Source organism: Elgaria multicarinata, chromosome 16, assembly GCF_023053635.1.
Source record: "Elgaria multicarinata webbii isolate HBS135686 ecotype San Diego chromosome 16, rElgMul1.1.pri, whole genome shotgun sequence".
Lineage (NCBI taxonomy): Eukaryota > Metazoa > Chordata > Lepidosauria > Squamata > Anguidae > Elgaria > Elgaria multicarinata.
Genome location: NC_086186.1, coordinates 19,545,320 through 19,689,498, shown reverse-complemented (window position 1 = coordinate 19,689,498; position 144,179 = coordinate 19,545,320). Strand labels below are relative to the sequence as shown.

Below are 144,179 nucleotides of genomic sequence, written 5' to 3'. Positions count from 1 at the left end.
CAGTTCCTAATATTTGTGTTTTTTAAGGGAAGTGGGAAGCCACCAGCAGAAGAAAGTATGAGATTTTGGAATCAGGAATGAGATCCCGAGGTGGGGGGAGCACTTATATGTTATGTTTGATTATGTTATATAGATATTATATTATTGTTATTCAACATTTATTCAACATTTATGTAGTATGTTGTTTCTTTAATTGTATTGGTGTATGTTTAAGTATTGTAGAAAAATAAAAATATTTAAAAAAAGAAAAAAAAAGAACCAGTTAGAACTCCAAAGGAGATATCCAAGGTGCTGAAACAATTTTGGAGGTATGGTTCTACTGTCTATACTGCAGAGTTCCCCGAATGTTCTGGGCTGGTGGGCCCATTTTGAATGTTGAGAAAGTCTCACGACACTGTCACAAAATGGCTGCCATAGGGAGGGGTTGTCCCTTCACAAAACGTCTGGGCGTGGCAAGTCACAAAACACTCATTTTGCAGAAAGGTAAAACCGGTGAGGCTAAAAGACAGGGAAGTTGTACACGGCAGGGGTCGGGGCCTGAGCCTCAAAATTCAAAACCACTCCTTTGAACTCATGGTTTTCTCCTCCAACGGACTGCCCATTTCACAGAAATGCAAGCTAATTGCTTTTCCAAAATTCCCTCTCAAGAGAATTTATTTCACCGAATGTATTTCTCCAAATTAATAGAAAGCACACTGCCAAAGAATCCTAGACACCGCAGTTGTAAACTCACAAGAACCACACGCACACTCTTTCCGGATTGTCCATCTCCCTCTTGGTCACCCCATACATCAGGAGGGCCCGGGGGCCTTGATGAACATGAAGACAGGTGTCTTTGCCACCATGGTAGCCATGGGCATCACATCATCTATCTCAGATACATGTAGAGTTGTCCCCTTAAGCTGCTATTTCTTGTCTCTTACCCAGTGAAAGCCCAGGAAAGTGTCCTTTCTATTACAGAGCTGGAAGGAAAACCGAAGTGGGACCTGCCACAAAAGACTGCAATCTGGAGTGCTGTTCTTTAGGACTCCTGTTTCCCAGTTACACCCCCCTATTTCTGCCTACTGCTAATTTTCCATTCCCTGTCCCCACTGAGCCCCTGAACACACTGACTCATAGCACCAGAGACAACCATGTAACCCCCGAGATGTGAGTCACATTGAGGACATTTCCAGTTCAGGCTCCCCAGAGGGAAGCCGCGACATTTACAAAATACTGCCACCATCTTCCTCACCCAGACATCCTGGCTCCACTGTAGATGTGTTACCCTGTGAAATGAGACCCCCATCTACCAAAATCCGCACCTTATAAAACATTTTACACTTCGCGGGACATTTGGAGTGGAAGCGTCACCTGCAAACATCTTCACGTGAGGGGAGACTGTCTTTCCATCTGTTTTCATGTCCCCTTTGACCACTTCCCAGGCAATCTTGTTATTGGATAGCTGAACAGAGTAGACCACCAATGATAGAACTGAGCTATTTACTTTCTGAAGCTCACTCCGTTCTGAAGATAAAACCACCACCCCTTCCCTAGTCAAGGTCTTCCCAACTTGGTGACTTTTTCTCTCTCCCTGTGGGGCGAGAGCTACAGAGAAGTGGACAGTCATCTAGGGGGATATGTCTGCACTGAATACCAGCAGAAGGAGAGGCTGGAATCTCTTTCAAACAAACAAACAAAGCAAAACACCACCACAAAGGTTGAAATCCCATGGCCCATGTGAGGGCATCCCAGGGGCTGTAGAATTGGACAGACTTTCCTCTCTGAGGGTGTAGAGTAGGGATGGGGAACCTTCAGCCTGTGGGCCAAATTTGGCCCACTAGGATGGCCGCTCTGCAAAGCCCCACCCTCTCAAAAGGTAAAGGGAGCAATCGGAGTGGCTGAAGACATTTTACTTCCTGAGGTGGAGAACAAAATGGCACCTCCTCCCATTCCATGTATAAAACCCTTTCTTCAAGACTTAACATCTTTCTGAATATCAACAATGGGACAGCATCTTCTGCCACACCGGAAGTCAGCAGGTTAGCTTAGGGGTGTAGGGAAACCCATGTGGCACACCATTCTCTCCTCCCATACATTGCTGCTGCCTCCCAGAATTTGCCACCTGGTAGGGCCGGCCCTGGGAACAAGTGAGTGACTGAACACTCAACTGCTTTGCACTCAGCTTGCACCGTGAGGAGCTGGGCTGAGTCCCAACCACAGGGCTCAGTTGGCTCCTGCATTCACTCACTCTTCACCTTCCCTGGGCAAAGAATGAGCAAAACCAGGTCTCCAGCCAAAATGTCAGCTGGAGGGACCCAGAGACACCAGCGGGAGGCTGCGAGATGATCAGGGTTGGAATTAAATGGCAGCAATGAGGAGACTGATATCTGTGGAGATGGCCAATTTGTTCCCGTTAAAGAAATTGCCAAACTTAATGGAAGGGCTGGAATTATTTCACTTTCCATGCTTTAAATTAGTTTATTTTAAATTAGTTAAGGGAGAATAATTTGAGGACAGATCTGTCGCCATCAGAACTAAACCCTCCTTCCGTTCTGATCGAGTTCAAGGGCTTGATTATCAATGATGGACAATATTCTTATCAATTCTGTAATAAGCAATGATGAGTATAAATTACAGTGGGTGAAGGATTTAGACGGCAAAACTGGCATTAGTATATTGGCCATTTATGAGCATTTCAGGTCCTAGATGTTCTGTTAGTGTCCTTAACATGCTGCCTTCAAAAGAGCATTTGTATATTTAGCTTCTGAGTCTCTTTGGGCAGGAGCCTCCCTTTATTGCTTACGTCACTCTGTAAAGTGTCGCATACATGGATGGCTATTATTATTATTATTATTATTATTATTATTATTATTATTATTATTATCGCACCCACCCTCCCACTATTATACCCCACTCCAAAATGAGGTCTGTGCAGAATGAAGCATGCCTAATTGGGTCACTAGATGCTGTTGCAGGTGTTTGTGTTCTGCTGTGTGTTTTTGCATTTGGCATGTAGGGATGTATATATTTTTTGTAAAATCTGTTCTGGCTGCATTTCACAGATTGCCCACTGCCTTTCGTTCCATCATCCGCTCGTTGACGGAATCAGGCTTTTTCCCTCCCAGCTTCCCAAATTTGTGCAAATTTGAATTTGCACAAATTCACACTTGCAAAAGTGTGCAAATCTCCCCCCTTCACAAATCCTGCCGCCCAAACTGTGCATTTTCAGCCAGCCTTTCTGTATTTCATGTATTTTTCTACAATTCAATTTGCATAAAAGTCCGGAAAGTAAAAAAGAAAAGAAAAAACGCCCGTGGGATCTTCTGCATTTGCGTGTGCAACATCGAAGTTAGTCTTTGAATCTTCTAATACATTTTACCTAAAGATTGACTTAAGGTAAAATATGGTCCACAGCCTCCTTATTATTTTGCTGTTGTGCCATATCACACCAATCTCTCTCTCTCTCTCTCTCTCTCTCTCTCTCTCTCTCTCTCTCTGTCTCTCGGGTGAAGCTAGATATTTTTTCCTGATATGCTTGTTTTCTAGATGCAAGGAGATTTGCAAAACAAAACAAAACGTGGGAAAACATTTAACATGCCATTCAAGAGATCCCAGTGCATGGTCTGAGGGCAGATGATCCATTCACCTTGCTCAAGCTAAGCAGGTCTGGGTCTGCAGAGTACCCAGATGGGAGGTCCTCTGAAGACCTCCCCACCCACTACCTTGAGTTCCACGATGGAAGAAAAGCAGGCTATAAATATGCATAATAAATATATAAAATTAAAAATCCGCTTCAATCTGAAGTGGTCCAGTCCCAACTTGAGTGATACCTCAAATTTGTTCCAAATACATAGATTGGTTCTTTAAGTGTTTTTATAGACTAAACACACCCTGAACAAGCTTTATTCCACCCCCTTCCTTTCCAGAGTCTTCCAATACATCCATCCATTCATAGGATGGCTACTTGATACTCAGCTTACCTCTTGCTTCCACTTCCTGCTGTTCTAAAAGGGCCAACAGAGTCCTTGTGAATGACCACACAGTGGAGTCCTACAAAGCACCTATTCATGGTCCGAACTCCCCCCTCCCAATTTACTTACACAAACTCGGCGACGCAGCAGTAAAATAGCTCTTTATATACCAACCTGGGTTTAAAAGGTCAATATAATTAAGCTACTGGCCCATATATATATATATATATATATATATATATATATATATATATATATTTCCCCCCTCTTGAAGCCTCGGATGTCCACAGGCACAGCAAGAGATTCTCTGCTGCATGGAAATATGCAGAAGGACAGGAGGACATTGCAGGGTGTGCAACCTGATCTTGATACCACCTGGCCCAACTGGACGGGGTATCTGTTAGTCAACGGGAGCATTCTTAACGTGTCCCTGTCTTCAGTCAACCAAGGATTGGATCTAGTACCTGCCTACCACAAGTGGAAGGGACCTTCCATGAGAAGAAGGGTTCCACCTGAAGAGGGTTCCTTTGCCTGGTTTTTGGGGACCCCCTTCCCCCATATGCACTGCTATTCACCGCATTCTGTGGGCTCTCCTGACTCTACGTAGCATTTTCAGGGGGCTGGAGAGGCTGCCGTGGGAAGAGAGGGGCAAGGAAGTCCAGAACTTGATGTCGATGGTGGTGAAAATGTAGGCTCACTAAGGGAGGAGGGCCCATTAAGGGTGTCTTATTATATATCTATATCTATATCTATCTCTATCTATCTATCTATCTATCTATCTATCTATCTATCTATCCTGCCCTATTATTTATTTATTTATTACATTTTTATACTGCCCAATAGCCGAAGCTCTCTGGGCGGTTCATTAAGATCTCAGGCCAGAATACGGATAAAAGCATACAGTAGAAAACAATCAATATACACAGCTAAAAACAAATTAAACCATAAACCAAGTTAAAACAATATATAATTTAAAAGCAGTAAAACAATTAAAACAGTTTAAACAATGTGCCATCTTAGTGAATTTAACCATTAAAGGCTTTGTTAAAAAGCCATAGAATCATAGAATCATAGAATAGCAGAGTTGGAAGGGGCCTACAAGGCCATCGAGTCCAACCCCCTGCTCAATGCAGGAATCCACCCTAAAGCATCCCTGACAGATGGTTGTCCAGCTGCCTCTTGAATGCCTCTAGAGTGGGAGAGCCCACAACCTCCCTAGGTAACTGATTCCATTGTCGTACTGCTCTAACTGTCAGGAAGTTTTTCCTGCTGTCCAGCCAGAATGTGGCTTCCTTTAACTTGAGCCCGTTATTCCTGCACTCTGGGAGGATCGAGAAGAGATCCTAGCCCTCCTCTGTGTGACAACCTTTTAAGTATTTGAAGAGTGCTATCATGTCTCCCCTCCATCTTCTCTTCTCCAGGCTAAACATGCCCAGTTCTTTCAGTCTCTCTTCATAGGGCTTTGTTTCTAGACCTCTGATCATCCTGGTTGCCCTCTTCTGAACACGCTCCAGCTTGTCTGCGTCCTTCTTGAATTGTGGAGCCCAGAACTGGACGCAATACTCTAGATGAGGCCTAACCAGGGCCGAATAGAGAGGAACCAGTACCTCACGTGATTTGGAAGCTATACTTCTATTAATGCAGCCCAAAATAGCATTTGCCTTTCTTGCAGCCATATTGCACTGTTGGCTCATATTCAGCTTGCGATCTACAACAATTCCAAGATCCTTCTCGTTTGTAGTATTTTCACTTGGCGCTGGAATAAAATCAGTGTTGGCTCCAGTCGGGCTCCAAGGGGAAGGCATTCCATAGTTGCGGTGCCACAACAGAGAAAGCACTCTCCCTTGTCCTATCATAGTGTATATGTTGCATTGGTGGGATGCGGAGAAGGGCTCCTCCAACAGATCTCAAGTCTCAGGCAGGCATATATAAGGAGAGGCGCTCCCTCAAGTATTGAGGTCCCAAACCGTTTAGGGCTTTAAACGTCATTCCAACACCTTGAATTCCGACTGGAAGTGTATAGACAGCCAGTGCAATTCCCTTAAGACCGGTGTTATGTGGTCTCTGTAAGATGTACCCGCCAGCAGTCTAGCTGCTGCATTTTGCACTAGCTGCAACTTCCGAGTTGTCTTCAAGGGCAGCCCCACGTACAGTGCATTGCAGTAGTCTAATCGGGAAGTTACCAGTGCATGCACTACTGTGGCTAGGTTGTCCCTGTCCAGGGCAGGATCTACACTACTGCTTTAAAACACTTTATATCAGTAGTGAAAACTGCTGGGGCCTAGGACACACAGTGCAGACAGTTTTCAAAATGTTTTCAACGTGTTATAACCTCTTGGTGTTGATCTGGCCCAGGAAAGGCTGTAGCTGGTGGATCAGCCGTAGCTGACCCCAAGTACTCCATGCCTCCAGTGACAAAGATGGATCTAGGAGTACTCCCAAGCTACGTACCTGCTTCTTCAGAGGGAGTGACACCTCATCCAGAACAGGTCGCTTACCCAATTCCCGGACTCGGGAACCACCAATCCACAGAGCTTCCGTCTTATCAGGATTCAGCTTCAGTTTATTGGCCTTCATCCAGCCCATCACAGCCTCCAGGCACTGGTCCAGCACCTTCACAGCTCCAGCTGACTCCGATGACAAGGAGACGTAGAGCTGAGTATCATAATCTTACTCCAAAGCTCCTAAAACCTGGAGCTACCACTGCCAACAGATATAAATACAGATACGTACTGCCTGTATGCTTCCAAGCCAAATTCAAGATGCTAGTTCAACCTACAAAGCCTTTCATGGCTCAGAACCACAATGCCTGATGGAGCATCTCTCCCGACAAGAATCTACCCAGACACTACATTCATCATCTATTGACTTCCTACTGAGTCCCCGATTACCACAATCCAATTTCTTTGGCTGCCAATTAGTTTCCGGGCAAAGTATAAAGTGTTGGTTATCACCTTTAAAGCCCTACATAGTTTGGGTCCAGGCTACCTGCGGGATCGCCTTCTCCTGTACAATCCGCCCCACACACTCAGGTCCTCTGGGAAGAATCTACTCCAGCCAACAAAAACAAGGCTGACAACTATTACCCAGATGACCTTTTCTTCTGCCGTTCCCAGATTATGGAACGGCTTGCCAGGAGAGATTCATCAACTTAACAGTCTTCCAGACTTTAAGAAAGCTATAAAGACTGATCTCTTCTGGCAGGCCTACCCAGCGGAATTTTAAGATGCCTTTTAATACTGTGCTGCTTTTAATAATGTATTCTTTTAAAAATGTTTTAACCAATTATATGTATTTCATGGTATTTGCATTTGTGTTGTACCCCGCCTCGATCCAGAGGGACGGGCGGGTAACAAATAAATTTATTATTATTAATTATTATTATGCATCTGATATTCTGCAATGGCATGTTCTAAGCAAGCCCCTGGTTGCAATTTCTCTAGAACCACCACCCTGAGATCCCTGGTGGCAGGCCTAGGGAGGTTAACGTGTTCACTGAAGGATTTATCTTATGCTTCATGTCATTTAATCTTTGTCTTAAAGATAGTCCCTGTTTGGCCGATGTAAGTGGCTTTTGAGTAGGGATGTGCTCCGCTTCTAATCGGACCGGCGAATTAGAAGCAGAGCGGGGGGCTTCGCCTGCCCTTAAGGCGGAGGCGAAGAGGATTGGGGGGGGCAGCGGAGCGTGGCGAAGAGGATCGAGGTGAAGGCGGATCCTTCGCCTCGATCCAGAGCTCCGCCGGAAAGGTAAGTGGGGTTTACCGGGCCCTGCCACTGTCGCTGTCGCCCATGCGGCGACAGCGGCAGGGCCCAGTAACCCCCCCGCCCTCCTCTCCCTTACCTGCCTCTGTCCACAGTCCATCGGCATCTTCAATTGAGCCCGCGGTTCAACCAGGAAGTCTGGGCCGCTTGCGGCCCAGAATTCCTGGTTGAACAGCGGACTCAATTGAAGACGCCGACGGACCGCAGATGGAGGCAGGTAAGGCCGCCCTCCCCCTTGGTCCCTTACCAGGCTCTGCCGCCGTCGCCGCACGGGCGGCGATGGCAGCAGGGCCCGGTAAACCTCCCACCCTCCTCTCCCGGCCTTACTTGGCGCCACTCCCCTCCACTGCGGAGCTCCGATTTGGAGCCGGAGCTCCGTGGCGAAGAGGAGCGGAGTATGGGCGGAGCGGCGCGGAGCGGAGCAGGCCGATCCGAAAGTTTCGGATCGGCCCGCGGGGCGGAGCGGGGGGTCCGTGCACACCCCTACTTTTGAGCCCTAGATACAGTTGATCGAATGCACACATATGAAGGAGGAAAAGACAAACTAGTTGCACAATGTCTTTTGACTAGTGATGCCAGGTGCCCTGTGTCTAGATGCATCCTCTGTGTGTTTCTATAACATTCTGCTATGGCTGTATTTCCTTTGCTCAGATCTGCAGGATGATGCATGCATCATAAAACAGATGAGGAGTGGAGCTGGAGATTTGGCTAATGTCTCTCTTCCCCCCACCCCCTACCGCCCCCAGCTCCTTTAACAGTCATCAGCAGCAGCAGCGGCATAACCATCCCAGCTGCTCTAGATGGCCTATACATTCACCCACTGACTCCTCGCCTAACGTACACTTTCCCAGATTACTAGACTGTAAAAAAGTTATTTTTAAAAGCTTGGCCTCATGTGCCTTTATGGGTTCTTAACTTCCTGTCTGTCAGCTGCTGACATGTTTCCAGTCTGTCTGCCCACGGAGCTGTTAGCGCATGGAGGCAATCCATGCGCTTCCATGTGGAGAGCCTCATGAAACGGCGGCTGCTTCTTTGGAAAATGTGAACTTCTTTTCCTTTATGACATGTTTAAGCTGGCCAGGAATTTAATTTAAAGGCGGGGGCAACTCCCCTTGGGAAGGACCTTTGTGAAGCCGATTCTTTGTAGATGCCAAGAAAGAAAGAAAAAGAAGGAAAGGTTTTTGAGTTTAGCCATTTCCTGGCAGAATGGTGCAATTACGACTTGATATCACAATACGTGGAATGGATAGGCAGCGGCGGCTTGCAAGGAATTCCATCCAGGCACCATGGTTGACATCATAAACCATCAGAATGCAATGCCTGAATCACTAGAAAGCCACACGAGTCTGGGATTAATGCCACCACAACCCACTGAAATCCACCCATTTGCTAATGCAGTGGTTGGCAACCTGGCGTCCTCCAGTTGGTTTGGACTGCAACTCCTAAAAAACTCAGCCAGCATGGGCAATGCTCAGGGATTATGAGAGGTTTAGTCCTAAACTTCTGGAGGGCACCAGGCAGCCTACTCATGGCCTAATGTATAGTGCAACCCCAATATAAGCAGGACATTAGCTAGCCTCCAAAGCTTCGCAGAAACGCATCTCCCCATCATATTTTGGTGGGGAGGGGCCGTAGCTCAGTGGCACTGCACCTGCTTTGCATGCAGAAGGTCTCAGGTTCAATCCCTGGCATCAAGCAGCAGGTGATCAGAAAGTCTTCTGCCAGTCAGAGTCGGCACAGCTGGGCGTAAGGTAGCCACACACACATTGCCAAAAAAATAAAAAAAAGGAAGCTGATTTGCATACAATTTGCCTATGCTAATAGGTAGGTACAGAGGCAAATTTAGAAACAAGTGCTAGGATTTTAAGAGTGATACAATCTGTCTCACCATAGTGGGGAATACTAGGACAAGGTGACCTGAGAACCGGCTCAGGCTGCTGTCCAGGTGCTAACCACGGTTGTTGGCCAATGTCAAGACCTCTGCTGGTCCCTTTTCTGATGGTTCTTTATCTGTATACTGGACTTGGACTGAACAGCCCTTCAAAATAGGGGACACCCCATCAATTAGGGGATTGTCCACTCTAAAGAAGGACACCTGGCTACTCTAACTGGGCGAGATGGACAACCAGGCCACTACCAATGTTTGGCGGGTGGATGGAATAGAACACCCTTGAACACTGAGCCTGGGCACACTAGCGTGCCTCAACAGAACTGCTAGTGGGCTGCTGGAAAGAAACACATCCATGAACTCACGTGTGGCTCCTTCAAGCCCAAACAACCGTCCCGCTGCACCTGTGCAGCACTGCCCCGAGACATTTTGCAACTTGAAGCAGAACCCCAATAAGTTCTCCCACCCACTCCCGCTAGGAGCAACATTTTAAAGAGCCTTTCTGAACCATGCAGTCAACAGTACTGGCTTTCTATGACCCCTCTCTCTCATGGTGCTGCCTGAAGTGGGTCACATCACCCTGCTGCATGCCTGGCTGTCCCTCTCCGCTTGCCCGATTGCTTAGGACTTGTTTGGGTTGGTTGAAAGGGGTTTCTTGGGTGTTCCATGGGGTGGAGGGGGGTAACATTGGTAGCTGTGTCTCTCCTCTGGGATTCATTCATTCCAATTAGGAAGTGCACCCAAACCAGGACAGAAATACACTTTGTTTTTGGAGGGTGAAAAACTAGATAGGGTGCCAGGGATAATTGAGTGGCTCCCTTTCTCTGAACTGGTCCATTGTAGGGATGAGAGAATAAGCAAGACTCAAGCTTTATTTATTTATTTCTATTATTACATTTCCACCGTGCCTTTTTCCCCCCTCTTGCAAGGCAGCTTCCATGGTCCTACTTCTATCCATTTTATCCTTACAGCAACTAGGGGTGTGCATGGACCCCCCCGCTCCGCCCCATGGGACGATCCAAAAATTTCGGATCGGCCCGCTCCGCGCCGCTCCGCCCATACTCCGCTCCTCTTTGACACGGACTTCCTGGTTGAACCGTGGGCTCAATTGAAGAAGCTGAGGGACCGCGGACGGAAGCAGGTAAGGGAGAGGAGGGCGGGGGGGGTTACCGGGCCCTGCCGCCGTCGCTGCACGGGCGGTGACAGCGGCTGAGCCCGGTAAGGGACCAAGGGGGAGGGGGGCCTTACCTGCCTCCGTCCGCGGTCCCTCAGCTTCTTCAATTGAGCTCGTGGTTCAACCAGGAAGTCTAGGCCGCAGTGCGGCCTAGACTTCCTGGTTGAACCGCGGGCTCAATTGAAGAAGCCGAGGGACCGCGGACGGATGCAGGTAAGGGAGAGGGGGGGTTACCGGGCCCAGCGGCAGGGCCCAGTAAACCCCACTTACCTTTCTGGCGGAGCTCCGGATCGAGGTGAAGGATCCGCCTTCACCTCGATCCTCTTCACCATGCTCCGCCGGCCCCCCAATCCTCTTCGCCTCCGCCTTAAGGGCAGGCGAAGCCCCCTGCTCCGCTCCTGCTTCTCTGGTTCGAGGAGAAGCGGAGCACATCCCTAACAACAACCCTATAAGATAGGTTAAGCCCAAAGTAACCCAGTGAGCTTCACGGATGAGTGGGGACTAAAACCTAGATCTCTTGATTCCCAGTCCAACACTCTAACCACTACACTACACTGTCTCCCAATCACCTTGTTGAGGTTCTCTGATTTCCACTTCAAAGCTCAGTTTGCCTACTTCCTGTTCCCAAATGCAAGCTTTTTCTCTCTCTCCCCACCCCAAACTTAAAAAGTGTGCATTGGGACATACATTTTTTTAGACGTATGCACCCAAATGCTTATTTTTTTCCCTTGGGCAAGGTGTGAAAATTCCTTTTTTCTTTCCAAATGTTAATTTGGAAAGTGCGCCTTTTCCTAGCCAACCCGTCATTCAGTCGCAATCACCAGCGTTGGCTGAGATATGTGGAGAATGTGGATAGGGAGAGATTTTTCTCCCTCTCTCAAAATACTAGAACCTGTTGTCAACCAATGAAACTGAGTGGTGGGAGATCCAGGACAAATAAAAGGAAGTTCTTCTTCACACACCGCATAGTTAAATTATGGAACTCACTACCACAAGATGTAGTGATGGCTCCCGATTTGGATGGCTTTAAAAGGGGGCTGGATAAATTACTGGAGGCAAAGGCTATCAATGGCTTCTAGCCCTGATGGTTGCGTGCTATCTCCAGTATATGAGGCAATAAGCCTGTGTGCACCAGTTGCTGGGGAACATGGGTGGGAGGGTGCTGTTGCATCATGTCCTGCTTGTTCATCCCTGGCCGATGGCTGGTTGGCCACTGTGTGAACAGAGTGCTGGACTAGATGGACCCTTGGTCTGATCCAGCATGGCACTTCATATGTTCTAAAAGCACTCTCGTTCATATTCGGGGTTGCAGCCAGGACAGGTCATGGTGCTCGTCTAACTGAAGCAAAATTCCCATGCATCCCTATTCCAGTTTAACAGCAGTCAGCTTTAAGGTCTTAGAAAGCAAATAAATCAGTCTTAAACTGCAGTGATAGCCTCCCTAGCCTCCCTAGAAGAGAGAGCTTCTTGTCTGTTTATTTGAAGAGATGGCAACCAGGGTAGAATCTTGAAGAGAATTCCCAGCAGGCCCCATGGGTTAGATGAAGCCTCCTGTTCCTTCTCTGGACAAACGCGTGGCTTCCCTGAATCCAACTCTCTTCTGTTCATCTGTCTGCAGCCTAGGGAACAGGGCCCTGCAGTCTGAGTTAGTAACGGACTGTAACTCCTTGATAGGCTTAGAAGACTGGCTGTCTTGTTCCACGGCATAAGGAAACAGTGTTCCGAGCGACGCCACTCCCCTGGGCTTTCGCCCCACAAACCGTGTGATTATGTCATGCCTCTGTGAGGTCAGTTATGTTTCTCTTCAGTGAAAGACGTTTCAATCATTCCAGGCCTCCTCTCCCCACAAGGTCACTATGAGGAGCATAGGGCTGTTAAACTTCCTGAGGCTCATGTTCTTTTTATCCGGGGGTGGGTGGGCAGTGTCTCTCCACACACCCCTAACCCCGTCTCCTTTCCCAGCCTCACCACCTCTGGGAAGAAAAGAGCTTTTCTTCCATACCTGTCTTGAACTATATGTGCAAATTGAAAGAGCAATGGTTTGGAAATCAAACACCTCCCTTTTCAGAGGTAGGGTAAAAGTTAACTCCTGGCGTATTATAGACTGATCCAAAGGATTCTACTTCCTCTCCCTATTCCTAGGCATGCCCCACCCTAATTATTTTTAGCATTTCGTTTTTAAATATATATGGCTTTGATAAATGTCAGAAACTGGATACTGATGTTTGCTGGCATGGGGAAGAACAGACAAATGGGTTTTAAGAAAAAACCCACCATTCCTTTCTCTACTATTCCAGATGTTACTTAGCCTGTTTTGGTCTGTGTTGACATTGGGCCTGTTCAGACAACATGATAAAATATGGTTAGGGCACACATCCTTTTGTAGCAAATGGTCAGTGAGTGTGTTTAAACCATGGTTATGTAGCCACCATGGAGAGCGTGTTCAGAGGACAGCAATGAGGATGATTGGGGTCTAGAAACAAAGCCCTATGAGGGGACACTGAAAGAACTCAGCCTAGAGAACTTTAGCCTAGAGAAGATAAGATTGAGGGGAGACATGATAGCACTCTTCAAAAACTTGAAAGGTTGTCAAACAGAAGAGGGCCAGGATCTCTTCTACGATCATCCCATAGTCCACAACATGGAATAATGGACTCAAGTTACAGGAAGCCAGATTCCATCTGGACATCAGGAAAAAAACTTCCTGACTGTTAGAGCAGTACAACAGTGGAACCAATGACCTAGGGAGGTCGTGGGCTCTCCCACCTAGAAGAATTCAAGAGGCAGCTGGACAACCATCTGTCAGGGGTGCTTTAAGGTGGATTCCTGCATTGAGCAGGGGATTGGACTCAATGGCCTTAGAGGCCCCTCCCAACTCTACCATTCTATGGTTCTATGGTTCGGAATGGTTCACAAGACACACTAAGGCCTTTGCTAGACCTACCTGAAAGTCCGGTCAGGAGGAGGGGTGAACCCGCGCTGTAGCTAGATTGGGCTGACACCCCAGTCTATACATCAGATGCGGCGGGCTAAAGGAAAGCCCTGTTGCGTCCGCCATTTTTTAATTATTAAAGGGCCGGGTGCACAGGAGCGCAGGAGTGCCAAAGGAAGGTGTGTGTGGTTTTTTTAAAAAAGGTTTCCCCGCTCCTCCCTGACCCCGATCTCCCCGCCCCCCGGCTGCGATCTCCCCCCCCCCGGCCGTGATCTACCCCTGGCAGCGATCTCTCCCCCTGCCCCATGTGTAGCTTCTCCTGGCTACACTTGAGTAAGCCACGTAGCCGGGAAAAGCTGCAGAACAGGCTAGACCTTTCGCGATCCCAGGCTCAGCCTAATACCAGGCTACAAGCAGAGCCCATTACCCCGGGGCAAGGGAGGGTTGACCCCTGCCTAAACCCGGGATCCCCTGTGCATCAACTGGATGCACAAGGGCAATCCCAGGTATCAGCCCAGGCTAACCCACGGTCTAGCAAAGCCCTAAGCCATGGTTCACATAACCCACTAAGCCATCATGTTTAGCTTAAAGTGCTTAACCCCCGTGGCTTAGTGTGTCGTCTGAACGGGGCCATTGACTGGTAAACAATGGCAATTGGAAAGAAATTGAAAGCAGCCAGAACTTCTTCAGATTCTTCAGTTGTTTGGGACATTTACGAGTGTGTGCTTTGCTAAAGGCCGTTTCATGGTAGGCGACAGAGACAAGATTGAAATCTAATCATCAGACAAAGAAACATATGTTATCCTTAAGACTTGCTGCTAGGAGCCAGAAATAATTGTTGTCACAAATTGCTCTCATTTAGCATCTTTTCAAAAACCCCAAACAGCCCAATGAGAATTGAGCATGTTCAGTTGGCATGAATGCTGATGTTGAGGGGGGGGGGCACAGAAAACTGGGGTAGGGGGGAAGCAAAGAGGAATGGAATGAAATGGCTGGAACTCTGAAGAAAAGTCCTTCAGATTCATAAGTTGATCAAATAATTGTATAAAGCAGTCTTCCCCAAGCTGATGCTCTTCAGGTGTATGGGACTATAACTCCCATTATCCACAGCCGATGTGGCTGGGGTGATGGGAGCTGTAGTCCAGCATATTTCTATTCATAGGTTTTAAATGTATGTGTTTTAAATGTTGTAATGCTGCCTTGAGGTCCAGCATTGGGCAAAAGGCAGGATTAATAATAATAATAATAATAATAATAATAATAATAATAATAATAATATGCATCAGTTCAGTGAAGGAGTTGCAACCTGAGAATGCTGAAGACCCAGGAAACCTTTGTTCTGCACTATCTTGCTAGTTTTTGTGTCCTTCAGCAAATCTTGGGATTTCCTCACATCTGCTAATACTTCCCTCTTGGCTGTGGGTGGTGACATTTTGACTCCATAAGCTTGACCATCAGAAATAGAAGGAATGATAAGAGTAGGGATGTACAACCCAGCTGCCCACCATGGGAATCTTTACTAGCTTGTTTGAAACTCTTTTGGCTTCCCTTGAAATACCTCCAGTGTTTTACCCAAAGAGGAACCTTTCGATACAGCTACAGTTCTGCATCGAGCAAAATGCACGGACAACCTAAGAATGCGTTTGAACACCCCCAAGAATTGTTGCTGGTTTTATCAAAGCTACCTTCAGCTTCCCTCAAAATTCCTCAAATGTATGTTGTTGTTTCATTTTGAATTTTACTTCAGGTGACGTTTTTAATGGCACCTTGAAACAAAAGTCACCCTCTTCCAAAAGCTGGTTGAAATATGGGTTAAATGTCTCTTCCAGGCCGGCTTCTTTCTGCACCTCCTGGGCCTGAGAATATTCCATCCGCATTGCCACGTATGAACTGGGCAGCTGACTGATTCAGATAATAGAGACCTCTGTTCTGCGTAGAGAAGGATGTCCAAACCCTAACCCTGTATGATTCATTGCTCACATTCTCTGCTAGGAAGGAAAGTATAAATCTTGCAACACTGGCAAAAAAAAGAAAGAAAGATCTTTTTAAAATTTCTTTTTATTTCCTCTTCTTTCAGCAGAAGGGCGTGGCCTGTATTTTTAGCATGTCAACCAAGAGCTGGAATTCCGTTGCCAGTGGGTGACGTTTCAATTCCCTGGTTCTGATTTCCCAGCTGCAAAGATGCTGAAGTAGCAGGAAGCTCTCTAGAAGCAGCGGGGCTGTTCCGTTCTTCTGTCTGGGAGCTGCAGAGCTGCGTATTTCTGATGACATCACCTAATAGAACCAATTTCAACTCTTTTTGGCTTTGCTTTAAAATATCCCTGGTTATCCAGAACAGAAGATGCTGCGAAATATGTTGGGAAAAGTCCAGTTGTTGTCAAAGTACTGCAACATGTAGCTTAATCATCAGTCCTATTAATAGTGAACTCGGAGGGTGAGTGCCGACAGAATTGTAGCTAAAATGGCACCACCAATAAAATAATAACAATAAAAAAACAGGGAGATTAGTATGTTCAAGGGAACCTGAGCTTTTGCAGGAATGCAAAAAGTCTTTATGGAAAAGCAAACAAAGGAGGCAAAACCCCTTCCAAAATCATCCCAATGAGAAATGAGCATACTCAGGCCATAGCTATTTATTTATTTATTTATTTATTACATTTCTATACCACCCAACAGCCGAAGCTCTCTGGGCGGTTCACCAAAATTAAAACCATTAAGAACATAATAAAACACCCAACAATCTAAAAACCCAAATACAAAATACAATATAAAAAGCACAACCAGGATAAAACCACACAGCAGAAATTGATATAGGATTAAAATACAGAATTAAAACAGCAAAGTTTAAATTTAGATATTAAAATACTGAGAAAATAAAAAGGTCTTCAGCTGGCGATGAAAAGAATACAGTGTAGGCACCAGGCGGGCCTCTCTGGGGAGCTCGTTCCACAGCTGGGGTGCCACAGCAGAGAAAGCCCTCCTCCTAGTAGCCACCTGCCTCACTTCCTTTGGCAGGGGCTCATGGAGAAGGACCCCTGTGGATGATCTTAAGGTCTGGGCAGGTACATATGGGAGGAGGTTTTCCTTCAAATAACCTGGCCCAAAGCCATTTAGGGCTTTGTATGTTAGTACCAGCACTTTGAATCAGGCCCAGACCTGGGCTGGCAGCCAATAAAGTTGTAAAAGGACTGGCGTGATGTGATCTCACCGGCTCTGTTAGTAAACGGGCTGCCCTGTTTTGTACCAGCTGAAGTTTCCGGATCATTTTCAAAGGCAGCCCCACGTATAACGCATTGCAGTAATCCAAACGAGAGGTTATCAGAGCATGGATAACTGTAGCTAGGCTATCTCTGTCCAGATAAGGGCGTAGTTGGTATATCAGCCTAAGCTGATAAAAGGTGCTTTTTGCCACTGAGTTCACCTGTGCCTCAAGTGACAGTTCTGGATCCAAGAGCACCCCCAAACTACAGACCCGATCCTTTAGGGAGAGTGCAACTCCATCCAGGACAGGGCAAACATTACCTCGCCAGACAGATGAACCACCCGCTAACAGTACCTCCATCTTGTCTGGATTGAATCTCAGTTTGTTAGCCCTCATCCAGTCCATTACCGTGCCCAAGCACTGGTTCAGAACAGCCACTGCCTCACCTGGGTTTGATGAAAAGGAGAGGTAGACCTAAGGTTTATCCCAGGATCATCCCGGGTTCGTCCCTGCCTGAGTGCTGGTTGCCCTGTGTGGCACTTGGATGAGCAGGTTTGACCCCAGGACAATCCTGGGATAAACCTTAGATCTAGCTATGGCCTCTGTGTCTATGGAATGCTGGATATCTCTTGGGAAAAGAATACAGACAATGGGGGGTTGGGGTTGGAATGAAATATCCTGGAAATGGTTGGCTAGCTGTCTGGAACTCTGAACTGGAGCACTGTATGCTGCTACATTTTGTTGCAGACTCCACTTGTAGATGAACGAGTTGGTCTCCTACAGCAGGAACCAAGGATGAGCGTGACATGACTGGATGTTCCAAGGATGGTACTCACAGTTAGCGTTGCATGGTCTCTGAAGGGTGGACACATAGGTGACATTGTTGTAAGCAAATTCTGCAAGTGGGGCACGAACATACGAAGTGGCATGCTGGATCAGACCAAGGGTCCATCTAATATAATAATATGCAGCCTTGAATCTCTGTTTCTGCTTCTTTTAAATTTTGTTTTAACTGTTTTATTCTGTTTTTGTTTTCATTTTATCTTGTACACCGCTCCGAAATTTTTCAATGGGGAGCAGTATATAAATATTCTAAATCATCATCATCATCTAGTCCAGCACTCTGTTCACACAGTGGCCAACCACCTGTCAAGCAGGACATGGTACAACAGCACCCTCCCACCCATGTTCCCCAGCAACTGGTGCACACAGGCTTATTGCCTCGAATACTGGAGACAGCACAAAACCATCAGGGCTAGTAGCCATTGATAGCCTTTGCCTCCAAGAACTTATCCAACCCCCTTTTAAAGCCATCCAAATTGGTGGCCATCACCACATCCTGTGGTAGTGAGTTCCATAATTTAACTATGCGCTGTGTGAAGAAGTACTTCCTTGTATTTGTCCTGGATCTCCCACCACTCAGTTTCATGGGATGACCCCAGGTTCTAGCATTTTGAGAGGGGGAGAAAAATGCATCCCTATCCACATTCTCCACACCATGCATAATTTTATACACCTCTGTCATGTCTCCCCTTAGCCTCCTTTTCTCCAAGCTAAACAATCCCAGTTGATGTGACCTTCCCTCGTAGGGGAGATGCTCCAGCCCCTTGATCATTTTAGTTGCCCTTTTCTGCACTTTTCCCAGCTCTATAATATCCTTTTTTAGGTGTGGTGACCAGAACTGAACACAGTATTCTAAATGTGGTCGCACCATAGATTTGTATAAGGGCAGTACGATACTGGCCATTTTATTCTCAATTCTTTTTCTTATCATGCCTAACATGGAGTTTGCCTTCTTTACAGCGGCCGCACACCGGGTGGACATTTTCATACGAGAAAATCATAACAATCCCATAGAATCATTACAGAATTGGGTTTTATTCTGGATTTCTCCAACATCTCCCCTTCTCACTCTTGCTTTTTTGCATTGACATGAACGAATGGGTACCACATGAAACTCCTAGCAGATGGGAGCAATTAAACACGACGTGTACACAAAGGCATCAGCTACTGTGGGGATCCGTGAAATGACAGCTATCCATAGAACTTCTCATTCTCTTGCTTATTGGCCGTGCCTACCAAGAGGCCATGTAAAAAATATATTAAAAAATCAGCTCTGGCAATAGAGGAACTGAATCGCTTAACCGAGACCAGTGATCATGTTTTAATGGCACGGTGCATTTCACTAAATATACAGCTGTGCAGTTTGAAGGCACAAGCTCAAAATTTATTGTCAGTAGCTCCATGCCTATGACTGTGGTCTTGTCAGTTACTCCCCAGTTGAATGGGGGCTGGCATTTGGAAGGGAAGGCTTTGCATAGGCCGAGATCCAGGGATCATAATAATTGGGTAAAAGACCATACTTTCCCCTTGAATCAGCACTCAATGAAGTCATGGCTTTTGGGAAGTGCTACCCTCTTGGCCACAGATCTGGAAAGCCCGAAGTGCCATCAAGTTTACAAGAGAGAAGTCATTTATGATGGAGACTATGTAAAGAATCTCCAACAGATTCATACCATGCAGAGACAATGTTTATTTCTTGGGAAGAACACACTTAAAGCAACAACAAGAACAAGAACTTGTGCACAGAATAAGAGACAAAGCTCTAGTGAACATCAACGGTTAATGTGGTTAAATGGAAAGAACCAATAGCCCACCAGTTAGTTAATCTCTATGTTCTAGCAAGAAATTATCCTGCTAGTAAAACGCCTTGTCTTCTTACCAGTACATGCCAATTTTGCTATAAATTCATCTTGGGGGGCTTTTTCTTGTTTTTTTTACAAACTCCCTGGCGTAGCTAGGTGGGGCGATATCCCGGGGCGATCCCCGGGATCATCCCTGTGCGTCCACATGATGCACAGGGAATCCTGGGAGCAGGGAGGGATGATCTCTCCCTTTCCCCGGGATATCGCCCTATCCTTTCAGCCTTACTCTTTTTCCACGGTCTTGGGCTGATCCTGAGACTGCAGAACAAGTGAAAGGGCACCACGGTTTGTCCCGGCTCCTCACGGTTACTCAGGGGTGGGGTGGGGGGAGTGGGAAAAATTATTTAAAATAAAAAACCTTGACCTTTTGCACACGAGCGCTTGTGCGCTCTTCTCCTTTAACAAAAACAAAATGGCGGGCACGACGTCCTGTTCTTCTGAGGCCATCGCACGCCACATGTAAGCTGTCGTGGGCTGTAGGTGCTCAATCAAGGAAAGCTCCTGGGCTAATCTAAAGCTTTATTGCAAACAATTAACACTTCCGTAGCACAAATTAGGCACCTTTACGGGGAAAATTCTCCCTAGGCAACTCTATGCGACTAAGCAAGACAACTGACCGTTCGATGGAAAGAAAAGGCTTTTCAAATGCCTGAAGCTTTAAGGTGGAGGAGGAAACGTAGACGCCTTCTCACGCAACCTCTCCGACTGTCGCTTTGGTGCTGATCTCACTGAACGTTTTAACTTCCAGCAATTTCTAGCATCCAGTAATGTTTCGGAATGTTCACCCCCGGAAGTTGACTCCCTGTCTCCTGAGAGCATAGGATCTGGCCTTGAGGAGACAGACTCTGGGAAGGGCGCATCTGCAGCTGGAGGCTCTTCGGTGTGAACTTCCTCCCCCACTGGCTCGGCAACTTCTGAATCAGAATCTGTTTCTGATGGATTCCTTGCGACCTCTGGTACCAAACCCGGAGTAGTAGGGACATACATGACATAAACAGAGGGGGAGATCTCACGATAACAATATTGTGAGATCCTCACCCCTCTGTCGCGCTAGACCTATAGATCTAGCTGAGGCCCTAGTTTCCCAATCTTACCCTGGTTTAAGCACATGAGAGCAAGATAAATCTATCAGTTTCTTACTTTCCCCATCTGAAGTTCAGTTTCTCCTGAACTTTAGAATTTTATTTTATGTTTCTATGAAAATTCATCAGCATTCCGCCCAATGCACGCAACTTTTTTATGCATTGTGCCAAATATATACATTTTACAACCAATTTTCCTGATATAATGTATTTTAACATTGTTTTCCTGAAGATATGCATTTTGGTATGCTTTTTTAAATTATTATTATTATTATTATTATTATTATTATTATTATTATTATTAAGAATTCCAAATCAGAGAAACACACATTTCAAAGGATAACTGGATTTTGGTTTGCATAGTTGTTGGAAATTAGGTAAGTTAGATAAGTTCAATGTTTGCAGTAAAATGCAAACTCAGAGCACAATTCTATGCATGTTAAGAAAGAAAGAAAGAAAATCCTACAGTTCCCAGCACTCCCCTGCCAGTCATGCTAAATGAATGGATTTCTCTCCCATCCCCGGTGGTGACCAATCATCATTGTTGAAGGAGGATGTTCCATAACTTGGGGCCAACACAGGAGAAAGCCCTTTCACAAACCACCTGACAAATGGGCCTCTGCATGTAATGGCTCCTTCAAAAGGCCCTTCCCTGCAGGTCTTAATGCCTGGACAGGTTCATAATGAGACAGGTGCTCTCTCAGATACATTCTGATAACCTGTCTATTGATTCCCAGACAGCTTTCAGCCCATGACACATAACCACACATCATACAGCCCACCACATATATATATATTTCTTCTAGTTGGTGGACATAGTGTGACTCAAGTTATCTAAGGTGAAGTTCAGATCCCAAGCCAAATAGCATATATAAATACCAGCATGTTCATGGTATTTAAGTTTTTCCTTGCCCTGACTGGTCCATCATCCCTCCCACCCCATTCCTTTTCCTGCTTCATAAACTTGACTTTCAAAAGGGCCTTTGAAGGGAACTTATATGAATAGCTACTTCAGCTGGGAAGCTTTGAGCCAACACCACAGAGGTTTCCAGCAGAGGAGGGGAAAGGACCCCCTGGTTTGAGCTTTTCATAACTTCTGTTCATGAAAACACACCCTTAATGCTGGACTGACAGCCCTGAAGAATGAGGCCCATACCATGTCACCACAAGAGACCTTTCACCATGCTGAGGCCTGCTTGACCTGACCAATGGCCTCCAATGACCTGACCTATCCTCCTTTAGGAAAGTTTTTGACAGGCCTCGCCCACCTGAAGTTCTCCAGATATGCTGGACTACCATCCCCATTGCTCCCAACCACCATGTGAAGTGGGTTTCCCTCAGGAATAGGGGTTTGCCATTGAAAAAGAAACTCAACCATGAAGAAAATTTCAGAGATGTTCTCAACAGGTTGGGTTTGGGTTTCTTTTGCTTACCTTTCTTAAGACGCAGCTGAGGAGTGTGTGCAAGAGTCACTTTTGTTTAATTGTACAGTCATTTGCAGTCGGTAGCCTCCTTGGCTTCCCACATTTCAATTAAAGCCCAGGGGAAGATATCATGAGGTAATTCTTCCCATAGGGCTTTTCCAGATCAAGAACCGGGGGCAACCTGTGAGGCTGTAGAGCAATAGAGAGATGTGTAATAGAAAAACAAACACCACTTCACAATGATTAGGAAAATTAAAAACAAAACAAAACAGCACCCTCAGACACCTTCGGGGCGATTTGGTAACCTTAAAAATGCCTACCAAATCATCCCCAAAAGATAAAACTCAAAAAGGTAAAACATCCTGAGAACTGGCAGAACAATGGACGTGTCTTTCATGGGGGAAGAAAACCCTCAGGAAATTGGAGGATATATTTTGGCACAGCAGAAGCTCCACCTCTTCCTCAGAGCTGGACATAGCACTGAGCGCCAGCCTAATAATACAGTTGCTGCCATTGCCACTGTCAGTGGAAGCACAAAAAAGTAAAATCCAAAACCCTTAGGAGAAAAGAAAGATGTTGGGCCTTGCTAGACGAGGCCTTAGCGCGCTTTGAGGGCCGGTTTCCCTGCTGTGCGTCCAGATGACACACAGGGGAATCTGGCCCCAGGCCTCACTAAACGAAGTTGCTTATGGCGCGCCTTTTCCGCAGCCCCGGCCTGAGGCTGGGGCTGCGGAACGTCTAGCAAGGTCCGTGGCTTTTTGCGGCTACTTGCTTACTCGCGAGTAGCCAGTAAAAGCCATGGACTGGGGATCCCGGCGGGGGGGGGGAAGCCGGACCCGGCAGGAGGGGGGGAGAAGGCCGGGCACCGGGATGGCATCAGGGAGAGGGAGGATGGGCGACGCGGGCATCGGGGAGAGGGAGGATGGGCGACGCGGGCATCAGGGAGAGGGAGGATGGGCGACGCGGGCATCTTGGAGAGAGAGGGCGAGCGGGGAAAGAGTGGCCAGGGATGGCAGGGGGGATCAGGAACAGAGGGGGCTTAATTCTTTAAAAAAGGCACTTACTTTGCCTTCGGCTTCGGGCCACACGTGGCCCCTTTAACCAATAAATAAATAAATAAATGGCCGAGGCTGCAGGGCTTCCATAGTCCCTGCGCGTCGGCCGTCTAGGAGGCAGGGCGGCACGCTCTAAAGTTAGTGCGCCGTCGCCCCGCCTCCCTGCCGGCTTATCCCGGCACGTCTAGCAAGGCCCCCAGTGTTACAACCCCTGCCAACGGTGACCCCTACCTGTGAGAGACTGTTGGAGAATTTCTCCTCCCCCTGGAAAAATTCAATGAAAATGCCCCACCCCCTGCATTTCTCTGCCTACAGATAGGGTGGAGAATTTCAAGAGTTCATTCATGAACATCTCTAATGTGGGCTCAGTCTGCTATCCACGTGTTAATGGCTGATGGATCAAGGCCCCTGATCTCCATTTATAGGGTTCTATAAGACAGACGTTGACCAGAAAGACCTTCAAATAGAGGACTGACCTGTGTAAAGGACACATGGCTGCCCTATCTCCAGGAAAGACATTGTCTTTTCCCCCATCAAAACTAGGAAGAAGGAAGCTCATTCCATGATTCCATGACTCGTTGGCGAAGCTCAGACTGTTACCATGACACAACTGAGTCATTTCCTTGTAATCCTCACAGCCTAAGCAGGACACCTGTATTTTCCACCAGCGTTCAAAGAACACCTCAGTCATCCCCTATAAAAAGAAACACAACGTTCCCCAGGACAGGATCCACATTTATTGAAACAAATATAGTTGTGGTTGGTTGCAGAGGATGAGTGTGCAAACGTGATTTCTCTCTCTTGCTTTCTGAACTTACTGAAAAACCTTTTTTTCCCCACTTTTTACAAATGAGAAACAAACAAAACAAAGTAACTCCAAGACCAACATAAATCCAAGATACATAAATGTCCCAGGTGGCATTTCAGCAAGATGGCCAAGACCTTTCCAGGTGGGTTCCAGAGTTTTTCTCGATCCTCCCGAAGTCCTGAATTTTCCTCCTGGCTTGCTAATTTCCTCCTCTTCTCTTCTGCCTCATCAGCAGTGACTGACATCTTCACCGATAGCAAGAAGAGCCATGCCTTGGTTGCATTCCATGAGCCCTGCCCTGTCAGAAGGTGGAAATAAAAATAAAATCAAAGGATGGACCATGCTGGATAATCCAGGCTCCTGGGACCAGGCCAGATTGCAAGGCACTGAGACAGCTTTTGGCTTGGGCCCCGTTAAACGGCTCCTACCACACGTAGGACCTCACGGGCTCCAGTGGGAATGGAAAAGTACCCGGCTTAGCTTGTAACAGTGCAAAGGAAATCGAGGCATCAGGGTGGCAGAAAAACCCATCAGCAAATGAGCTTAATTCAAATGTGCTTCTAATTATAGCCCCCTTTGTACACAATGCTCATGTGTTCAGGGGGTGACAATGCCTTGGAAGGGCATCAGATAAGAAACCCCAGCATTGCTGCTGTGAGGCTAAACTGATAAAATTAGATGGGGCAGGAGGGAGCATGGACTATCTGCTCAGAAAAGCCCCCCCCCTCCCCGTATTCCCACACTTCCCATCCCAACAAAGGACAGCCTCTTTCTCCAGATCAGAACTTTTTTTGCGATGTCCACGGATAACCCAGAGTAAATGAAAATGACTTTTTAACTGCATTGTTTTGGGAAAAGCCCTTGTTGGGTGTGGGTTGGCGTCTGCATCATATAAACTATGCAGCGTCACTGCTCAGCCACCTCAGGGTAAACAGGGCCTATAGATGCCCCCCTGGTGTAAGCAGGGACTACGGGTGCACCAACTAGCCCTGCTTTTCTATGCTCAGTGCTGCATCCAGCTGACCTTGTGCGCTATGCCTGTGCATTCAGTGGAAAGGGGCTCATAAAGTATACACTTGTAGCTGCATTGGGTAGGGCTGTTGGACCACTTTCAACCTGAGGGTCCAATTCGTTTGTGGAGGAGTTCCTGGAGGCCACATCCCAGTCGTGGACGGGGCTAAAGGCAAAAAGGGGCAGGGGAAAAAGGCCAAAAACTGTCAGCCTGTTTTAGCTTAAAACTCTTATTGCCAATAACTAAGGCCTTTGGAGAGGTATTTCAACTGTGATGAACTCCTACACATCTGGAGGGCAGCGGTTTGGGGTAGGCCATTGTACATCATTTGCCCCCATCATGTCATCTCCTTCAGCAGATGTTCATCCTCAAACAGGACCTGATCCGCTGAGATAGGAGGTTTTTTTGCCACACCCTGTGCATCAAGAGCTTTCGTTAGACCAATTCATAGAGGATAAGGCCATCGATGGCTACTAGTCATGATGGCTATATATGCTACTTCCAGTATCAGAGGCACTCATGCTTGCTTATGGCACTGCCCACCACTGGAATGCAAGCCCAGAGACCTTCTCCATGGAATCTCATCCTTGGCCAAGCAAGATTCCCCATCCCTGGTGTATTCTAAGGGGTAGTGACTTTCTGGGGGTCTCAGGCAGAGAAAGATCTGTCCCACCCACTCCACTAACTGATGGTTTTTAAAGTGTAGATGCCAGGGATTGAACGAGAAAACCTCTGCATGTGAAGCATGTGTTCTACCAGGGAGCCATGGTGGAACCAGTGGAGCATGGTGGCTCCAATGTCAGTGCGATGGTGAATTCACTCCAGATTTCAGTCAGAACCAGTCTAAATTCTAAAGAAGCTATCCAAGGTCTTGGATAACTCCTTTAGAGTTTGGATTGGTTCTGACTGAAACCTGGAATGGAGTCATCAGCCCACTGACATTGGAGCCACCAGCATCCATTGGGTGGAATGATCAGAAAAGGTCCAAGGTGAAGTGTTGGAATAGGGAGAAATGGCTTTGCCATTTCAGAGCAGTCCATTCAGCTGGCGAAGTCAACAACGCTTTCCAAACATCCCTCTGGGCCAAGGAGGGTGATAGCACATGGGAAGGCATTGAGGGGAAGGAGGGAAAAAAACCCACAGCATTACCTATCAGTTTGATGAGCAAGTAGCGCAGTCAGCAAACTGCCAGGACATGTCCTAAGACTGTTGGACAAGAGTTCACTGTGCAATAAGCAAACCAGGACTCCCAGTCCTTCTCCAGAATGGCTGTCCGGGGAATTGCGGCGCCCCTGCCAGGTTCTTGTGGACATCGGCTTCCTGGCTTTGGACACCCGAGACAAGACGTCCAGAACTGGTTTCTCCCTCTCTGATGATGAAGAGCTGTTGAACTGCTGAGTTATGCACATTCCACACCTCCTTCACAAATTGTTTTAATGTAAACACAAGCACGCTTTCCATTTGAAAGCTCAGCAGCAAGAGACTAATCAAGGAGATTTGCCCAAACTCCTGATCGATGAGGCTCAATTAGGAATGGAGAATCATTTTGTTTCCATTCTCTTTTGGTCAGATCTTACCAAAATTTGCAAACATCTTCATAGTGTGTGTGTGTGTGTGTGTGTGTGTGTGTGTGTGTATATATATATATATATATATATATATATATATATATATATATTACCTGGGCAAGTAGAATGAACAGTCACTGTCTTTTGCACTATGGTGAGATGTACTGTATTTCTAAAAAAAAAAAAAGATAATTTCTCAACTTGCATCGGTATGTATAAATTAGCATATGCAAACATCAGGCAACCTGTGTCCTCTTTTGCCCTCTCTTTGATGATGCATTTCCTCTTCTTTTATGATTCGTAAGTGGCCATCTAAATCCACAGTAGCAGAAGTGTGTTACCATACCAACCAGAGCAAGTTTAGCACTGAATCTTTCTTGTCTCCAGGGTCAGGGCTTGTCCAGAGCATCTCAACCATCTGTAGCTCCTAGTTCTTCCTAGTGACAAGGTGACTGCTGAAAGCTCAGAAGGCACAACAATGATGCCAAATATCCTCTTCCCAATTCCAAGGTATCCGTCCGATACCCTCTTGATCCAAATGCCAGTTCTCTGTTCTCACAAAATCCCATAAACACATTTACAAGAAAAAAATTCAAAAAAAAAAAAAGTAGGCCCCTCACGTTGGGCAAATGCGTTGGAGCATTCTGTGGTCCATTCTAGCTCAGTTTCTCCTGGCACCTGGAAGACCTACCTCAACTCTTGAAGGGCTTCTTTCTTGCAGCCCTGAACACTTTGCATTGTTCCTCCTCCTTTGCCATTCGCAGTCTGGAGTCTTTCTCCGGGCTGCTGACGTCCAAACACAGGGTTTTCCTTGTTCGTTCCCTCGAAATTTCCAGTAAAGCACTTTTCGTACAATCTCTTCGTGGCTGTTATAATTATGTGTGAAATAGTTCTCCCCCATAAACGAAGGAAAACAAAATCAGCATACTAGAATCCTTTCTCTTGGCAGGTCCCCGGGGGGATTCGGCAAAGAAAATGAGCCAAGATGCACCACAGCCTAAGGCTGTCTGTGAAGTCTTATACAGTATAATGGCAGAGCACATACTTTCCTTGATAAAGGTTCCAGGCCTATTCCTTGCTTTGCCCTGTTAGGGCCGGATACATCCCTGTGTCTGAAGCCCTGAAGGGGAACCGCCAATCAATGCATACCTCGCTCTTCAGCTAGAAAGGCTACCAGAGTGGTTTATTTATTTATTTATTTATTACATTTCTATACCGCCCAATAGCCGAAGCTCTCTGGGCGGTTCACAAAAATTAAAACCATAAAACAACAGTATAAAACCATAATATAAAATACAATATAAAAGCTCAACCAGATAAAAACAGCAGCAATGCAAAATTACAAATTTAAAACCATGTTATTTAAAATTTATAGACTGTTAAAATGCTGGGAGAATAAAAAGGTCTTCACCTGGCGTCTAAAAGCATATAATGTAGGTGCCAAGCGAACCTCCTTAGGGAGCTCATTCCACAGCCGGGGTGCCACAGCAGAGAAGGCCCTGCTCCTGGTAGCCACCTGCCTCACTTCCTTTGGCAGGGGCTCACGGAGAAGGACCCCTGAGGATGACCTCTGATCTGGTTTACAGATCAGTAAAGACAAAACAGTCTCTGCGCTTGGGCTTACAGTCTAAAAAGGCATGACACAAAAGGAAAAAGTGACACAGAGGGAAAAGGTAAAGAAGGAAAGTCAGGCACCAGTTCTTAAGGTAACATGGTTCTCATCATGACCGTATAACAATGGCGCTATAACGGCTGCAATACAGCTAGAGGTTGCTGGTCTTACCATGAGCAGCAGGAATGGAAACCGTTCAAAGAAAGGAGGGGCTCTTCCACACGTCATACTGAAAGCGCTTCCATCCGCCCCCAGTGCACCCTGAAAACGATCGTGTAGCTTGCCTGTAAAAGAGACAAGGAAGAGGCGTCCTTGCCACCGCCACCACCCACCTCCCTTCTCGCCTGCCGGGATGGAGAGCTCGGCAGAAGAAGGCACGATCGTTTTCGGGGTGCACTGGGGGCAGATGGAAGCACTTTCAGTACGACGTGTAGAAGAGCCCGAGGAGACAAACATTGCTTGTCTTTCGGCTGAGTCGACGGTGTGGTCCGGCTGGCTTCTTGGGAGGGCTGATGGAGGACTGCTTTCCTTGTCTGCTTCTGCAGCCTGCTAAGTGAACCAATGATCTGATGCAGTAGAGGGTCATGTTCTTTTCTCTAATGAGGAAGTCTGGACAGGAGATTTTTATTGGTATGTTCCCCACAAAGAGATTTCACAGATTAAGGATTTCCCCATTCATGAGGAAGATGAACATTCTGCCCTCCAGCTCACAGAATGAGAGTGGGGAGGATCTTTGGGGCATTGGGTAAGTTCCATCAAGGATTCTTGCTCTGGTTGCAGTCTGTGATGGGGAAACAGGAGGTGCTACATGGGGAATTTGCCACATTCAATTTCAAAGAAGATCTCGGGATCCATCCTTTTCATAGGGACCAAGGCGAAAAGGAATGGAACCAAAATACCCAAATACCGACACATTTTAGCTGAAAGTTCTTCCTGCCAGCAGCTAAGCTTTAGGAGAAGCATCACAACTTTCTAGAATGGAAAAAGACACGGAAAAGCCAGGAAAGTGGTGGTCAGGGGAAAGGTGAGGGGGGCAGGGGGAAATGTGTGGTCCTCTAGGGAACCTCTGAAGGCTAGGTCTGGCCCAGGCGGCAGAGGTTCAACAGCTGTGGTTCCAACTAATCATTGCTGTTTGGGCACAGCAGTATCTTTCTCTCCCATGATGTTCCTCTTTCGGGAAGGCTTGACTTGCATCATCATCATCATCATCATCATCATCATCATCATCACCATTATTATTATTTCTGGAGAGCAACAGTAGGAGATGGCTTTGCATTTATACCCTGCTTGTAAATACACAAAGCCATCTAAGGCCATAGCTAGACCTAAGGTTTATCCCAGGATCATCCCGGGTTCATCCCTGCCTGAGCGCTGGATGCCCTGTGTGGCACTTAGATGAACAGGTTTGACCCCAGGACAATCCTGGGATAAACCTTAGGTCTAGCTATGGCCTACGTGACCTATAGGTAGATGGTCTTCTCTTGGAGCAGCTAGGTTAGACTAGATGGCCATTGGGGTTCCTTCCAGCTCTCAGACTATGAATCAGCATCCTCTGGGCTCTTACAGAGAAGTTCATTTGTGGAAGCTCTACAGTTCAGAGTGCCCATCCTTGTTCACAAATATTGACACAGCAATTGGTGAGTCCAGTGCTAGGAATAACATTTCTAGGGTGGCTTTCATCTGATGAGCTCTTCAGTTAGCTTATTAGCAGCAGCAGCAGCAGCAGCAGCAGCAGCAACACACACACACACACACACACACATCAGTTCCACTCCCCACTGAACTTATTACATCAGCCATTAGAATTTTTGGAGTCAGTGATTGTGGAAGGAGTCTTGTAGGACATCTAAACCAACCCCTTGTTTGATGCAGGGAATTTGGAGTAGGGCATACCCAATGGATGGCTATCCAATTTCTATGAGAAGATCAAGAGGGACACAGATCCTACCACCCCTCTGTTAGAGGACCACTAGGGATGGAGATCCTATCACCCTTCTGATATAAAACCACCAGGAACAGAGATCCTGCCATCCCTCTTAGAAGACCAACTGGAATGGAGATCCTCTGTTAGAAAACCACCTGGGACAGAGACCCTACCACCCATTGAGAAGATCCTGCTGGAACTGCTCCTCCTCTTCACCACTGCAACCTCTTCACCACTGCTCAGACAACGTTGGTGGTGAGAAAAGGGAGCAGGAGATGCCACTGCCTATGTGCTCACTAGCTCTCTGTCAAAGCAAGTGGCAAAAATGATGAGAAAATAGGAGGAGGTGGAGGAACCACAGCTGGTGACCATGATGGAGAGAAAGTTGACTCATAGAGACAGGGGGCCCATTGGGTGGGTCCTCACAAACCTGGATCCATCCTTAAACCTGCCTGATCTTTGAAACCAGCCCTGCCATACATACTGTATATGCGTTTAGGGAAATGGTGGCAGTCCCCTTGTATGGAACTCCCTCCCAGTGTAGATTCGCCCAGATGCCTCTCTTCCCATCTTTTGCTGGATGGTGTTTATTTAATTTTTTAAAGTTAGGCTAGCTTTTAAGATTCAGTCCTGCTTTCTTTTGGATTTCCCCCCTGATGTTTTACTATTGACCTCTTACTATTTTCTTTTTCAATGGTGTACTGTTTATATTTATATATATATATATATATATATATATATATATATATATATATATATATATCATTGCATTTTATTCTGAGCTGCTTTGCTTATTCTTTTCATAGAAAAGTGGCTTATGAATAGCGATGCTGCTGGTACTCAAATTTAGTCAGCTCATAGGTTGAATTGAACAGGTTCAGAGTCCTTAAATGCATAATTTTTATTTTATTTATTTATTTATTACATTTCTATACCGCCCAATAGCTGAAGCTCTCTGGGCAGTTCACAAAAATTAAAACAATAATAAAACAACCAAAAGGTTAAAAGCACAAATACAAAATACAGTATAAAAAGCACAACCAGGATAAAACCACGCAGCAAAATTGATATAAAATTAAAATAAAAAGTTAAAACAGCAAAGTTCAAATTCAAGTTAAAATTAAGTGTTAAAATACTGAGAGAATAAAAAGGTCTTCAGCTGGCGACGAAAGCAGTACAGTGTAGGTGCCAGGCGGACCTCTCTGGGGAGCTCATTCCACAACCGGGGTGCCACAGCGGAGAAAGCCCTCCTCCTAGTAGCCACCTGCCTCACTTCTTTTGGCAGGGGCTCATGGAGAAGGGCCCCTGTAGATGATCTTAAGGTCCAGGCAGGTACATAACAAGCTCTGGATTCCCTTCTAAGGTCATGTCAGATTTTAATTCAAACCGAGAATATTTAGAAGTAGAAACGTGCATGGGCTCTGGCTCCTCCACCTCTGTTCCACAATTTGTTCTTCCAAGAAGTGGCAACCCTAGTGTGATGTTTAAGGGTTGGGATCCACCCAGGACCAGCCTCAAGGGTTGGCATGTTCAGGGAGCTGCCAGGGGCCCACGTCCTGCCAGGGGCCCACTGACAAGAGACATCTGCTGTTGTTGCGTCTCCTCTTCACCCTTGCAACCTGCTTCTTAAATGCCCCATCATATGCCACTAAATGCCATTAAATGCCTAAGCATAGAGGGGAGTCTTAACTAGGGTGACCATATTTTGGAAACAACATGGCTGCCCCCAAGGGGGTGTGCCCACCAACATGCCCAGCCCCCAAGGGGGTGTGCTCACCCAAACATGGCCTTGGTCACACGTCTGATTTCACAGCACACAATAAGACAAACCTGTTCTACCTAACATCTTAATGATAAAATCACTGGAATAAAGAACAAGTGAGACATTCAGTGTATCTGAAATTGACTTTACTCATTCCTACTTTTGTAGCTTTTGCTGTACTTTGAAGCTTTTGCTATACTCTGTGTGATACAGTCTCCCCTTCCCTCAAATATCTTTTCTGACTGCAAATCCTTTACTGGATGACCATAGTCTCACCTTTCCTAACATTTAACACTCTTTCCCCATCACCTTTCTCATATCCATACTCACAGATTCAGCATACTGCTACCACTGAACAAATGAAGCAGTTGACAAGTACAGAAAAATCTAGTACAATAAACCAGCAACCAAGCATTCAGAAAGAGTATAAACTAATAACCCTGGTACAAAAAAAGATGACAGTGTTCGTGCCAGGCAGGCCTGAATGGGGAGCTCATTCCACAGTCAGAAGGCCACCACTGAGGAGACCTCCTCTCTTGTTGCCACCCTCTGAGCCTCCCTCAGAGAAGACACTCGGGGGAGGGGGGAGATGTTGATCATAGTGTTCAGGAATGTTCAGGCCGAGAGAGGCGTTGCATCAAGTATTGCATTCCCAAGCTTCTCCTTGATGTGCTTCAGTCCTTCTTCCTTTAGTTTCACTTTTCCATAGTGGGCTACTGATGATTTTACTCCTGTGTTTAAATCTGGCTTCTGCCATTGCAATTATTATTGCAATTTATGATGTGATCTTACCTTTGATTGTAAGCCAGGTATATAAAGCCTCAGGGCCAGGAAGCCAAATCTAGCTCTCCTGGGGGGGGGGCAGATGGCCATGCCCCCTTCCTTTGGTCCCACCCCCTTTCCCCCAACCACCAATCCTTTGGTGGCGTCACAGCTTTGGTGCAGGTTCCCCCTTCTCATTCTAAAATGTTCAAATGCCTTTCCTGAGGCTTAGGGCATGTCTAGATGGGGCGATGTCCCAGGATTGTCCCTGTGCATCCACATGATGTACAGGGGATCCCAGGAACAGGGAGGCATGACTCCTCCCTTTCCCCAGGATATCACCCTACCCTTCAATTTTGATTTTTCACACCATCTCAGGATGATCCCGAGACCGCAGGTCGTGTGGCCCACCATTGTGGTTTTGTCCCAGCTCCTCATGAGTAAATGTGAGGAGCTGGGAGCCGGGCATGGGGCACGGAGCTCCTCAGGAACTCTGTGCCCATCGGGTGTGGGGTAGCGCGAAGGTTTATTTTTTTAAAAAAAACTTACAGTTTGCGCAGGAGTGCCTGCACTCCTCTCCGATTAAAAACAAAACAAAATGGTGGCCGCAACATCTTCTTCCTGAGATGTCGCACGCCGCCTGTAGATGAGGGGGACGATCTTGGGATCGTAAAATCGCAAGATCATCCCCGTCAAACCCCCTCGTCTAGCCATTCCCTTAGTTACGGGCAGTAAGAGCTTTAAGCTGGTATTTGGGGAGGGCCCACCCACCACTGGAATGTGTCTCCCCTTCCTCACAAGAGCTTCTCTAAAACATAATCCGGCCCTTGGATGGAAAGTGGTTCACCAGCCCTGCTGCAGTTGCCCTCTGGGGAACGCCCATGGGCCTTGGAGGTATGGAATGTGGATCTCAAAAATAAATAAGTAAACAAATATATTAGTATGTAGGCCAAACCTTATTCACAGAATGATGTCAACAAAGAGATAATAGCAGGATAGTCCTGGGGGTTGGGAGAAATGCTCTTATTAGTCGTAGTTGAGGGGTGTTTTCAGACCAGTTTGGCATAGACCTCATCATCTAGATGGAAAAACAAACGTTCCTGTGAGCCAAGTGACACATTCCATGCCTTGGTCAGAATTGGGAAGGGGGTAGCCCTGGAGAAAGCGGCCTGCCACTTCCATGGAGCAAAGAAATGAGTACGGCAAAAATAATAGAAAGGGTGGGGGTTTGCTAAGAATAAATCCTAAAGGCGGCTAAGTGACAAATATTGCTCCCTCGCCCTCCCTTTTCTTGTGTCACAGTGTGGAAATGCGTTAGACCACAGAAGTTCCTTAAAGATCTCTTTGGGAAGTTAATTTTGCACACACAAAAATGTGGATTCATCTCAAATCTTCCGTGGAAACCAATGGGGTGCACAAGCAACCACTACAGCCAACCTGGAGGGATAAACAGGGGCTAGTGTGTGGAAGTGAACTTAGAAGCAAGGGCTATTTTGGCCAATGATATTATAGCTTTATTTACGGGAGAATACATAGCCCGGGAGAAGGGGCATCCGAATGGCAAATGTAAGCAAGTGGGAAGTAATGTACCTTAGGGCAAAACAAATCCAATCTTCACAAATATGCAGATAGGATCAGAACCAGCCATGACTGATGAAGGAAAAGAAGTGGTGGTGGAATGAAAATGTCAACCCAGTGAGCAGCTGCTGTGATATTGAGCTTCATCCCACGTACCTCTTTCCATCGAATTATCCCTACAGAGCTAAGGTGTCGGCGTTGCTGTTACCGGGTGGCAAGATCCTTTGCATACCAGGAAATGGTTTTAAGGGGGGAAATGTAAAAAAAAAATCATAAAAAATCAACGGATGACCCAATCTGATTCAAAATTGGTATGCTTAAAGCTCTCCTTAATATCTATTACTGTGCCAATTTTGATGTCTTTATCTTTAAAGCTTACGCAGGTGTAAGCAATTGTTTAATTTTTCTTCAAATCCTGCTCATGCGCCCCAGTGGCCGCTCGGATGATACGCTCGAAAACTAGAATCAAAATACGGCGAGTCTTTTGCTTTTATAGCACAATTAAAGCAGGATGCATGAGAGTACTTCACAATAAAAGCAGATTATAAGCTGGAAAACTTTGGAGTCCTTTGCATGCAATTCGCAGTGATTGCACAGTATAACGCTGGTGTGAAAAAGCTCAAAGCCTGATTCTAGGTTAGGCATAATTGGGAAATGAATTGAAAATAAAGCCTTATACAAATCTGTTGTGCAACCGCGCATGGAATATGTGTACAGTTTTGGTCAGCATACCAAAAAAGAAGAAGGTCTGATTCAGCATGGTGCTTACATCCATATCTCCACCAATGGGACAAGGTTTTCTCCACTCCTCCATGAATAATGTCGAATGAGTCGAATGAGCTGTGTTTCCCTGTTCTTATTAGTGATGGATTGAATTTGGAATTGGAAGGAGTTCAACATACGAACTCTCCTAATTTGAAAGACCCCAGCCCATTCTGAGCTGAGCTCAGACACCTCTACATTTGTGGGCAGCTTGAAATGGGCTTCATCCCCACTTCCACCATGAGCTAGTCCTTCATCCCAGCCATTCCCACCTTTTCAAGTCCAACCCCCCTGCTCACCCCAATAGCTTATGTTTGAACAATGGAGAGGTGTTGCTAGAGACAAGAGACAATTTGCCTTAACGGAAATGGAGGAGCATTTTTCCAGTAGAGAGGGGGAGAGGGGGCCTGGTATGGGATCTGTAATTTCCCCTGCCTCCCAAATTGAATTGAGAGGCAAAGGAAACTACATGTTCCCATGTTCCCTAGCAGGGAGAGAGTTGCCTGGGATTGCTGTTGTTCAGAAGCATCGTTTTCATTCAAGGCAGACAAGGGCCTCATCTACACCAGGATATTGCACTATGAAAGTGGTATGAAAGCAGTATATAAAAGGCAGGAGCCACACTACTGCTTTATAATGCTATTGAAGTGCACTAATAATAATAATAATAATAATAATAATAATAATAATAATAGTTTGGTTTCTTACCCACCTCTCCGTTTGGATTGAGGCGGGGAACAACCATAAGTATAAAATACATAAAACTGAATTAAAAACATAGTATACATTATTATATATACCATGTTATATATGGTTCGACCATATAACACCTGCTCTGGTCTGTGTGCACTGGCTGCCTGTATGTTTCTGAGCCCAATTCAAGGTGCTGGTTTTGACCTATAAAGCCTTACACGGCTTGGGACCACAATACCTGACGGAACGCCTCTCCCGACGTGAATACACCCGGTCACTACGTTCAACATCTAAGGTCCTCCTCCGGGTGCCTACTCCGAGAGACGCTCGGAGTGTGGCAATGAGGGACAGGGCCTTTTCGGTGGTGGCCCCCAGACTATGGAATGATCTCCCTGATGAGGCTCGCCTGGTACCAACGCTGCTATCTTTCCGGTGCCAGGTTAAGACTTTCCTCTTTGCTCAGGCATATGGCAGCACATCTTAATCACCCACATGTTTTTTTTTAACAGTTTTTAATGCTTTATGTATGTATGTTCTGCGTTTTAGAATTTTAAATTTTGTATACTCATTTCTATCTCAATTTTAGAATTTCTGTAAACCACCCAGAGAGCTCTAGCTATGGGGGTGGTATATAAATGTAATAAAATAAATAAATAAATAAATAAATCTAAATAAAACATCCTAAAAACATCCTGAAATTCCACTGGATAGGCCTACCGGAATAGATCAGTCTTTATAGCTTTCTTAAATGCTAAAAGACTGTTAAGTTGACGAATCTCCTCTGGCAGGCCATTCCACAGTCTGGGAGCAGCAGAAGAGAAGGTCCCCTGGGTAATACTTGTCAGCCTAATTTTGGCAGACTGAAGTAGATTCTTCCCAGAGGACCTGAGTGTGTGTGGCGGATTGTACAGGAGAAGGCGATCCCACAGGTAACCCAAACCATGTAGGGCTTTAAAGGTAATAAACAACTCTTTATACTTTGCCCGGAAACTAATTGGCAGCCAGTGAAGAGATTTTAAAGCTGGTGTAATGTGACAACTGTTGGGGCCCACTGACACATTCCATATACCAATTTATATGCTCTGTGGCCATAGCTAGACCTAAGGTTTATCCCTGGATCGTCCAGGGGTCAAACCTGTTCATCTAGGTGACACACAGGGGACCCAGTGCTCAGGCAGGGGTGAACCCTGGATGATCCCAGGATAAAGCTTAGGTCTAGCTATGGCCTGTGTCAATTTTTAATTTTTGTGAACCGCCCAGAGAGCTTCGGCTATTGGGCGGTATAAAAATGTAATAAATAAATAAATAAATAAATAAATAAAAATAAATGGGCCCCAACAGTTGTCAGTGCACTTCAATACCTCTATAAAGCAGTAGTGTGGCTCCTGCCTTTTATATACCGCTTTCATACCACTTTCATAGTGCAATATCCTGCTTGGTGTAGATTTGGCCTCAGTCTACCCAAACTGACCTCAGATGGACCAAGACCTTTGCATACTTGACAAGAAATTCAGCAATCCAAATCCCCCACTCCCAAATCCTGTAAACAACTACCCTCTCAGGCCAATGAAGTCAAATTTCCGTCCCTCCCATCATTTTTCCTTGTTTTTTTCCTGCTTTACCTATTTTTCTCCATGTTTAGATACACAGAAGGGAATTTGTGGCTTTATGGGTGGGCGGGGGGGGGGGGGGGAAGGGACTGGTATGTCCCAGTTCCTGCATCATTGATGTTTCTGAATGTCACCATGTCCGAAAAGGGCCAAATAACAACAAGAGGGGTGTGATAACTCTGAGCAATGATCTTTATTTGCAAATTAAATAAATAAATGACGGGGAGGGTTACTACCACAAGGTACATTGAGCCAACAGCCTGCTGACTCCTCATTTGTCCCATGGTCTGCTGTGCTCAGTTCATCACGCTGGCTTGGAAGAGGGAATGGTTACAAAAATAATAATAATCCTCATTTGAATTTCATCCCAGATTTTGGAAGTTCAATCTGCCCTGGGCTAAAACAGTTAGATCAAATAATTTTGATGCCCCCAAATGGCTGCTAGAATACTGGGTGAAGTTTTTGGAGTTGGAGGCCAATAGGTAAAATGTATTTTGGGGGGATGTACCTGTTGCTTTACCTTTTCTTTTTAAAGTAGTGTAGTCTATTAGCCAAGCACTCACTTGCTCTATCACTCTCTTTGGGGGTGGAAGGGGGGCAGAGAAAGAGAGAGCGCTGCCTAGTACCATTTAGGGTGACCATATGAAAAGGAGGACAGGGCTTCTGTATCTTTAACAGTTGCATAGAAAAGGGAATTTCAGCAGGTGTCATTTGTATGCATGCAGCACCTGGTGAAATTCCCCCTTCATCGTAACTGTTAAAGCTGCAGGTACCCTGACCTCTTTTAAATCTGGTCACTCTAGTATAGCTCCTGCAGCTTTAACTGTTATGATGGAGAGGGAATTTCACCAGGTTCTCCATATATACAAATGACACCTTCTGATATTCCCTTTTCTATGCAACTGTTAAAGATACAGGAGCCCTGTCCTCCTTTTCATATGGTCACCTTAGTACCATTCCACATTCCCCCCCCCCCACCATGTGTGTCCCCTCAGTCCAGGTGCTACATTGCCAAGTGTCCTTCTTTACAGAGGACAGTCCTCTGTTTGAAGGTATCCTCTACTTGGAGATCTGTCAGGGCCACATCCAGTTTCAGCAGAAGAAATGAGAGAGAAGGCGGTTTTGTGAACCGCCCAGAGAGCTCCGGCTATAGAAATGTAATAAAATAAATAAATAAATAAATAAATAAATAAATAAATAAGCAGCCTTGATGTTGTGCATCAACAGTGAGTGAGCAGGGTGGGGGACGCCAAAGGCAAGGGGTGAAACCAGGACAACTCCTGGTTCCACCCGGTGCCTTTGGCTTCCCCCCCCCCCCCCGCTCACTCCTTATCTGGGGTTTCCTTTCTTTTTCGGCATCAACACTTAGCACCTGGACAGCAGAAAGAGCAAATACACCCCCACTGGGCAGCAATCACAATCTTCTCCACTATAGTTAGTTATATTGTATTTCTATTTAAGTTATAGGCATTATTCCAAATTTTCATTTATACATATAGATTAGCATATGCAAATTGTATGTAAATGTGTGCCTTCTTCTTCTCCTCTCTCTCTCTCTCTCCCTCTCTCTCTCTTTGAGCTGTGTAAATGGCCTCCCAAGGTGTTCTGCCTTGAAGGGCAACTTCAGAGCTCCTGTTGTCTTGGCTTCTTTGGACTTTTGATTCTTAAACTGGACTTTGACCGGAAAGCCCTTCGAATAGAGGACTGTCATCTGCAAAAGGACACACGGCCACCCTACTCTGCACTCCTCTCTCACCTGCTGCTTTTACTCTGCAAGTAACCCCCCCCCCCCAACCTCTGGCCCTGCTTTATGGTGGTGAACCCATGAATGATGCCCCGGTTGAGTTGTCCTTGGCCCTTATTTCTGCCGCTGAGGAGAGAAGTGTTGCATGGGCACAAATATCCAATACAGCAAACATTCTTCACCTGAGGTAATCCCTCTGTCCATCTCCAAGGTCAACAGAGAACTGTTTATTCAGTGCTGAACTAGGAAGAAAATTCTGGGCGAAAGGTAAACAAAGGAGATGTCCTGTGTCCGCATACACAAACGACACTATATTCCCCTACCGACGGGCTTCGTCCAGCACTGGAACACAAAATTAGGCCTATTTTCATTTGTTCACTTGTGCCAGTGCCTTCACTCCTTTTCACTGAGTTTTCAGGCCTGTGTGTAAGCAGAGAGGCCAAAGTAGGGAGGAGAGGGCGGCTTGAGAAAGAGGGGGAGCCACAGCAAGCAAACAAAGAAAGGGTTTATACACTCCGGTCTGAGGGGGCCCTTGGCAAAATGGCCCCCTCCAGCCCTGGTCTTACATGTGAGCAATGGTGGACAGCTATGACGAATCATTTCAAATTTCCCCCAATGTAGCATCACTCTTGGGCATTGTGGGGAATTTAAAATGACGACCCATGCAGGAGGCCCAGGGTAGACATCAGTACTGGACTTAGGGTGGTCATCTTTCTGACTTTACAGAGGACAGTCCTCTCTTTGAAGGGCTATCCCATCTGAGTTCAGTGAAAAGGACAGGTTTGTCATCTAGAATCTCACATTGAGCCAACCTCTATAGAACTGGGCAGAGAGGTCTGTTGGCTCTAACGTCAGTGGAGAAGTAAACCTGCTTCGGGTTTTAGTAGAAACTCTAAAAGGGCTCCTCAAGGTGCTTCACACCATCAGATAAGTCAGTATTATTTTCCTTCATATTTCAGATTGGGGTGGGTGGGAGGTGGGGACAATGAGGCTGAGAGAGAGCGGCTTTCTCGTGTCCATTTAGTGAGTTCACAGCAGAGGCGAGATTCGAACGGAAGGCTTCCTGTTTCATGGCTCAGCCGCTCAACCACTGCGCTACAGCACCGCTCAAGTTGTGTCTCTTTCTGGACAGACCTGATGAGTAACTGGAAAGGTACAGGGAGGATATAAAGAAAGGGGGCTGGGATCGACTTCTAAATAAACCCCACTCTGTAAGCAAGTCTTGTCCTTCCTGGAAGCCTCGGCTTCTATTTTTGCCAGGTGATGAATAAACGACAATATTGGGGTGGTGGTAAAGAGGGAGGTGGGAGGGGAAGAGGGAGGGGGGAGAAAGGACTGTGGCTGTTTACACCTAACCATGTAAGAGGTGCCCAGTCTACACAAGGAGAAGGAGTCCCATTCAGAGCCAGCCACTCCAGGTTCAATAGGTACATTGTCCCAGGGGCTACTGGTGAGGGCCAAAGAAGCTCCAAGCGGCCAGGCAGGCTAACGAAGAGGGATTCAGAAGTTCCCAAATATGTGCGTGAAGAAGCTGTCGTTTGTGTCGAGGACAGGGAGAAACATTCCACTTTGAGTTAGGATCAGACCGAAAGTCCGTCTTGTCCGGCTTCCCAGAGTAACCCACCGGATGGGTCCTCTGGGACATTGATAAACAGGGCAAAAAGTCAATAGCCTTCCTGCCTTGTTACGCCCTAGCAACTGGTCCTCAAGGTTCACTGCATCTGAACACGAAGGGTCTACACAGCCACCATAACTAAATGGCCCTCTCATCCTTCGTGAATGTGTCAAATCCCCCTTTTAAAGCCATCTTAGTGGTGAAACTACGTGCTGCACTGAATGCATAGTGTGTAGCTGATCTTAACAGTCTTTTTAAAAAACTTGGTCTGGATTGGGACCACCACACATGGGTGGGGGTAAACTCTCCCACCCAGCTACTTTCTCCTCCTCCTAAACCACCCCTCCACAAACACATACACATAGGAGCTAAGGAAGGGGAATGAAACATTCATTGGCACCAGTAAAGATGGGTCTTGTTGGTGATTTCCATTTAGCACCACACAGAGAGTTGGGGGGGTCACGAATTTAAGGATGGGAAAGTAGCTAGGTGGAATGGTTTAACACCAATGGCCCCAATCTTACACAGTTACATGAAAGTTTTTAAAAGTTAGGATCAACTAGAGATATAAAATTTCCAGAAATTTTGAAGTCATGAGAAAAAGAATGTTTTCCCCTTTTTTTCTGGAAAAAATGAAAAAAAAAATGGGGAAAATGGGTGTGTGTGCAATATTTGCACTTTTTTTATATAAATTGAAAGTCACTTTGTTACTTTAGGAGCATAAAATGTAATTATTTACAAGTTAGTTTGGCATAAAATTATTACATTTGGCAAATTAAAAGTACAGTGTATTCAAACAATTATTACAAATTGAATGTACTGTTTTAAATTTTTACCTTTTTGGGGTGGGGGGTAACAAATGGAGCTACAAGCTCCTGAACTGTAAGGAACCCCTGAATTGTAAGGAACCTCTTTGGTTTTGCCAGTTTATGAGGGGCAGGCAAAAAACTTTTTAAAAAACCCAAAAAACAGACAGAAGAAACCATCAACATTAGTAACAAAGAAAATTATTTATATCTCCGCTAGTCCTCCACAGTGTCAAGCAGGCATAAAGCACCCATTTCCATAAAAAGAACCAATATTTTTTCTTCATTCCCTCCCCCCAATTTTTCCAATTTGGGGGGGGGGGGCAGCTTCGGAAAAAATGGGGGGAAATGGTTCTTTTCTTAATTTTTCTGTATTTTTCCCTGGCTTTCACATCTTTAGGATCAGCTACTTGCTACATGTTTTACATGGTATCCATCTTGTGGTGGTGAATTCCATAAATGATGCATTGACCACCATTCTTGTACATCAGTAGTGCTGAAGCTGTTTCAGCCTGTGGACCAAATTCAATCTCTGAAACTCTCGAGGGCTGCTTTCCAGAGGTGGGTGGAGCTGAAGGAAATGGGGCAGGACCAAAATGTGAAAAATATTGACATTATTTAACATTATTATTTGCTGGCATTATTTTAAAGTCATCCAAATCGGTGGCCATCTTGTGATAGTAAATTTCGGGGTTTAACTATGCGTTGTGTAAAGAAATCCTTTCTTTTAGCTGTCCTAAATCTACCACCAATCAGCTTCTCTGAGTTGTAAGATTATGAGAGAGGATGAAAAATGTCTAGGAATCCATTTTCTCCACACAAGGTGTAACATTGATCTGTAACTCATATTGCCCCACTGACACGGTGAATGACTGGATTGTCTCTCATTTGCCAGGTCAAAAGATGCCAAGCTTAGGTGAAACTGTGCAACTACTTGTGCATATATGTGAACCGCCCAGAGAGCTTTGGCTATTGGGCGGTATGTAATAAAATAAATAAATAAATAAATACATACATATCCAGGTGTGGATTCCATAAATGTCAATGCACATGTTTAGCCTGCAGAACGTCACAGGTTCAATCCCTGACATTTCCAATTAAAAGGACCAGGTAGCGAGTGATGGGGAAAACCTACATCTGAGGCCCTGAATATTTATTTATTTATTTATTACATTTCTATACCGCCCAATAGCCGGAGCTCTCTGGGCGGTTCACAAAAATTAAAACCATTCAAAGTATAAAACAACAGTATAAAACCATAATATAAAATACAATATAAACGTAACACAAGTAGATCTTATTGGGGTAGATCCATAAATAGTCTGACCTGGTGTAAGGCAGCTTCCTACGCATCTACATTGAACCGGCCTACTTTGACATGTCTCTGTTTTCTGCCTCTAATCTCTTTTTGCACTTCCAACTTTTAAAAACAGATTTATTTCTTTGGAATACCAACAGTGCTCCTATCAGTTGCTTCTCCCTAAATCTCTCTTTGCCAGCTTTCCATCCATCTCCACCCATTCTGTAATCTGACATATATATTAAAAAAAAAAAGTTTTAGAAAATAGCAAATGCAAATAGAGGTGATTCTACATTGGGTGTGAATGGGATACTGACCCCTCCACACACACTTCTGGCTGAGAGATGTTCCCTTTATTTATTTATTTATTTATTTATTTATTTATTTATTTATGCATTTATATCCCACTTTTTTCCCTCCAAGGAACCCAAGGTGGCATACGTAATCCTCCTTCTCTCCATGTTATCCTCATAAAAACAACTTTGTGAGGTAGGTTAGGCTGAGAGTCTGTGACTTGCCCAAAGTCACCCAGTGGGTTTCCATGGCCGAGTGGGGACTAGAACCCGGATCTCCAGACTCCCAGTCCAACACCTTAGCCATTACACCACACTGGCTATAATCAGGTATATTTGCTCCAATGCACAGTATGCAGCTACCGAGGGCAGAGCATGGAGCTATGCAGGGCTCTTCTTCCATCCTCATCTGGCAATCTCATAATATGTACGTAGCATCTGCCTTGCTGCTAGCGGAGGCTGGTGGCTCCAATGTCTGTGGGAAGGTGAATCTGTTCCAGGCTTCATTCAGAACTCTAAAGGACTATGCAAGGTGTGGATAGCTCCTTTAGAGTTCTGGCTGGTTCTAATGAAACTCAGAGCAGATTTTCCACCTGTCTGACATCAGTGTCATGAGCCTCCATTACCTGCAGCTCCCACATCTCCAATGGACACTGGTTGCCTCTGAATACAATGACAAAGATTATGGTTATAGAAGGCTGTGTCCCTTTTCCACCCCAAGAGTAACTCCACATTTTCCCCAACAAGATACTATTCTCTTGCACCAAATCTATTCAAGATCTGTACTACAGGGCAAGATCTTCACTTTGAGATCTACTTGAAGGACTGTCAAAAGGACAGTCCTCTATTCAGGGGTGGGCAGAAAGTAGAACTCCAGAGGTTTGCAGCTTCAGCTCCCAGCATTCTTGACCTTTGGCCATGTTGGCGGGGTCTTCTGGGAGTTGAAGTCCAACCATCTGGAGATCTACCTTCTGTCCACCCCTGGTCTATTTGAATGTGTCCTCTTTGAAAGCCTGTCTGGTTCAAATCCAGGGTAAAAATAAAGACCTGTGAGATCCAGTGAAGTAGGGACCTTGAAGGTGCCCATCCACAGTTAGCACCTAGCTAGCTGACGGAGCAGACCCTCAGGTCGCCTGGTCACTGTCATCCCCACTGTGGGGAGATGTATTATATTTCTGTTTTCACTATAGCAATTATTTCTAAATTTGCACCATATCCCTATAAATTAGCATATGGACCTTTTATGCAAATCTGTGTCCTCTTTCACCCTCTTTCTTGGTGACACGGTTCCTCTTGGGGGTGCATAAGTGGCCACAGTAAGCACAAGTAGGCAGCCGTGCCAATGTCCGGCAGAGTGATATGCCCGGGCTCAGTAGAGCCACAAGTCACACAATCACACTACACCTGAAATCTGCCATACTTTTGTCTTTGGTCTGCCTCGTAGGTTCTCTGGGCGATCCCCTGTCTAAGACTCTCCGAATATTTATTCTGACAGCCCGTGGCCAGTCTGCAGTATTATTGACTGCATTGCAGGCACGCTCCTTCTCTCTCTCTCTCTCTCTCTCTCTCATTCTCACTCACCCTCCTTGCTCACAGATTTTAATTAGATTTATCTTATCTCTTTTCACACAAGCCCTGGTTCTCTCTTTAACTTCATTCCCTATATTATTCCTTCCCACTTGTGGTCCGTAGTCTGGCTGGCTTCTCTCCCAATAGGTGTGTGTGTGTGTGTGTGTGCGTGTAAAATCCTTAATTCTCTGCTCACTCTATTCAGGAGTTTGAGTCTTTCTTTCTTTCCCCCTGGAGGGCTGGCTTCCCCTTTCTCTCTTGCAGTCCTTCTATGCCTGCCTCCCCCTCGCCTCCCCCCCCCAACTCATGTCTTATTTTTCCTGGATTCCTGCCTACCTTGACTCAAAGTTTCATAGGACGATTCAATGCCCTTAGTAAGCTGCCAGCTATAGCAAGAGGTATCTAAAGAGGGACAGGAGGAGCCTGAAGGTCTCTTTTCACAGTCGGTAGCAGCTCAACGTGGACTGTTGCTTAAAACTCTCCCTCTCCCCCACCCACCTACCCACCCTCTCTTTTAATTTTTTTAATTTTTTATATATATATATTTTGTTCCAAAATCAACTCTGCTGCTGCTGCCACTGCCCAGTTATACCAATACCAGGAAAGTTGTGTTCTTCTTGGGAGGAATAAAGCAAGGAAAGACAAGGAAAGAAATATCTGCAAAACAAAACCAGGAAATCTCATCTGGAGGCTTTGAAGAAGACCTACAGGGATTGCACGAGGTTGCGAGCACTTCCAAAACACACACACACACATATACGCAAGAATCTTACTGCTCTGTCAGGTGTATGGGACTTAACTTCTTGAAGCACTGAACTGTAAAAGGTAAGACAAAGTACTTTTTCCTCTACTTTCTTTTTTTAAAAAAGTTTTCATTCATTAAGATGGGATGGGTTGATTGTCTCTCCCTGGAGTTTAGAGGCAGATTCTTCGCAATGCCAGATGCTGGAGACATATGACTGGGGTGGGATGGAGTCTTCACGCCCTACTTCCCAGCAACCTGAAGGCATCTGTCTGGCCAAGTGTTTGAAGCAGGCTGCTGGATCCTTGCTCCAACAGGGTTCTTATTCTTCATGAGTGTAAGGATGCTAGAGTTGGTGACCCGTTTCCTCTCCCCACAACTTTTTGTTAAAAGTTGCATCCACGCACTTGAGCATTTGAGTTCCCTCAAAATAAAAGTTTGCTGGTGACAGGCAGGTAGAGAGAGACACCGAGAGATGAATATGTGATGCCTGCTGTTGCTATGCAACCGACCGAAAGAATAGACCTTGCCACCAACTTCTTTCCATTGACATTTCTGGTGAAGAAATAGATCTACAGAAAAGAGAAAGACATTGGCGAGTTTGCTTGGAAAAATAAAATCAAACACAATAAAATGAAAACGATCCAGTTTTAATGGAAACACAGCTGAGGTGCAAGCCAGAGATGAGGGAGGGGTTAGGGGACATGCTGCCACCCACCCCCTTGTTGGATTTGTGAAAAGAAAAGAACATTGGGTGAAAAGAACATTGATCTAACACCCTCACCCCTCTAAATCATGCCGGCTGAACGTGGAGGGTCCCTGAGTTACAAATTCATTCTGAAAGGCTTTCTTCTGTAGGAAGAGTTGCCAATGCTGTGGATTTTAGAATGATGATTTTATTTTTATCCATTTATCCCACACTATTAGTCGGTTTGGCACATAGCAGAGTTACAAAGATAGCATAGAAGGGCCCCTGAACCCAAGGAACTTACATGTAGAGTGGGGAAACAGGGTGAGGGGAGGGACGTTCCTACTGAACTACATCCATGAAAAGACTTCAAGCCATCAACTAAATTGGAAAACCATCACATTTGCCGATCTGCATCTTTTCCAGAACTTTGCCTCTCCTCCTTTAGGCATCCTAAAGAGGCAAAGTCAGCATTACAGCATTTGCTTCCACATCTCAAATTTAAATTCATTTGCATCCAGAAACACCACAGCACATGGGTTATGGCGGCTTTCCCCCAACATGGTGCCCTCTAGATGTGTTGGGACAACAGCCCCCATCAGCCCCAGATAGCAGCCTCTTGATTGTGGTGGGTGGGTTTGATGGCAGCTGTAATCCTGACACATCTGGAAGACACCAGGTTGGGGAAGGCTGAGTAATGAGGTCAAATGAACTACAGTGTTACCTAAATCCTGAACAGACTTTTTACTTTGGTATCTTAGGCCATAGCTAGACCAGGCCTATATCCTGGGATCATCCCTGTGCATCCAAATGACACACAGGGGATCGCGGGATCAGGCAGGGATGACCCCTCCATTTGCCTGGGATAATCCTTAGGTCTAGCTAAGGCCTTACACTCGTTCTGCAAGGAGTGAGTTGCAACTGGTATGCACAGGCTTTTCCTAGTTTTTCCTCATGACAACCCTGCCAGGTAGGTTAGGCTGAGAGATTGCAACTTGTCTATGGTCAACCAGGGAGCCTTCCTGGCTTTCAGTGATTTGAAACCGCACCTTCAAACCAACTCAAAAGCTCTATCCCCAATACCAGCCAACCCCAACCTGGATCCATCTAGAAGTGTTGGACTATAAATCCCATCAGGTGACTGGAGATGATGGGACTTGTAGTCCAACAAATCTGGAGGGCCCTGAGTTGGGGAAGGCAGCTGTCCACTACACTGCCCAACAGTGACTCATGAAGGCAAGGCACTGATCTCAAATGGCCAAATTATAGATTTGTTAATAATGTATTTGCAAACCATTCTGCAAACATTAAATTACAGAGGACACGGTTGTAGAGAAAGATTTTTAAAAACCCACTATGCTGCAAAACCAGAATTATTGAATGAGTTCTTACTTTGATGTCACCTCTTGTCCTAAGACGCCCATTATTACTTCCATCATCTTAACGGTAATTGCTCAGTTAATGGCTATAATAACCATTGATGGGTTGATTGAGGAGCTGAACATTTATGCAAGTGAGGAATGAATGGATGCATTAAATGTGGGGGAAGAGGAGATGTTTGTCCTACATTCTAAAAAAAAAAAGGTGGGAGGGGGAAGAAAAGGCAATAGGCTTGGATGTCTAACTGGGATTTGTGGCTGTGAAAAGTTGATCCTAAGTCCCTGATGAGCAAGGGCTATAGTGACTTGGCATTCTTTGCTAGTCCTTGGAGTCTGCTTAGAATCTCTACAGACCTGCCTTCCTTTTCAATGAATGCACAGAAAGTGCATTCCCCCCCCCAAGCTGTGGTTTCATTTTGAAGAGAAAATGCCGTTTCTTCACGGAGACGGCTGTTTCAACCCCTTCATTACTTCTGAAAGTTTGCATTACCAACCTGATGCCAAAACCCCAGTCTTGCTAACCATATCCAGTTAGAAGAAAGTTTTCTCCAAAGAGAAAATGTTGCCATGCACAAAAAAGCAGGGGACCCAAGTTAGTCTTGCTCTGTGGCCTTTTATTTATTTATTTATTTATTTATTTATTTATTTATTTATTTTAGTGTTGGTTTTATTAGACTTCTTCCAACAGGTGATGGATAGGATCCAAATGGCACATAATCATTTTTCTCAAGGTCAAAGAAGGTTGTTTCACCACTAGTAGTCAGAACAAATCAGCCCCAAAGGGTTGTACATATTTTAAAGCCGAGCGCTACCAGGGCTGGGACCAAGGATAGGCATGGTTGGGCCCTGACGAGGGACCACACTGTATCAGGGCCCCTGCTGAAAATGTGTCCCCAGGGCTTCTCTTCACCCCTGCAATCTGTTTGTTCACCTGCCTCCTGCTCTGGCCCAGGCAATGATGGTGGTGAGAACTGAAGGTGGAGCAGTGATAGCAATGCCGAGGAAGAGGATGAGGGACAATAGCAGCTAGTGACAATGGTGGTGAAAAAGTAGACTCATTAAGGGAGGGGCCCATTGAGGGTGTGTTGCCCAAGGGCCCTCCAAAACCCGGGACTGGCTTTGAGCATTACTGTGCGGTTGCAGAAAAAGGGATAAGGTGCTTTCAAAGCAAACACGAACAAAACAATCGTTAAAACAAATACCAGTGGTGTATACAAGTGCTTTTAGACTTTCAATGGTAGTGGAACAGAGATATGGACAAGCGCCGAAACGATGTCATTACTAGGAAAATGTCTCTCATTATGAGGCCGTGGTGGCGGGTGGCTTCAGTTTCAGTGTTGCTATGAATCCATTCTGGGTTTTATTCAGAACCAGCCAGATCTCCAAAGGACCTGGGAGAAGGTTCAGCTCCTTGGGCAGCTCCTATAGAGTTCTTGCTGCTTCTGACTGAAACCTGGAGGGGGGGATTCACCGCCCCATTGTCATCAGAGCCACCAGGCTCCACTGACTGATCCTTTTTGTGCCATTTCACCTGGAGAAAAAGAGCACAGAGGAGTTTTTCTTCCCGGCCGGAGGGCTGCAAATAGCTTCATTTGCAGGGTTTCTGGGACTAGGACTGCCAGAGCACCTGCCTCCCTGGCCTCCAGTAGGGCCTTCAAAGAACCCACCACTGCCTCCTCCTTTCCTTCCCCCCCCCCCAAAGATAAGCGCTTGGGGTTGGAGAAGGAGAAAGAGGGAGGTGGGCCTTTTTTGACCACTGCTAGCCCTTGATGAATGCAATGCCAGCTCCAGGTTTTTGAGGGCCCTTGGGCAAGACCCTCAACTGGGGTCCCTTCCCTGCATGAATCTACTTTCTCACCACCCTGGCCCCCAGCTGCTTTTGCTCCGCCTCCTCTTCCTCATCATTGGTCGCACTTGCTTGCTTGACAGGCAGAACACCATTGAGGAAGCTGGCAGGGGCATCTCCTGCTCCTCCTTCTCACTACCACCGTCGTCGTCTGGGCCAGAGCAAGAGGCAGGTAAACAAGTCAATTGCAATGGCAAAGAGGAGGAGGAGCAAATCCAGGTAGTTCTTGTCAGGGGGCCCCTGCTGGGGAGTGGGCCCTCAGCATGTGCCCAACCATGCCTTGATGCTGGCCCTGGACGAATGCTTGCAAATCCCAACCCATCCGGGGCCAAGCAGTCTACACATAATGACTGCGGCGTGAAACAGTGATTAGCATTCCCAGGGAGACGTACTGATTTGCTCAGTTTCAATTAGTCAGCAGACTCCTATAACTGGGGACACGGGCATTCAGAAGACAGGCACCTTGACCTCTGCAACACCTCTGTCTAAGCATATTAGTTGTTGCGTTTTTTAAAAAAAAAAGGGGGGGGTTGCACATGCATTTGTTTGACTTGGTTGTGTCATTCTTTCCATTTTCAGGATTAAAAGACTCCTCCATTTCATTATAGACGCAGTAGAAACATTTTGGGTTGATTGTGAATTTGCTGAGGTTCATTACACCATGTCCACCATTACTTCCTGTCGTGTGTTGGCTCTCCTGGTTTGCTATACCAAGAGGTGCCTGAGTCTTTCAGCTGTCAAGTGCCAGGCTTTCAGTTTCTGTTCAGCGTTGCCTGCTGCAGGATGCTGCATGGCCTGTTTTCAATAAGCATTATTTATTCATGCTTCAATTCGTTTGGCATCCTCTACCTGATCTGCTCTTCATGACATACTTCAGTTTTTGGCCGTGTCTAGACGAGGGCTTATCCCGGGGATCGCCCCAGGATCATCCCTGTGCATCCATATGATGCACAGGGGATCCCAAGAACAGGGAGGGATGATCCCTCCATTTCCCTGGGATAACCGGGATGGCTTTTAGCCTGATTTTTCCTGCAGTTTTGGGATCGTCGTGAGACCACGGGAGGTGTGGGCAGCTGTCCCAGTAAACGCGAGGAGCCCGGAAGCAGGCTCAGGGCACGAATCTCTTCAGGTGCTCCGTGCCCATCGAGGGGTGGGGAGGGGAGTGGGAGCGGGGGGGGGTGTTACCTTTTAATTTTTGCTGGAGCGCTCGTCCACTCCACCTCTTGTTTTTTTTAAAAAAAATGGCCATCGCCATGGGCACGGTGCCCAGGACGTCACACGGCCCATGTAGACTGAGGGGGAGGATCTCACGATTAGCATATCGTGAGATCCTCCCCCTCCCCTCCCCTCGTGTAGACATGCCCTTTGTTTCTCCATTTTTTTTAAAAAAAAATGCACCTACAACCCCTGCCAATGGCGAGTCCTACCTGGGAGAAACTGTCTGGAATTTCTACTCCCCCTGGAGAAATTCGGTGAAATTCTCTCTTCAGTTTCTGCGCCCACAAAAATGGGGAAGAATAACAAGAGGCCATTTGCACCCAGCTCTCCTTTACAGAGTAACATAATCTGAAATGCTGGTCTCTGCCCTGAGGAGATTACAGTTTAAACTTCGCTGGTGGCTGAAACAACAAACGATTATTAATGGTCCATCATTCCTTCCTCCCTTTGCAGTTGCTTCCCTTGTGATCCCTCTCCCACCCCACAGTCTCGCACATATTATTCCTAGTCCTGAGGAAACCCAAATAGTGCTAAACAAATGCAAGCAAATGATTTGCATTTATCCCAGCCTGTATTATTTGCCTGCTTCATGTGCGCCATACAATTTGGGTTTCCTTGGTACAGTGTTTTTGTGTGTGTGTTTTTTTTAATTATTGGCACTGCCCTGCTTTTATTTCTTGAGAAGAAGTGATTTGTATGCAGCCAGGGTCAGCGATTTGAGCTTCTCCTCTCCCCAGCCTTGATTCAAAAACCAACAGGCACATCCACGGGTTATAAAGAAGGTATCTTTTCCTCCTCAGGGTCTCACCTGCCGGGTCCTTTCCCCCCTTTCTTCCCCTCCTTGTGTCGAGGAAGGGTGTCTTACCACCACCAGGTGCCACCTCTCCAAAGCTGGTCACCTCCTCCCCAAACCCCTCCGCCACCACTCCAACTCCCGTGGGCCAAACAAGCCGGTCACTGTGTGCCGTTCACAGCCAACTTCACGGCAACAAAAGCTGCGTTCATCACAAGGCTTGGAGCACATAGAGTGCCAGCTTTCGGCTGGTGAAGAACAGCTTGGAACATTCTAGGTCCTTGAAAGTGTGTGTGCGTGTGTGTGTGTGTGTGTGTGTGTGTGTAGGGGAGGTGGGCAGGAGAGCGAGAAGGTGGAGTGAGCAAAAGAAAGAGAGTGAAAGAGTTGTTCTATATTAAATTAACTTGAGCAGCGCCACGCAAGAACGGAAACCTTGCCGTTTGCTTTTGAAAGACTCACTGCCTCCTTGTGAGAGAGCAGAACAGATTGGCCTGTGTGCGTTACCAGAAATTCTCCCGTCTCTCCATCCATCTGTGTGTACAAGGGGAGAGGGTGTGAATGGCTGACTCTGCCTTCCTCTCTCAATAGACTCACAGTGCAAACGTATAGAAGCTTTTTTGTTGGACCCAGGAATAGATGGACCTTTTTATTTTATAATGGGAACCATCCAGCTTAAAAAAAAGGTTCATGCTGAATATATATATATATATATATATATATATATATATATATTCATCATGAACCAACATGAATAACTGTGTGTGTGTGTGCATGTGTATGTGTGCGTCTATATATGTATATATATATATATATATATATAGAGAGAGAGAGAGAGAGAGAGAGAGAGAGAGAGAGAGAGAGAGAGAGATCATAGAATCATAGAATCATAGAATCATAGAATAGCAGAGTTGGAAGGGGCCTACAAGGCCATCGAGTCCAACCCCCTGCTCAATGCAGGAATCCACCCTAAAGCATCCCTGACAGATGCTTGTCCAGCTGCCTCTTGAAGGCCTCTAGTGTGGGAGAGCCCACAACCTCCCTAGGTAACTGGTTCCATTGTCGTACTGCTCTAACAATCAGGAAGTTTTTCCTGATGTCCAGCTGGAATCTGGCTTCCTTTAACTCTCCTCCACTGGGTCAAAAGACTTAGAGTGAAGTAATTGCTGAAGCTGTAGTTTGTGCCCAATAGAGACCTGCATGTCACAATCCACAATCTGGAGACAGAGACACTTCTTTCAAGTACAGAGGCAGGGATAGACTCATAGAAGCATAGAGTTGGAAGGAGCCATTTAGGTCATTGAGTCCAACGCTCTGCTGAATGCAGGAATCCACCCTAAAGCATCCCTGACAGATGGCTGTCCAGCTGCCTCTTGAAGGCCTCTAGTGTGGGAGAGCCCACAACCTCCCAAGGTCATTGGTTCCATTGCCGTACTGCTCTAACAGTCAGGACGTTTTTCCTGATGTCCAGCCAGAATCTGGCTTCCTTTAACTTGAGACCGTTATTCTGTGTCCTGCACTCTGGGAGGATCGAGAAGAGATCCTGGCCCTCCTCTGTGTGACAACCTTTGAAGTATTTGAAGAGTGCTCTCATGTCTCCCCTCAATCTTCTCTTCTCCAGGCTAAACATGCCCAGTTCTTTCAGTCTCTCTTCATAGGGCTTTGTTTCCAGACCCCTGATCATCCTGGTTGCCCTCCTCTGAACACGCTCCAGCTTATCTGCATCCTTCTTGAATTGTGGAGCCCAGAATTCAAGATGTGTTTTGTTTTATCCAAAAGGTGAAGAATCACATCCTCTTTAGGTTCAGGCTGCTGTTTTTAAGAGTTCCATGAGGATGGGAAAGAGAATTGGTGGAGCATAGGGCATTCTTTGGGTGTATACGGAATTTGGAGCATGGCTGAGATGGCTTTTTAATTCACTCCCCCAAACTATAAGTTACCTTGGCTCACTGAACCCTCTAAGATTGTCAACAGTCCCAGGGGAAGGGGGAGTAACCCATCCACATTTTATTGAACAGAGCAGCTTCTGCAAAAGAGACAGCGTTTGTGCTGAGCTGCACCCCCAATGCCCCCAGGCACCACTTCAACCTCATGGGCTCTGCCCGTGTTCCAGGATTTGTTCTTTCAAGAACTGGCAACCCTAATACCATGTTTGCTCACTGTGATGCATTCAGGACTGGCGTCAAGGGTCGGCACTGTCAGGCACCTGCTAATTGCTCGTACCCAAGCAGGGGGCCAATGAAAAGAGACCCCTGCTGCTGGTGGTGGTGGTCTTTGACAGTGCAACTTGCTTGTTCACCTGCCTCTTGCTCCGATCCAGACAATGGTGGTGGTGAGATGATGGCCCGATCTACACCAAGCAGGATATAACACTTTAAAAAAAACGGTATGAAAACGTTATATGTAATGTGTCCTGGGCCTGAACAGTTGTCATAACCATTATAAACCGGTATAAGCAGTAGTGTAGATCTTGCCATGGAGGAGCAGGAGACTCTACTGTCTGCTTGCTAACTGGCTCTCTGCCTGCCAACCACACAAGTTGTGAACTATGCAGAGACCTTTGGCTATTGGACAGTATAGAAGGAATGTAATAAATGAATAAGTGGTAGCAATGATGATGAGGAGGAGGAGGAGGAGCAATAGCAGCTGGTGACAATGGTAGTGAGAAGGTAGACTCAGGCCTTAGGTAGATGGGGCTTTATCCCGGGGCGATCCCGGGGATCGTCCCTGTGCATCCACATGACGCACAGGGGATCCCGGGAGCAGGGAGGGATGATCCCTCCCTTTTCCCAGGATCTCAACCTGCATTTTAGGCCTGCTTTTTCCATGGTCTCAGGCTGAGCCCGAGACCGCGGAACATGTGTGTGTGCATCGCGGTTTGTCCCAGTTCTTCATGGTTACTCGTGAGGAGCCAGGACCAATGTGCCCATCGGTGGTGGGGTGGGGGAGTGGGGTATATAGCCAGAGCTCTCTGGGCGGTTTACAGATATTCTAAAATTGAGATAAAAACAAGTATACAAAATTTAAAATTCTAAAACACAGAACATACACACATAAAGCATTAAAAACTGTTAAAAATAAACATGTGGGTGATTAAGATGTGCCGCCATATGCCTGGGCAAAGAGGAAAGTCTTAACCTGGCGCCGGAAAGATAGCAGTGTTGGTGCCAGGCGAGCCTCGTCAGGGAGATCATTCCATAGTCTGGGGGCCACCACCGAAAAGGCCCTGTCCCTCGTTGCCACACTCCGAGCCTCTCTCGGAGTAGGCACCCAGAGGAGGATGCCTACTATATATATAATAAAATTTACCTTTTCTGCACAAGCGTTCATGCTCATCTTCTTGTTTGAGAAAAAAAACAAAATGGCGGGCGTGACGCCTCTCCCTCTGAGGTTGTCACACGTCGCGTGTAAACAAAGGGCGCCTGAATTTGCTTTCCTTTTCCCCCTCCTCCTCCTCCCTCCCAATCCCCTTTCCTTTTGTGTCATGTCTTTTGGATTGTAAGCCTATGGGCAGGGACTGTCAAGAAATACTTTTGTAAGCCGCCATGAGAGCCTTTTTTGGCTGAATGGCGGCATAAAAATCCATAAATAAATAAATAAATAAATCTCACAATAAAAGTATCGCGAGATCTTCACCCCTCCATCCTGCTAGACTGGTAGGTCTAGCTAAGGCCTAGGTGAGGGAGGGCACCCATTGAGGTGCAAGTCTTGTGCAAGTTCTCTCTAAAACATGGAACAGGCACTGACTCTGGGTGGTCTGACCAAGGGGCGTACTAAGGTTTCTTATATTATTAGGCAAACATTTGGCCCAAATCTCCATCTAACAGGTGTACCGGCCTTAACAAGACTTATGCCTAATCTACACCAAGCAGGATATTGCACTATGAAAGTGGTATGAAAGTGGTATATAAAAGGCAGGAGCCACACTACTGCTTTATAGCGGTATTGAAGTGCATGGACAACTGTTGGGGCCCATTGACACATACCATATACCGCTTTCATACCGCTTCCATAGTGCAGTATCCTGCTTGGTGTAGATTAGGCCTTACAGGTGGAGATGAGCCAGTAAAATATTATTTAAAAAATTTAAAAAACACGAGAAAGTTAATAAACATCTTGTTACCCCCATTTTATAGATGAGGAAAACTGAGGCAGCATGATGTTGAAATGATTGGACAAGACACATAATGAATTCCCCCTCCCCCTCCAAGCACTGCTATGGTTTTAATAGGTTCTGCTCTTGGCCCTTTAAGAGCAACCAGACAGATGGAACTTTTCCTGGTCAAGTTTTCCCGAAGTAGTGAGAAATGATGGGAAGACCTTTACCTGCTTAATTTCTGTGCATCAGGCCATCATTTAAATCCAAGGGGCAGTAAAAGGGGGAAAAAGTGGGAACTGCTGTAGCTTAGTGGTTAAGATCCTGAACTAGAAATAAAGAAGTCCTCCCTTTGTATCTTCTCTCTGTCGTGAACTCACTAGCAGCATTAAGCAAGCTACTTTCTCTCAGTCTCCCACCTACAATATGGGGGTGAGACTAAGGCTGTTGCTAGACCTACCTGGTGATCTGTGTGGGAGGAGGGGCGAGCCTGTGCTACAAGTAGCGCGGGCCGTCACCCCTGTCTACATGTCAGACGTGACAGGCTACAGGAAAGCCCCGTCGCATCCACCATTTTTTGGTCTTAAAGGGCCGGGTGCGTAGGAGCACACCACTGACAACGGTAAGTTTTTTCTTTAAAAAAAAGGGTTTCCCACTCCCCCCACCACCAGTTTCCCCACCCTGGCCATGATTCCCCCTGATCTCTGCTTCCCCTCCCCCCGCAATCTCCATTCCCCCCCACGTGATCTCCGCTTCCCCCTCCACGATCTCTGCTTCCCCCCGTGATCTCCCCAACCCCCGATCTCTCTCCCTGCCACGATGGGCCCAGCACTCCTGTGGAGCACCTCGCCCCATCCTCCGCTTTTCCTGGCTACTTGTGAGTAATTGCAGTAGCCGGGAAAAGCGGCGGACCGGTCTACACACCCGTGGTCTCAGGCTCAGCCCGAGACTGCAGGAAATACCGGGCCACAAGCGGTTTTGGTTACCCTGGGCCAAGGGAGGGTTGACCTCTGCCTGAGCCCGGGATCCCCTGTGCGTCATTGGGATGCACAGGGGTGAGCCCGGGGCTCGCACCGGGCTAAACCCTGGTCTAGCAACGGCTTAACACTGACCTACCTTACAGGGTTATTTTTATAATTATAAAGAGATGATGGGCCTGTTCAGACGATACGATAAGCCATGGTTAGGCCACTAACCTTTTGGCAGCAAATGGTTAGCGACCATGTTTAAACCATGGTTATGTAGCCACCATGGTTAGAAATAGTTCACATGATCCACTAAGTCATGGCTCACATGGTACACTAAACCATAATACTTTACTACCCTGGCTTAGCATGTCGTCGGGACAGGGTCAATGTATATAAAATTCTTTGGACACCATGCTAAGCACGATCATTATTCCCTCTTAATACCTGTGTCAAGACAATGAACTGATCTGCCGGTTCTCTTGCCAATAATGACACATGCATGGGTTCACTTTGTAACTGGGCTTAGCAAACTGAGATAGATAGATAGGTAGATAGATAGATAGATAGATAGATAGATAGATAGATAGATAGATTCATTCTGTGCCCAATTACAAGCCAAGCTGGACCCTGTTGTATCCCCAGTGGCATCTTCAAAAGCAACAGGGAATTCTGAAGGGGATGGCAGATGACGTCAGCATCCCTGCCAATTAAAAAAGTGCCAGAGCTTCATCCCTGTGAGCGCTGGTGCCACTACACCACTGCCATTCGACCTCCTCAGAAGTTTACAACCTCATCCCCATCCCTTCCTGCCGCCCATGTAGAGCAGGCCAATGTGGTGTGGCAGTTAGAGCAAGGGTGGGTTAACCTGGTGCCATCCAGATAATTTGGACTGCAACTCCCATCACCCTTGACTATGGGCACCTGAAACATCTGGAGGACATCTGGTTGGGGAAGACTGTTTCAAGGTCTGTCCAGTCCAAATGTGGTCTAAAGATAAAGAACCGTAAGAAGTTGGAAGAGCAGGAGTGGCCTTGAAGTTGCCCATCATGCAATCAGTACCTGGACAGCATACTAATCAATCAGGCACGTTCTCAGGCACAGGCTAGATCTGCACTACTCCTTTATAGTGGTATTGAAGTGCACTGATAACTGTTGGGGCACATCACCCATTCCATATACCACTTTCATAGTGTTTTAGCCTGCTTTTTATGCCACATTCATAATGGTTTGCAGCAAAGTGTAGATCTGGCATCTATTGTATTTCTATTTAACCTGCAGTAATCATTTAAGCTATAGTAATAATGTCTACATTGGCATCTATTCCTATAAATTAGTATATGCAAATAATATGCACATATTAGCATCCTTTCTTTTGGGCAATTGCATAAGTCGCCATCCTACTTAGATATAATAATAATAATAATAATAATAATAATAATAATAATAATAATGGTTTAATTCTATCAAAATCAGCTAGTGTGTAGAAGTGACGAGGCCAAACATCCTTGAGCATCTTAGAAACTGACTTAGGGCATGTCTACACTGGGGAGGGGAGGGGGGAGGATCTCATGATATGCTGATCGCGAGATCCTCGCCTTTGTCCACACATCACATGACGTCCAGGGAGGAAGGAGGATGTCATGCCCGCCATTTTTTATTACTATTATTGAAGATGAGTGCATAAGTGTTCCAACGATAAGGTCAGTTTTAAAAAAATGATCCTGCTCCCCCCCACCCCACCCCCGATGGGCACGGAGCGCCTGAAGAGCTCCGTGCCCCATGCCTGGTTCCCGGTTCCTGGCATTTAATCGTGAGGAGCTGGGATGAAACCGGGATGGCTGCCCACACCTCCCACGGTCTTGGGACGATCCCGAGACCGTGTGAAAAATTGGGCTAAAAGCCATCCTGGTTATCCCAGGGAAATGGAGGGATCATCCTTCCCTGTCCCCAGGATCCCCTGTGTGTCATGTGGACGCACAGGAATGATCCCAGGATGATCTCTGGGATAAGGCTTGGTGTAGACATGCCCTTAGAGTAGATGGAGATGGCATGCTGTGTGGCCCAGCGAGGCGGTGGGTTTGTTAGGCCTGCTTTATGAGACTTGACTCATTTCAAGAGCTAAGGTTGGCTTAAAGGGCTGTGGTGGGAAAAGTGTCTAGGAGATGAGAGATGTGACAAGGTGTGGAATTTTTATGACAAAGGGGTCTTAGAGAGGGAGCTCAAGGGCAGGGCATTCTGTACCCAGCCAAGCCAGTGCCGGCACATGGAAGGCAAACAGAGAGCTATTTGTGAAGCAGAAAACCTGCCTGCATCTCACACACAAGATGTTTGTGTGACAGGAAACCCATGAGAAAGTTACATTGGCTTTTAACATGAGGTGTGGCCCTTTTCAAACCCGTTTTCCTTAATCTGGCGTGTGGTCTTGTTTAAATGCAAATGTGACTCATTCTGCTCTTTACTCAGGAACATGCCGACTGGAAAATAACGCAGTCTTAAAAACTCTGCGTTATTCAGCCCGCTGCCAATCTTGTACAAGGTTCCTCTTACAAGCATCCTTGAGATGCATTTGACATAACAGCCGCCATCTTGTTTTCCGAAGGGGTGAAGACTGTGATCATAGGCATGCACAAGGGGTGTGCCAGGTGTGCCCAGGCACACCCTAATGATTGAAGCAATAATGTCTCTCTGGTAGGAGCCATGTTTCAAAGAGGCCAGGAGGAGGAGGCCTAAAGGCTAATATCGCCTTGTAAGACCAGTGTCACCACAAAGCATCAGCAATGCTGGTGTTTGAGGAGCGTCTCCTCATTCCCTACCCCCCTCACCTGCAACGGCTCTCCAGTAGTCCTGGAATCTGAATGCGGAGTAGGGCATCAATTGAACAGTGTTTAGTAAATAAATGAATAAAAATAATGAACTTTCAATAAATGTTCGCCTTTAAAAAATAAATAATTTTTTAAAATTCCCTGGGCGCATATCCTAATGAAATACACTGTGCCCACCTATGACTATGAAGATGGTTTCCTTCTGGTTCCAAGCAACAAATCACTGGGGCCGTAGCTAGACCTAAGGTTTATCCCTGGATCATCCAGGGGTCAAACCTGTTCATCTAGGTGACACACAGGGGATCCAGTGCTCAGGCAGGGGCGAACCCTGGATGATCCCAGGATAAACCTTAGATCTAGCTGTGGCCTGGGTGTTTATACCCTAGGTACTTAGATTGGAGTTTGTGACAGCTTCTCCCAAAGAATCCTGGAGATTGTAGTTTGGAGAGAGGTCTGAGGTCTTTTCTTTTTTTTTGGATGGGAGGGGGGTTAGGCCCACTGCTCACTTTAACTTGGCCATGTAAAGGACACTAAAGGTCCACTTCTCCCACACCATCGGGCTAAGATTAGAAGTCCTGGGCTATATGAGATAACCCCAAGATGCAAATTTAGGATGCTGAAGTGTCCTACTTGACAGAGTACCTCTATTTGAAGGACTGCATCTGCTTCAAAAATAAACAACTGTCAGAAGGGAGAGCAGGGACCATTAACAACAGCTGGTCAGCAGTCTGGGCCGCAAGCATACAGGCCACCTGGTCATTGACTTCCCAATATGGTGGGATGGGTAGTATTATAGAAATTATTTCTAAATGGACATTTATAACTGTACCAATGGAGTCTGGTGGCTCAGATTTCGGTGGGGCTGTAAATTCATTCTTGGTTTCAGTCCGAACCAGCCAGAGCTCTAAAGAACCTATCCAAGATGCTGAACCCATTTTGGGGGGATAGTGCTTAGCACTTTGGATGGCTCCTTTAGAGTTCTAGCTGGTTCTGACTGAAACCCAGAATGGATTCACAGCCCCACTGACATCAGAGCCACCAGCCTCCACTGCTTACACTAAGGCAAACCATAATTCCATCTAGCTCGGTATTGTTGACAAGAGTAGTAGCATCTCTCCAGGGTTTCAGGCAGGATTTTTTCCTCGTCCTACCTGGAGATACCAGGGACTCAACATGGGATCTTCTTCATACAAAGGAGATGCTCTACCCCTGAGCTTTGGTCCCAGTAGCTCATTGTCCATAGAATGCTGTAGTTATGGGAGTGGGGGACTAGAATAACAGAAATCTGGGGTAGGGAATCATGACACCAGTCTTAAAATCTCTTCATTGGCTGCCAATTAGTTTCCGGACGAAGTATAAAGTGTTGGTTATCACCTTTAAAGCCCTACGTGGTTTGGGTCCAGGCTACCTGTGGGATCGCCTTCTCCCGTACAATCCGCCCCGCACACTCAGGTCCTCTGGGAAGAATCTACTTCAGTCAGCAAAGACTAGGCTGACAACCATTATTACCAAGAGGACCTTCTCTTCTGCTTCTCCCAGTTTGTGGAATAGCCTGGCGGAGAAGACTCGTCTGCTTGACAGTCTTTTAGCATTCAAGAAAGCTATCAAGACTGATCTCTTCTGGCAGGCCTATCCATTAGAATTTTAGGATACTTTTAGTAAGTTTTTAGGATGCTTTTAGGATGTTTTTAACAGTGTATACTATGTTTTTAATCAGTATTTTATGTATTTTATGCTTGGTGTTGTTCCCCGCCTCAATCCAATCAGAGAGGCTGGTAAGAAATTTATTATTATTATTATTATTATTATTATTATTATTATTATTATTATTATTAAGAACAGGTTGAATCCCTGTCCCCAGATCAAAGTTTCTACTGACCAACAGTACCTCTGTCTTTTGTGGATTTAGTTCTTTACCTTCATCCAGCTTTTAGACATACCTAGCCCCTCACAAAGATACGGTGGCTACTTATGCATCATCAAACTAAGAGGAGATGCATCACCAGAAGAGGACACAAGATGTGCCTAAAATGTGCAAGGTGTCTTGTGTGCCTGCTTAGTCTGCTACCCAGATGCCAACTCTTGATGGGCTTCTTATGGTTCATTATCTTTAAACCAAACTTGCACCGAACCAAACATCCTAGAGGACTCCTTCAAACAGAAGATTGTGCATGGCTAGCCTTTCAGGCAGGGGACCGTCCTCTGTAAAGTCAGACACATTGTTTTCACAGAACAAGAAGAGATCCTCAGCTTCCATGGGGAGAAGAAAGGGCTAGCTGAAGAGCAACAGTGTATATCTGACAGTTGTATCTGCTCTCAGTCCATTTTTGGAAGCTTTGCATGGGCAGCATGAATTATATTTTGGATACATTTCAAAATAGTCAAGTGACCAATTCACCCCATGGTAAAGGTAATTTAGGATGGTGATGTTAGATCAGAAACAAGCAAAGGTTATTGTATTTATTTGACCAGAGGCAGTGGAATGAGGTAACACCATTATGTGTGTTACACCATCCTTGGTGTGATTAGGTTGCTATGACTACTGATTTCTACATACAGGAAGTTAACACAGGACTAAAAATGAAAAGTTTATCTTTTGTTATGCAAGTTGGTTCCTCAAGGTTATATCCTTGACTACTTTTCTTTCACTTTTGCTAAAGCTTTATCACTTCAGATGCAGAAACTGAGGACTATTTTTCACTGAAATCTGCACACATCCTGTAGACATATAATTCACCAGTGACAGCAGGAGATGTTTTGTTATAAGAATCTCTGCAGATGTTTTTATAACCCCCTGAAGGTCTTAAAATAACAAGAGGCCTAAAGGTGTTGGGATTTTTATTAATAAAATCTTTGTTCCAGCTTCCTGAGATGTTTCTTTTACCATTTTTGTACACACACACACACACACACACACACACACACACACACCACCACCACCACTTTGGGAGAAGCCAGGATATTAAGCTAACTTCAAGTCATGGCTTAATATCCTGGCTTGTTATGAAATGGTTAACCTTTATAACTCTTTTATGGGAATATTTCAAAAGCAGGAGTAATGTTAAATGGCATTCACTTATTCCCCTATATAGTTTTATTTTAAAGTTAACAGTTAAGAGCTGTAAAAAGCAATTTATAAGATAGGATCTCCTGGATTTGCCGTCGACATCTTAGACAATAAATATTAAATAGGGTTTTTGTGTTGGAAAATTCCTTTATCTTACAGGTTTAGAGTATGTCACAGATGTTTTAGATGGCTTCTTGATGGTTCAAAGGATCAACAGTGCTATTCATACTATCAGCACTTGCTGTTGTTATTGTTGCTAATATTATTATTAGCCTGTATACCAACATAAACATTTGCTTTGACCTTCCTATTTGGATAGAAAAATGCAAAATAATTAATCAATATCAATAAGTTTTATTATTTCTGGCAAACAGCTATTGCAACTTTCCAAGAAAGAATATATATATATATATATATATATATATATATATATATATATATATCAATCATACATCTTTATTGCGATCCACAGATCCATGAAAAAACAAGAATCAAACATGAAACATCAGACAGTTAGAGCTATTGTCAACTTTTGTCTAATACACAGAGAGCTCTAGTCCTGGCTGCCACTGTGAGAAATTTAGCAACAGCCAAAGTTACTCTTGAGGACTTATCTTCCAACAGAAACTTAACATAACATTTGTCTGAACTTCTGGACAGTTTACTCAACAATGGGGTGATCATAAGATGGCGGGCCTGATTATAAAAGCTACAGGACAGAAGGATATGCTCCATCGTCTCCACTTCCATATTCCTACGGGGACACTGTCGTTCCTGATAAGGGACACCAGCTTATCTGCCCTGAAGTAATTCAGTAGAATAAACATTGTATCTGGCCTTGGAGAAAGCAATACGATATTTAGCCACCAACAGGTTCTTTAGATAGTCAGCCAGCTGAAGAGGCCCAATGTAATGAACGTGCAGTGCACTGGGAGAGCAAGAAACATGAAAGCGAGTGCGTAAGTCGCGGAAGGCTATGTCCCACAGTCTTTGAATATATTCTGGAGGGAAGGACGCCCAAGAGTTCAATTTTAGAGTTAAAAGCCTGAAGATTAAACTGTATCAACAATGAACAGCATAATAATAAGACATCGTTATAACAACCACCTGCTAAATCTGAAATAGTTTTTGCTTGGATTCTCAAGGCTGCAAAGCCATAAAAAGAAAACTTATGGGTCACACGAGCATTCCTTTTAGACAATAGATATATAATTGATCAATCAATCATGTTTCGCAAGAATTACGCTCTTAGGTAGAGTTCTTAATTAGTCTGTTCATGTCAAAGAAGAGTCCTTGAGTGCATGATCAATGCTACCTGTGTAGTCTCTTTTGTAGCAGGGGTAAAGTATAATGTGGTAGCAGCTTAAATACCCTCCTAACTAATTAGATGGCGGAATTTGCGTAAGATAATTTTAATCTTTGCTCTGCAAGAAGTGATGCATTCTGGTTTATTATTATTAAGCGAACCATTATCATTTTGTTGTTGGTACTGAACAGCAATGTTATTGATAGGCAACGGTACTATTTGTGTGGTTTATTTTTTCACATTATTTGCATTTTGGCTATTGTTGTTTTGATATTATTGGTTTTGTATGGGATGCTAACTGCTTTGGGCTTCCTTTTGGAAGCAAAAATAGAATACAAAAGTTAAAATAAAACAAAATGAAGTCAGTTCAGGCTGTAAGTCAGTTTACTGGGTGAAATGGCCACACCAGGGGGATAGGATGTTTAAAGCAATCATTCATGGTGTTTCATTTCCTTTTCTTTGGTTTTCCACGCTCTATTCTCTGGGAATTAAATAGCTGAGAGGCCAATAGCTGAAGATTTTCTCAGAAGTCTCACCACCTGATAGATGCTCTCCTCATACATCTTCAGACAAAATGGTTGTATGCTATCGGAGGCCTCATCTACACCAAGTAGGATATTGCACTATGAAAGCGGTATATAAAAGGCAGGAGCCACACCAAGCAGGATATAGAGGTATGAAAGTGGTATCTGGTCTGTGTCAATGGGCCCCAACAGTGGTCAGTGCACTTCAATACTGCTACAAAGCAGCAGTGTGGCTCCTGCCTTTTATATACCGCTTTCATAGCGCAATATCTTGTTTGGTATAGATGAGGCCTCACTTTCCCCCTTTTGTCTTGGTTGTGGTTGAGCAATTTGGCTCTGTTCTAATAAGCCACTGTAGATAATTGGGGGGTGGGGGTGGTGAATTAGGGGAGTTCTGCCCAAAAAGAGATGAAATGTCTTAATCAGAGGTATATTTGGACCAGCTGGCTGAAAGGGACACTGTTGTTATGGGGAATGATTGCTTGATGGCATCTTTTGGAGCAGGCCTCCGAAGCGATTCACCTGCCAAGCTGAATGCAGCCTAGAAGCCAAATGGTTGTCCAGGCACTGGTTGAGTCTCCTGCTTTTGGTGTCTTGAGCTGCAAAAAAAAGGGGGGAGGGTTGACAAGCACCTTGCAGACTACAAGACATCTGGTTGGAGAGTTCAGTTTGGTGCTACAAGTGCAGGGTGGCCAGGTGTCCTTTACAGAGAATGGTCCTCTGTTTGAAGGCAGCCTCTCTTTGAATGGGTGTCCCATCCAAATGTGGTTCAAAGATGAAGTTTCATAAGAAGGGACAGCAGGTGTCTTGAAGATGCCCAGATGCCCAGTTAGCACCTGGACAGCCGACTTAGCAGGCACGCAGACATGTGCATCTCTGCATGTCAATTAACGTATGCAAACCTCTCCTGGTTTTTCTTTGTGTGTGTGTGTATATATATATATATATATATATATAGAGAGAGAGAGAGAGAGAGAGAGAGAGAGAGAGAGAGAGAGAGAGAGAGCATACATCTCCCCTGTTAAAACAGCTCCACTGGCTTCCAGTCTGTTTCCGAACACAATTCAAGCTGGCCACCTTTATGTAGACAATATCAAGTGAGATAGTCTTATTTGGCCATGAGCAGCTTCCTGTTAGGGTCGACAATGCTAGGCTAGATGGACCAATGGTCTAACTCAGTCAAAGCCAGCTGCCCATGCTCCTGAGAGACATCTGCCTGATTCCTTAGAGGGCTTTGGGCAAGTGCAGTAGACATGATTTGACTAGGTATAAGGCAACTCAGCATGTTCCCTGATATAGGAAGCCAGAGAAATGATTTCCCCAGTACTGGATTTATTATTATGCCCTCTCTACGTTATACAGCAGCAGCCCTGTATTAGATAAATAATAGATCCTGTTAGGGCTTTATATTTATTTGAATGATCTTGGCCTTTTTCAAAGCCCTGTGTTCTTTTAAACATCTTAAAGGAGGTTACAAGACATGCTTATTGAATTTTATGCTCACAACGATCCTGTGAGGTAGGGTCAGCTGACTGACAGTGCCTCACTTGCCCAGGACCACCCGGTGAGCCTGACTGCACAATCAACAAAATGGTTGCTAATTGGAGCACCTCTAGGGTGACCATATGACCAGATTTGCCAGGGTTTGACCGGTTTTTTGTTGGCAAGTCCGGGTGGGGGAGGGGAAATCCGGATTTTTTCCAAAGAGCAGCTCTAATGGGAATTAACAAAAATGCTTATAACTCCGTCATTTCTTAAAGATAAAGACATGAAACTTGGCACAATAGTAGCTCTTAGGAAGGGCTTTAGTCACACCAAATTTGAAACAGATCCGTTCATCCATTGATTTTTTAGGAATTTTTTAAAAATTGAGGTTTTAAAATTATTATTTTTAAAATCGTCATTTTTAAAGATAAAGAGATGAAACTTTGCACCATGAAAGGATTTAGGTAGAGCTTTAGCCACACCAAATTTGAAACAGATCTGGGGGCAGTAGCAAACCCTGTTAACAACAACAGCAGCTTGCAATGAGTGAAGATACAGTCAGAAAAGATATTTGAGGGAAGGGGAGAATGTAACACACAGAGTAGAGCAAAAGCTTCAAAGTACAACAAAACCTACAAAAGTAGGAGTGAATGAATTTAATTTCAGATACATTGAATCTCTCACTTGTTCTTTATTTCAGTGATTTTAACATTAAGATGTTATGTAGAACAGATTTGTCTTAAATGTGTGCTGTAAAATCAGACATGTGACCAAGGCTATGTTCGGGTGGGCATGCCCCCTTGGTACTGGACACGACCCCTTGTGGGCGACCATGTTGTCCTCCTTTTTGGTTTCCAAAATATGGTCCCTCTAAGCACCACGAGATGCAAATAAAAGAGATTCATGTGCCCCAACATTGGAGGGTGGTGGCTCAGATGTCAGTGGGGTGGTGAATCTACTCTGGTGTTCAGTCAGAACCAGTGAGAACTCTAAAGGAGTGGATTCACTGCCCCACTGACATCAGAGTCACCAGCCTCCACTGCTCTTCGGCACAGCACAAACAAATATTTTTTGCATGCTTGTAACTCCCCTGTTCTTACACCAAGGGTGACTGATGGAGGGACACACACACACACACAAATAAGAGGAGTATTACACATTGCCAAAACCTCTTTTCTGCCTGTAAAGGAGTTTGTTGATTTATTCTGCAATAGTTTGTCCTGAAGTGACGTAAAAGCAGAGGAGATGTTCTTTCATTTCAAGATATACAGGAAACAAACAAAATGGTTCTTTGAGGTATACCATTATTAAAAGTTCAAGATGAACCTCACCAGAGGCAGCATCTGAAATTGCAGGATGCCCACTGCATAACAGCTGACATCACGCACATACATTTACATCCATGAGCTCCAGTCAAAAGGTTCATCTGTGTTGCTCCCCTGCCTCAAGAAATCAAGCTTTTAGACATTCTTAGGCAGGGATCTACAGGTTTTGTTAAATGTCTTCCAAATGTGTTTTGAGGATTGTCGGACATCTTTCTTCTGTCATCCGCTCATTGACAATTTTTTTAAAATCCAAAATTCTCTCGTATAGTGCTAATGTGCACTTTAACACTTGCTCAAAAAGTGAAAAACCAGTCTGCAAGTTAAAAGAAGTCTGCTGCAAAACCCAGAGTTCAGATTCATAGTAATCTGAATACATTTGAATCTGTAATACCAAAACTAGGGCACCAGTTGAGTAAGAACCAAAGAATAAATGTTCAACAGCATGCAACTGTGCAAAAATATATTAATGAGTGACAAGCCAATACATAAGAAATAACCATATAGAAATGTAAAAAGTAAGCAGAAATAGATGAATTGAACAGATATACATGGAAAACACACGTGCTAGAAAATCAGTAGAACACAAAAGCGTAAACTCACAAGCAATGTTTTTACAGCTGGACAAAGGTTTAAATCAGTGTAACATAAAAGCATAAATAGAACAAAAGCAAGGTTTTATTACAAATAGGCAAAGGTTTAACAGGAACCCGGTTCAGTCCCGTTTCTCTATGTCTGGCTTCTTCAGAAATGTGACAACTTATCTGTAAGAAATTAAAAACATGCACAGTACAAAATGGTGTACATCCTCCATGTAATGTTACATAATTAGCATCAGATAAGGCTCAAACCATTTCTGTTAGGAACTCACCGCCACTAACCTCTGAAATCCATAGTGGATTGACGCTGCCTGCCAGTGTTGTCACCACCAAGGAATATGGGAGGATTGTGTGCAGCTTGTGGATTTCAGTGTAAGTTTTCCCTCTAAAAATGGCAAGATGCATAAATTTCATAAGCATTTTACTAATCTAGGGGAAATTATGGCCGTAATGAGTATATTTTAAGCAAATTATGGTCATAAAGTGCTCTATGTAAATTGTGACCGCAATTTACATATAACTATGCACTTTATGGCCAGAATTTGTGTAAAATATTTTCATTATGCTAATATGCTAAATATGCTAATTATGGTCATAATTTCCCCAAGATAAGTAAATTACTTATGCAATCCACTACCATTTTTGAAGGAAAAATGTATAATGAAAGCCACAAGTCCAGCCTGAGGCTCCAAGGAAATCCACTGAGCCTCAAGAGTGCCAGATTTCCCCACAATGGGCATCCGCCAGGCCACATACCCCTAGGTGGCAACCCTAATTCAGCCCTTACATGGCTAAAACACAGGGATTCAAAGCCAGGTTTTTAAGAGTGAAGCAGTCAAAGCCCTGGGCCTGGATGACCCTACCTGTTTTGCTTTCTCCCACGTTCAATTTCTTTGATTTTCAAGTTTCTCCCATCTCGATCACGAAAAGAATTGCCAGTTTTGGTAAATTCTTATCAAAAGGCAACTGAAACCAAATTCTCACCCACCTCCCTAATATGAGAAGCATAATCACATTTCATGTATATGGGTTTGGTTTTGTCCACGTGGGTTATGTAGCAGCAGTTGGGGAAAGGATTCTTGGTTAGGACCATGGAGTTAACTTTCTTTGTCCACACCTTCATCCCAACAAGAACACACACATAGGCGCTGTTCAGACAACCATGATGGTTAAGAGATTTGAACCGTTACGGCTTAGTGTGTCATGTGAAGCATTCCTAACCTTGGTGGCTACATAATCATAGTTTAACTATGCTCACTAACCACTTGCTGCCAAAGGGTTAGCAGCCTAACCATGACTTAGCATGTCGCCTGAACAGGGTCACACACACACACACACACACAGAGAGAGAGAGAGAGAGAGAGAGAGAGAGAGAGAGAGAGAGAGAGGGAGAGAGTATTTCTATATACTGTGGAAGGGAAGCTACATTTTGGTGCCTATACCTTTTCCATCATTATATTGTAGCTTTCCACAGGGCACCACCACCACCACCACTACCATCATCATCATCATCTTCATCATCATCATGATGTCACACACACACACACACACCATTAGCAGATGAAGAAAAATCCAATGTGTTTATTATTTATTTATTGTCAAAGTTCAGAGAGATCTTCAGCTGCAAACCACGCAACCTCAGCATCCGTCAATTCTGCTTGGTGTCTCCTCTTATCTCTGGGCACTGTACTGGCCTTCAGTAGCACGGAATGGTGTGTTTTGTCTCTTGGTATCTGCGTATGTTCCTTATCCAGCATGCTAGGAAAGCTAAAATGGATGATTCCCAGGCTGCTCTGCCTGCTTGCTGCCTTAGAGGGAATATAACTGCCCCCTCCTTGCTTGACGGAACCTCAGTAGTCTCTTAGTCTGATGCAGCTAACCCTGAGCTTTCATGCGGACTCAGATCAACCTGCTTCGCCTTCCAGGTAACCTATCAGCTTTCCTTTGATTTTGAGAGCTAGAACTGAGCCAATGTTTCCCAGAAGGCAACTTTCTGAGGATCTTTCTGAGATGTTTCTTTTCCTCTCCCCACCAAGGAAAAGAAGGCAGACTTCTTCAAATGAATATTCTCCACTGTTTTGTGATAGCCATTTCCAGTCCACAGTGTCTTAGAATGAAGCTAGGTGCAGGACATTGGGGGGAGGAATGATTCCTGTCATCATTTGTAGTGGCAACAAAAAGGAAAGAAAATAAAAGAAAAGAAAAGGCTGTGCTACTGCTAATGGTGAACCCCACTTCTGAGAATCATAGAATCATAGAATAGCAGAGCTGGAAGGGGCCTACAAGGCCATCGAGTCCAACCCCCTGCTCAATGCAGGAATCCACCCTAAAGCACCCCTGACAGATGGTTGTCCAGCTGCCTCTTGAAGGCCTCTAGTGTGGGAGAGCCCACAACCTCCCTAGGTAACTGATTCCACCGTCGCACTGCTCTAACAGTCAGGAAGTTTTTCCTGATGTCCAGCTGGAATCTGGCTTCCTTTAACTTGAGCCCGTTATTCCGTGTCCTGCACTCTGGGAGGATCGAGAAGAGAAACTGTTGGAGAAATTCTCCTCCTTTGGAGAAATTGGGTGAAATGGTTCCTCTCACCCCAGTTTTCTCTGCCCACAAATGGGATGGAGAATTTCAAGATACCATTTGCACACAGCCAATGGAGGCCGGTGGCTCCAATTTCGATAGGGCTGTGAATCTATTCTGGAGTTCAGTCAAAACCAGCCCAGGACTTTAAAGGAGTTGTCCATGGAGCTGAGTTTAGTCTGAGACTAGGATTCAGCACCTTGGATGGCCCCTTTAGACTGCTGCTTGGTTCTGATTAAAACCCCTGAATTGATTCACAGGCCCACCGGAATCAGAGTTACCAGTCTCCGCTGTCATTGGCAAACAGCTCTACTTCTCACCTCTCTGAATTCTATCCAGCCAGAAGTGGAAAGGGGAGGAGGTAAGAAGGAAGTTAAATCCAGTAACCCCGCACTGTGCTCATTCACTTTGCAGGCTGGGTCTCTTTAAATACCCCCATTCTCTCACTCAAGATTTCCTTGAGCATATTTGAATCTAATATTAAATATGCACTGCACATAGGGCAGTCAGATCCACATGAGAACAGAGATCTTGAACCTTTAACAGAAGGGGGAAGTATAAACTTTTACAAAACTATTTCAGGCAATCTTTTTCATTGGCTCTTCCTAACCACACAAGATTCCTCTCTCTCTCTCTCTCTCTCTCTCTCTCTCTCTCTCTAAATGGCACAGACAGCAGAGGTGGTTGATTTCCTTAGCAGCTGGACCCCAAATTCAGTCTAACTTTATAGAAAGAAGCATGTTCTGCTGTATGGCGGAGAACATTTGATGGATGCGAAATTATTACAATTGTTTGTTTAAAAAACCCTGTTTTTACATATCTTCCATCTGCACTGATAATCGTAAATATTTCAAGTCATTCTAGACAGAGTTTGGCTCCCTTTTTGCTGTCCTTCTGCTGGCAGGCTAAGTCATGTGAGTGGGTTGGGTGTTCTTTGTATTCTGTTATTGTTGCGTCGTTAATTGTGTTCTGAATGTTTTTGTTCGAAATGAATTTTTATATATCTATTATTGTAAGCCACTTTTTTTTCTTTTAGTAGAAAGGCACAAATCAAATAAGAATAATCATAAAATAACACACACACACTGAGGGTGAAAATGCTTCCGGATGTATACTCAAGCTCCCCAGAGTGTGAATTGCAGTTGGGTACAATCCTTGGTATGTTGAGACTGAAAAAAAGTCCTACGACTCCCAGCACTCCCCAGTTAAAGATCCAGAGGATTGTGCCCTTAATAGTGTAAGCAAACAATTCCTCCAGTTGTTTAGAGGATCTTCCTGTTGTGAGAAAGAGAATTTGATATAACATTGTCGCTAAGGCTGCAATCACTATACCCACTTATCTGGTAGTTAATCCCACTGAAGGCAGTGAGTTCTTCTTCTGACTAGACACATATAGGATTGCACAGTAAGACCCTGAGCTATGAATCAGGAAATCCCTTATCTGAATCTTGAGTCAGGTGGCCTTAGATAAAGCCAGGCATTCACTCACTCTTGGCTCCCCATCTGTAGTCCAAGGATGATAATAATACTCGCCTACCTTGCAGGGTTGTTGTGAGAATTACAGCATTCCGAGTGCTTTGAACACTGAAAAACACTGTATAAATGCTAAGGCGATAGTCATTATGACTGTCATTATGGCTATCATTATTAATGTGCTTTCTAACATGGGGGGGGGAGAAGGGACATGCTGACGTAGGCTTGTTTGATTTTTAAAATGCAGAACTTCAAGCCCACAGTTTCCCAATCTGTCCCCAGAAGGCCACCCCCTGTTCCCTAACCACTGTCCCACTGACATTGGAATCACCAGCCTCAACTGGCTAACCATGTGTCCCCATACCTCAACCCCAACTCAGATCAAAGATACTCACATCTGCTTCTGAAGACAGAGAACACACACACACACACACACACACACACACGGGGGGGGGGGGGGAGAGACAACTGCTGAAATTCCCTTTATTAAAGGTGCAGCAGTTTATTATCTCTGCATGAGAAGCTGGACTAGCCAACATTCCCTCCTTTTGTGTAATTATTAAAGATATAGGAGGAGCTCTGTGATCTTTTGCATAGGGTACGCCTTCTTGCCTTCCATGGTCATGCACATTTATAAACCATGCGTGGCAATCTCCTCCTTGACATGCTAATTTTCTCCGTGCAGGGAAGGTTGCTTGTTGGCAACGCGCATCTCTGCAAAGCTGGCATGGTTCAGTCTAGGAAAAGCTTTTACCACTCTGTCCTGCTGTGTAAACATAGCTCTCGGCTAGAGAAAAAGCAGACCCTCTGGTGCGGTAAGCACCAACAGGAGAAATTTTCTTATTTCCATGCCCAAAGGGAAATCTGTTCCAAGCAAAATGTCTAGGTCTGAGGAGTTTCCACTGTGGTGGCTGGTCAGGTTCTTGTTGAAATCACCTTCTGGCATTCAACACCGAAGAAAACTATAGAAACTGTTTAAGATGCGAGGCTTCAGCTGTTGAGTCTGGAGCAGTTGTGCCCTAATTTAAGTAGATCTAGGACAGAGGAATCTGTCAGTTCGGTTTCTCTCAATTTCTCATTCTTCCAGTCATAGGTTCGGTTCATCCCAAACTTGAGATATTTTTTTAAACGTTTGCATAAACACTTTATGCCTTTTTGCACACATTGTCCTGAAGGCATGCATTTTTGTGCATCTTTTTGCCTAATAGACATCATTCTTACAGGCAATTTTCCTAGTGGGATGCACTTTTAATGTTCTTTTGCTAACTTACACATTTTTAGTGTTCATTTTGTTATATTATTACTGGAGAACTGCACTGCAAAATTCAGAGAAGTGAGAATTTCAAAGAACCACTGCCTTCGCTTTGTGAATTGGTTCAAAGGTGCAAAACTGTGCAGGGCCCCAACCAAACGAATTTCTACCCCATCCCAAGGTGGATCATTGCAGTGGTGTCACCAACATTTCCTTTTCATTTCTATTTAGTTTTCAGGATGGGCTCCACATGTACACGTACTTAGAAGTAAGTCCTTTTGTGTCCAATGTTGTTTTGACCCAGGGAGATGGATTTAGAAGTGGGGACCCTCAATGTCCTACCCTCAGATAGGCCCTTCCATGCCAGTGGGAGTTTAACTGACAGTGGTGATGTTGTCATTGGTGCTGGTCAGCTGCCATTTAAATTTCCCATAATGCATTGGAGTGATGTTACATCATTGTGAGAAATTACAAGTGTCCACCAGGTTCTATATACTGGGGGGTGGGGATAAAGTGGGGTGAACAAGCATTTTTATGGACTCTGCCAGGCCACCGGGATCCTAACAGACTGTCAAAGGTCAAAATCCCATGAGACTTGGCCTGTTAGATTTTAAAAGCCAACACTTTATGTTATTTATTACATTTACATCCTGCCTTTTTTCCTCAAAAAGAACTCAATGTGGTTTACATAATCCTCCTCTTTTCCATTTTAGCCTCACAACAACTCTGCAAGGTAGGTTAGGCTGAGAATTTGTGACTGGCGCAAAGTCACCCAGAGAGATTGCATGACCATGTGGGGACTAGAACCCAGATCTCCTGACTCCCACTCCAACCCTCAAACTACTACACCACACTGGATCCCTATAAAAAGAGAAAGATAATTACTAGATGGAAATTAAGGACACAGGCTCCTCTCTATCTAACTAGCTGTGTAATACAGCCAAATTACAAGTGAATGTTAATCACTCTTTCTTGCTGACAGCACCTCTGGGGACAATATCAGCCAGAAGGAAACTAGCACTGAGCTCCGATCTGGATCGTGCCAATATGTGAAGTGAAATGCAGTTATCCTTTGAAATTTGCGTTTTTCCGAATTTTGCAACAAGGTACTGCAATGAAACACTGAATAGATTACAAAAGTTGTATATTGGGCAACATTGCAGGCAAAAATGAATTGCATTAGGAGAAATGCACACAAAATGCATATCCATTTCATGTCAATGTTAAAAAAGAAAATTCTCCAAGTTCAGGATGAACTGCATTTTACCCCAGAAAAATCATGTGAAACTGAAAGAAACCAGAATTGACCTATTCATGCAATGATACTCATATGCCGTTTTCCCTTCGTGCAGCAACTTTGCACCCACTTTGGGGAAGGCTTCCGTGGGGGGTGGGGTGCATGCATTTCCTCCAAAGCCACCTTCCACTGGCTCAGTGAGGCAGGGTAGCAGAAATCCAGAAAAGGAGGCAGTTGGGAGCAGAACAACATGATGTGATTTCTTGATTTGATTTGATTTGATTTGATTTATTACATTTATATATGGCCCCATAGCCGAAGCTCTCTGTGAAAGTATACAAAAAGTATATGAAGTATACAAAAGTATACAAAATTTAAAAGTATACGAAATTTAAAACCATCAAAAACATAAACAGTACAAAAACAACGGTATCCATTTAAGAAACAACAGTTCTGGGGGCCGTTAAAAAACAAACAAACTCAGCGTTGTTAAATGCTGTTAAATGCCTGGGAAAAGAGAAAAGTCTTGACCTGGCGCCGAAAAGATAACAATGTTGGCACCAGGCAAGCCTCATCAGGGAGATCATCCCATAATTGGGGGGCCACCACTGAAAAGGCCCTCTCCCTTGTTGCCATCCTCCGACCTCGGCGTAGGCACTCGGAGGAGGACCTTAGATGTAAAGCGCAGTGTACGGGTAGGTTCATGTCAGGAGTGGCGTTCTGTCAGGTATTGTGGTCCCAAGCAGGTGGTGGAGGAAGCAACAGCTGTGGAGTTCATTCCCACCCTCATTTCCCTGCAAAATCCTTTCCCATCACATGCTGAAAAAAACCTGTGTAGCTGTAGCCCACCAAAGCTGATGCTATTCATTCTACTGCTTGACCTATCAGGTTCGATCAGACTGTGGCTCCTAGCCCATCCTAGGGCTCACCCATGGACAGTGTGTGTGTGTGTGTGTGTGTGTGTGTGTGTGTGTGTGTGTGTGTGTGTGTGTTACTCGAAAGTTGGCAAACCTATCAGGAATGTATGAGGACAGAGAATGAGCTTGTTTCTCCTTCTCCTAATAAGAAGTGGATTGGTCTGTTTAAATGTGGACAAGGAATTTAAGGGCAAACCAAATGTACCATTAATCATTGGACTTGCACAGACCTTTTTAAATCTGTAACTGGCAGCTGCTATCAGGGGGAGAAATAGGGATTGGACTACAATGGTGCATACGGCATAGGGAGGGGAATTTAAATTCCCCCCCTCCTCCAGGAGTGAATAGCAGCTGGAAAGAGCCATTTTCACCATCGTCTTGGCAGAAATTGCCCCCTTCCCAGTTGCTTTTTGATCCAGGAGAGAGTCTGCCATTTAGGGTGGCCACTTACACATCACCAAAGAAGAGGACAAAAGAGCCAGTGTAAGATTTGCACGTGCTATTTTATAGCTATACATGCAAATTTTGCAATGAGTAATATAATTTAAACAGGAAGAGAATACATCATGCCATAGTGGGGTTCATGGTGACTGGTGCGCCTTCTCCGTCCGCTGTCCAAGTGCTATCTCTGGATGGACAACTTCAAGCCCCCCTGCTTTCCATCTTTATGAATCTTTATCTTTCAACCGGGCTTGGATTGGACAGCCTTTGCAATACGGCAGGGTTCTCCAATCTGGTGCTCCACAGATATTTCGGACTACAAATCCTGTTTGTTCCAGCCAGCTTGGGCAATGATTAGGGATGATGATGATGATGATGATGATGATGATCCCACCTTTTGCCTAATGCTGGGCCTCAGTGCTGGTGGAAGTAGTGATCAAAAACATCTGGAAGGGTACCAGGTTGGAGAAGGTGTTTGTGGAGGATGCAAGGAGGGTAAGTATCCGAGTTGTACCCGAAAAGGGAGAGAAGTCTCAGGATGCTATAGAAAAGTTCATTATACAAAAGCCTGACCTGTTTCGGCCTCTTGTTTTTTTTAGGACTTCTTCAGGGGGATGTAAAACTACATATAAAAAGCAAGAATGAGTCAACACAGAGCGTAAAACCTTTTACAATTATAAGAGCACACTGCCAGCACAGCCTGTGCATCCATGTAAGCAATAACATAATTTCTCCGTTTGGGGGTTTGTAGAGGATGTCTTCAAATAGAGAACTGTAAAGAAGGGTGCATGGCCACCCTACATTATATTGGTGGCTATGGGAGTTGCCATATCATGTCCAATTGTAGCCAGCGGAGGCTGGGGGTTCCAATTTCAGGCTGTGAATTCGCTCCAGATTTCAGTAAGAACCAGCCAGGACTCCGAAGGAGCTCTCCAAGGTGATGGACGTATTGAGGTGGGTGGGAGATAGGGTTCAGCACCTTGGATAGCTCTTTTAGAGTCCTGGCTGGTTCTGACTGAATAGATTTACAGCCCCATCGAAATCAGAGCCACCAGCCTCCACTGATTGAAGTGGGGGGGGTGTGTGTGCAGACTTTTTACTGAGATCTTTATGCGAGGGGGAAGGGTTAAGCCTACTTCCATAGGCACCATGGTCCTCATCCTGATCAAGCACTCCTTCCAGCTGCCATTTACAGTTTTTAAAAGATACTTCATTTTTTAAAAATTTTGAAATCCCATGATGACTTCTTTTTTTAAGAAAGGAGAGAAACAGGCATCCAAGTAACCTCGCTGTATGAAGGAAGGCTCAGTCTTAGGGTGGTTTGGAAGATGGTCAGAATGGAATAAATTTCTTATTTGTGTTACAGCTGAGAAAACACACACAGAAAAAGTCACAGAGGCATATTTTATTGCTGCCTTTGGATTTCAACATTCGCCTTATTTAAAGAGTGGCGTGGGGAGATATAAAAATTGGTTGCTCCCTTTGCCTAAAAACCATCTCTCCCCTCCTATTTCCCGCACCAGACTGGGTTTTGAACAGAAAAATTCTCAGTCCTAGAAATGTAGCTGGTGGAAACAATAGGGCACTTGTTCACAGACGTGGCCGTGGATCAGAGCCTAAAGATTTCCTCCACCGTGCTAGAGCAGCTGGGGAGAAACAGTGATTCTACCAAAAATTTGTGATATTAACCCAGTAATTCGAGGAGAGACAGTTTCACGAAAGGACCCCTCTCCTGCCTTTGTTTCTCCAAAGCTTTTTGCTGGTTCTTCAGCATGTTTACTTGGGAGTAAGTCCCATTGATCTCCATGGGGCTTACTTCAGATTAGAGATGCATAAGGTTGCACTATAGCTTTCATCCCACATACCTGTTTCCCTCGAATTATCCCCTACAGCGTAAAGCTGTCGTTGTTGTTGCTAGCTGAATCACACCCCAGGCAGCAGCACTCCTAAAATCCTTTGCATACCAGGAAAAGGGTTTAAGGGGGGAAATGTAAAAAAAAAAAATCATTAAAAAAGTCAACGGATGACCCAATCTGATTCAAATTTGGTATGCTTAAAGCTCTCCTTAATATCTATTACTGTGCCAATTTTGATGTCTTTATCTTTGAAACTTACGCAGATGTAAGCATTAGTTTAATTTGAAGTTTAAACACATCGAATCCTCCTCCTGCGCCCCCAGTGGCCATTCGGAAAACAACAAATGATTCGCTCCTAAACAGGTAGCAAAATAGGTTGATTCTTTTGGCTTTATAGCATAATTAAGGCAGGATGCATGGGAGTACTTCACAATAAAAGCAGATTATAAGCTGGAAAACTTCGGAGTCCTTTGCACACAATTCACAGTGATTGCACAGGCATTCCTATGAAAGAGAGAGAGAGAGAAATGGAAACACATATTTTCCCCCTGTAAATCAGATTTTAAGATAGGATTGCATGGAATGGCATATTGTGACTTAATTTTAACAAGCCTGAGTCCATCACTGTCCTCTTCTTTGAGAGGAGATATTTCATTGTTCTGCGCCTCTCAAATAAAATGAGCATCCCAGTTTGTTCCAGTCGACAAGAGCTTATGCCATAATACATCTATTAGTCTTTAACTTGCTAGTAGGCTCTTTCTTGGTTTTGTTGAACAGATTAACATCTCTCTCTCTCTCTCTCTCTCTCTCTCTCTCTCTCTCTGGAAGCTGCTCCTATTACTGAGTTGATCATTAATGGTGCTTTTCAGATGTATGTTTTAAGAAATACAGTTTTTTATTTTCTGTGCAGACTGTTTAGTACTTGAGTGGTTATTATTATTCTGAAAAGTTTTTTTTCTATGAATTGTGATCGAATTATTACTGAGACATTGGGTATTATGTCTTGACTTGCTCTGTTATGTTACCAATGTTACTGAAATACTTATTGATTATTATTTTTAAGCATTGCTGTCATCGTTTGATTTTACTTTGTATGTAGTGAGCTGCCTTGGACATAATTTCTTTTGTGGAAAGGCAACAATGTAGTAGCATCATTCTTATGGGAGCGATCAGGAGAAAAAACATGGCTGCCCCCATTGGCCAATGGGGACAGCCATCTTTTTACCCACAATACCCCTGGGAATGATTCTATGCCATGATGTACTGATGTTCCCATTGGGACATTCTCTTCCATATTGATAACAAATGCCGCCAGGCATCTCTGCTGCCACTTGAAGTGGTGGTGAATTTAATGTGAATTTAGAAACTGTCCTTCATCCCTGGCTACCTTTTGATGATAAAATCCCCCACCCCGGAGAAAATGCAAATCATAAAATATACTTGGACAGACCAATTCATACTGACAAAACAATACCTTGCAACTGAGCAAACACAACAGTCATAGACAAAAAAGAAAAAAAAACACATACCTCATTGACATAGCATTACAAAATGACAAAAATGATTTTTAAAAGGAAGAAGAAAAGAGAGAAAAATATACACCACTGGCCATGGAAGTCAAAGAACTATGGTAACAGGAAAAGGTCACAATTATTCCGTTAGTCACATCAGTCACTGGCATCACATCAAAAAACTATACAGAAAACCTTCAGAAACTCGGCCTACCAAAATACATCCACATCAACATCCAGAAAGCAGTCATACTTAAAACATGCTCAATTGTCAGGAAATTCCTGAATCTGTAAAAGACAGCATGACTTGGCAATGCCTGTCATGTCCGTCTAGAAAAACCGCCATGAATGAGAAAGAGATAATAATAATAATAATAATAATAATGATGATGATGATGATGATGATGATGATGATGATGTACTCTAGAAGCATTTTTTTAACTAAAAGGCAGAGTTTTGCCACATTTCTTTCCACGTGTGCTTTCGAGATGTGCATTAAAATGAGGAATTCATTCCTCCATTCATTCACCCAAAATATTTATTTATACTGATTTTCACCAGAATTGGCTTCAAGATGTTTTCACACACACAAGTGAAGGTTCTTTCTCCAGACCTCTCCAGAAACATTGCCCCCTACTGGGAAAGCTGAAGAAGTGCATTTTCTAGGTTGTGTCTTCTTCATTCCACACAAAAAAAAGTAGCGTCGTCAATTCACTAACAACCTCTTTTGTCTTTGTGTATGTTTCAGGAAAACCATGACCACTTTACTACTAGCATTTGTGTGTTTTCAAGTCATCACTACAGCTGTCTCTGTGGAAGTTTTAGGTATGTAATCTCCGGCCTTATCCTTACATATGGGAAGCTTTGTATTCAATGGTGCCATGAAGGTAGGACTGTGGGGCACAGGTCCAAGGCCCCATTCAACGGAATGGGCAGGACTGTCCCTCAAATGCTAAAGGGTTGGCTTACCCCATTCTGAAGCAAGGCAAGTAATCCATCTAAAGAGGATCCTGCAATAAGACCTTTACATCCAGAATCTAAAACAGTGGAGGCTGGTGAACAGCAAATCTGTCAGAACCCATCTGAACTTTGGATAGCACCTTTAGAGCCCTGGTGACTGAAACCCAGAGCAGATTCACCTTCCCACCAACTTCAAAGCCACCAGCCTCCACTGGTCTAAAATCACCTAAGCACATCACCATTTGTATACAAAGAGATCCAGCATGTTTGGGTATCTTATCTATTCTGGTGATTAATGAATAACATCACCTGGAATTTTATACGTTTCCAATTAGTTTCCGGGAGAAGTACAAAGTGTTGGTTATTACCTTTAAAGCCCTACGTGGTTTGGGTCCCGGCTACCTGCGGGATCGCCTTCTCCCATACAATCCACCCTGCACACTCAGGTCCTCTGGGAAGAATCTACTTCAGTCAACCAAAAGTAGATTGACAGTTACCTCTGGGTAACAGTTGAGGACCTTCTCTTCTGCTGCTCCTAGACTGTGGAATGGCCTGCCGGAGGAGATTCGGCAACTTGACAGTCTTTTAAAATTTAAAAAAGCAATAAAGACTGATCTATTCCGGCAGGCCTACCCAGGGAAATTTTAGCATGTTTTTTTTATAATGTTTTTTAGGATGTTTTAAGGATGTTTTAATCATGTATGCTATGTTTTTAATCAGTTTTTTATGTGTTTTATATTCATTGCTGTTCCCCGCCTCGATCCAAGTGGAGAGGCGGGTAAGAAATAAATTATTATAATTATTATTATTATTATTATTATTATTATTATTATTATTATTCATTTCAAGTGTTGTCTTCCACCATCCTCTTGCCATGATTTCCCTTTTGTGCTTCATCTGGTGAGAGATAAGACTATCTAATTATGCCCTGACTGCCCCTTTGCCATTCCCCATCTGATCTGTGTAAGAATTGGTAATGTGAAGCTTTTAATGGACCATCTATCTATCCATTAATAAATGCTTTTCCTTCCATTCAAATTAACAAAAACTGTCCAGGGTGGTTTTCAACATTTTTAAAACAACAACAATACAAATAAAACAGCAGACAATGGCCTTAGCTAGACCTAAGGTTTATCCCGGAATCTTCCCGGGGTCATCCCTGTTCATGTAAATGACACACAGGATATCCCGGGAGCAGGCAGGGACGACCTCGGGAAGATCCCGGGATAAACCTTAGGTCTAGCTAAGGCCAATGTCAACATGGCCGGCGAGATCACATTATGCCAGTCCTTTTCCGGCTTCATTGGCTGCCAGTCCAGGTCCAGGCCCAATTCAAAGTGCTGGTATTGACATTTAAAGCCCTAAAAGGTTTGGGGCCAGGTTATCTGAAGGAACGCCTCCTCCCATATGTACCTGCCCGGACCTTAAGATCATCTACAGGGGCCCTTCTCCGTGAGCCCCAGCCAAAGGAAGTGAGGCAGGTGGCTACTAGGAGGAGGGCTTTCTCCGCTGTGGCACTGAGATTATTGTGGTTTTAATTTTTGTGAACTGCCCAGAGAGCTTCGGCTATTGGGCGGTATAAAAATGTAATAAATAAATAAATAAATAAATAAAAATAATACCAATTCAAATTCAGGACTAAAAGTATCTTTTGAAATGTCTGGAAAAAATTATAGGAAATAAAGGGTACTGCGGAAATAACAACATAGGTGCCAGGGGAAACTTACTGGGCTCAGAATTCTACAGGGGGTGCCACCCTTAAGAAGACTTTAACCCTGGTCACTACCCACTGCATCGTATTGGTGGAAGCACCTATTTAAGAGCCTCTGAGCATGACTGTAGTGTGCAGGCAGTCTGATGTGGAGTCTTTTGAGTTACACAGACCACTTGGGGGAGGGTGTCTTTAGGATCGCTCTTCCACCCCACGTTTCATTAAAACCACACGGCATCGCAGCTGCAGGGTGGAAAGAGTTAATCCTCAAGGCAGGAGAAAGAGTGGGCTTTCTGGAAGCCATTTGGCTCATCAGGCCAGCCCCTCGCCCTCTTCCCGGCCTTCCTGCTCTTCTGGCAGCCAATCACTGTATGCGACCCACCCCCAGAACACCCCCAGCTCAAAGCCGAAGTGAGGTCACCACTGACAGACAGTGGGTAGACGGTGGTGACCTTACAGTAAAGCAAAAAGTCATGGTAAGTCTGTGACTGTTTAAACCCACAGATTGGGGGGGGGGGAAACTCTTGTGGTGGCTGCGTCGTTTAACTGACACAGTGCCACTGCACAGCCCCCATGGGCTAAATAGGGCCTATAGATAGCCCCTTGGTCTGTCAAAATGAAAAGGCAGAGATAGTTATTAGGGCTGGGAACGTGAAAGCAATGACTGTTGGGTTTTATACTGAGAGTAACTGAAATTTGCTACTGATTTCTCTCTTCTTCTTCTTCCTCTTCTTCTTCTTCTCCTCCTCCTCCTCCTCCTCCTCCTCCTCATCATCATCATCTTTTTGGCATCAGCAGATCATGGTGCCACATTGAGTGTGAGCATACCTTTGCGTTCCCCCCTGCACGTGCCCCTGGGGAAAACTTTGACCATCCCTTGCTACTACATCGACACATTGGAGCTTGTCACCACGTCTCCGTTCACTGCCCCTCTGTCTCCAAGAATCAAATGGAGCAAACTGTCAGATGGCAAAGAAGTGGTATTGCTGGTGGCCATGGATGGGCATGTGAGGATCAACACTGCATACCAGGAGGTGGTCTCTCTGCCCAATTACCCTGCCATCCCCACCGATGCCACCCTGGAGATCAAGGCGCTTCGGTCCAATGACACCGGGACCTACCGCTGTGAGGTGATACATGGCATCGAAGACAGCCAGGACACTGTGGAGGTGAAAGTGAAAGGTAAGGCCATGGTTTCCTTTTCTTCTGCTAGGTTGAGCTTTCCAGTTGAGTTCTAATGACCTGCAAGCACAAACGAGCAGAGGTTCATGAAGGCCTGATGTCCTAGGACAATGGTGGGCAAAAAGTAGATCTTCAGATATTTTAAACTTCACCTCCCAGAAGCCCCTGCCAGCATGGTCAATGGTCAGAGATGCTGGGAGTTGAAGTTCAAAGCTTCTGGAGATCTACTTTCTGCCCACCCCTGTCCTAAGAAACAAGAAGTATAGAGCAAGTGAGGTGATACTTATCTATGGCTCCCCTTTCCTAAGTAGTAGGTCAGTCTTCCTCACCTGTTCCCCTATGGATGTTTTGGAATACTATGTCATGTTTCCCAAAACCTCCCACCTTATTCGGAGACAATAAAGAGGTCTATCATGTAATCCACAAAGCTTTATTCAGGCAATAAACATCTCTTCCCACCTGTAGAGAGTCCAACCTCTAGGAACTTTCCTCTAGGCAAAACTATGCGTACTAAGTGAGACAATTACCCTTTCAAGAAAAAGGGAAAGCCTTTTCCCGGAAGACTTTAACTTCAAGGAAGCTGGTTTTGAAGAAGCCTTTGGCGAGAAACTAGCCAAGCCCGACCATCTCTCACCTTCCTTTAGCTCTGCCCATTTTAGACTGTGGTGTACTCTAGGATCAGCTAGCCTTGCAGTATCCTCCCTCTCAGAAAAATACTGATTTCCCACAGACTGTGTGTTGTTAACATTTTCAGAGATAAGGTCTGGTGAAGGTTCATCCCCAGCTGGTGAAGAGCCTGTTAGAGTCACCTCCCCCACTACCCATATAGGCTGGTACGATTCTGGTGCTGTCTCTTCTGCTTCAGAATCTGATTCTGATTGATTGATTGAACCTCCTTCCCCCAGCCTAAGGGGAACAGGCCTAGTCATGACATACTACTCCCATGATTCCTGACCATTGGCTATGCTGGCTGAGGTTGATGAGAGCTGAACTCCAAACATCTTCAACATCAGGTTGGAGAAGGTTGTGGTAAGTTGTTCTAGCTATTTAGGTTGTTCTAGGCAACTTTTCTATTTTCCCTAGAAGGGAAGAGGTCTGGAGCCTGACAACAAAACAAATGTGATATGTGTGGATGTGTTTAACATGTCTGTATTTCTTTTTTCTTTTACCAATAGCAGCTGTTGAGGACTGATTAAGATATTATTATTATTATTATTATTATTATTATTATTATTATTATTATTATTACATTTATGTCTCACTGGTTTTCATATTGCAAGGGGTATGAAGTGGCTTATGTAGTATTCCTCCTCTCCATTTTATCCTCACAATAACAACCCTGTGAGGTAGGCTTGGCTGAGAGTCAGTGGATGGCCAAAGTCACTCAGGCCACAGCTAGACCTAAGGTTTATCCTGGGATCATCCAGGGTTCACCCCTGCCTGAGCACTGGATCCCCTGTGTGTCACCTAGATGAAGAGGTTTGACCCCTGCACTTTCCAGGGATAAACCTTAGGTCTAGCTATGGCCTCAGTGAGCTCCATGGCCAAGCTGGGACTAGAACACAGATCTCCTGAGTCCCAGTCCAACACTCTAACCACTACACCACTTTGGCTATCATGGTGCATGGAAAAGAAGGTTAAATCCCCTCCCTACATGCCATGGTTCTGATCTTGTTCCCCAACCCTGTCTATTTTTATTAAAAGGGGTGGGGACAGACGTATTAAAAGCCCAGCCACATTTATCGAATTTCCAAAAATGCGAAATTGGTAGCCTTGGTCTCACAATGATCTAACATGAGCATGTAGGGTTATTCACCGATTGTCTGTGTGTGTGTTTATGTTGGTGAATGTGTTTTCCAGGCATCGTGTTCCATTACAGAGCCATCTCTACCCGGTACACTTTGGACTTTGAGAAGGCGAAGCAGGCATGCATCCAGAACAGTGCTGTCATTGCAACCCCTGAGCAGCTACAGGCTGCCTATGATGACGGCTTTGACCAGTGTGATGCTGGTTGGTTGGCTGATCAGACTGTCAGGTAAGCAGCCGGCAAGAGATTCCTGTGTACACACAGATAGGGTCAGATTAGCCATGAAGAAAACTCAAGTTTTGGAATGGATAAGGAATAAAAGAATGATCAGAGATCCAAGCAATTAGGGCTATTTCTCTCCTGGTCACTGGATGAAAACTCGAGGCCTTTTATCTTACATTTCCTGTTCCATACATATAAAGCTGCAGATGCAAATTGTTCTTACGTCCTGATAATCCCCTTTTTCTCTTTGAGAAATTGTTTCCATCACGGAGAGATATAATTGCACTGTCTCTCTCTCTCTCTCTCATGCACATGCCATGAAGACTAGTCTCTCCTCTTACTGAATCTCTCACTGAATCAGGTACCCAATGCATCACCCCCGAGAAGGTTGTTATGGTGACAAGGATGAATTTCCCGGAGTGAGAACATACGGCGTTCGCGAAACGGATGAGACATATGATGTGTATTGTTATGCAGATGAAATGGAAGGTAATTATTTGTCACTTATTCAGCTCTTCTACCATGGGACCTTTATGTCACCTTGTGGTCCAAGTTAAACCCATTTACAAACTGGTATAAATCAACAATTTGAGGGCCAAGCGACACTTCAAGTTCAACATGTAGTTTGTTTGATGGCTTGTTTTAAAATATTTTAACCGCCTGTCAGCTCTAAGTCCTTACAAAGGGACATACAGATGGAGTGTGACAATGTACAATAAATGTACATTTCTACAAAATAGAAATGTACACATAATGTTCTGGATGTGCAAGCTACTTAGGGTCTCACTAAAGGTGGCATTGAAAAGGAAGGTCCAAGACCCATCTAAATATAAGTACTGAAGGGGTGAGGTGTAGGTCCATTGGAAGGCAGTTTCACAGTGTTGGGGCCACCTCCAAAAAGGCTCTGACTCCCATACATGATGACTAACCATGGATTGGACGTGGGACCTTTTACATGCTGAATGATCTAAAAAAAAAGGTACTGGGTGGGAAAGGCTGGTAAAGTTTCCATGGGAAAGGTAGGAGTGCAAGCTTGCAGCTAATCCTTGCCTTCATTGGTATGTGACGATTGCAGGTAAAGTCTTCTACGCCACCTCCCCAGAGAAGTTCACCTTCCCAGAAGCTGCGGAGAAATGCCGCAGCCTCGGTGCTCGCTTGGCAACAACGGGAGAGCTGTATCTGGCCTGGAAAGATGGCATGGATGTTTGCAGCGCTGGCTGGCTGGCAGACCGCAGCGTCCGGTACCCCATCAACAAGCCACGGCCCACTTGTGGGGGCAACCTGGTAGGGGTCCGCACAGTGTACCTCTATGTCAACCAGACAGGATATCCTTACCCCTACTCCCGCTATGATGCCATCTGCTATGCTGGTGAGTAGGGCTGAATCATTCTCTTTCTGGTCCGTGTCTGTTTTGCATGTGTTCAACGAGAAGTCCACTCCATCCCATTTTCCGCAACAACAGCAGCAGCAACAACAACAACAATAACAACAACAACACAAGAAAATTAAAAATGCACACCTAAAATCACATTTAAATTGCACACATATTTCCCTAAAATAGGCATTTTAGATGCATTATTCCAAAAACCGTGTACACATTTCCCATTAAAATACACATTTTTAGGCATTTCCCCTAAAATGCATAAAATGTCTTTCCCATGCTGAAGCCGCTTCTACTTCCTCAGAGTAGCACCGCAAACTTACAACACACTGAGTCCCAAAACGCAGGCAAGTCGCAGAAAGCAGAAAATCCATCATGAAAGGACTTTGCAAAAATGTGTTTTTTATGACAAGATACCCTGACCTAGATGCAAAGGGAGGGAATGTCATGTACTACCAAACGCCTCTGAGGCACAGTAGAGCTGGAGTAAATCCCCAGTTTAGATGGGCTACTGGTGCTTTGACCCTACAAGCTTTGACTCCACTACAACACTGAAATTAACATAGCTGCTTGATCCAGCTGGTCCAAATATTGCTGCTTCTCACCAAGGTCCACTATCAGAAGAGGGGTTCCACCAGAATGAACTTTGTCCAGGGCCCCTCCAATCCCTGAAGAAGGCAATATCCCCATTAGGGATGTGCTCTGCTTCTAATCGGACCGGAGAAGCAGGAGCGGAGCGGGGGGCTTCGCCTGCCCTTAAGGCGGAGGCGAAGAGGATTGGGGGGCCGGCGGAGCGTGGCGGAGAGGATCGAGGTGAAGGCGGATCCTTCGCCTCAATCCGGAGCTCCGCCGGAAAGGTAAGTGGGGTTTATCAGGCCCTGCTGCTGTCTCTGTCGCCCATGCGGTGACAGCGGCAGGGCCCAGTAACCCCCCCGCCCTCCTCTCCCTTACCTGCCTCCGTCCGCGGTCCGTCAGCGTCTTCAATTGAGCCCATGGTTCCAGCAGGAAGTCTGGGCCGCTTGTGGCCCAGACTTCCTGGTGGAACCGCGGGCTCAATTGAAGACGGCAACGGACCGCGGACAGAGGCAGGTAAGGTTCCCCTCTCCCTTGGTCCCTTACCGAGCTCTGCCGCCGTCGCCACATGGGCGGCGATGGCGGCAGGGCCTGGTAACCCCCCTGCCCTCCTCTCCCTTACCTGCCTCCGTCAGCGGTCCATCAGCGTCTTCAATTGAGCCCGTGGTTCCAGCAGGAAGTCTGGGCCGGCCCAGACTTCCTGGTGGAACCGCGGGCTCAATTGAAGATGGCGACAGACCGCGGACGGAGGCAGGTAAGGTCCCCCTCTCCCTTTGTCCCTTACCGGGCTCTGCCGCCGTCACCGCATGGGCGGCGATGGCGGCAGGGCCCGGTAACCCCCCCTATGGGGGGGGGAACGGAGCTCCGATCCGGATCCGGAGCTCTGAGCGGAGCGGAGTGGGCACAGGCGGAGTGGGGGCGGGGTGGAGCGGCCCGATCCGAAAATGGCAGATCTGAAAGTGAAGCGGAGTGGGGGGTCCATGCACACCCCTAATCCCCATCCTTACTTCTCTCAACATTTTTTCCTCATGTTCTAGGTGGTGACTTCGGCACAATCGTCCATGAGAAGTTCACAGAAGACACAGTTGATGAATTGGGCAGTGGCTTCACCATCCAGACTGTCATTGAGCCAGATGTGGAGCTGGAGTTTCCACACAATGCCACGGAAGAGGAAGCCCGGGGAAGCATTGTGACCTTGGAGCCAATTGACTTTACAGCCACCACCTCCGAAGTGGATGAAGGCTTCACGGTGACTCCAGATCTCTTTGCTACTGGCGTCACTGATGAGGCAGAGAACAGGACTGAAGAGGGAATCTGGGAAGGTCCAGAAAATGCCACCGTCTCAATCCTGGACGCTCTTTTCACCACTGATACCCCAGAAGTGAGCTCGGTGGAAGACAGCCTGTGGGCGACAGGAACACCCGAACCAGAATCCGACTCACCGTTTACAGTGGAAGATCAGATTGTGCCAAGGACAGCTGTTCCTGACGTTGGTCTTGTTCCCAGGGAGCCCATCCTTCCCAAAGGTACGTGACAATGATTAGAATGCCAAATGATGAAATTAACCTGTTCCAGTAATCCAGTGATGGCTACAATTTGTCACATCTTCAAAGAAGCATTAAAAGACTCTATTATTCCGGCAGGCCTTCCCTTTTTAGAGTCTTATCGTTCACCGTTATATATTGCTTTCATGCTGTATTTTTTTTTATTGATTGTTTTATCTTGTTTAAATTGCTTTTAACTTTGTATGTCACCTAGGGTATTTTGTATATACTGTAGGTGGGATATAAATTGAAGTGATGATGATGAAGATGAAGATGAAGATGAATATTCTGTTTCCGGGGTGTTGAACCTCAAGCCTGCAAGCTAAATTAATTTGACCCACCTAGGGTCCCAATTCTGCCCTCTGGAGTTCCTGAGATGACTCCTCCTCCTTTACCCTGGCTTCACCCTCTTTCCCTGACCATCAAACATTAGGTGGTTTCACAGTTTTTGCACTGTTCCCCCCCCCTTCTAAAATATTGAGAAATGCTTCCCCTACAGTTTGATTTCCAGGAGAAAGTACTTTGAGTTAAAACACACTGGTGTGTTTTGTATTTTGACCCTGCCCCTTTTATCTTTGATCCCACCCCCAAGGAGAATGTCGTCGTCCCCAACAGATTCTTCGAAATTGAATCTGGCTCTTGGGCTTTTCTTGGGCCCCATCTGCACGTCATTCTCGGTGCGCTTGCATCCGCCCCCAGCGCACCCCGAGAACGATCATGTAACTTGCCTGTAAAAGAAACGACGAAGAGACGCCGACGCCGACGACGCCACCCAGCTTCCTGCTCCCCGACCGGCTTGGAGAGCTCTTTTTGAAGAAGGCGGGGGAGAGAGCTTCTTCCGCTCTCTCCACCGCCTTCTTCCGCCGAGCTCTCCGTCCCGGGCGGAGGAGCAGGAAGCTGGGTGGCTTCGTCGGCATCTCTTCGTCATTTCTTTTACAGGCAAGTTACATGATCGTTCTCGGGGTGCGCTGGGGGCGGATGCAAGCGCACCGAGAACGACGTGTGGATTCCCCCCAGTTCTATGAAAAGCAAAATGAACTTACCGTGTGTGTGTGTGTGTGTGTGTGTGTGTGTGTGTTCAAGCAAATGGCTGAAAAATGAGATGCATTTGTTGTGTATCCCATTTTTCAGCCATTTGCTTGTTTTCTGTTTAATTATTCTGTTTATTTATTCTATTTATATCCTGCCTTTTCTCCTGCAAGAAACCCAAGGCAGTGTACATGCTCCTCTTCCTCTCCATTTTATCCTCACAACAACCCTGTGAGGTAGGTCAGGCTGAGAGTCAATGAGTGACCCAAAATCATGGTTGAGTGGATAGTTTAGCCTGGGTCTAGTACAGACCAAGGGTCCATTCTGTTCACAGCGTGACCAACCAGCTGCCCACGGGAAACCCATAAGCAACCACCTTCCCATGTTCCCCAGCTACTGGTGTGCTTAAGCATCCTACCTCTGCTACTGGAGGTAGCATAGAGCCATCAAGATTAGTAGCCATATCCTCCATGAATTTTCCCATTCCCTATTAAAACAATCCAAATTGGTGGCCATCACTACAGCTTGTGGACGTGAATTCCACCTAGTTCAACTCCTGAGTCCCTATCCAACCACTATGCCACACTGGCTCTCATTTTCATTTCATTAAGAACATGAGAGGTTGGTTTAGATGATGCTGGACTATTTGTACGTCTAGCTAGCTGATGATGGGTAGCAAATCCTCTAGACGAAAGCGAAGCGCTTTCTCATCTTCTGCCATCTGATTCTTTTAAGTGGATGCACCGGGGATCAAACCAGGGATGTTTTGCATGCAAAGTATGTGCGCTACCATAGAGCTCCCACACATCCCGCCCTCTGCCATCAATTTCATTTTTCATGTCATGTAATAATATTACACCCAGGTTTTATTTCCACAAAGTTAAGCCAAAGACACTTATAACACAGGCAGCAGCAATCAATTCAACAAATCCAACATGACAGTTGGCAGAAGCACAATCAAATATATATATATATATATCCATAAATAAAAGCCATTTATAAATAGCATGCCCAATTCATATTGGCATATCAAGACATTTCCACAGCAAATACAGCAGCAGTTGCGTTGAGTTCAATGGCATAATTGAACTCAACGTGACTTACTTCCAAGTAGACTTACAATGGAATGCACTGTTTACTACTAAAATATTGGATCAAAGGAAGCTCATAAAAATATGTCATAAACAATATATCAAAATCAGACAAGTCCCTCAGGAGAGCAGTAATACCGTGAAAATATTGGGTTGGGGTGAGTGATACACTGAAATGAACACAGCTGGTATTGCAGCAGCATAAAATATATCCACCAGTTTCCCAATCACCCACTCAAATAGTCTGTACCAAGTCCCACGGTTTGCCACACGCCCTCAGATTAAATGGTTAAATGGCAGTGAGTAGGGTAACCATTGGGAAAGTAGGACAGGGCTTCTGTATCTTTAACAGTTGTATAGAAAAGGGGATTTCAGCAGGTGTCACTTGTATGCATGCAGCACTTGGTGAACTTCCCTCTTCATCACAATAGCTAAAGCTGAAGGAGCCCTGCCTCTTTTATATCTGTTCAAGAGGGCAGGGCTCCATCAGCTTTAACCGTTGTGATGAAGGGGGAATTTCACCAGGTGCTGCCTGCATACAAATGACACCTGCTGAAATTCCCTTTTCTATACAACTGTTAAAGATGCAGGAGCCCTGTTCTCCTTTTCATATGGTCACCCTAGCAGGGAGGGCAATGAGGGGGAAGAACAGGCAGCTGCCAGAGGAGCAATGTGAATATTTAGCAAAATGATTATTGTGGGGGAATGATTTGTTTGGCTGTGTCAAAACAGGCCTGGAACGAGCACCAGGCATCCTCAGACCAATGTCAGGGCCCAGTAAGACCCACCTGTGCTTATGGCTACATTGTCTTACCAGCCACAGTTTGTGCTGGTAGTAGCAGAGAAAGACCATATAAACTTCCCATGATTCTCCTGATGCACAGTTGCTCTGAAGTGTTATGAGAAATTAAAATGGTGGTCCTGTGGGAGCGGCCATTTTAATTTCCCACCATGACTCAGAGCATTACTACATCAGAGTATGGTGACCAACTGTCAGGATTTCCCCGGATTTGTCCTGGTTTTTGTTCTTTCCATGGTGTCAGGGGGGATTTTCTATAATTTTCAATAATGTCCTGGAATGATACACCTTCCTCTTTAAGGCTGCCATTAGCATGGCAGGAGGGAATGACATGCTTTCTTGAGGCACATCATTCCCCCACCCCGAGCTCCAATTGAGGTCTTAAAGGGGAAAGTGGGTCATTCGTGGACATTATAGAAAAGGCCCCAATTGGAGTGGATGGTGGTGGTGCAGAATGAAATCCTTTCCCCTCCTCCACTCCAGTCAGGTTCTTTAAGGTGGCGGGGGAATAACGTACTTTCTGCAGGACTCAGAAAGCTGCTTCCCCACACACACACTAGGTGTCCTCTTTTTTGGTTTCCCAAATATGGTCACCCTACATCAGAGGCATTGTGGGAAATATAAATCACTGGCCATTGTCCCAAGGTAATCCCATAACTGGAAGCTAGAAGGGGATCGGTGTCCCTCAAATTTTGGTACTACTTTTGAACCAAACTTTGTAATTGTACATATTTTAGCACAGCCCTGGAGGAAACTCAACCCAAGCGTTGATGCATCCATGTTCAAGTGCTCCTTCAATTCCTTTCTTCCTTTTCTCGACAGGTGTCATCTTTCATTACCGACCATCCACCAATAGATATTCCCTGACTTTTGTCAAAGCTCAGCAAGCTTGCCTGGATAATAACGCCGTTATTGCTACTCCTGAGCAACTGCAGGCTGCCTATGAGGATGGTTACGATCAATGTGACGCTGGCTGGCTGAGAGACCAGACGGTCAGGTAAGGATAAGCAGTGACTCAGCTGAGGTGGGAAATATCTAGGTATTTTCCATTTGTGAATCCATCTCTTTCATTTTTGGGAAGGCTAGGGCCAACCTGCAGTAAGTTTTGTTGCAATACTAGGACTGAATTATGAGTTCCTTCTACCAGCTTCTACCAACTTCTCCTGGGCAGTGGTTAGCTTGGCCACAGTAGTACAGGAGGTAGTAACCTCAAGACTAGATTACTGCAATGCACTCTGCGTGGGGCTGCCTTTAATGTTGGTCCAGAAAATGCAGCTGGTGCAGAATGCAGGAGCTTGGCTGTTGTCACAAGCTGTCCCTTTTCAGCATTGCACTGGCTGCCTACTCACTACTGTGCCGAGTTTAAGGTTTTCTTATTAGTGTATAAAGTCCTAAACAACTTGGACTGGGGATGTCAGAGGAATCCATCTGGGGGGTGAAGTTCGCTGAGCTTTCAGCACCTCTCACTGCTGCCCACTCCCCACCCTCCAAGACTCCAGCTGTCCCAATTCAATCTGTACCAAGTCAGGCCAGCTTACAGATTTTCTGGTTTGTTTGTAAATTGTAATTTACTCCAATAATAATAATAATAATAATAATAATAATAATAATTATTATTATTATTATTATTATTATTATTATTATTATTATTATTATTATTTCTTACACACCTCTCAGTTTGGATCGAGGCGGAGAACATCAATAAGTATAAAATACATAAAACTGAATTAAAAACGTAGTATACATTATCAAAACATCCTAAAAACATCCTAAAATTCCACTGGATAGTCCTGCCAGAATAGATCAGTCTTTATAGCTGTTTTAAATGCTAAAAGACTCTTAAGTTGAGGAGTCTCCTCCGGCAGGCCGTTCCACAGTCTGGGAGCAGCAGAAGAGAAGGTCTTCTGGGTAATACTGCCTAATTTTGGCAGGCTGACGTAGATTCTAATTAAATTGCCATCGCTTCATTTGTGCAAATTTCAGCCGTAATATGTGAAATTTGCAGAAATTGTGACTGCAATTTGCACAAATGACAATTTCAGGGGGGGGGACCCAAGAAAATTCCAAGAACTTCCCCGCAATGGCCATCCCTACATGGGACCAAGATATTTGAGAGAATGCCTTCTCCCTTACCAGCCTGCCTGATCATCAGGGCTTTTAAATATTTTCCTTCCATATTTTGATCCTTTTTTCATTATTGCTCACTGCTTGGGGATCCGTTCCTCCCCCAAACCTGCACAAATCCATACACAGAGTGCTTCACCATTGTCCAAGCCTCCAGTTCTGCAGTCTTCTCTGCTGCCACACCATTCTTGCTGCCATAAATTGAAACTGAAGTGATACCATCGACCTACAGGTTTACTGCTTCCTAGAGAACATTTTTCTCCTTCTCCCATAATACTAGAACCCAGTGTCATCCCATGAAGCTGGTTGGTGGGAGATTCAGGACAGATAAAAGGAAGGGCTTCTTCACACAACACATAGTTAAACTGTGGAATTCACTCCCACAAGATGTCGTGATGGCCACCAATTTGGATGGCTTTAAAAGGGGGTTGGATAAACTCCTGGAGGAGAAGGCTATCAGTGGCTACTAGCCCTGATGGCTAAGTGCAACCTCCATTATCAGAGGAAGTAAGTTCCTGGGGAACATGGGTCTGAGAGTGCTGTTGCACCATGCCCTGCTTGTGGGTCCCTGGCTGACAATGTGTGAACAGAGTGCTGGACTAGATGGAGTCTTGGTCTGATCCAGCAGGGCTCTTCTGCCGTTCTTCTGTTCTTAACCCGGACCAAGAGGTTTGTCATGCTTTCTGGGGAACGATTCCTGACATTTCTCGGCTGATGCACAAGACTTCTAGAGATATGCCCTTTGAAGTTTTGGAAGCAACAGAGCAGTTTTGCATCTGTCTCAGAGCTAGCAGCACGTCCTGAACCACCTCCAACCCTCCCCAGCACGATGTTTGCACTGAAGTTGTCAACTCACAGGCGTGTTCCAAATTCTTTAAATTGCAGCAGGAGAAGCTGCCTGCAGTGCAGTTAAGCAGACCTGAAATGTGATGTGCCACGGTAGTATGAGAACATTCTCCATTGCCATGGGTCTGTCTCACACACACACATGCACACACAAAATGTAGGTCTGCTTCCAATTGATTTTCAAATCATATGGAGGACCTGGGTGCTCTTAACTGCCTTTAATGTTATTCAAGAGAGGACTGGTGCAATGTAAGTGGCTGAGGCTGAGGTATGACATCTCAGAAGAAATACAACCAAATTGCCAGAATCACAGCTTCAGTACCCAGCATCCTTGGGCAGTGGCTGAGCTCCCAACGCTCTGAATATGATTTCAGGGCTTGGGCAGCCTCATATGGGTTCAAGAGGTCAATCAAGTCACCTGCTGCCAAACTGTATGCTATTTTCTTGAGCTCCTGCCAAAGGAAGTGAGGCAGGTGGCTACCAGGAGGAGGGCCTTCTCTGCTGTGGCACCCCGGCTGTAGAATGAGCTCCCTAAGGAGGCTCACCTGGCACCTACACTATATTCTTTTTATTCTCCCAGTATTTTAACTGTCTATAAATTAATTTTAACTTCGCTGTTTAAAATTTGTATTTTAAATTTGTATTTCTGCACTGTTGCTGGTCTTATCCTGGTTGTGCTTTTATATTGTATTTTATAGTGTTGTTTTATACTTTGAATGGTCTTAATTTTTGTGAACCACCCAGAGAGCTTCAGCTATTGGGTGTTAAGGAAATGCAATAAACAAACAAACAAACAAACAAACAAACAAACTATTCTTTGTTTTCAGGTGCAGACGTAAGCCATTAATGGAACTAAAACTCCTAAATCTAATATACTAAGATATCTTTTAATTGAGCGATGACTATTTTTATTGTTGCTATGATTACCATCCATGTACGCAGTGCTTTACAACGTAAAATAAACAGAAAATGACTAGTGGGAGATAAATGAGGTCTTTGATGAGTATGACCCCTGCCCTTGTCTGTGTTGGTCAGGTACCCCATCGTGGTTCCACGGAGCAAATGCGAAGGGGACAAAGACGATATCCCAGGGGTGAGGACGTACGGGATGCGGCCAGCCTCAGAGATGTTTGATGTATACTGTTATGTCAACAGGCTGAACGGTAGGTTTTCTTGTATGGTGGGAACCTTGAACATCTTTCAATATCAACTTCCATTTCAGAGAAGTTCTTAGGGGAGCTGCATCCCAGTGCTGGGCTGGGCCAAAGTCAAAGTGGGAGGAGCCAAACTTTCAGCATATTTCATCTTAAAGCTCTTACTGCCAATAATTAAGCTTTAGGAGAGTCATATCAAACTTTTAGAATGGGGGGGGAGAGAATTGCACAAAAACCAAGGGACCCCCAGACAGTTGGGAGAAAGTGGGGAAGGCCTGGAGAAGGCTGTGAGGCCATCTGGGGCCTAGATTGGCACCCCTGGCAGCCTAGTTTTGAACCTTGGGCTATGACATATAGGTGGGGAGAGGTAGCCTTCATTATAATATATGCAAGCTTATTATTATTATTATTATTATTATTATTATTATTATTATTATTATTATATCCTGCCTTTTTCCCAATACTGGGACTCAAGGTGGCTTTACAAATTAAAACATGTACAGTTAAAAACAGATAGAGATATACAAAAATTAAAAATATAATTAAACGTGGTGCAATATTAAAATATTTAAAACATTTAAAAACATTTAAAATATGTTTTTTTTTAAAAAAAAAAACCAATATATAAACAACACTTCAACAGAGATCCAAAGTACCCCCAAAGGCCTGCAGAAACAGATTTTTTTAGTCTGCCTCCAAAAGCACACCAAGGAGGGAGCCAGTCCTTAGGAAGGGAGTTCCAGAGCTCTGGGGCAGCCACCGAGACGGCCCTCTCCCGCATTCCCACCAGGAGTGATGTGATGGTGGTGGGACCGGGAGAAGGGCCTCTCCTGAAGATCTAAGGGGATGGGTAGGCTCATAAGGGAGAATCCATACTTTCAGATAACCTGGACCCAAGCCATATATGCATACATCAGACGTAGTCGTGGGAACTGATTAGCATGTGAGCCAAGAATTCATACTGGCTATTTTATCCCTAGGGGAGGTCTTCTTTGCAACAGAGCCAGAACAGTTCACCTTACTGGAAGCCCAAGAATACTGTGAGAGCCAGAATGCTACTCTGGCTTCCACCGGACAACTCTATGCTGCCTGGAGACTGGGTCTAGATGACTGCCGTGCAGGCTGGCTGGCTGATGGGAGTCTCCGCTATCCCATTGTCAACCCACGTCCTGCATGTGGTGGGGAGAAGCCTGGCGTGAGAACCACCTACTTGTACCCAAATCAGACGGGGTTCCCTGACCCACGAACTAAGCACCATGCTTTCTGTTTCAGAGGTACTGTCATCCTCCTTCTTATCATAGATGGCTTTTCAAGCATTGTGGGGACAGAGTAATACCAGAAAATGGGTTGGATCCAGGCATGGTCATATTTAGACATTGGGGTGGTTAACAATCCATGCTGCCCGGTTAACAAGCTACCCTAGCTGCGTTCCGACAACATGCCAATCCAAGGTTCAACAAGCAAGCCATGGTTCAAAACAACCCACACTCAACCACTGGGTGTGGGTTAGCATGCTGTGTGAACAGTGTCATTGAATTTGATGGAGCTTACATTGGTCATGACTAACTGAAGGCCCATTAATTTCTAGGGGTCTACTCTAAGTATGGCTAAGTCTGGATCCAGCCCATAGTTTGGGTTTTTGGAGAATGTCATTCAATTCATGTTGTTAAGCGATCTGGGCTAATTTGCACTCTGACCTAATATGCAAAATCCAAAGGACAACCTCATTATGAGTTACAGTTTAGTGCAGGAGGGGCAGATCAAGTTGGTTCACTTTGAAATGAAATCCTCAAGCGTCTCTACCGTTGACATCCCCAACCATGATTCTTGCCTTTCAGCTCTACCATCTCTGTATGAGGACATAATAGAGGAGGATCTCATTGCAGCCCAGCTGGTCCCTGGGGTTGAGGAAGTCCCATCTGGGGAAGAAACAACTGTGGAAATGGAGTTTGCCACTGATTCTGAAAATCAGACCGAGTGGGGAACGGAAGTATTTCCAACGGACATATCGTTGTTATCTGGTAGGTCAGGTCCCATGCTTTAACTCTGTAGCCCCATTCAGACATGACCTCTCTCTGTGCACATCCTATGTGTGGTGGCATCATGTTGGAATAGGGACCTATGACTAGAGGGACTGATCTCTTCCGGCAGGCCTGTCCAGCAGAATTTTAGGATACTTTTAATAAGCTTTTAGGATGTTTTTAGGATGTTTTTAACAGTGTATCCTATGTTTTTAATCAGTGTTTTGTGTGTTTTATGCATGTTGTTGTTCCCCGCCTCAATGCAATTGGAAAGGCGGGTAAGAAATATATTATTATTATTATTATTATTATTATTATTATTATTATTATTGTACATAGTTCCAATCTGCATGACAGTAACCCCAATTTTGCCATCCTGCAGATTCCATGCAGGACCAGGTGAAGGCATATCATGGGAGCGGTGTGATTTTGATCCTGCACTACAGGAAACCCTTAAAAATGTCCAGCAAATACACATACATGCACCCCACATCCTCTTTTGCAGCCACATCGCCTGGGATTTCCCTTGCACTAGCAAGAAAAACCCCAGGAATTCCCTTGCTAGCATGAACAAGGGAATTCCTTCCCTTATCTCTGATATTTCATGAGCGGAAAAGGGAAGAGAGCAGTAGCACTAGTGAGGGAATCCCTCTGTGTGTGTGTGTGTGTGTGTGTGTGTGTGTGTGTGTATGCGTGTTCATGTGTGTGTTTGTGTGTGTACATGTGTACCCCCCTGATGCCACCAGATGCAGCTCTTAGGACAAAAAAGGTTGTGCAAGCCTGCCTAAAATGACAGTGCCATGTCTGAAAAAAGGCTCATCCCTATACTGATGTCATGGAAGTCAAAGATAGCTGTAGGATTGATATGCCTCTGTTGCTTTCTAATAGAAGGCCCCTATGATGGCGTAGCTCACTGGCAGTGCACATGCTTGGCATACCGAAGGTCCTGGGTTCAATCCCTGGCACCTCCTGTTGAAAGGATCATGTAGCAGGTCATGATAAAAACCTCTGCTTGAGTTCCTGAAGCAGAGACACTGCCCGTGACTAGACATCAGAGTTCTGTGTATGACACAGCTTCTTGTGTTCTTCTGCTGACCTGGTGGTTCAGGAACTCCCTGGATAACTGCTAACAATTTGGAAAATTGTTGTTGTTGTTTGAAAATAGTTCTTAGATTGCAACTCCCATCCTTTGCCACCATCAGCTGTGCTTGCTAAGGCTGATGGGAGTTGCAGTCCTAAACAACATTGTTAGTTCAAAAGCTCTGCAAGAGGATGTATTTTTTAAATGAAATACTTCCTGTTGTAGGAGCTGACTTCCTGCTATCATGGCTTCTAAGATTGAAGTCTGAAAGTAGCCTAAGTTGATGTTTCTTCTGTATTGTGTGAGATATTAACTAAGATTTCTTTAATATGGTGTTTCTCTCTCACTCTCACTCTCTCTCTCTCTCCCACACTTCTTCAAGTGAGCCCATCAGCTGTTCCTCCCCCAACTGATGTAGTACCTGATGAAACAAGTGCAGAAGCTCCAATCACAGAGACATCTGCTTCTGGGTGGACATCTGGAGCTCCAGATTTAAGTGGAATGATTGAGCCTAGTGGAGAACCCTCTGGATTTGGAGAAAGTGGATTTCCTTCTGGAGCCCCAGATTTTAGCGGGCTCCCTTCCGGAGAGAGTGGGCTACCATCAGGAGACATAAGTGGCCTGTCTTCTGGCATTATTGAAGTCAGCATCTTGCCTTCTGGAGATGAAGAATTATCAGGGATCGGCTCAGGAATCCAAGAGCGAATACCTGGACTTCAAGAAGGCAAAGGCACTGAAGAAATTAGTGGGTTGCCTTCTGGATTTAGTGGAGAGGGTTCTGCTGTTGACCTTTTCAGTGGCTTACCATCTGGACAGTATGATTACAGTGGTCTCACATCTGGATTCCCTACAGTCTCTCTTGTGAATGCCACTTTGGTGGAAGTTGTAACCACAGCAACAGAAAAGGAAATGGAAGGGAAAGGGACAATTGGCATCAGTGGGGATGGAGACTTATCAGGTTTGCCCTCCGCTGAGTGGGACCTTAGTGGGATAACGAGTGGGTTGCCTTCTGGAATTGACACCAGTGGAATAACTGATATCAGTGGGCTTTCCTCAGGACTTGATATCAATGGGGAGCTCTCTGGGATACCGGATATCAGTGGATTACCATCAGGACTTGATATTAGTGGACAACCATCTGGTCTACCAGATATCAGTGGGTTATCCTCAGGAATTGACTTCAGTGGAACAACTTTTGGGATACCTGATATCAGTGGCTTTGTGGACCTAAGTGGCCAGGCTTCAGCTACTGATGAAAGCGGTGAACCTTCAGGGGTCACTTTCATAGATGCTCATTTGTTTGAAGTGACAACCCCTTCAGCTAAACAAGAAGAAGGGAAAGGGTTTGTAGAAATAAGTGGATTGCCTTCAGGAGATGAAGATCTATCAGGCACAGTGTCTGGAATTTTAGATGTTAGTGGTCAGCCTTCTGGACAAATAGACTTCAGTGGATGGACATCAGGAGTTCATGAAGGCAGTGGACTTCCAAGTGGACTAACAGAACTGAGTGGAGAAAGTTCTGGTGTTGGTCTCACCAGTGGCTTGCCATCTGGAATTTACGATTATAGCGGGCTCTCATCTGGGTTTCCCACAGTCTCTCTTGTGGATACAACTTTGGTGGAAGTTGTAACACAACCATCTGTTGCCCAGGAACTTGGAGAAGGGACATCTGGAGTATTAGAAATCAGTGGATTTCCTTCAGGAGAGAGGGAAACATCTGGAGAAGTATATGGTGTGACGACAGCTAGTGGATTACCATCAGAGACAGTTGACATCAGTGGCACGTCATCAGGCATTTTGTATTTCAGTGGAGAAATTTCTGGTGTCACTGACTTAAGTGGAGAATCCTCAACTGTAGCTGGTACTAGCGGTGATGCTTCTGGAATCCCAGAAATCACTTTAATCTCTTCTGATTTAGTAGAAACTGTGACCACCCCAGGGGTTTCACAGGAACTGGCTGGTGGAACAGAGGCAGTGCCACATTTTCCTGAATCAAGTGGAGAAGCCTCCACAACTAGTGGAGAGACTTCTGCATATCCTGAAAGTACCATCAAATCCCCTGAATATCATGATATTAGTGGTGAAACATCCACATTTCATGAAGCTGGTGTAGAAGCCTCTACAATTCATGAAACAAGTGGTGAAACCTCAGCTCTGCCAGAAAGCCACCTAGAATTGTCAACCCCTTATGAAACAAATAGTGAAACATCTGCATTACCTGAAAGCTACCCAGAAATATCTGGGACACCTTTTGTCAGTGACTTGCCCTCTGGGGCATTTGAAGAAAGGAGCCAGATTCATGGGGATAGCTCAGGTCCAGCCCCTCACCCGGTCTCAGATGTTCCAGAGAAACTTGACACTGATAATCCAGAACTAACTGAGCACTCCAAGCATCTAGATGAGACCCAAGTTGAAACAGAGGGATCAGAAACAGATGGTGTAGCTATTCCAGAGGTTCCACCAACACTACCTACCACCACTGATGTCAAGACTGAAGTTTCATCAAAGGTGACTGATGAGACTGAGTCCATTGCACAAGGTATAGTTAAAAATATATGCACAGTAGATCCTCCAGTAGCCAGTCTTTCTTATCTGAACTGTCTGGATATTCAAACTCACTTTGTTCTGCCCTCACCTCTCCCTTGCCGTACTGCCTTTCGTCCATAAGATCTCACAAAGAACCTCATTCCTGTTCACCCAAATGACTGAATATCTAAATATTGTGGAAGTCCATTTGGAGATATATGGCTCCATCTCACCCGTTCTAGCATTTAGCATGAGGCTACCTGTGTCTTGATGACATGACATTCTAAATCAGCTTTCCCCAACAAAGATATGTTGTACTACAACTCCCATCATCCCCAACCAGTGCAGCGAATGGCCAGGATGTCTGGGCATGGTGGGAGTTTTAGTAAATCATAACTGGAAGCTGTTGGTTTCTTCTTTGTGTGTGCTTCCTAGGCCTGCAGCACACTAAGGAGGTGCCAATATCATTCACCATTTGGTGTTCTCGTGGCTTTGATGCAGACGAGCCAGACCTAACATGAACTGGAACATCCTCCATCATGCTCCTCATTTCCTTTCAGGTCTCCAGCATCTGATGGATGCAGTAACGTCTCTCATTCCAGCACCTCAAATCCCTTTTATTTATCTGAGGAGAGCTGTTGTAGTAACAAGATCTCCTCAGATGGAGGATTCATGAAGTTTAACAGCAGCTCAGATTCAAAGAACTACATTCAAGGAAGTTATTTACTAGCAAATTACATTTGCAAATGGGTCAGTATAATTGACCTCACTCCCATCCAATGCTTAATTGCATCCAGCTTCCTCAATTGCTTGCAGAAGTAGACAACATAAAGACCAGCCAACAGCCCACTATTCTACACCCTATGCAAGGTGTCCACATTGGGGAAAGACATATTAGATGGCCATTACATGTGGCAGAAGAAATAAGGCAAAATTGGGGGATCAGACTATGATGAAGTTCAGGAGTGAATTTATAAATAAGGAAGGTAACTCTCTTAGCATATATCAGGCACTCCTAAAAATTTAAGGCCCTCTGGTAAAACCCGGACATCAGAAGTTTGAACCCTGTACACAATCCTGGTTGGATACAGAATGTAGCAGCAGCAAGTAGTCCTTGATCTAGGAACTAGCATACCTCTAGCATGGTTCTGGTCTACACTATGACTTCTCAGAATATTTTATGAGATGGCTTTCCCATTTGTATTTCAGTTAGGAATTGGTTGCAGGCAAGCAACTGATAGCAATCTTTGCTTCTCGGTGTGCTTCTGAAGGGGTTGGTTGAGAGGTTGATGAGTTCTTGAACTACCCAAGTGGTTCAAGAACTCATCAAGTGTAATGGTTTCATCGTGTAATGGTTTCAGAAGCTTAGTTTCTTCCATGACCTGATAGATTCATGCCTTCATGACTAGCAGTGAGCATCTGTTGAAGATGGTTTAATTGAAACCATGGTCAGCAACTACTTTTCCCAGAAGGCCATTTTGAGAAAAGCTAGTAGCCTGCCAACAAGTTCTGTTTCTACAGAGTCTTCTATTTTGTCCACACCTATTTGGCCCATAGATTAACAGCTTGAGAACCAAGAATCACTTCTTTGTGTTTGTGTGAAGGGGGTGGATTTAGCCCAGGGGGTCTCCCATTGCTCAAGCCTACCTTAGGACATGAATGTCACCAGTATTCAGCAAGTCCAGGTAGCTGTCCAAAGCTCATAGATACTGAGAAAAACCATAAACCTTGTGCATACAAGGGCTGAAGTCCATTTTGGAAAAGCTCTCAAGGGCTGCATTCCAGTAACGTGCAGGGCTGAAGGCGAAAGATAAGGAGCCAAAATGCCCAAACACCCAAAATTACAGCATATTGTATCTTTAAGCTCTTACTGCCAGTAACTATGTCATAGGGGAGGCATTTCAAATTTTTAGATGGGTGTGTGTGCCTGCAATATAAATGGTTGGTGATGAAGGAAAGGAGGTGGGTCTAGAAGAAGAAAGCAGGGCCTTCTGGGAAATTCCAGAGGGCTTGGCTGGGACCCAACAGAGGGCAGATTTTGTCCCCAGGCCTGAGTTTTTTCAACCCCATTCTAGCATAATCCTTAACCTTCTTCTCACAATCTTGAGGGATCTCTTGAACTCCAAAGGCCAATGGGGAAAGCCAATTAGGGATCACAGAAGAGTGCAAGCAGCAGACTCTCACTATGAGGAAGGAGGTATGTCTCACTATGTAACAATCTCACTATAGAGTAGGACGTACAGTATGTCTCTTGTCTGTTGTGAGGCTCTGTGGATCCTTTTACTCAAGAAACCACCAAACCTGGAGAGAGCCTTCATTTATAATTAGGGAATTCTGCCCATGCAGGAATAGAAAACGGGTTCCATTAGTCTTAAGAGGCTTTTTTGTGTGATGGTTCTGCAAGCTGCACAGCAGAATAATTACAAGCAAATAAATTTCATGGTTGCAGTTATACCCAAGACATGTGAAGAGAAGCCATGTGGAGCTGGAACCTGCCAGGAACAAGATGGGAGGATTACTTGCTTGTGCCCATCTGGGTATACGGGCGATCATTGTGACATAGGTAAGTCCTGACTTCTTCTTAATATGGAGATGGAAGATAATACATGCTGCCACAGTGAGTGGGGTTGCAAAACTGCTCTGCTCATTGGGCATGTGGGCAAATGTCCCAGGTTCTGAGCATAGACGGAGAACCAAGCAGCAGCAGAAGAAGAGTGGCTTACCCCACTGCACATTATGTTTGCTTGAGCATGCACAGATCTGCTCTATGAATCCCTGCAAGATTCATTTTTATTCCTCCTAGTGCAAGAGGTTTTTATGTGGGTTTCCTTGTACAGAAGGCTGATTAACAGATCCGCCCTTGTTTTACACACCCAGAAGATTCTATGAAAGGGAAACATGTACACATAACAACAAGGCAAGGGAACATACCTCAGTGGTAGAGCACATGCTTTTTCAGGCTCGGGTTCCCAGGTTCCATCCAAGTAGGGCTGAGAAAAAAATTACTCCTGCCTAAAAATCTGGAGAGCAGCTGCCAGTACTGTTGGCAATAATGGGCCAGATGGTCCTATAGTCTGACTCAGTATAAGGTAGCATCCTTATTTCACCCTCTACCTCTCCAGGAGGACCACTGGATAGACCTGATAGCTTGAACCCAAAGCACCGGATCTTGAGCTGCTGGCATCTCATCCTTTCATTTATGAATAGTACGATGTGTTTGTGTCGCTGTGTTTCATATTGTTTGAAATGGTGAAATGGGCTACCATTGATTTCATGATGGTGTGTGTAATAGAGGATGAGAAACATAGTCTTAGAAATCAGAGATGTAAACATCATGTATCGAATCTGGGGAATCATCAGGACATCCATGAAGTCGTTAATTCAGACTTAGGAGAAGTTGGAGGAGAGAAGTTCTATCGCTGTCTCCATTCATGCCAGCTCCAGGCATTCATGGGAGCTTTTGGGCACAGCATCTGCCATGGTTTCATCTCTCTCAATGTGGGCTCCCCCTGTCATTAAGATGCCTCCATGTCCTCCTCCTCCTCCTCCATATTTTCAACATTCCCTGATGCTGCTCTTCCTCCTCACTATTGCCTCCACCTGCTATCTTCCTGTACAAAAATCTAAGGAGCAAGTAGGCTGTGGCAGCTGGAGCTGGCCCATTTCACCACTATTATCATTCACACACTCACCCCGTTCTGGGCCAGAGTGAGAGGTTAGGTGAGAAAACAGGTGACACCAGCAAGGGTGGTGATTCAGGGTCTCTTAATGGTCCACCTTTGCTGGCATGTGGGCCTTGGCAAATGCCGAGCCTGACACTAGCCTGTTCTCTGTGTTGGTATGTGTTCTTGGGGAATCTCCATTGCTCCGGTATATATAAGAAAAGAAGAGGCAACAAAAAAATGTACATCAGAGATGGTCTACAAAACCTAAATCACTGACAGCCAATTTATGCATTCTGAAGAATCACATGGTGATTTTTTTTCCTCTTGGGCTGTAGCATTCATAGGGTGGTGGCAAGTTTGTATGATCTTTCATCACAAAAAAAGGAAGGAAGGAAAAGAATAGCCTCTGCCAGTGACTGGAGCAATAGCCATTTTTGTTGTGGTGCCAATTAAAGTGATGTTGTGGGGAGGGACATTTGAACGGGGTTTTGACGGAATTTCTACAACGTATTATTATTGTTTGGTGCTGTTAGTTTCCTCTGGTGTTCAGAGTTCTGTGTAAAAGCCGGGACTAGTCACATAGCTGGTTTATATTCTTTTGCTGCTGAGCACACAAAGAAGAGAAAACAGCCTGGAAAATGTATGTGGTTGCAACAAGTACAATACTAGGCAATCTGGACCAACTGACCAAGACCCATAGATATTTGAAGGTCTCTTTTTGCTGAGCCTTGGACCTGCCATGACCTCTAAGGGCATAGCTAGATGGGGTGATATCCCTGTGCGTCCTCATGATGCACAGGGGATCCTGGGAGCAGGGAGGGAGGATCCCTCCCTTTCCCCGGGATATCACCCTACCCTTTTTCATGGTTTTTCTGTGGTCTCGGAATGATCCATTGTGGTTTGTCCCGGCTCCTTGCGAGTAACCGTGAGGAGCTGGGAGCCAGGCATGGGGCACAGAGCTCCTCAGGAGCTCTGTGTCCATTGGGGGCGGGGTGGGTGGGGAAATTATTATTTTTTAAAAAAATAACTTACTGTCGTGCACTCCATCCCCTTTTTTAAAAAATAGCAGGAATGATGTCCTGTTCCTCCTAGAACATCACATACCGTGTGTAGACAGTGGGGAGATCTCATGATAACCACATTGCGAGGTCCTCACCCCTCCATCGCACTAGACCAGGTAGGTCTAGCCATGGCCTAATTTACTCTCCAATACTCAGAAGACTTTCAGAAAGGGTAGGCGATAAAGGGCAGAAGTAGATGTTCACAGATCAGGATCTGGGAGTGTGTGTTTTCTCATCAAGCAACAACTGCATACCTTTGGTGGATGGTGGAATCTGAACTGGAGGTGGTGGACCAATGGGCGTGCTTAACCTTCCTCTCACCAGCTAGTTTTCTACTGCTACCTTCCTTCCCTCCCTGCTTTTTTCCCATCCATAGCTCCAGACCTATGTTGCTATATCACAGGGGAAGAAAAAAGGCCTTGCAAGGGGAAAGTGGCAGGTGGGGAAAGTGTTAAGTACCCCTTCCTATCTCCACTCCTCGCCTTTTAATTGCACTTTTCCTGCCACTGTTTTGCAATGGTTTAGGAGAGACCTGCATTCTGCTGAAATATCTGCTGAAATATCTACTTCTGCCCAAAGATTGGGGGGCTTTGCATGCAGAAGATCCCAGGTTCAGTTTGTAGAATCTCCAGTTAAGAGGATCAGATGATTGGAAAGACCTCTACATAACACTCTGGAGACCTGGTGTCTGTCAGAACAGATGATGCTAGCCTAGATGGACAAATAGTCTGGCCTGGGGTAAGCCAGTACCGCTATTCAAAAGCTGTGGCTATGTTAGCCTTACAGATAGAAAGATAAGACTTCATATTCTCAAATAATAATAATAATAATAATAATAATAATAATAATAATAATACACATTGCTCTACACCACTTGCTGTGTGTTTAATTTTTATTTATTTGTCCATCTCTAAGATTTATACCCTGCCTTTCAGTCAAATGATTCTCTAGGCAGCTTACAAACCACAAGTAATAATACAACCCTCACCCCCAAATAACACACACGTACAACCCAGCAGCCCTTAGTCCTCTGGCTGATGGGTGGAACCATGCTGCCTCCCCTTTATCATGATGTTCTTCCTGGGAGGCTGAGGATGCAAACTCCCAGTTGCCCTTGGTTCCCATGGCTGGTGGTGGAAACCAGAGTGTGCTTCGCTTCTGCTGTGTGGCCTTAGTACAGCTGGCATGTGAAACTAAGGGCACATCTACACTAAGCAGGATATTCCACTATGAAAGCAGTATATAAATGGCAGGAGCCACACTACTGCTTTATAGCGGTATTGAAGTGCACTGACCACTATTGGGGCCCATGGACACATACCATATACTGCTTTCATACCATTATATACTAGGGATGTGCTCCGCTTCTAATCGGACCAGCGAATTAGAAGCGGAGCGGGGTGCTTCGCCTGCCCTTAAGGCGGAGGCAAAGAGGATTGGGGGGGCCGGCGGAGCATGGCGAAGAGGATCGAGGTGAAGGCGGATCTTTCGCCTTGATCCGGAGCTCCACCGGAAAGGTAAGTGGGGTTTACCGGGCCCTGCTGCTGTCGCTGTCGCCCATGCGGCGACAGCGGCAGGGCCCGGTAAACCCCCCCTCCTCTCCCTTACCTGCCTCCATCCGCGTTCCCTCGGCTTCTTCAATTAAGCCTGCGGTTCAACCAGGAAGTCTAGGCCACACTTGCGGCCCAGACTTCCTGGTTGAACCGTGGGCTCAATTGAAGAAGCCGACGGACCGCGGACGGAGGCAGGTAAGGCCCCCCTCCCCCTTGGTCCCTTACCGGGCTCTGCCACCATCGCCGCACGGGTGGCGATGGCGGCAGGGCCCGGTAACCCCCCCTGCCCTCCTCTCCCTTACCTGCCTCCGTCCGCGATCCGTCGGCTTCTTCAATTGAGCCTGCAGTTCAACCAGGAAGTCTGGGCCGCACTTGCAGCCCAGACTTCCTGGTTGAACCGCGGGCTCAATTGAAGAAGCCGACGGACCGCGGACGGAGGCAGGTAAGGCCCCCCTCTCCCTTGATCCCTTACCGGGCTCAGCCGCCATCGCCGCACGGGTGGCGACAGTGGCAGGGCCCGGTAACCCCCCCGCCCTCCTCTCCCAGCCTTACCTGGCACCACTCCCCTCCACTGCGGAGCTCCGATTCGGAGCCGGAGCTCCGCGGCGAAGAGGAGCGGAGTATGGGCGGAGCGGAGCGGGCCGATCCGAAATTTTCACACCCCTATTATATGCTGCTTGCTGTGGCTTCTGCCTTTTATATACTGCTTTCATAGTGGGATATCCTGCTTGGTGTAGATGAGCCCTAAGAGTTCTTTCCAGTAGGGGGGAGGAGGAGGGGGAGGAGGAGGAGGAGGAGGCAGCAATGCTCCCCACAGCTTCTCCTTCTCTTGTTGATGGATGAGGCCAAACTTGTCTTCCCCTTGCTGTTGTGTTCTTCTTGGGGAGTGCTACCTCACTCTAGTCCTTTGTGCCTTTGTATTGTATTCATGTTCACTGAAATAGCCAAGTTTTCACTGATTTTAAAACCTTTGTTCTTGTGAAAGTTGTACTAGAAAAATGTAGCTGTCTTAAAACATGTTATCAACAGGTCAAAATCTATCTCAGCAGCTGACATTTGTGAAATGGCCAGCTCTGCACTACACGATGTCTAAGGCTGCAATCCTAAACACACTTCCCTGGAAGTAACTCCCATTGAATTTAATGGAGCATACTTCTGAGTCCACATGTATAGGATTGCACACCCAGAGCTGAACTGAAACCGCACACACACTTTGCAATTCCATTCACTGGCTTTGAAGTTGACATTCACTCTCACCACTCCTTAACTTCCTTAAGTTTTTTTTCCCTCCAAGTTACTTCCATGAAACTTTGCCTCCTGCTGCTGCCATTACTCTGAATTTGCTTCAGGACAGTGCCATCAGAGTGAGGGCAAAAGAAATAAGCGATGTGGGATTCATGTGGAGAAAGCAAAAGAAGGAAATGGTGGGGGACAGTGCCCAGTAGCAGGGGAGAGTAACTGAATAGGTGGCAGTAGCAGCAAAATATTGGGTATGGATAGCACTCCTTCAGGAAACCTTTTGCACACACATGTGCTTATGTGCACATGCAAGCATACCCATTAGGAACTGCCAGAGCAAGTGAAGTCCAATTTCTGCTTCAGATCCCAGTGCACATCCACATGGGATACCCCAAGGCAGGCCAGAATGTAGTCCAGGCATCCCCAAGCTGGTGCCCTCCAGAATGTTTTGGACTATACCTCTCAGTGTTCCTGACATTGGTCATACTGGTTGTGGCAGATGAGAATTAAAATGCAAAGCATTTGAAAGGAACCAGCTTGGGAAAAGCTGATTTAGTCCAAGAACAAGGTTGGTCAAGTACAGCATTTTCAGGACCTTGGATAGCACATTGGGAGCTGATTGTGTGTTCTAATGGAGTCACCACTCCAACAGAGCCCTTAGAAACTTCCTGGCCCTAACTCCCCACTTCCAAGCTTCCTGCCCACCCAAGTGGAGGAGTGGGGAGCTTTAAAGGGGCAGCCCTTGGGCCTGAAGCCAAGCATTTCACCACCCTCTTTATCTGCTCCTACCTCATCCAGATAGGGATGTCAGAGAAGTCAGTAATGGAAATGACCTTTGATTTCAATGAAGCCAACCCATGGATTCTGCAGTGGAATGGCTTTCCCAAGTTGACCAGATTCCACAAACTGGCCCTGAAATGAAATGAAATGCTTATCGTTCAGCAAAGCATTTCTCTGTGCAGGTCACCTTCTTTGACTTTACATTCCCAATAAGTACTAATTTCTTTGCTATGCTGCAGGGATAATTGCTAGATTGTCAACATTTTAGGATCAACATTTCTAAGACTTTTCACTCCTATGCAGGCTGAATGACAAATCCTTGAACGATAAAGGTACTATTTCCATTAACAGAACCATAGAATATCTCTCTTTCTCTCTCTCTCTCCTTGAATATTTTCTTCCCACAATCAGAACTATTTGCTCGCTCTTTGGGAGATCATTCTTTTATTTCTTGAGCTGGAAAAAAACACCATCTCTGCTGTCTTTTCCATCAGCTTTTGGAAGCAGTGTTAGATCCATTCCTGACTCATTCCAAGTTCTCTTTGCACCTCCAATGCACGCAACCTCTCAGAGATGTGTAGGGTGTCCAATAGCAGACCACTAAAAAAGGAGGAAACCCATCGCCAAACAAGAGGATACAAATGTCCATTGATTTTCATACACTAATTTAGAAATGATTAATTTAAAAAGAATTACGATAACTCCTACCATAATGAGGAAGACTGTGCCGAAACGTAGGGGAGCTGGGTGCCTGCTCAGTCTATTGTCCAGGTGCTTAACTGTTGGTGGGCAATGTCACGGTTCCTGGCCTCCTAACTTCTTACGGTTCTTTATCTTTAAACCAGACATTGAAGTGGACAGCCCTTCAAATAGGGAAATGTCCTCTGTAATGTAAGGCACATGGCCACCCCAGAGTCACGAGGCCTAGCTCCAACTACAGGGTGGCCAGGTATCAAGAAGGCAAGACTACCATTGTTCAGCCTTGGCCAGTAAGTAGTTACTCAGGTTCTAAAGGAAGGAATCAGCCAAAGTTCCATTGGCACAGCTATCATGCCTTCCACACAGGTCTCCTGCCTCTGTGTTGACAACAGGAAGACAGCTCTCATGGAGCTGTGCTTGGCCTTCAGTTGCCAACCCCTGTGCTATGGGCCAAGAGGAGGGTTTAGCCTTTGACCTTTGGGCTTAAGATAGTTTATCTAGGGAAACCCAAACAAGGAATCAAGAAAGGTGAAGATTCTAACTGTCCACCATCTATTATTATTATTAGTTACATTTCAACTCCTCTCTTCCTCACACAAACTCGGAGGGTGACTTACTTTTTCATAGTTTTTCCCAAACAGAAAGCTTAGAGGGCTAAAAACCTGCTTCATTTTGGCAGTAGAATAGCATCCTCTGCCTTCACAACCATTCTCATCATTAGACGTCTGCAAGAAAGCCACAAGCCTGGATGGTTAAATTCGGCAGATAATAGTCAAGTTAATCATTTATTTGACAGGACGTGATGCCCAAAAAACCTTTAAATAACCCACCACCCTTTTCATTTACAAGTAACCTGAAACACCCTGATATGTAATCATGGTACTGATTGGCTGTGGGGGAATGGGTAGGGGGGACAGCCGAAATTTGTTTTGCTGCTCTGAGTAAACTAACGTCTCCCCAACAGTACCCCAACCTCCCTTTTGTGCCTCATTGGATCCTGAGCAGACTAATCAGAGTACATCAATGATCAAGAGTTCACTGGGGTACTGTTTTCCTCATTTTCATTATTAATGTCAGTCACTTCTCAAGGCTGTAGCCCAGGGCCGGCCCTACCATTAGACAGAACGAAGCAGTCCCCTCAGGCAGCAGATATTGGGAGGCGGCTGGAGGAGAGACCTGTGTCCCATGTTAAAGGAGAGACCAGTTAGCTTGCTGCCTTCAGGGTCAGTGTTGAAGACACATTCATCTGTCAGTCTAGTCAGCTTTTGTACATGGAATGGGAGGGGGCGTCATCTTGTCCTTTGCCTCAGGCAGCAAAATCTCTTGGGCCACCCCAACTGTAACCATAAGTCATATTCCAGGCCCTTCTCTGAGTTTTCACCATTCATTATGTAAAAGTCTGTAGCTTTTTGTGTGAGTTACTTTGAATGGATAAGAAAAAAATGTGGAAGGACTATTCTTCCTCGTAGCTCGCTAAGAAGTAATTCATCAATGGGACTTCCTGTCCTGCCTGTTTTCCCTGTGGTTCCCTGCACCTTTAAGCCTTCTCATCATGACATTTCTAACAAATGTCTTTATTTTCTCCCCTTCACAAGGGTCTCTGTTCCCTGGGCAGCCAATTGCAATCAAAAGGCTCTGGAATGTGTCTGAGGCAGGATCTACACTGCTGCTTTAAAGCACTTTATAACAGTTTTGACAACAGTTGGGGCACAGGACACATTCCATATACAGTTGTCAAAACTGTAACAAAGCGTTTTAAAGCAGTAGTGTAGATCCAGCCTGAAATCAACTACGCAGCTGCCTCAATGTGCGCCTTTCCAACCAGTGGGACTCCCTCTGTTGGATAGGGGGTAGAACTGCAGGCCCCACACACCTCTCCTGGCCCCACCCCCTTTCCACTGACCACCAATCATTTGGTGGTTTCCTGGCTTTTGCATCCTCTCCCTCCCCCAACCACTCTAAAAGGATGACATGAAGTTTAATAAGAGCTTTCAATTTAAACGCTGGCATATTTCTTTTGAAATTGTATTTTATGGCTCCACCCACCACTAGAACGTGCCTTCCCCTTGAGCTTTGCCACAATGGAATTTGACGTTTAATGCCCCTGCTGTGTGACACTTACAAAACAATGGCAGGCACCCATGGTATTCCAGCACCCTCGGCAGATGTGTAGTTTGCCTCTACAGTTAGTCCGTACCTGCTGGCTACCAAAAAAGATACCTCCTCCTTCCCATTCCCAATTCCTTCTCGCCTCCATCAGCAACAGAAGTCATTCTAAAATGAAAACTGGCTGGCACACACACACACACACACACACACACACACAGGGCCGGTGCCAGACTATTTTGCACCCTAGGCAAGGTGAGCTACTTTCACCACCACCACCACCACCACCCCCAAAAAAAGCCAACTTTGATTTTTAAGAACATATCTTTCCTGGAAAAAAATAAGCACAAAACTTGAAGCTGCTAAATTTGTTTTAAAGTGCAAGAAATACATCATGCCAATTATAGCAAACAAATTGGAAAGGAACGTCTATGGGTCTAAAATGCATTATTTATTAGGAATGTCACCTCCAAATCACCCCCCCCCAGCTCACACGCATGCGCGCACACACTCAGCATCACTCACTCCAAACAAACACACGCATGAACGCATGCATTCACTCAAAGACCCCATGCACCCCATTCACCCATACATTCTCTCTCTCTACCGGGCGTGTTCCGGAAGTCCGGACATGGAGCCACCCCACCCCCACCCCAGTGTCCCTGGCTTCGCTTCGCTTCGGCTGGGCGGGCACAGGGCGCCATCTCGCCCGCCCAGGCCCAGCTGAATCCTTGGGCCGGGCTGGCTCACAGCTAATGCGCGTGAGTGCTGTGCTGTGCCCGGCGCCCCTCTTAGCTGGGCGCTCTAGGCGGCCACCTGAGTGGCCTCTATGGTAGCACCAGCCCTGCACACACACACACACACACACACACACACACACACACACACACCTTCCCACTCTGTCCTGCTGTCCCCCCAAGCCATGCATTTGTTCTTCCCCCAGACATACAAGGAAGCCCGTTCTCCTGTTGATGCATTCCCTGGCCAGCCCAAGTCCTAATGGCAGCCCTTGATTTCTTGCAGACATTGATGAGTGTCACTCCAGCCCCTGTCTGAACGGAGCTACCTGCGTCGACGGCGTCCACACTTTCACATGCTTATGCCTTCCCAGCTACGGAGGGGACCTCTGTGATATTGGTACGGCCTCCCTCCCTCCCTGGCTTCAGCTAATTGTACTAACCGCTGCATCCCTTCCCTCTTCCCTGGGGTGGGGGAATAGCAACCTGACACATACGCACTCGGTGCTCCTATGCTGCCCCATCTCATCTCATCCTCTTCACAGCTAACTCTTAATAACGTCCAAATAAGTTCTACCAGGAGAAAAGTTGGCCCCTCTGTTTACCCCCTTGCATATGGCGGTCAGGTTCTCTAGGCAATTTCATTCTATCTGTGGAGATCTGAGTCTCCTGAATGTTCTTTTGGTCACTCTTAAGAAGGAAAGGAAACCATATACGCATGCATGCATACACACACACACACTAATATTTCTCTTGGGGCTCTTCCACACGTCGTTCCCAGGGTGCTTCTATCCGCCCCCAGTGCACCCCGAGAACAATCGTGTAACTTGCCTGGAGAAGAGACGATGAAGAGACGTCCGCGCTGCTGCCACCACCACCCAGCTTCCTGCTCCCCGGCCGGCTCGGAGAGCTCTTTTTGAAGAAGGCAGGGTAGAGAGCTTCTTCCGCTCTCCACCCCGCCTTCTTCCGCTGAGTTTTCCGTCCCGTCCGGCGAGGAGAAAGCTGGGTGGTGGTGGCACCGGCGCCGGCGGCACGGACGTCTCTTCATCGTCTCTTCTCCAGGCAAGTTACACGATCGTTCTCGGGGTGCATTGGGGGCGGATAGAAGCGCCCTGGGAATGACGTGTGGAAGAGCCCCAGGTCACATTCTTAAAGGACTAGGATTTCCTAACACTCAAATACCACTCCAACAAACACATACACACAAGCTCCCAACATTATTTCTCTTCGTCACACTCTTAAATTCCAAGATTCTGTCACACTCTAACATCAGTCCAAGAAACAGAAGAGAGGGTGGAGTTATGTAGATGAAGGGGCAAGGCTATTCATATAGAGTCATATTCATATTCAGTTCTCAGTGGACTCCACTGAAATTTATGGGAGAAAACTAAACAAGCTGAAATCTGATATAGACCCCCTGTTCAGACAACATGTTAAGCCATGGTTAGGCCCCTAACCCTTTTGCAGCAAACAATTAATGAGCCACCAAGGTTAGGAATGGTTCGCATGACATGCTAAGCCATAATGTTTAGCTCAAAATGTTTAACCACCATGCGTAGCATGTCATCTGAACAGGATCATAAAGTTGAGAAGGTGTGAAATCTGACCTTCACCCTAGCCTTGGGGTTCACCAAAAGCAGTGGTGTCTCTGATATGAATGAATTTCATTTGGGGGATTGGGTTTGGCACCTTGGATAGCTCCTTTAGAGCTCCTTTAGAGCTGGCTGGTTTTGACTGCACAGAAGTGCTGCCATTTAAAGTGTGACCATGAGGTAGGAATCCCATCAAAGGAAAGGAAAGCAGAATCTAGCCTCTGCTGTTTTCTTCCTCCTTTGACTTCCTCTATGCTGACCTGTCACAAACAGACATAAAACCTGAAAGCCTCGTGATCACCTCAGTCACTTGGCAGAACAAGGAAAGTCCATCAATTACTCTGGTGCTATGGCAGATTATGTCAATGCCCCTGCTTTGGGGGATGAAAAATCCCTGCCACTGTACACTTGGGTGTTCCTTGCACTACACAACTGTTGATAGACTCATCCTCCATGCAGTGGTCCAGTCCTTAAATCCATCTACGCTAGTAGCGATCGCCACCTCTTGCCTTAGCAAATACCCGAAGCTCATCATGCATGGGGAAAAGTCATCAAGTTTCTTTTCCAATCCTAAACCCACTGACAATCTGATTCATCCCACCGACCCACCCCAAGTTTCAGCTTTATTAACAAAGGATCCATTTTTCTCTTTGTCAGGGAAGACAAAGTCCTTCGATTTCCTTTACATCATTCATAACTGCATAAACCAGCATTTTCCAATCTGGTGCCCTCCAGATGTGTTGGACTACAACTCCCATCATCTCCAGCCAGCATGGCCAAGGGCACCAGGTTGGGGAAAAGCTGGTATAAACCTATACCACCCTTCCCCTGAAACCTTTATCTTTTCCTCTTGGGAATTTGCCTCCCATCCACAACAGCACAAGACTTCACCCTGTGCGAACGCTGATGCCTTCCTTGGGAGGTGCAAAAAGGATATTTATTTTCCTGTCAGGCTATTGAGCTCCCCCGCCGGTGTCTCAATAAAGAATACATTTCCAACACATGCTCTTAGCAATACAATAGGCAGCTGGGGAGAAGTAGGTAAGGATGCCGCCCCCTGCATCTTGAAGGAAATAACGTACAGTTGTTTCTTCCTACGGCTTTCAGCTTTTCGCCCACGTTCCTTGCAAAGAATCTGAGAGCGACAAACAACCATAGAGGACTTTCCCCCCCTGCTTACTTACATTGGTTAATGGGACAAAAATATTGTGTATGTGTGCACCATTATGCAGTGATGGCTCTGTCACACCATCTTCCATTCTTGGGAATGAGGAGAGAGGTAAGCTACTACCTGTCTCTAAAGCATCTCTGGGCCTGCTAAGTTAGCCCACTGCCTTCAATTCAGCAGAGAACATTGCCCTCCCATTAGTAGTGTGGAAGACAGATTCATAGAGTCATAGAATCATAGAATAGTGGAAGGGGCCTACAAGGCCATCGAGTCAAACCCCCTGCTCAATGCAGGAATCCACCCTAAAGCATCCCTGACAGATGCTTGTCCAGCTGCCTCTTGAAGGCCTCTAGTGTGGGAGAGCCCACCACCTCCCTAGGTAACTGGCTCCATTTTCCTGACAGAAAAACTGTCAGGAAGTTTTTCCTGTTGTCCAGCTGGAATCTGGCTTCCTGTAACTTGAGCCCATTATTCCGTGCCCTGCACTCTGGGAGGATTGAGAAGAGATCCCGGCCCTCCTCTTTGTGACAACATTTGAAGTATTTGAAGAGTGCTCTCATGTCTCCCCTCAATCTTCTCTTCTCCAGGCTAAACATGCCCAGTTCTTTCAGTCTCTCTTCATAGGGCTTTGTTTCCAGACCCCTGATCATCCTGGTTGCCCTCCTCTGAACACGCTCCAGCTTGTCTGTGTCCTTCTTGAATTATGGAGCCCAGAACTGGACGCAATACTCTAGATGAGGCCTAACCAGTGCCGAATAGAGAGGAACCAGTACCTCACATGATTTGGAAGCTATACTTCTATTAATGCAGCCCAAAATAGCATTTGCCTTTCTTGCAGCCATATCGCACTGTTGGCTCATATTCAGCTTGTGATCCACAATTCCAACATCCTTCTTGTTTCTAGCATCATCTCTCAGTCCAGTCAGCTGTTGCACGTGGAATGGGATGGGGTGCCGTCTTGTCCTTTGCTGCAAGCAGCAAAACGTCTCAGGCTGGCCCACATCAAAGTCCTGCCTAGCCACACCTTTGATCTTGGTGCAACCCTCCGGCCACATCTCTGTGAATCCATTCATGCGCTACGTTTACGATTTTATAACAAAGCTAGATATTATTTCTTGAAAATTAAATGAATGCATTTAAATATAGGGCAAATAATCAAATATGTAAATATTAATATGTGCCTGCTAGATGTTAAATGTAAGTCTCGCTCTTTTTTCCACACTTCCTAGAAACGTTTTCCCCCTTCATTTCTTTTGATAAAGAAATACATGACAGAACACAATAACAACAATAAAACAACACCATGTACATTGATGGTGCTATATAAATAAATAAATAAATAATAATAATAATAATAATAATAATAATAATAATACCTACCTGCAACACTCAAACACATGACTTGTAAAAACCCCTCAGTATTCCATCTTCTAATTCAACTTGTGTGGAAATATTCCCAACTAACATCTACCAAGTTATTTAGGGGCTGACAGTGCCCCATGGGGAGGTCTTTATCTGTCCACAATTTACTTCAAATGTTCCCTTAATGTTTCCTCAAGTGGAACTTTCTGGAATACAACATGAGTGATTTGTATGTACTTCTTCCTCCAACAGGGATTTCTTTACCTGCCCAGAATTTACCTCAAAGTGCTCCCTTAATGTTTCCTCAAGTGGAACCTTCCGGAACTTGAGACAAACGTATTTCCCTCTCCAATTTGGTCTTAAAAGGCGCTGCCATTTTTCTTTGTCTTTTGGCACTTTGAGATGGCATCAATGGGCTTTGACATTTTGCTCATCACCATAGGGAGCTTCCATAGCAGAGAAGTCAATAACTATTTCTATTCAAGAAAACAGCTGTGCAGCGTATCTTTGTTTGATCAAGTACCGCTGAGGCATCTGTGAGAGGGTTTGGAAGGCTTAAAACTTCACTGTATGAATCTGTTCATATCCATCATCTATCCTTCTCGTCCATTCCAGATCTGGCAGAATGTGAAGCGGGCTGGACCAAATTCCAAGGGAACTGTTACAAGCATTTTGAAGAGAAACACACATGGGTGGATGCCGAAAAACTGTGCCGAGAGCATCAGTCTCACCTAAGCAGTATCATCACGCCTGAAGAACAGGAGTTTGTGAACAGTGAGTGTGATGATTTGAAATGTGAAATTCAGTAGCGACTCGAGCACAAATGTATTGAACGATGAAGACAGAGCGACTGACAAGACCGGAGGTTCTCAAATTGTGGTATGTGGACCACTGGTGGGCTGTGAGCTCCATTCAAATGGTCCACGGAAAGGTTGTAGATCAATCGAGAATAACTGTACTTCACTTATTTATTTTTCTGACTACAGAGATTGAGGCTGTTTTGACCAGGGCTGGATTGCTGACTAGGCTAACAAGGCCCTAGCCTAATCCATGTGGTTTTCATAATACGATGCTGGTGCAGACTGCTAGGTTCCCCCCAAAATGCACCAGTTAAAGGCGCCCTACCTAAATGCAAAGAACCAAGAATGATTCAAAATGCAGTAAAAATGTGTTCAAAAGCAATGGCTGGTTAGGGATGATGGGAATGCTGGCTGGGGAAGGCTGGGACTTGTAGGACATTTTTCTGTCTAAACGTGCTCAGGATTGCGCCCTTAAAAACACCTTTCTCCCAGGAAATATATTTATTTTTCCCTAAGACTACACACCTGCTTTCATTTCAATCTTTGTTCTCCTTCTTTCTTTCTTGCACTCTCTCCATTCCAGACAACGCACAGGACTACCAATGGATTGGCCTTAGCGACAGAGCTGTTGAAGATGACTTCCGCTGGTCTGATGGACACTCCCTTGTGAGTTACCATCTGGGTGGACACAGTTTTTCAGATCATACCTCTATCCTGAAGGCAGTCGCTTTAGAATAAGAGCTTCATGCCATTTTGCCCAATTTAGGCTTGGGAACAGGCTACTTGAAATGCCACACATTCTCCCATATGAGCCTTCCAGGGTGTGAAGAGCATCTCAGAGCTCCACCATCAGAGGTGTATCAAGTGGGAATGTAAGAAAGGGCCTTTTTGGTGGCCGCTCCCAGACTCTGGAACTCCTTGCTGATGGAGGCTAGGTTGGCCCCTCTTTGTTGACCTTTTGTCAGCAGGCAAAAGTATTTTTATTCAGGCAGGTCTTGGGTGTGTAAGCTGGTCTGTTGCTATAGAGGGTGGGTTGTTACTTGGGTGCTACATATTTCTTTAATTGTTGTTTTTTTAATTGTGTTTTTATGGATCTGTTTTTTGTGTGTTGTGGTGTAATTAAGATTTTGGGCAGTATCCAGCTAGCACAAACTATGTTGCACTAGCGGAAACTAGGTTCCGAACTATGCCAAGAGAAGAATTGAGTTAAAATTACATTTACACAAGTGTGGTTGTGCAAGCAGTTGCATAATCGGTAGTGGACAGATTATGTTACACAGTCATGTTACGCAATCCATTGTCCAATTGGTTGTGCATTGTGCTTGTACAAGTGGTTGTGCAAATGGTAGCACAACAGTGTGCGCAAATGGAATGGGCAACTCCTTGAACAACAGAGAGATTCAGCAGAGCTCCAGAAGCACTACTGGAGTTTTTGGAAAGGCATTGTTGGAGACTGCCCTTTGCATTTAGCCTGTATTTTATTACGGGTAGCTGCCTTGACCATCATTTTTGGCAGAAGTGCAGGATAGAAATTAAAGGAAGGAAGGAAGGAAGGAAGGAAGGAAGGAAGGAAGGAGGGAGGGAAGGAAGGAAGGAAAAAGGAAGGAAGGAAGGAAGGAAGGAAGGAGGGAAGGAAAGAAGGAAGGAAGGAAGGAAGGAAGGAGGGAAGGAAGGAAGGAGGGAGGGAGGGAGGGAGGGAGAAAGAGAGGCAGGGAAGGAAGGAAGGAAGGAAGGAAGGAGGGAAGGAGGGAAGGAAAGAAGGAAAGAAGGAAGGAAGGAAGGAAGGAAGGAAGGAAGGAAGGAAGGAAGGAGGGAAGGAGGGAAGGAGGGAGGGAAGGAGGGAGGGAGGGAGGGAGAAAGAGAGGCAGGGAAGGAAGGAGGGAGGGAGGGAGGAAGGAAGGAAGGAAGGAAGGAAGGAAGGAAGGAAGGAAGGAAGGAAGGAAGGTTGGTTTGGCCCTGTGGGGAAGTCCCTCTCTGCCTGTCTCTCCATCTTACAATATAGGCTTCTTCCTCTCCTTCCACAGCAATATGAGAACTGGCGGCCCAACCAGCCTGATAACTTCTTTGCCAAAGGAGAAGATTGTGTCGTCATGATCTGGCACGAGAAAGGGGAATGGAACGACGTGCCCTGCAACTATCACCTCCCATTCACATGCAAAAAAGGAACAGGTGAGTCTTGGCTGCTTACACTGATAGGGCGATGGGACCCAGAGGGCCTACACAAGAGCCCTTCCTAAACTCTGTGACCCAGAGAGCCAGTGTGGTATAGCAGCAAGGGTATTGGACTGGGACCCGGGAGATCTGGGTTCTAGTCCCCGAATGAAGCTCACTGGCTGACTTTGGGCTGATCACTGACTCTCAGCCTAACCCTACCTCACAGGGATGTTGTGAGGATAAAAAGGAGAGGAGGACGAGGAGGACCATGTAAGTTGCCATGGGTTCCTTGCAAAAAGAAAAAAAAATGGCTAAATAAATAAATAAATAATGTGCAATTTGAGAAATCCAGTACTGTGCAGCAGGGAAGACACAAAAATGTACTAACAGGATGAGTAAAGCAAAGAGGAGTTCTGCCGCACAGAAGAAGCCAAAGTCATCTTCTCTTCTCTTCATTTCTCGGCTGCCTAACAGAGAAAGACAAGACTTAACAGTCTTAGAGGAGGGTAGTTTTGGCTTGTAAATTAGGAGACGCATCTTGACAGTAAGGACAGTTTGACAACAGAAAAAGGTGGGCAATTCCTTATTGCCAAAAAAGAGGGAACGTATCCCCCAGAATGAGCTTAGAGTCCCAAATGCACATCTTGGCACTACCATGAAGTCACTCGGTGGCCTCAGACAAGCCTCCCTCTTCCCATTTGCAGTATAGGGATATTAATTCTGGCCTACTTTCTCATGAACCAAAGTTGTCCCTACTGGCGCTTGTGTCTCCTTTGCCGGGATCCTGCCCTTTCAGAAGGGAGGAGGCAAAGACGCCTTAGAGCATTGCCTTCCTATTCTCCTGGCCTGCCCTCTGAGTCCAGTATCAGCAGGGATTAATTTGAAAGCCTGCATGGATTGCCTTGAATCTCAAAAGCAGGAGAGGGGCTGGCTGATGGTTTATAGCTCCAATCCTGGCTGCCGCACTTCACAAAAAGAATGACCCTCTGCCGTCACTGAGCCTGGCCAATGGACCAGGCGACGGGAGGAGGCTCTTAGCAACATCGGCGTCGGATGGTCTCAAGGAGCAAACGGCAGACAAAGGCTCCACTATGGAATGCCCCTTGCCATGGGGAGCCAAGACTCAAGGCAAGGATAACTTTGCAGAGAGTTTGCTCCCCAGCCCAGACAGTGAGGAGAACAAGGACAGCGGCTTAGAAGCATGAGGCCTGCATCTCAAACTTGCAGGTTCCCCACAATCACCATTTCCACCTACAAACAGTGGAAGCAGGCTTTTTAACAACAACAACAACCCACGAATCAACATTTTTAAAATTATTTATTTATTAAAACAGTTGTATCCTGCCCTATATCACTGGGATCTCAGGGCAGCATACAGATAAAATCAGAACAATGTAAAACAATAAATAATATACACAGCTAAAAGTGTATTAAATCATTAACATATTAAAACCGGTAGAACATTTTTTTAAAAGCAATAAAACAAGTAAAAACAAACTAAAACTATGTTTTAAGCATGGAGAATTTAGCCCTCAAAGGCTTTGATAAAGAGCCCTGTTTTAACTTGGTGTGAAATGAAACCAGCGTCACCACCAGTTGGGCCTCCAAGGGAAGGGCATTCCACGTTCGGGGTGCCACAACAGAGAAAGCCCTGTGTTAGAAGACACGCTTGCCTCTTATCCCTCAATCAAACTCAGAGACTCACATCCTCCTCTTCTGCTGTGTGATTCACTGTACTGGGCATGACTCTAGATTGTAGGGAGGTATGTAGGTACTGAGCAGAGTCAATCAGTAGCCTCCTCCACGCACAGAGAGTTCCACACTGCCGGGAATGCTGGAACACTGCAGTCACACCAATGTAGAATCAGGGCAGACTTAGCCAGTCTAGGGGCATGGCTAGATGGGGCGATATCCCAGTGATCATCCCGGGATCATCCCTGTACGTCCACATGACACACAGCGTATCCCGGGAGCAGGGAGGGAAGATCCCTCCCTTGGCCTGGGATATTGCTCTGCACATTAATTTCGATTTTTCTGCAGTCTCGGGATGACCGTGGAATGTGTGGCCTGCCGCTGCTGTTTTGTCCCAGCTCCTCATGAGTAAACACGAGGACCCGGGAACCAGGCATGGGGCATGGAGCTCCTCAGGGTGGGGGAGGGGAGGGCAAGGGTTTTTCTTTTTTAAAAAAACAATTTATGAGTCATTTGAGCGCTCATGCACTCCTTTTCCTTTAAAAAAAAAACCCAAAATGGCGGCCGCGATGTCGCATGCAGCATGTAAACATGGGTGACAATCTCGTGATCATAACATCTCGAGATCATCCCCCCTCTGCAGGTAGGTCTACACCTGCCCTAGGTGTATATGGATAGTGGAAGGAGGCAAAAGCAGAGCAATGCATCATATAGTGACAGTGCAGGTAGCCAACTTGGTGGGTGGATACTTTGCAAGAGTTGGTTGTTTAAAATATGGGGGTATTTTGGCCACACACCCTTTTTTACCTTTGGCCCCACCCAAAAGTAGCGGTCTTGGGACCGCTACTCCCAAGAACTTCTCTGAAATGGAATTTGGAACTCTGGGCTGAAAGAGGTTCTTCACTCCTCAGATAAAGGTCATGAGCCAATGGCCCACTTTGAGCTGAGAGCAACTCAAAAGGTTTCCTTTCCTCCCCCAGTGTCCTGCGGAGACCCACCCACGGTCGAGAACGCTAAGCACTTCGGCAAGAAGAAGGACCGCTACGAGATCAACGCCATGGTGCGGTACCAGTGCAGTCAGGGCTACATACAGCGCCACGTGCCCACCATTCGGTGTCAACCCAACGGGCACTGGGAAGAGCCACGGATAGCCTGTATAGATCGTACGTAATGTTTTCTGTGTGACTAGTCACATTATGGCTGCCCTGGGTGCCTGGCTAGTCAAAAGGGAGCTAAAGAGATGGTCCAGGGGGTGAGAAAGGGCAAAAGAAGAGGCTGGGAGGGAAGGGCAAATAGCAAGGCAAAGAGGTAGAGGGAAGAGCAAGACCAAGCCAAGAGGCTATAAAGGGAGAGAAAGAAGACTACCCTAACCATTTCCAAGGGATTTTTTAAAACCCATTTTCTTTTAAGGGGGCAAGGAAGGGAGGGTCTTGTAGGCACTACTGGAATGCCCTGCAGACACCGCATTGGGGACCCCTTTCCTACAAGATTTCATCCAACCCTAGGATTCTAGGACAGAACAGTTGTTTATTTCTATACACACACACACCAATAGAAGAAGGTCACTGGATGGTTCATAAAAAAAAAAATCCTACAGTCTTCCATGCATCTCCAGGCAGGGCTAGGAAAAACAGCCTGCCTGTAACCCTAGCGAGCCACTGCCATTGTCAACAGTACTGGGCTAGATGGGCTAATTATCTGACTCAGTATAAGGCAGATACCTATTTTCAGATGGACATCACCACCCTAGTAGGAGGCGGAGTGGAGGCTAGTGTCAGTGTGGTGGTGAATCTGCTCCGGGTTTCAGTTAGAACCAGACAGAACCCTAAAGTTTGCCTGGGTCTGAACGTTGCACCTTGGAAAGTTCCTCTAGAGTTCTGATTGGTTCTGGCTGAAACCCAGAGCAGATTTGCCACCACACTGACACTAGATTTGCTGTGCAGTTTCTCCCTGCCCAAGGGGCTTTTCACAACTGAGACTTCAAAGCAGGTTTCAGTTTGTTGTGTGAATGCAATGGGCGCCCAAACACCCTCTCGTATACCAGCAAGGTTTTCTCCTCCAGCATGGTCTTCCTCATTAAAAACGATCAGACGGCGCACCCAATTAGAGAGGCCAGCTGAAGTCTTGAGGGTGTGGAAATGCTCTTAGTTAAAGCCTTGGCATTCCACACACGATTGGTCTGAAACTCTCCCAGGTGGGGCTGGACTGCAGGGGTCAGCTGGAAATTTGGCTTTGGGACTTTTTGTTCCATTGCTATGCCAACAGTTTGCAAGCCCTTCTTGGCCAACTTGCTGCGCCTTCAGCAAACCTCTGCAAATCTTTAATTTCTTCGGACTGTGGAGGAACGGAGGTCAGGGAGGAGGCTAATGAGACAGGAGACACAGCCAGTATCCCCCACCCTAAGTGACCAATTGAAGATTTACAAATGAACTTTGCCACGGGTTTCTTTTGACACGATTGGCTCCAAAATGTAATAGTATTGGGGAGGGGGATGAAAGACTGAATAGATCCCTAGTGGGATTTCCTTGTTTTGGAAGGTGTAACTTTCCTCTCTGGGGAACCTGTGGTCCTCTGGATGTTCACCAACTGCTACTCATCCCTCACCATTGGCCAGATTAGCTAGGGCTGATGGGCTCATAAGAACATAAAAAGAACCCTTCTGGAACAGCCCAAGGGTCCATCTAGTCCAGCACTCTATTCACACAGAGGCCAAAGGATCCACAAGCAGGACACAATGCAACAGCACCCTCCCACCCATGTTCCCCAGCAGCTGGTGTATGTAGGCTTACTGCCTCTGATACTGGAGGTAGCACATAGCCATCAGGACTAGTAGCCATTGTCCAACAGCATCAAGTTCCCCACCCCTGTCTTAGAGTTTAACTTTCTTTTTAGGACAGCTACATCCCATCCTAGGCTGCCTAGGGCTGCTCAGACCCTTAAGGACATAAGACGAGTCTTGCCAGAACTGAGCAAACATCTATCAAGTCTGGCCTCATTTCCCATAATGACAATGCCAGTCCAATCACTGGAGCTTTAACTAAGAGCATTTCCATACATCAAGAAGCTTCAATCGGCGTCTCCATGGCTATTTTGTCTGTGGAGTGTCTGGCCTTTTGTAATGAGAAAAAGAAAGTTAGGGAAGAAACAGCTTCTGGTAGGTGAGAGAGCATTTTGGCTCAGCGTATTAGGCAAAATTGCATGCAAAATAATAATAATTCTCAAATGGATGTGAAAGCAGGCCAATCTGACCCTAACATTGGGAACAGATACTCAGGTCAGGAACAAAAGAAATGAAGTTAGTACAATCCCTAGCTACACCAATTCTAAGTCTAGGGCCATTTAGACAACTATTTGCATCCTCAGGTACCAACATACCTGGGGGTCATTTTCTGGATTTGTTGCATGTAAAGAGGAGAGGTTCTTGTCTTGTCTCATCTAACTATGACTCATTGATCAGGGAGCAGTACCAAAGATGCCACCCCCAGTTTCATGAGCCATAACAGCAACAGTGCCTTGGTTCATCGGCGCACCGGAGATGCTCTCAGACGGAAGGCGTCTAGTACTACCAGTCAAAAGGCATTGTGCATCTATGCCAACTTACCCTCCCTAACAGATTTTTTTTTCTGGCAATAGAAAAAAATGGAAAAGATGGTGGGAAAACACAAGGAGGGTTAGAAATGGAAGACAATGACTTTAGATGGCCAGATGTCCTACTTTACAGAAGGCAGTCCTCTGTTTGAAGGGTTGTCAGAGGAGAGTCCTGTATTTGAAAGTAGGGGTGTGCACGGACCCCCCCACTCCACTTCATTTTAAGATCCGCCATTTTCGGATCGGCCCGCTCCGCCCCGCCCCCACTCCGCCTGTGCCCACTCCGCTCCGCTCGGAGCTCCGGATCCGGATCGGAGCTCCGCTCCCCCCCCATAGAGGGGGCTACCGGGCCCTGCTGCTATCGCCGCCCATGCGGCGACGGCGGCAGAGCCCGGTAAGGAGGAGAGGGGCCTTACCTGCCTCCGTCCGTGGTCCGTCGCCGTCTTCAATTGAGCCTGTGGTTCCACCAGGAAGTCTGGGCCGCGGCCCAGACTTCCTGCTGGAACCACGGGCTCAATTGGAGAAGCTGACGGACCGCAGACGGAGACAGGTAAGGGAGAGGAGGGCGGGGGGCGTTACCGGGCCCTGCTGCTGTCACCGCATGGGCGACAGCGACAGCGGCAGGGCCCAGTAAACCCCACTTACCTTTCCGGCGGAGCTCCGGATCGAGGCGAAAGATCCGCCTTCACCTCGATCCTCTTCGCCACGCTCCGCCAGCCCCCCAATCCTCTTCGCCTCCGCCTTAAGGGCAGGCGAAGCCCCCCGCTCCGCTACTGCTTCTCCGGTCCGATTAGAAGCAGAGCACATCCCTATTTGAAAGTATCCCCTATTTGAAAGGCTGTCAGTCAAAGTCTGGTTTAAAGAAAAAGAACCACAAGAAAGAAGAACAGGGACCTTAACATTGCCCACAACAGTCAGCACCTGAACAGAAGGTGGAGGAGGCACCAGTCACAGGCTGAGCTCACCCAATACAACAACCCATACTCAAGGTTGAGTAAGGGTTGAGTGTGAGTTGTCATTGAATCGTGGGTTGTAGTGTGGTGTGGACCCAGCCACACTAACAAACCATAGTTTGTTAACCAACAAAAAAAAACAGGAAGAGAACCTATGGTTTGTGAATTGTGGGTTGTTTGTGGTTAACAAACCATGCTTTGTCAGTGTGGCTGGGCTCACACAACGTAACAAGCATAACAAGCCATATTTCAAGGACAACCCACAGTTCAACGATAACCCACACTCAACCTTGAGTGTGGGTTGTCACGTTGGGTGAACCCAGTCATGGTTTTCCCTAGGATAGTGAGATGGATTGTATTTCTATTGAAATTATAGTCCTTATTCATCCATTTGCATCTAGACATATAAATTAACACGTACAAAAGGTATGCTGCTGTTTATCCTCTTTCAGTGTGGCTGAGAAGTGATGTATATCCTCTTCTTCTTTTGGTGCCATGTAAATAGCCACCCTAGTTTGGGGACACACACACACACATCCCTAAATGCCCATGAATGAGGCAGGGCATGTTCATCTGGAAGCAGTCCTTCTCACCCACCAGTCAGTAGCAGAATTGTCTCTAGTACCTCCCATGTCTTTAGCCTTAATGTTGGATGGAGGAGCGGAATGGCCCAGGACCTTGTACAAAGTGCAATGAAAAGAGAAAACTCCCAGCTGATTCATCAGGTCCCAGCGCACCGGGGGTGAGAGAAGGCGCGATTGTGCAAGTGGCAAAGCAGCCTGGCGCCGTGGCATGCTCGGCACAGCCGGCCGGAGAAACAACATGCTCCAGCCTCCGCCGTGTTTTTCCAGAGAGAGGGAGAGGGGGAGAAGTTTGGTCAAGCCAGCTCAGGACAAGAAGGGCCTCTGTATGTAACCTCCAACCCTGGGTAACAAGATGTCTTTTCTTCTCATTTTCCCTCCCACAGCCTCCACCTACAAACGCAGACTACATAAGAGAAGCCCACGGACTCGATCAAGGACCAATGGAGGGACAGCACAGAGAACCACCCATTAGAGAGAGGAGAGAGAGAGATAAGAGAGAGAAAGAGAGAGAGAGATTTTATGGAACAGTTATATTAACAGAATTGATTTCTTGTTGCTTTTGTTGTTATTGTTGTTGTTATATAAGGGGGGAAAGTATATTAAAGAAAAAAAATTGCCTTGTGTATATGTAAAAAAAAACCCCAAAAACCTAAAAAAAGAGGGAGAGAAAAGAAACCTTTGCAAAACCGCAAAGGAGAAGCAAATACAATTCCAGCATTTTATTTTATTTTTTACTAACTGTCTGAATCCAAATGTCTTTGTGCCTTGGGGGGATTTGGGGAGGGCTACAAGAGGGTGAGGGTTAAGTTAAATAATAAAGAGGATTGTGAAATTTTTGTTTGGGGAGGGGTGTCCTGATTTTATTTACAGGTAATGTAATTATTGAATCTGCAGGATGGTAGAAAAGACTCTCTTTTTTAAAAAAGAGAAAAGAAAAAAGTGATTGGTTCTCCCCAGCATCTGCCACCCTTTTCACTGCTGCAGCATACCTTGTGGTTTTCAGAGGGTGACCTTTGGGTGATGCAGCATGTGCCTAAATAGATGGTGAAATCATCTATTTAGCCATCAAATCATTTTAGTGGGAGCGGGTGGTGGAAAGGAGTATTTCCACCGCTCCTGGAGAGGTGGCGCAAACAGTTATTGCTCATTTGGATCTGTTCATTCCTTTAAATAAAGGCAAACTGTAAAAAAAAAAATAACGTGTGGAGGCTGAAATTAACGAGAATGCCAGACCAGGCAAAATGGCAACCTGTATAAGAAAGGGGCGGAGCTAAAAGCTGGCGTTCTGTCCCTCTTTTAGCTCCGCCCCTTTCCTTGTCAGTTTCCACTAATTCATGGCTGAATCTGGCATCATTTCCCCTTCACCATCTTCATTCCGCCCCCCCTGTTTTTTGTATTTTAAGATGTGTGAGGAAACAGGTGAGGAATTGGCTGGAGGACAGGGCTGGAGCAGCGGGGTTCAATTCCGACCCAGACCATTGGAAAACCAAGCTTCATAAGAACTGAAGATTAGCCCTGGTGGGTGGATCAGGAGAAAGATCCCTCAAATCCTAGCAGAGCTGGCTCTAGGTTTGGGGTGGCCATTGGACAAGCTGCCCATATTGAGGCTCCTTCACTTCTGTCTTTTCTCTTCTGGACCAAGTTTGTACAATTACCCAGAGGGAGAGAGCAAGGCAGGTGAAGGAAGTTGCTCTTAACTTCTCACTCTGGTCCCTTCTTGCACTCTCAGAAGAGACAAGTGAACAGGAAGTAACGGCAGGGAGTAGAAGAAGCAGGAAGCTCCAAGGATTGGCAGGGGGCCCCTACAGGGATGTTGGCCTTGGCAGGTGCCCAATAATGCCTACTCCTGATGCCAGCCTGGAATCTAACACATTGAGTGAATACAGATGATCGTGACCAAGCGATACCATAACCCCGTGTGTGAACGTCACCACTTTGTAAGCTGGTTGTCCATACCGCCTTGCCAAGCACTGAGGGACACTCGACCACTCCCTCCATTCCTCAGACTTCTGATGAGGTTCAGAAGGACAGGAATCAATCAATCAATCAATCACTATTACAGTCCAAGACCAGCACACAGAAGGACAGGAAAATTCTCTCCAACAATTGGCTGGATGATATAGACGTGCATCTTGGGGTTTGTTACCACTTTGGTCAAGGGTTGTTTGTACTAACCTCTGGGCTCTGAGAGCAGCAAGCCAAATGTCCTCCAGAAGTCCAGAATTAGGGCACGGACAGCATTCTTAACCTCTAATAAGAAGTTCAGAATCTGAGGCCCTCCAGTGGTCTCCTGATGGCCATGCGCCACCCAGTGGTCTCCCTGACCACCGATGGCCCGGTCGTTCCCCAGCCTTTGTGCAGTGTCTTTCCAATTCTTAAAGGTTGAAATGGCTCATCAAAGGCCTCACTACTGGCAGTAAGAGATGTAAGATAAAATAGGCTGGTATTTCGGCCCCATCCCATTTTGCCCTTAGCTCTGCCCATGACTAGAATGCACGCCACCCCCCTGAGAGCTTCTCTGAAATAGAATTCAGTGAATCTTTCTGGCTAGAAGAGGTTCAACACCCCTGTGGTAATATAGGTGTACTACCATTATACCTGGGGTGTTGGATCTAGACTGAGTCCTACTTAGAGCAGATACATTTAAATCAATGGGTCTGCTCTAAGTATGACTAAATCTGGATCCAACCTATCATAGTATAGCCATTGATAAACGTTTGCTCCATGAAATTGTCTAATCCTTTGTTTAAAAAGAAAAGAGAAATCCTTTTTTAAAAAATGCAGTTCTAAGCTCTTGGCCAACAAAGAATAGAAATATTTCTTCATCCAGTGTGTGTCCGTCCCCTGTCTCACCCTGTCTCCAAGGATCTCAGGGCAGCCTATGAGGGGCTTTCCCATCTGATCCTCATGACAATCCTGTGAGGTAGGCTAGGCTCTGATTGTCCTGAACCTGTTTTTCCTGAATAAGTTGCATTGGGGAAACTCAAGGGGACTTTTAACCCCCCTATTAGAACAATGCTTGAATTATAGGGGCAGCAGAGTGGGGAGGATTGGAGAGTTCTTAATGAAGGCCACAAGCTCCATCTCAAACTCCCCCCACAAAAAAATGTTTTAGCCAAATTGTGTCCCCTTCTCCCATAACCATCTAAAAATACGAGTGAACACTGTGATCCACTTTCCTAGGAGTGAGTCCCATTGAACTCAGAGTGGACATGGATAGGATGGTGGTGTGAGAGGCGGGCACAAAGGGTAAGGGGGCGGAGCCCCCTCCAGCCTCTCTGTAATTGGAGCACTGCCTCAGAATCATTTGTCTTCCAACACTGGTTGGCAGTGCTGCTGCTTCAGCCATTTTTCTCCCCCTTTCCCGGCAAGTCACCTAACTCAACCTGGGGCCTTCCAGTTGTGATGCACTGCAACTCCCATCATTCACAGCATGGTGGATGATGGGAGTTGCAATTCAACACATCTATATGGCACCAGGAGTTGCAATCCAACATATCTATATGGCACCAGGAGTTGCAATTCAACACATCTATACGGCACCAGGTTCTGGAGGGCTACCTTATGCGCCTATGTTTCTCCACAGGACTGTTTTCTACCCCTGGGACACATGGCAAAGCAGCTCCCATTCTGAGATGGCACACTCTCTCTCTCAAGGGGGACCGTGCAGGACACCTGGGTTCCCTGCACCTATTTATATATATTTTTTAAAAAATATAAGGATAATAATTATTGAAAACAGAGAGAAACGCTAGTCATTTTTACCGTAATTTAAATGGCTCGCCAATGCCTCTAGAATGCTGGAAGGAGTGTAGCTTTTGACGTGTGTTCTCTGTCTAGCGGTGAAGGGGAAACCGTCTCAGGGTTGGGAATATGGAATGAAGCATGGAAGAGCTTGTCTGTAGAGAGCCAGAAAAGAGAGAGAGAGAGAGAGAAAAGAAACCTAACTCAGAAGTCTTTTTTTCTTTCTTACTTACTTACTTTCCTTTTTCTTTCCATTTTTTTTTTTTTTTGTAACTCTTTTGCATTAAATGCGAGTCTCAAAACGAAAACAGCCGTGCCTGTTGCTGTCAGCACTGTTGTGAAAGCCTGTAAAATAAAACTTGTTGTATTTTATCCTTGCTGAGGTGTTGGTTGCATGTACATGTGCGGTGTGGGTGTACATGGGTGCATGCGTGCTCATCTCTGTTGTGTGTGGGCATGTGGCTGGACATCATTGTTGGTCAGAGTTTACGCCCAGTGGGACCCCTCGAGAAAGGACAGCCCAGGGAGCAAAAGGGTATAAAGAAAGCTGTGCATCAATCAGGCAGGCGTTCGGAGTAAAAGTAGGGTGCCATGCATGGCATGTGTTCCTCCCAGTCTTAAAGAGTGTGACATTGGTCTGCAAGAACATCGGAAGCTGCCGTATACCAGCTCAGAATATTTGTGTATGTAGGGCCATGGCTAGACCAGGCCTATATCCCGGGATCATCCCTGTACATCCAAATGACACACAGGGGATACCGGGAGCAGGCAGGGATGACCCCTCCATTTGCCTGGGATAATCCTTAGGTCTAGCTAAGGCCTAACTCAGTACTGTCTACACCAACCAGCAGCTGCCCTGGGATCTCAAGCAGGGGGTTTCATGTCACTTGCAACCTCTGATCTTTTTTAACAGGAGATGCCAATGATTGAACCTGGGACCTTCTGCATGCAGTCCTAATGTGTCTCCATTGGACAGACACATCAATATGTCTGTTTGACCCTCTAGTCCCATTCACTTACAATTGCAATAAGCAATTCAATGAGCCTATGTACTGATCACCTATTTATACTAGTCCTTTACATCAGCATCAGGCAACATGTGGCATTCCAGATGTTGTTGGGCTCCAGCTCCATTCAGCCCCAGCCAGTATAGCCAAAGATGTCAGATTAATGAGAATTGCAGTCCAACCACATTTGGAGGGCCGCAGCTTATGCACACTTGCATTACAGCTATCTTCAGCGATGGTTTTTTTGGGCTGCCATCAGGATAGAAGGTAGCATTTCCCAATGAGTCACAAGTCCCATGTGAATTAGCTCCAGGGACAACAGCATTTTTATTTCCTACCTTAAGCATCATTGTGTCTTTGTGGAGTCCGTGACTTGCATCTCCCCCCCCCCCCACCGGTTCTGCTTGCTCAGTGCCAGCCGGGGCATGAAACAACCTCTGCAAACTTTTGGTTTTATTCATTACATAAGGAGGGAGCTTAATCTCATTTCAATATTTAAGGAGGAGTTCTTCACTACGTTATGCAAAGGTAAGCAACAGCATAGGTCTTTGATTGATCCTTTGGCGCCTACATCAATGGGGTCCATTCAAGTCTCCATCAGATTCGCAGCCTCTGTTGGCCCCTCCAGACATCCTCCCTCCTCCCCTGTGTTTTGCCTCCATTTTATTCCCCACCCCTCCCCCAGCTTCCAGATGCATCACACTTTTCAACACCTCCTTTCTGCTCTGTTCCTAGATGCCCAGGATTAACCTTGGTCCACCAACCGCCCACCAATCAATGCTATTTCTGTTCGTAATGCTTTCCAGAGCAGCAAAACCAGGACTCCCAATTCTAGTCATTTCCAAATCTCATTGAAAATATTTAAAGTTTCCCATTGAATAGCTCTAACTGGTGAGGCAGGCATCGAAAAGAGCAATGATGTCCAACAGATTTTTAGATGGTTTCTTTCAAAGTTATATTTGCACAGGGACACACACACACACCTTTTGACAGCAAAAAACAAGATCTGAGATCCAAGGCACTTTTGAGAGAGGACCACACGGAGACAGAAATATGGAAAGCAGACAGCTTCCGCAAATAGGGGAACAGCAGCAATATAAAGGGTGTTTTTAAATGGGGCTTTGTTCATTCTGCACACAAAAGAAGATGGGGAGGGGAATAAAGGACAGAGTGAAGTACACCGCATAGAAGTGAGCTTTCCATGAAGTTCTGCTTCTTTTCTTTTTTTCTTAAATAAAAGGAGAAAGGTCCCAAGACCTCATTGCTGCAGCAACAGGCTTTTAGTCTCTAGGCACTGCCTGGGAAATTCTAAGGCTCAAGAGAGATGCTAGCTTTAAAAGCCAGGATGCAGAACCTCAAGATCAGGTGCCGAAACTGGCCTTCCAAGGGTTCCTACAAGGCCACGCCCCCTTGCCTTGATCCCCATTCCCCCCCCCCGATCACCAATCATTTGTTGATTGCCCAGCTTTTGTGTAGTTTTTCTTCCCCAGTCTAAAACGTTAAATGCCTCTCTTAAGGCTTAGTTAGCATAGGTGTGCACATGGGGTGTTCCAGGTGTGTCCAGGCACACCCTAATTTCCTGGGACTGCCTCCCCTTTCCTTCCGCTCAAATCAGGGTTTTTAAGGGGAATGGGAGCGTGCTATCTGGAGCCTCAGGAAAGTGTATAAATCCCCCAGGCATACTAATGGTGGTAGCCATTAGCCTCCCGGTGTGGGTAGGTGGGTGTGCTTTCCGGAGGCTCCGGAAAGAGCACTTTCCCGCCCACCCCCCAATACTCCAATCAGGGCCTTTAAGGTGCACACCCTAATGCTATGAGCTGAGCACACCTATGAGCAAGGGCTTCCAGCTACAATATGCTGCCATTTCTGGTAGCTTAGACCTGCACTTGTGCCTTTGGTTCTGCCCCTCATTGGAGAGAAATGAAATTTAGTTCTCTGAAAAGCATCTTCTGGCTGGTTCCAGTCTTAGAAGCCAAGGAGGAGCAGGATTGGCAGGGGTGGGCCTGCCATGTCCTACGCAGCCCTTCCATGTAGTGAAAATAAGAATAAGAAAAATAAATTAAGCAGCTCTCTTACCACAGGTCAGAATTTTGCAGGGATGTTAGAGAACTTCGAGACAGACTAAAAATGAATTCAGGTTTCTAAGAATCTGACTTGTAGAATCCACTGTAGCCCAGCTACAGCATCCACTTCCCACCAGCATCCGTGGACTTCCGGATTCATTATTTTTTACATTCCTGAAATTTAAGCAAATTCATCTGCAGGAAGATACACACATTTCTGCTGAGACATATGCAAAGCTGGAAAATATCCATAGGGAAAATCGAATGGAATGGGGAACAATACAGTAAATATTACATACGAACATAAATTATGAAAATTGTTGGAAACTTTTTTATGGAATTATTTGTGTGTGTTTTTCTGTACAGGGGTGTGTGTGTTCTGAACCTGTCAGAATGAACTGCACTGTCTAATCCATGAAACACACATGGGACAGATTTCCTGAAATCTGGATATCCCTAGAAATTTGTCTATCTACAGCAGCCTTCTCCAACTTGATGCCCTCCAGATGTTTTGGACTGCAATTCCCAACATTCTCAGCCAGCAGGGGCAGATTGATCTCCAGCAGAAAGAGCTACCCAACAAGGGAGATCTTTTGTCCCAGTGGCATTCAGGGATGGGTCACTTTTTGCATATACATGCGCCAGCCACACCAACGCATACATTTGCCTATTGAAATTCAAAGGAGACCTTTTGTCTCCATCTTTTTTTTCCAATAGGATGTTGTGAGCATTACCTTCTCCCAGCAATTGCAAAAGCCTCTGAGCTTTTGTGGGTACTGAAAGGTAAATGAACAACAACAACAACAACAACAACGGATAGTTTTCAAGCTGAAAAGGGGAGCCTTCAGGCATCCCTAATCCAAGCAATAATGAAATGCATAAATACCATTCATAGAGGAGTATTTGACCCGCAGTTGCTTAATGGAGTTAATTCCCAAGACAGCATGCATTGCATCAAGCATGCAAGAGCCATCGAAAGGCAAGGACACTACAGATCTACACAAGGCAGGATATAACACTTTGAAAACGTTTTGAAGACTGTATAGGGAGTGTGTCCTGGGGCCTCAACAGTTGTCACTACTGTTATAAACAGGGCCGGTGCTACCATAGAGGCCACTCAGGTGGCCGCCTAGAGCGCCAAGGTAAGGGGGCGCCAAACGCTGCACTCGGAAGCCACTCTCCCACAGCAGCTCTGAGAGGGTGGCTTCCAGGCACACAGTTCCAAAGCTGCCTGCCTCCCCCAGCATCCTGGCTTCGCTTCGGCTGGGCACCCAGCCGAAGCGAAGCCACGCCACGCCCCACTCCAGCATCCTGGCTTCGCGCGGGCGGGCAGCTTCGGAATGGCACGCCTGGAAGTCGCTCTCCCAGAGCAGCTTCTGGCCGGGCATGCTGTTCCGAAGCCACCCACCCCAGCGTCCTGGCTTCGCTTCAGCTGGGTGGGCGAGATGGTGCCTCGCACCTAGGTACACTGGGATGGGTGTGGGTGAAAGCAGCTCACCTGCCTAGGGTGCAAAATAGTCTGGCACTGGCCCTGGTTATAAACAATTTTAAAGTTGTAGTGTAGGGCCTTACCTGGGGTTTATCCCGGGATCATCTCAGGGTCATCCTTGTTCATGTAAATGACAAAAAGGGGGTCCCGGGAGCAGGCAGGGATGACCCCTGGACGATCCCGGGTTAAACCTTAGGTCTAGCCAAGGCCTAGTTCCTGCCCAGGTCAGGAAAACGCAAATGCAGACCCACACCCAGTTCCATAGCCATTCTGGTTTTCTACCTCTTTCATATGGAAAACCTACGTCAGGGCATCTTTTCAACCTACCTAAAGCTAGGCAAATTTTAAAATCCATCAGCAAGTATTCAGATTGAGGGTAAAGACAGACAGACATGATTTCAGCATCAAAGGGGTCACCACCAGTAGGAATTCAAGTTTACTTACAAGCAATGGAGACCTGGATGTACCAAGTAGGGAAACCTGTTGAATTCGATCATTGGAAATGGACTGTTACCTTTTCCAGGTTGCTTCGGTTTCATACATGTCCCCCATAGTTTCATTCTCTGTAGTTTTTGCATTAATCTGTGGTTGGTTTTCTTAAAAACTCATCATCTAAATTAATATTTAAATATGTATTTTCAATAGTATTTTCTCTCAAAATCCACGCTTCTATTTTCTCCAAAAATAACAGCTTTTTAAATGCATTTTGATACTGTTTCGAGCTGAGAGCTATGCCCGAATGTTCAGGAAGAGGAAAGGATGGTGGGGTGCAACGTTCGGATGCACACATTCACACAGATCAGTTGAGCTCATATTGGAATTCCCAAAGAACAAATTACTCAAGTGTCCCTATCAAAAAATGACCTGATCCGAATCTCTCTGCAGCCCCGAACTCTGCTCTCCACCCAGTGTTGTACTTCTCAGATTGTCGGCACATTTGTTGTTTATTCGTTCAGTCATTTCGAACTCTTCGTGACTTCATGGACCAGCCCACGCCAGAGCTTTCTGTTGGCTGTTGCCACCCCCAGCTCCCCCAAGGTCAAGTCTGTCCCCTCCAGAATATCATCCATCCATCTTGCCCTTGGTCGGCCCCTCTTCCTTTTGCCTTCCACTTTCCCTAGCATCAGCCTCTTCTCCAGGGTATCCTGTCTTCTCATTATGTGGCCAAAGTACTTCAGTTTTGCCTTTAATACCATTCCCTCAAGTGAGCAGTCTGGCTTTATTTCCCGTTCTTTGCAATTCAAACTTATCAAACTATGCATTTAAATCATATTTTGGTTCTTCCCTCCCTCCCTCCACCCACCACCACCCAAAAATCCAGCAGGCGCCACACACTCTCTAGAACTCCCGCTCCACCACTGAATTTGTCACACACAAAAATGGAATGCTTCCAGGAGTGTGAATTTGCTTTAAAATAAGGCATCCAGAGGTTATTTTACGGAACTTCGTGTTTTCCCCTGCTACTGGTGCCCTGCTAAATTTCAACAATATATTCAGCAGGGCAATGGAAGCCACAAACTTGGCATGCGGCCCACCCTTGATTTAAATGTATATTTTAAAAGATATTTCAATAAGTATCTTGAGAGAATTTTCTTTTAATTTGCAGTTGACATGGAAACAGAACAGAATGGAATTATGGGTAAGAACATGCCAACGTGACATAGGAACAGAACAGACATAAGAACAGAAGAAGAGCATTGAGAAATATGTCTGTGAGAATAAAAGAAAATTATTTCAAAATTGTTTGGAGGTGGTATCTGACCCCGGTGAGACTAAATAGAATAAATAAGACGAATTCAGTAAATTGTTGGAGAGGTTGTGGAGGGAAAGGAACGTACTTACATATGTGGTGGGAATGCGATTGTGTGCAAAAATTGTGGAAAATGGTGTTTATTGAGATAAAAAAAATTGTGGGAATAGAGTTGGAAGAAACACCTATGGTAGCATTGCTATCACTATATGGTACATTAAAGTGTAATAAAGAGATTAAAGAATTAATAACTAATTTGTTGACAGCAGCAAGGTTAATTATAGCTAGGAACTGGAAGGTTCAGGGAAGTTATCATATGGAAGAGTGGTATAAGGAAATATGGGACATAGCTATTAATGATAAACTGACATGTAATATAAGGTTAAGAAAAGGTATAACAAATGTAAATGAATTTGAGGGAATCTGGAAACAGTTCCTAGAATATGTATTCTCTAAGGGGGGTGGAAAACCACCAACAGAAGAAACTATGAGATTCTGGAAGCAAGAATAGATCCCGAAAGGTGGTGGGGAGAACTTATGTTATGCTATGTGATTATGGAAACTAGATATTTTAAAAAAAATTAAAATAAAAAAAAGAAGAAGAGCCCTGCTGGATCTGACCAAGGGTCCATCTAGTCCAGCATTCTGTTCACACAGTGGACAACCAGCTGCCCATGGGAAACCCAGAAGCAGGACATGATTGCAATGGCACCCTCCTACCCATGATCCCCAGCAACTGATGTACAGAGGCTTACTGCCTCTGAAACTGGAGGTAGCATGTAACCATCATGACTAGTGGCCATTGATAGCCTCCTCCTCCAGGAATTTGTCCAACCCCCTTTCTAAGCCATCGAAATTGGTGGCTATCACTACATCTTGTGGTAGCGAATTCCATAGTTTAACTCTACACTGTGTAAAGAAGTCCTTCCTCTGATCTGTCTTGAATATCCCAACAATCAGCTTCATGGGATGAGCCTATCGGGTTCTAGTATTATGAAAGAGGAAGAAAAATGTTGCCCTTTCCAAATTATCCATACCATTCATAATGGTGATTTGCTCACCCTTGCCAACAAGCTGATTAAGCAAGTGGAGGAGCTCTCCATTTTGACCTTCCACCTGGACTTGTCTGAGTTTTCAAAACACATTTTTGGAAAAGGCATATATGCTATGATTCATATATTTCTTCTTTATTTCACCCTCAAAAAACGATGATTGGATGGGAAGAAAGTTGGTGACATCACAGGCACCACCCCATAGGTGGGCATTTGCCAACTTGGTACCTTCCAGACATTTTGGATGCAATTCCCATCAGCCCCAGGTAACACAGCCAATAGTCAAGGATGATGGGAGTTGTTGTCCAAAACGACTAGAGGCAAGACAACCCATGTTAGAGGAAAAATCGGCTTTCCCCCAGTTCATCTGGACAACCTGCAGAACTGGAAGTCATGTGTGCTTTTAAAGCCAATGGAGTTGCCATCCAGTAGCTTCTGCAACATCTCTCTCTTGGTCCTGAGCTTCTTAACAACCAATAAGGACAGAAACAAGCTTCGTTTGTGATAATTTAATATCAGCCTAGTGATACTGCAACAGCAGTAGTGCCCTGAGCCTTGAAAATATCCAGTTTGCTTTTAAATTCATGAACATTGGATCCTCCAAAGGGGTGGAGGAAACACTTGTGGGTTGATGACATCTTAGGTGAACAATGACTGGGAACATCACACCGGAACCGGGAAGTCCTTTGGTGAGAGAAGATGACGGCGGCACCTACCTAACTGTATACCAAATGGCGGTCCAATCTCAGATGTCAGCACAATTCCATTCCAGAAGGCGTAATAGCCACATGACCAGACCAAAGTCCTCCCCGCACATACACTAATTTCAGGTTTTCTCTACTACTCAGTTAGATGGGCAATGAAGCCAGAAGATTGTAGAAAGCACCAAGGCAACTCGAATGCTGCATCACGGGATTGTGCAGTATTTTCCCTTTCATTACAAAAATGTAAAAACAAACCCCCAAAAAACAAAAAGACACAAAAACCAAACAGACAATTCAAACTGCCCCCAGAGACTGGCCTTTAAATAATAAACTCTAGGTGGCAAAAGAAAGATATGTCCGTTAGGGCAGGGAATTTCCCTAGCCTGCTTCCAGCCTGCTTTTAGCTCATCTTGTAACAGTAGACTCCAAATTTCCCCACTTTGGGGAAGCCAAAACTTCTGATGCCTGGTTCTGGTGGGCCGCAGTTGGGCCGGGGAGAAATTATGGGGTAGCGCACACTCCCATCAGCCAACCAGCCGGCATCGCAACGGTCCAAGCCCAAAAACTTCCACGCCGAATAAAGCTGGCCCACCTTGGCAATTTCAGCCCGGTCGTCCTGGCATGCCTGCTTGGCCTTTTCTAAAGTGAACTTCTCATGGCGAGCCAGATAGTAAACGGTCCCTATTAGCAGAAGAAGAGAATGTGTTGTTAGTGCAATGCTGGAAAGTCCAAGACTTCCTGCACAATTCAGAGTCATGATTTTAACTAGGGGTGTGCACGGACCCCCCACTCTGCTTCACTTTCAGATCCGCCATTTTCGGATCAGGCTGCTCCACCCCGCCCCCACTCTGCCTGTGCCCACTCTGCTCCGCTCGGAGCTCCGGATCCGGATCGGAGCTCCGTTCCCCCCCCATAGGGGGGGTTACCGGGCCCTGCCGCCATCGCCGCCCATGCGGCGACGGCAGCAGAGCCCGGTAAGGGACCAAGGGAGAGGGGGACCTTACCTGCCTCCGTCCGTGGTCCGTCGCCATCTTCAATTGAGCCCACGGTTTCACCAGGAAGTCTGGGCCGCAAGCGGCCCAGACTTCCTGCTGGAACCACGGGCTCAATTGAAGACGCTGACGGACCGCAGACGGAGGCAGGTAAGGGAGAGGAGGGCGGGGGGGGATTACCAGGCCCTGCCGCCGTTGCCGCATGGGCGACAGCGGCAGGGCCCAGTAAACCCCACTTACCTTTCCGGCGGAGCTCCGGATTGAGGCGAAGGATTCGCCTTCACCTCGATCCTCTTCGCCATGCTCTGCCGGCCCCCCAATCCTCTTCGCCTCCGCCTTAAGGGCAGGCGAAGCCCCCCGCTCCGCTCCTGCTTCTATGGTCCGATTAGAAGCGGAGCACATCCCTAATTTTAACTAGGGCTGTGCACCACCGTCCTGGTCTGACTCACTTCGGATCCGAATCTGAAGTGAGATCTGGACATCCGAAGCGGGTCAGATGTTGCAATTTCCTGGGTGCAAGGCCGACTGGGAACCCGTATGACTCCCTTCCCCGCACCCTGTACCTGGAAATGCCCCTTATGGCTGCAAAAGTTTCCAACATTCGATTTATGACAATAGAGAGCCCCCATCTTCATTAAAAATGGCGGCTGTCAGGGAGGACAGATGGCTGCCAGGAATGGACAGATGGGTCAAGTAAGTCCTGGCCGCTTACGTGGTGCGTCTTTGGGCATGAATCAGGACAATGGTTTCGTGTCCCACTGCAAATGTTATTTAATTCACACACTTGTCGATTGAAGCCCAACTCTTCTTGCCTTTGATGAACTCCATGAAAGTTTATGCTACAATAAATTGATTAATCTTTAATATTCCACAAGCCCCTCTGAAAGTTGTCCTTCTCCCATGCCCATTTTCTCTTTTCTATCATGCTTATTAAATTGTAAACTATTATTTTAAACTGTGACCCGCCTTGAGTGCATTGGAAGTACAGAATGATGTAAGTGTAGTAAGTAAATAAACAAATACTTTACTGTATGGGACAGAACTAGAAGGGCTGTAAAAACCCAAATTGCCAGATACACCTTTGAAGAGTGTTTGAAAACCTCAACCGTTGCAAAAGGCAGTGCCCAGATTGACTTCTGGAGCCTGCTTTTCTTATATATTATCCGAGTTTTCCTTCATCTGCACTGACTTCCAGTTAATTTCTGGGCTCAATTCGAAGTGCTGGTTCTTGCTATAAAAGCCCTAAAGCAGAGATGGAGAACCAGAGTAATTTCAAAATATATTTAGAGTGAAAAGTTTCTGTTTAGAACTAAATGTTTATACATATATTTGAACGTTTATATAGTAAGACACTTCGATTTCAGTTTTATAAAGAAAAGCTAGTTATACATGCCTGAATCAATCAATATAAATATTTCTTTGATTTATATCCCACCCTTCCTCACAAAGAGCTCAGAGAGATTAACAATCTCTCACAGGACACCACATAAACAGGCTTAAAATTAGGGCAGTGCACAGCTTCAAATCCAAATCCTGAACCAAAGCGGGCAGATTTCGGCCACTCCAATCCTAATCTGGATCAGTACCAGATTGCACCGAAGTGGGTTGTATTGGCTTTGAAGCAGCTGCCTGTCAGAGTAGACAATACTGAGATAAATGGGCTAACTCAAAATAAGGCAGCTTCCTACGTTCCCATCAGCTTGTCCCAGTCAAGAGTCTAGTGGATGTATATTGAATTAGCTGCAGTTTTCAAACAGTCTTTAATGGCAGCCCCATATACAATGGATTACAGTAGTCAATCCTAGATGTTACCAGAATGTGGGCAACTGGGGCCAGGACAGACAGGAGATGACCGAACCTGTCATCTCCCATCCATTTCTCAAAGTAGCCTGCCATTAAAACTAATTGCTAATTAAGGCGCAGTGCAGCTCACCTTTCAGAGCAGATGAGAAACAGAAGACATCAAAGTGATGGAGGTTCTTGTGACGCTCTCCATAGTTCCGGATGCCGGGGGCCATGTCCTTCCCGCCACAGGGCTCCCGGGGCAGAGTGATGGGGTACTGGACTGTGCCGTCTATCAGCCAGCCTGCGTTACACCAGTCGAGGCCCTCCATCCAGGACTTAAAGAGCTGGTCGAAGGAGGCCATCACTGCATCCTGTTCCTCACAGGTCTTCTTGGCCTCATGGAAGTTGAGCACATAACGCCCGCGGCGAGGCTGGTAAGGAAAGACCAACCCTGAAGGACAGAAAGTTGTTGAGTGAGAACAAACGGAAGACCGCTTAAGAGACACATGTGGTGTTTGCTTATTTGTTTGTTAAATCTATATCCCACCTTTCCTCCAAGGAGTTCGTGGTCCTCCTACTCTCAAGGTTATTCTCACAACAACCCTGTGAAATAGCTTAGGCTCAGTGACTGGTCCAAAGTCACCCAGTGAGTTTATAGACACAGGGGGGGACGTGCCCGGATCTCCTGAGACAGTCCAACACTCTAACTACGACACCACATTGGCTCCTCTTACTGTTGTGATGTGTTGATGGACCTGCCAACATCCAAACCATCAACTAGGTGCCAACATCCAAACCATCAGAGCACCAGGGCAAGGGCCCATATCTCAGACATAGAGCACATGCGTTGTACACAGAAGGTCCCAGGCGCGGTCCCAGCATCTTCAGGTAAGGCCAGGGAAAGACTCCTGGCTGAACCCCTGCCGAGTTGTGTTGAGGAAATGAGTGAATGGGCTGTTTTATCTGTGCCCACCATTTTGATGTAAGCCCCTTCTATTAGAAATTAAGTTCTGCAGCAATTTGATCCAAACTGTAACTGAAAATATATTGAGTAATACTTGCTCAACCAACAAGAAGTGTTGACACATTAGTCAGAGTGTGAGTCTCCCGGTGAGGACAGGAAGAGTAGTAACCACAAGGAACATATGTTCTAGGATTGCAATACCCATCCACGTCTTGTTTTTCCTGTCCTTAGAACTCTGCACATGCATATCAATCCTTGCCTATCATTGGTTGAAAAGCTTACTTATTACTGTATTATGACTGGTTATTATATGAGGAAGTTCTGTTGTTGCTTCTGAGGATGTTACCCTATAAGTGTGTTAGCTTTGCCTGCAACTAGTGGGCAGTCCTTCGGATCCTCGAAGGGTTGCCACCTTGCAGTGCTGCAGGACTGCTCATAATAAACTTTTCCTAAAATGAGAGAAACCATGTCTTAGAGTTTTTGGCCACCATTCAACGAATCCCAATTAGAGGGAACCTGCCTTTTCAGAGTTCCTCCACAGTCTTTGCCAGTCAATGTAGACCATACTGAGCTAGATGGGTCAATGGCTACATACAGTACATAAGACAACTTCAAACATGCCTGCCAACTGAAGCTACCCCGCCATTTTTGCAAATTTTTACAAATGCACGAGACATGTCAAAGCTCGATGCATCAAAAATACGCCAGATGTTGTCTTACGTATCTTTTCCCATTTGGTTTCAGTGAAGCAATGGAAAATATGTTAACATACATGAATGTTGCAGGCTATTTGCGACATCTGGTGGCTACAGGGAGGTCTACACTCTGTGTAGTTGTGGAGGTCCTTTCAAACTTCTCAACAGAGTGTCGCTGAGTAGGGTTGTCACAAGTGTCTGACTGGGTCTGTGAGGGCAGCGGACACCCCCTGCCACGACACAGGCTCTGAACACCAGACCTGGCCGCGGCTACTCCTTGCTCAAGCCAAGCACCACCGCTTGATACGCCTGAGGCGAGGGATAAAAAACGCCTTCCTCCAAACTATGTGGAGAAAGGGGTTAAATGGAGAAGGATTTCAATATATAAAATAAAACACTGTGAGTAATATGTGCTGAGGTGAATTATTGACAGCGTGGGTGCTAAATGTGTAAACTTCAGATGATAAATGCCAAACCGACACGTGGGATTTTTGTGGTAGTTAAAAACAAAATAATTAAAATTTATTTTTAAAAGTTCACAAGCTTTGTTTCAAATGAAACATTTTAAAACCTTTTTGAAACTTTTCATCCAATCCTTTCACTCATTCACATACATGCTTTCCTTTCCCTCACACAATCACTCTTGAGCTTTCTTTATTATCTGCATTGATTAATATACATCAACTACTTGGCTTCACTGTAACTTGGCACCTCCATCTAATTCTCTAGTATCTAAGATTCTGTTAGACCATTTTGAATCCCCTTGGGCAAAGGCCATGACTAGTAAAATCAAGTCAGTAGGCCTTTCCCCCCAAAAGCTACTATCAAGGGATTTAGCTAGTGCCAAATCAGTAGTGAAACAGAGACTGTTTGATATAGATATGCAAGTCCTTCAGAGTGCTGCACGGGGCCCATGCTCCCCCCCTGTCCCTAGGACTACCAGCCTCCTTTTGTAAAGATGGGATGCCTTATCTACGCTGGTTGACTATTCCTAAATACAGGAGAGCATTTTCATTAGCCAGACTTAATGTTCTTCCCTCCAAACTTTTGGAGGGCAGATTTAATAAAATTCCAGTGCTCAACAGATGCTGCCCCTGCAACAATAGTGAAGTGGAAACTGCATCTCATGTTTTACTGTTTTGCAGATTTTATCTAGGGGCTAGAAATTATCTTCTAAACCCTATTTTACAATTTTATCCTGGTCACCCAACTGAATTCTTAACGTCTCTTTTACTTTGTAATATAGACAAATCAACCACTGAGCAAGTGGCCAAGTTTCTGAACCTGGCCATTTCTTTTAGATCTTCTATGATCGCCTGACTTTTAATAGCTAATAGTTAATGGTATGTTCAGTTTGCTTGTATGTAAAAATTTTATTTGCTGGAATGGTCTATTGACCGAAATAAACTGTTGTTGTTGTACATCAACTACGTTCACACCA

The 144,179-nt window shown here is 45.6% G+C and overlaps 2 protein-coding genes across 2 annotated transcripts in view; one reads left to right on the top strand and one right to left on the bottom strand.

The window, feature by feature from the left end:
- The first annotated feature begins 45,162 nt into the window (after positions 1 to 45,162).
- Positions 45,163 to 127,380, top strand: ACAN (aggrecan). Its single transcript, XM_063142722.1, has 19 exons — positions 45,163 to 45,420; positions 79,458 to 79,534; positions 82,179 to 82,562; positions 84,423 to 84,597; positions 84,953 to 85,080; positions 85,667 to 85,960; positions 87,583 to 88,071; positions 91,831 to 92,005; positions 95,014 to 95,141; positions 96,113 to 96,406; positions 96,971 to 97,153; positions 98,617 to 100,773; positions 103,210 to 103,323; positions 112,887 to 113,000; positions 117,338 to 117,496; positions 118,106 to 118,188; positions 119,547 to 119,691; positions 122,349 to 122,531; positions 126,877 to 127,380. The coding sequence occupies exons 2-19, from the start codon at positions 79,465 to 79,467 to the stop codon at positions 126,963 to 126,965; spliced, it is 5,364 nt and encodes a 1,787-aa protein (XP_062998792.1). The 5' UTR covers positions 45,163 to 45,420; positions 79,458 to 79,464; the 3' UTR covers positions 126,966 to 127,380.
- Positions 127,381 to 138,254: 10,874 nt separating this feature from the next.
- Positions 138,255 to 144,179, bottom strand: part of HAPLN3 (hyaluronan and proteoglycan link protein 3) — a 23,350-nt gene continuing 17,425 nt past the window's right edge. The window contains exons 4-5 of the mRNA XM_063142261.1: positions 141,228 to 141,530; positions 138,255 to 138,983 (exon numbers count right to left, since the gene is read on the bottom strand). Of these exons, the coding sequence (XP_062998331.1) occupies positions 138,703 to 138,983; positions 141,228 to 141,530 (584 nt within the window). The 3' untranslated portion in view covers positions 138,255 to 138,702. The remainder of the gene's footprint in view (positions 138,984 to 141,227; positions 141,531 to 144,179) is intronic.

Bases quoted from the DNA above. Each gene is read 5' to 3' on its own strand.
- ACAN (XM_063142722.1), top strand. From the start codon at position 79,465: ATGACCACTTTACTACTAGCATTTGTGTGTTTTCAAGTCATCACTACA. The intron at 79,535-82,178 runs GTATGTAATCTC...TGGCATCAGCAG, and splicing joins TGTCTCTGTGGAAGTTTTAG to ATCATGGTGCCACATTGAGT. The intron at 84,598-84,952 runs GTAAGCAGCCGG...TCACTGAATCAG, and splicing joins TTGGCTGATCAGACTGTCAG to GTACCCAATGCATCACCCCC.